Source organism: Emydura macquarii, unplaced genomic scaffold (genome assembly GCF_026122565.2).
Source record: "Emydura macquarii macquarii isolate MOO-44397 ecotype Brisbane River unplaced genomic scaffold, CSIRO-AGI_Emac_v2 contig_746, whole genome shotgun sequence".
In the NCBI taxonomy this organism is placed as follows: domain Eukaryota; kingdom Metazoa; phylum Chordata; order Testudines; family Chelidae; genus Emydura; species Emydura macquarii.
The window spans coordinates 1,674,911-1,812,536 of NW_027130883.1; the positions used below are offsets into that span (position 1 = coordinate 1,674,911).

At 58.2% G+C, this 137,626-nt stretch overlaps 5 protein-coding genes across 5 annotated transcripts; all 5 read left to right on the top strand.

Annotated features, from left to right (window-relative positions):
* Positions 1-2,062: 2,062 nt before the first annotated feature.
* Positions 2,063-6,206, top strand: DUSP23 (dual specificity phosphatase 23). The gene is made up of 3 exons (XM_067542989.1): positions 2,063-2,401; positions 3,494-3,768; positions 5,623-6,206. Exons 2-3 carry the CDS (start codon positions 3,499-3,501, stop codon positions 5,806-5,808), a joined length of 456 nt encoding a protein of 151 aa, XP_067399090.1. The 5' UTR covers positions 2,063-2,401; positions 3,494-3,498; the 3' UTR covers positions 5,809-6,206.
* A 10,216-nt stretch (positions 6,207-16,422) lies between these two features.
* IGSF9 (immunoglobulin superfamily member 9) lies at positions 16,423-57,113 on the top strand. The gene is made up of 20 exons (XM_067542942.1): positions 16,423-16,518; positions 17,835-18,026; positions 30,011-30,163; positions 33,925-34,076; positions 37,444-37,561; positions 37,984-38,125; positions 38,621-38,766; positions 39,370-39,512; positions 39,592-39,732; positions 43,649-43,765; positions 44,619-44,769; positions 45,372-45,495; positions 45,824-45,999; positions 46,670-46,920; positions 47,720-47,804; positions 48,096-48,266; positions 49,235-49,280; positions 49,626-51,146; positions 53,667-53,812; positions 55,555-57,113. The coding sequence occupies exons 1-20, from the start codon at positions 16,461-16,463 to the stop codon at positions 55,782-55,784; spliced, it is 4,263 nt and encodes a 1,420-aa protein (XP_067399043.1). The 5' UTR covers positions 16,423-16,460; the 3' UTR covers positions 55,785-57,113.
* A 6,293-nt stretch (positions 57,114-63,406) lies between these two features.
* Positions 63,407-77,279, top strand: TAGLN2 (transgelin 2). The gene is made up of 5 exons (XM_067542943.1): positions 63,407-63,545; positions 73,990-74,185; positions 74,562-74,736; positions 75,409-75,511; positions 75,983-77,279. Exons 2-5 carry the CDS (start codon positions 74,006-74,008, stop codon positions 76,122-76,124), a joined length of 600 nt encoding a protein of 199 aa, XP_067399044.1. The 5' UTR covers positions 63,407-63,545; positions 73,990-74,005; the 3' UTR covers positions 76,125-77,279.
* Positions 77,280-84,506: 7,227 nt separating this feature from the next.
* On the top strand, positions 84,507-103,615 carry CFAP45 (cilia and flagella associated protein 45). The gene is made up of 12 exons (XM_067542944.1): positions 84,507-84,681; positions 85,227-85,352; positions 90,704-90,846; positions 94,464-94,608; positions 95,967-96,137; positions 96,783-96,961; positions 97,195-97,324; positions 97,759-97,905; positions 98,576-98,689; positions 100,108-100,301; positions 101,113-101,337; positions 103,381-103,615. Exons 1-12 carry the CDS (start codon positions 84,679-84,681, stop codon positions 103,454-103,456), a joined length of 1,653 nt encoding a protein of 550 aa, XP_067399045.1. The 5' UTR covers positions 84,507-84,678; the 3' UTR covers positions 103,457-103,615.
* A 19,392-nt stretch (positions 103,616-123,007) lies between these two features.
* VSIG8 (V-set and immunoglobulin domain containing 8) lies at positions 123,008-129,827 on the top strand. Its single transcript, XM_067542990.1, has 7 exons — positions 123,008-123,231; positions 125,334-125,500; positions 126,269-126,470; positions 128,105-128,269; positions 128,582-128,716; positions 129,268-129,406; positions 129,740-129,827. Exons 1-7 carry the CDS (start codon positions 123,183-123,185, stop codon positions 129,825-129,827), a joined length of 945 nt encoding a protein of 314 aa, XP_067399091.1. The 5' UTR covers positions 123,008-123,182.
* Positions 129,828-137,626: the final 7,799 nt, after the last annotated feature.

The window sequence follows — 137,626 nt, forward strand, 5'->3', positions numbered from 1 at the left end:
AGCCTCCCCATTAATCCAGAGCTCAAGAACCTGGCTGCCTGCCCCTGTAAACTAAAGACAGTGATTGACAGCAGCTCCACGGTGATAGTGTCAGTGTGTTACTGACACAACCTGACAGACCGTCACACCTGGGGATGGGGCTGCCGCTGTGACCCCGACGTGGAGCGAGTCGCTGCTTTCCCAGAGCCCGAGTTACTGGCAGACGGACTCTGCAAGGAGCTCTGCAGGGAGCATCACAAATTTCCTGGCTTCCCCCATTTGCTTGCTTGTGTCTCAACTAACCCCCTGCCTCCCAATCACCCTGTTGTGTTTGTGACCCCCACCTTGAAGTTCTGCTGCTTTCAGATCCACTCTCTGACTGGGGAGGGAGGACAGGTTCGATGGCACGCTGAGTGCCCAGGCTGCAGAGAGGGATTTCTGCCCGGTGAAACAAGCCTGTTTCCAGGTCAGCTATCAGAGAGAGGATTCACTGCATAGCCCTGGGTGAATCACTAGAGTCAATGAATACTGCACTGAATTCACTGGCGCCGCTTTGTGCATTACTGGAGTGGTGGTGGATAGGGAATTTTAAGCAACTCATGGAATATATTTGAGGAAAGCAAATTCTGACCTCACAGACAGGAGCGTTTTCTCTGCTTACACTGAGGGAACGGGATCAAACCCTGAGTTCTGTGTGTCCAGTCAAATTGCCCACACCACCTGAACGTCACTGAGTACTAAATGGATAGCCTGAGAATGTATATCCTGTTCATTAGTGTTTGAGTTAAAATTAATTTTAAAATGAGTCCTTTAAGAAAGGTAGCCATCCTTCCACTGCTTTTGTCCCAAATTATCTGAGTAAGAAAAGCTCTGTAAGCAATCAGACATACAATTGGGAAAAAACCTTTCCAGCCCTGGTTCCTCCCAAGAGCCAAGTTCAATTCTGCTGTAGACCTCAATTCTGCAAAAAACATTTTTAAGGTTGCAGAGTCAAGCACTCAAAAGGTAGGTGGAAATGCCAGAATTAAAGAAAGCTGTGCAGCCTTAATACAGCTCCCTCGTGCATATGCATCATGATACAATCTCATCTGATCTGTCTTTTCCTTCTCCCTCAAGCCAGTCCCAGACTCTCATCCTGAACTCCTCATTCAGTCTCCGTCTCCCCTTCACCAGCTCTTCTGTAATTAAGGTTGAACATTGCATCTCTTCTAAGTGTGCTGTGTCAGTGGCTCTCAACCAAGGGTACACATACCTCTGGGGGTATGCCGTGATCGTCCAAGAGGTACATCAACTCATCTAGATATTTGCCTAGTTTTATAACAGGCTACATAAAAAACATTAGCGAAGTCAGTACAAACTAAAATGTAATCTGGACAATGACTTGTTTATACTGCTCTATATACTATACATTGAAATGTTAAGTACAATATTTATTATCCAACTAGTTTATTTTATAATTATGTGGTGAAAAATGAGAAGGTTAGCAATTTTTCAGTGCTAGTGTGCTGTGACACTTCTGTATTTTTTAATGCCTGATTTTGTAAGCAAGTAGTTTTGAAGTGAGGTGAAACTTGGAGTAGAGTAACCAGATAGTACGTGTGAAAAATAAGGACAGAGGGTGGGGGGTAATAGGCGCCTATATAAGACAAAGCCTCAAATATTGGGCCTCTCCCTATAAAATCGGGACATCTGGTAGGGTGACCATATGTCCCGATTTTATAGGGACAGTCCCAATATTTGGAGGCTTTGTCTTACACAGGCACCTATTACCCCCTGTAGACATCCTGATTTTTCACACCTGCTATCTGGTCACCCTAACTTGGGGTACCCAAGACAAACCAGACTCCTGGAAGCTGGGGTGCGGTGGGCTGGGAAGGCTGAGAGCGGTGCAGGTCGCTGCGGGGAATGGTCTCCCTCTCCCCCCAGGTTGCGTGCTAGACATTTGGGTCTGGCTGTTGTTGTGGTTGTTGTTGTTTTAATCACACTCAGGCAAACTCCCCGCCTCTGTAGGCAGCTCCCTCTAATATCCTCCCCGCCGCACGGGACTGGCAACCCCGCGGGGGATCGGAGCAGCCCCCGCACCAGCACCGGCCCCGGCCCCGGCCTTCCTCCAGCGCCGCCGGGCAGCGGCGGGCCCCGGACGCCGGCAAGCCGGAGCCATTTTCCCCACGTCCCCAGCGCCACCCTCCGGGCTCCAGGGCCTGCAGCTTCGCGCCGGCTCAGCTGGGGCTCCCCGGCCCGGCCCGAGAGGAGGAGGCTGGCCCGGTCCGGACTGGGAGCGACGCGTGGGCGGCAGCCGCGCCGGGGACAAGAGCGAGCGAGGCCCGGCCCGGCCCAGGCACCGCCCGGCCGAGTCCCTGCGCTCCTGCCCGGCGGGGGGCGGAGGCCGCGTGCGAACGGGCCGAGCCCGGCCGGGCCTCAGGTACCGGGGCTGGGCCCGAGAGCGGCCGCGGCAGCGCGGCCTCGGAGGAGGGCGAGACGCGCAAGGGCCGGGCTGGGGGGGAGAGCGGAGTGTTGGCTGCCCGGGCTCGGGGGGGCCCGCTGGGCCCTGGGGGGCACTGGGCCGGGCTGGGGGGGGGGGGGGTTGCAGGTCCCTGCTGTGTCTGGCTGGGGGACTGGGGGTGCTAGGCTGGGGGGGTTGCAAGCCCCTGCGGTGGGGGGCTGGGGGTGCCCGCTGTGCCAGGCTGGGGGGCAGCGGGTGCCAGGCTGGGGGTGCCGGCTTTGGGGGTGCCAGCTGTGCTGGGCTCAGCCCCACTCCGGGGAGGTGGATGCCGGGCTGGTAGGGGTGCGAGTGCCAGGCGGGGGAAGGTACGGCTGGCAGACTGGAAGGTGCCAGCCATGCTGGGCTCGGGTCAGCCCTCTGCGCCAGGCTCGGGGTGCCCGGCTGTGTCCGTCGGGCATCACTCCTCACGGCCGCCTGTCTCATTGGCCTGCATCAACCCCCGCCTCCCCCCAGCTGCTGGGCTCCATACCCGGCGGGAGCCTCCCGGCCTGGCCTGATCCTCACAGACGTTGCGTGGCTAGGACCAGACTTTCCACCCTGGAGTCCAGAGGTGGCCACCCCAGTGGGTCGCATCGCCTGCCCGCCCAGCGCAAGGATCGCTGCTTGGGGACGCAGCCCCTTGCCTAGTCCAGGTCTTGCCATGGGCTGCAGGCACCAGAGGCTGAATTCTCCTCCCTCCCCCCATTTAATCTGGCTCCAAAAAGCATCCATAGTTTCCCTAGGGAAGAGTCAATGAGCAAGGTTTAAAATGACCAAGGCTCCATTTCTGTGCCTCAGGACGTGACTGATGGGGTGGGGCAGGATAGCTTTCCCTCTCTTCCCCCCATTGACCTAGAGCAGCAGGGGTTGGAAGCACTGGGGCTGTGGGACTGAGGTGTGGGGGCCAGATTGGAGCCAGGGATGGAGGGAGGCCCTGGACCAGGTTGGTGATGGGAGTGCAGGGGCAGCAGGGTGCTAGGAACGTGTCTCCCCGCAGTGCGCTTTCTAACACGCCGCTGTGTCTGGCTGCAGCACCCATGGCAGCGGCCGTCCCTCCGAACTTCTCCTGGGTGGCGCCCAGCAAGCTGGCAGGCCTGGCCATGCCACGCCTGCCCGCACACTACCAGTACATGTATGAGCATGGCATCCGGCACCTCGTGTCGTTGAGTGAGCGCAGCCCGCCCCACCACGACACCTGCCCTGGCATCAAGCTCCACCGTCTCCGCATCCAGGACTTCTGCGCCCCGTCGCTGGAGCAGATCAAGCACTTTCTGCAGATCGTGGAGGATGCCAACGCCAAGGAGGAGGTCTGGCTTGTCCGTAACCTCCCCACACATACATACACACCCCTGAGCCTGAGTGGCTCTTGGTCTGAGATTGCCGTGTGGCCGTGATGCCCAGGAAGTTCCCCCCTTCCCTTCCTGCTAGAGCCCTGCAGCCAGATGGGCCCCAACCAGGGCTTGGGCTTGGGTCTGAAAACAACCCGACCCTCTGGGGCTCAGGTCAGCTCTTATCATCTCCTCCTGCCAGTGGGGTTGGCACAACAAAGGCTGCGTGCCCCGCTCCTGACGGCCGCCCCCTCGCTGCACACTGTGTGCTGCAGACTGAGTGCGCCGAGGAGTCACAGCAGCTCCACAGAACGCAGCGCAGCGGGGAGGGCAGCCAGCAGGAGTGGGGCACGCAGCCGCCAGCACTGACCACCCCCCACCGGGCAGCAGGTGGCCAGAGAGGGACTGCAGGTGTGAGAGTTGGAAGCCCCCACCAAGCTGAGCCCCAAGGACGAGGCTGTGGTGTTGGTACAGGGAGGGAAGTGTCAGTCAAGGAGGGTCTAAAAAGGACTGGATGTTCTTGGGGCGGGTTCAGGTCAGCTGTGCCTGGGGGTTTCGGGTTGGGCTTTAAAACTGAGCCTGGGCAGACCTCTGCTTCATGCCCAAACTCTGCCCGGAGCAGCAGAAGTGCTCTGGGCCTGTGGGCGGGGATTGCTGCTCTCCTGGGCTGAGTCCCAGGAGCAGGGGCCAAGGTCTGAGCCAGCAGTGCTGGAGTTCCCCTTTCCTGGCGGGGCTGCCTGTGCCTCGTGCTGTGACCCAGCCCAGGCATGTCCCCTCTGTGCCTGCCCCCCACTCAGCAACGGGGACAGCCCTGGTCCCTAGACCTGGTGTCACTGTGCCCCATGCTGTGGCCATGGGAGCTTGCCAGTGCTGGTTAGTATGGGACCCAGTTCTAGAGGGCCAGGCCCTGGCTACCTGCGCTGTAGGAGAGTTGGCAGTATGGGGTCACAGATACATGGCTGTGCCATTCCGATTCCATCCAGCAGGGGACAGAGCTGAATGCTAGTTAGCTCCCAGGGAGAAGGCGGGAGTTGATGGTGTGGACTCTCTCTTGGGAACTGTAACTGAGGCCCAGGCCCAGAAGTATGAGGGCTGGCATTGGCTGTGCTACAGCAAATCTCTCCCTGGGGGAACAGAGCTGGCATATAATAGCCCCCTGCACCTCCCCCTGGGCTGCTGCTCGCCCCCGGGCAGAATATAATCCGCCATGGAGGGAAGGGCATCCCTGAGGAGGGCCCTGGTGCAGCAGGGAATGGGGGGGATGTCCCAGATTCACCCCAGCTCTGAGGCTGGGCAGGTCTTACAGCTCCTTACCCTTCCCTCCCCATTCCAATGGGGCAGGGCCAAGTGCCGTTCTGCATCAGCGCCCAGCGTGGGGGCACTGCGTCCCGCCACGCCCTCTGGGGTCTGGGCTGCCCGTCGTGGGAGCCTGTCCTCCAGACATCCCAGCAGCTGTCACAGTGAACTTGGCATGTGCTGTGAAAAATGCCAGGGCAGGACGAGAAGTCTGCCAGCCCCCAGGGCCAGCCCCTGGGTATTTCCTGCTGCTGCCACACCAGAGGAGCACCTAATGCTGGGTGGGCAGTAACTCTCCTTTAGCATGAGGGCATCTCTCTGCCACTTCCCGCAGCAGCATGCTGTTAGCCTGAGGGGCACAACCAGGGCTGCCGACTACCAGGCTGGCCAGGGCATTCATGCTGGGGACATCCTGCTCAGCTGCTCAGTCACGGAGATAGGGGCAAGCCCCTCCCGCGCTGCACAGGGATGGCGCCGTGTGAGTAGCACTGAAGGTGCCAGGCCTGGCCTAAGTCCTGCCGTGTGCTGTTCCCGCAGGCCGTGGCGGTGCACTGCATGCTGGGATTTGGTAGAACGGGCACCATGCTGGCCTGTTACCTGGTGAAGACCCAGAAACTCACCGGGGTCGATGCCATCCACGAGATCCGGAGAATCCGGCCCGGAGCCATCGAGACGCACGAGCAGGAGAAAGCCGTAATCCAGTTCCATCACCACATCAAATAGCTGCAGCCGGCAGCGCCCCCTCTCCGGGCACAGGGGTGCCAGAGGGCGAGGGCTGCTCAGCCACAGAGACGCTGGCAGGAGGCGCTTACTGGCCGGTGGCTGGGCATTTCTGGGCCCAACCCTTCTCAGCAGGGAGTGCCTGGTTGCTGAGGGGAGCTGGGGCTGGGTACAAAGCCTGGGGCCAGTTCCTATTCTAGGCAGCATCTGCCTCCAGCCCCCCATGATCCTTGCATAGGGTGAGCCTGACCCCTAGAGAGGGAGTGGGGCTTTGTCCTACACTGCTGCAGGGAGGCCTAGCCGTGCCGGCAGGAGGTGCAGGCTGGAGCCTGTGCTATCAAGCACTATAGATGAGCCAGGAGGTGTTGGGGATTTTACTCTTCTGAGCTGCTGTAAATGTGTCCGCGCCCCCCCCCCCCCCCCCCCATTTCTGAATAAAAGCTGCTGGCGCTGGCTCCCCTCGTGGTCTCTTGAGTGGGGCGCTGCATGTGGGGCACGGCGGGGGAGGGATTTACACGCTCTGCTCCCACTGGGCATGGCACAACCTTTGCTTCCTGGGAGCGCGTCCGCTGCTGCACAGGGGTGAAGGGGTTTGCGGCGCAGCTGGGGCGGGTCACTCACTGCTGGCCCTGGGGGTTGTGGCTGCATGAGAGGTGGCCCCTGCTGTCCCCATCCTGTGCCTCTGCCGCGTGAAATTCTGGGGCACAGAGGCTGTGGGTCCAGAGCAGCCAGCTGCACCATGCTGCCCCAGGCTCCTCCTGGGCTCTCAGTGCTGCCGGCCAGGCAGTGAGAGGCATGGGGGTTTCCTCTGCTGCTCAACATTAGTTTGCTTAGATGCTGCAGTCCTAGATCAGCTTTCACAGCACACAGTCGGTGCCTGCCCTGAGGAGCTAACAATCTGAATTTTATACTCCTTGCCCCAAAGGCCTCCCCCCAGAGCACCCCGGAACTCCAGGATTCATCTTTACAGGTTCACTGGGCTGCTGGGAATTACGATTCTTCATTCTGTTCCCCTCAGAGCAGTGTGTAGCCTAGGTTAGAGGCAGCATAGCCAAGCACTTAGCTTGGCACGTACCTTCTAAAAGGCAACATGAGGGGGCTCCTGAGGGCCAGGGGGACGAGGTCAGAGGGGGACGGGGCAAGAGAGTGGTTCCTCTGCATTCCCTGGACCTCAAGACCGTGTCAGAAGCCAGTCCCAGCAGAGGAGGGGCAACAAATGGGCCTTAGGGATACAAGCCTGAGTTCTCTCCTGGCACAGTGATGAGTTTGTGTGTCCAAGGGAGACCCCCTGCTGAAGGTCTTGTCCCATCACCTGGAGGACTCCTCTCAGTCCTTCTTGTGGGGTCTGCTCCTCATAAATGACTCAGCGCTGCTGCGTGGGTCACAGCCCTTCGAGCAAGGTCGCGCAGGGGCTGGCTCAGGGCTGCAATGTGTTCTGGAGAAGGCAGACCTTGTCCTGGGAGAAGGGAGTTCTCCAGCCCAGTGAGCAGACCACCTGGGTGGGAACGGGGGGTCGACCCATCCAGAGTACTGGGATAAAGTCTCTGCAGAGGACGAGGGCACCCTCCCACTTGTCTGTGCTGGCTTAGGCAGAGCCCACTCAGGGCTGCAATGTGTTCTGGAGAAGGCAGACCTTGTCCTGGGAGAAGGGATTTGCAGCGTGGTCCCTGTGTGCAGCCTGTTCTCTGAGTAGATACATCCTTGGCACAGGGCAAGGGCTGCCCCTCTGCTGGCATTGCTGGGAGTTTTCCTGTCTTACCCCGAGGAATTTCCATTGAGTTCAGCTAGGACAGAATGCCGCCTTCCTTCGCCTCCTGCCACCGTGCCCTGCGCTCATTTCCAGGGGGCCTCTGGGCCAGGGGAGCTCCCAGCATCAGGGCCTTGTGGCGAAAGCTTCTATTCCAGCAGCTGGTTACCGCACAGGGCAGAACAACATGGCGGAAATGCTGAGGAGGGAAGGAGGGAGGGACGGCCTGGGCCCTGGCATGGTCACTGCTCCTATGGCCACCCTGCTGGGGCAGCCGTTGCAGTGCCAAGGGCCTGTCCTTTAAGTGCTGAGGCCCCGGTTTCCAGCCCTGCTCCCGGCCATGCTGCACCATGCAGCCAGGCCCTGAGACAGCGCAGAAAGGGACCCAGCGGCTCTGTGGGCTCTGTCTGCAGGGAGGAGGCACGTGCAATGCACCAGCACTGCATGGGAGCACGGTGCCTCACTGGGTCATGGGCCGAGGACTGCTGCATTAAGGGGGAGGGTCCATATAACTCAAGAGGCAGGAACCAGGGTCTTTGGAGCCTAAGGTCTTGCGCTCTCTCCCCCCCAGGGCCCAGCCCACCATTGCACTAGCTGGCCGGGACAGGCGGTCCGCGACGTGGGGGAGCTTTCCTCTATCTAATCGGCACCCAGATATCTGCGTGCTCTGGGCAGTGAACGTCACAGCCCTGTGCCCATGGCAGAGTGGTCAGGGCCGTGGCTGCGTGCATGTCCCGGCTGTCCCCCTGTGAGCCCACAACGACAGGCTGGTTGGTGTTTGCTCTCCAAGATGTATGCTGTGTCCAGACGGCCAGCTGGTAAGGATCCACCCAAGGAACTGGGAGAAGGTGCCATGCTTTGGTGATCAGCTGATCACCCCCCTCTGACTGGACGGCACTGGCATCTGCCCACGCCGGTACGTGTGGGTGGAAGCACCATCCCGCCCGCTCCATCCAAGGACAGCTATTTGCTGGCCTGTCAGGAGAGGCGTCTGGGTTTGTGTCATGCCTCTGACAGGCTCAGAGAAATGAACGGGCATTTAAGAAGCACGAGTGGCCTGGCCGGAGCCTGTGTTTCCTGACGAGTGCTATCCATTGCTCCATGACCCAGGCTAGCGGGTCTGCGTGTACTCTCCCAGCAGACACGTTACTCTGGGCCTCTGCTTTCATACCATGCATGTAGCTGTTGTCTGGTCTCAAGGGGCTGCTCCCGCTGCAGGAAACACATTACGTGTAATTGTTTTTCAAGCTGAACAGGTGCCATTCAGGCACAGCGATGCCCAGCTGGTGATCTCAAAGCCGCCTGTCTGCCTCTGGGCTCGGCTGCCAGGAAGCTGGGCTTGTTCGGTGTTGGGCTGTGGCACAGAGCCCTGCAGCGGGACCTACCAAAATAGCAGGAGCAGGTAAAAGGTGCTTTCTTGCGGTCGGGATTTGGATGGGCAAAGAAAACCAGACTCTGGTAGTTTCCTGAGAACTTTCGTCGGTTTGTCATAAATAGAATGTCAGCAAAGTAAAGCGAGTTTTTCTTTTTAAATAAAGGTTTTAAAACAAATGTAAGCGAGGGATAGAAAGAGATTTTGGTGTCTATTATAACAGGAGTTAAAGTATTTTCTTTACATGGTTTAAGCAAGATTTGTTTTATTCTTTTAGTGGTAAAACGTGTGTCTGAACTCCGGTGATGTATATAATACATTAACCGACGCGGTTTTTGTTGTTGTTGGGGTTTTTTTTAGTAGCATGGGGGAATCTGTCTCTCTTGCAGGATTTGCACCATCTAAGGTTTTTGTTTAGGGGAGCAGGATAAAAATGGAAGAAAAGCCACACACGCTCCCCTGGGGTTTCTCTATTCCCAGCATGAGGCTCCAGGGCACAGACCCCACCAGCTCCGCGCCCCGGGCACCAGGAGCGCGATTGACCCACAGAGGCAGCACCGGCCCCTGCTCTGCCCATGCGTCTCCTGCCCACAGAACCGTGTGAATGCCCTGCCATTTCTCCGGCGGTGGGAAGCCCCTGGCAGGATTTGCTCAGCCTCCTCCTGCCCCGCACACACCTCCCTTCCCCCCACGCACTTCAGGGTCCCTCTCCCCCCCCGAAAAGGAAGCTGATTTTTGGAGGCTTGTTCCCTCCCTCTCAGTGATGCCATAACTAATCCTCTGTCCATGGCATCGCAGCCGTTGCCATGGCAGTGGGCTGTGATGTCACAGCCTGGGAACTGTGACCTGGCTGAATGGATCTGGCAGGACAGGGAGGCAGCTGGCTGGTGGAGGGGCTGCTTCCGTTTATCCCCGGTTCCCCAGACCATGTGCCCCAAGGGGGAAGCACAGGCCAGCCACGGGGCTTAGGGAAGGTTGTGACCCGAGGGGAGATGGTGGGAAGGGCAGGGCTGAGCCAGGAGTCATTCCACAAGCAGGCAATAAGCCTGGCGGAACTGCTGGACTCACATAGGCCGGGAGATGCAGGAAAGCTGCTTATCCACAGTATTATTTACTCTTAACTCCTCTAACTTGAGCTCTGTCCTTAATAGTCTCCTGGGCTCAGAATGATGGACAGGGCGGTGACGCAGGGAGGGCCGGGCAGGGGCTGCTGCCCACTGCCAGGGCAAAGTACGAGCTCCTGTGCGGGGCACCCCTGGCTGTGCTCTCAGACCCGCCGTGCTGACTGGCTGAACGGGGCGTGCGGGGGGGAGCAGCGTTACAAACGCAGCCCCTTGGGCTGGAGCAGCCAGCGCCCAACTGGCACCAACACATTTCACGATAGCTGCCACGTCGACTCAGCTGGAACACGCCTTTTCCCAGCGTCAAGCAATGTCCGGGCTCACACATGCTTCCACCCTACACACCGATACACCCTTCCCCACTCACACACACAAACGCGCCCCCGTTCTGCGTGCCCACGGACACACAGCGATCGGCAAACCTGCACGCGGACACACAATAGCAGTTTTGTTCAGGACCAGATAATTTCCCTGCCGTAGCTCCACGCGCAGGCCCCTGTGGTCCTTCCCAAGGCCACGCTCCCTCCCATTACTGGGACGAGCACCCAGGAGTCCTGACTCCCAGCCCTCCCCACTCCGATCTGCAGACTGCCCTCCCTCCTTCTGGGAAACCCTTCCTCATTCCTTGTTGCATGGGATGGGAAAGAAAGAAATGATTGCCGGGAGGCTGAGATCCTAGCCCCATCACTCCCAATTCCGGCCCAGGAGCTTCCATCCCACTTACGGCTCCCCCTACACCGCTTGCTCTTGCTGGAGCACTTTGAACCCGGGTGATTGGGTGCCAAACCACCTAGCTCTGCGCCCAGGGAGCCACTGGCAGCACCTGTTCCCATCTGTCCTGGCCACTGGCCCCAGCAGGGCAAGGCGGGAGCAACAGTCCCCTTGTCCTGCAGAGCCATGTAGGAGGGGACGATCCCAGAGCTTCCATAGAACAGCAAAGAGCAGCAGGGAGGCACTGAGCTGCCATTCACTGCCCCGGGGAGAGGGAGGGGCACTCACCCCCCCAGGGATAGGGGCTGTGGGAGAGTATCCCAGGCCCGGCAGGTGCCTGGAGATCTGCAGGAAGTGATCCTGGCCCCAGGAGGAAGGCAAGCTGTCTGAGAATGGTCCTGTGCTTCTCTGGTGCGCAGGGCAAGGTGGTGTGTGAGTCTCAGGGGACGTCGGAGGCGTAAGGGCCTCCCGACGGGGGAGCCTGCTCCTGCAGCCCTTACGAAGTGCTCAGCAGATAAGGGCAGCTGCTGTGTCTAGATAGAAACCCTGAGCCCTGGGTGGTCCAAGCTCGCTGCACTCCACCGCCGCTGCTTGGCACATCATGGCCTCAGGCTGACGTTCTCAGGGAGGAGATGTGATCTTTTGGGGGTGGGAGAAAGCCAGTTGCCCGCCACCACCACCACCACCTCTCCCCCCAGCCCTGCTCCTGCATCTCCTGAGGTCAGCAAAGGAAACTCCACGCCTACACACCTGCTGCTGCAGTCCTGGGGAGGGCAATGGCCCTGTGCTACACTCCTTCTGTGCTCCCCAGTCTGACAGAGGCTGGAGCCAGGCTGCCCTCTCTGCAGCACGGTGGCTTGGGCAGATCCGACGTGCTGGAGTTTGCTGTGTTCCGTGCTGCCCCGCTGGGGAGATCTGGTGCACGGAACTTCCTTCCCCTGAGCAGCTGCTTCTGAACATTGAATCTCCCCCCTGCTGCTTAGACCGGCTGGCAGTGCCAGGAAGGATGCTGCTTCCAAAGTCACCAGGCCACATTCGCACGTTCCACTCAGGCCTGGGCTCTCCTGGCCATTGCAGACAAAAGGCTGGAGCTGCTCCAGAACCCCTGGAAGGCCCAGCCCTGCCAAATGCATGGCATGTCACGTGCAACCTGACACATTGCTATTTCCCATCGCTGCTCCGGGCAGGAAAATGGGTCAAGGCTCTGCTGAGCACAGCACCTAGATCTATGCTGGGAACAGCTGCTAGGGAGCTGACGTTGCTGGAACCCTGCCACCCTACCCTCAAAAGCAAAGATTCCTAGATTCCAAGGTCACAAGAGACCCCTGTGATCATCTAGTCTGACCCCTGTACACTGCAGGCCAGAAAACTGCCCCAAATAATTCCTAGAGCAGATCATTTAGAAAAACATCCCATCTTGATTTAAAAATTGCTAGTGACAGAGAATCTATTACAATCCTCAGTAAATTGTTCCACTGGTTAATTCCCCTTGCAGTTAACAATTTACACCTTACTTCAAATCTGAATTTGTCCAGTCCACTTTCAGCCATTGGGTCGGATTAGACCTTTCTCTGCTACTTGAAGAGCCCTTATTAAATATTTGTTCCCCATGCAGGTACTTATAGATTGTAACCAAGTCACCCCTTAACCGCCTCTTTGTTAAGCTAAATAGATTGAACTCCTTGAGTCTATCACTATCAGGCCTGTTTTCTAATCTTTTAATCATCCTCGTGACTCTTCTCTGACCTCTGTCCTACAGATCAACATCCTCCTCGAATTGTGAACACCGGAAATGGACATAGTATTCCAGCAGCAGTCGCACTAATGCCAAGTACAGAGGTAAAATCATTTCTCTTTTCCTACTTGAGATTCCCCTGTTTATGCATCCAAAGATTGCATTAGCACTTGGCCACAGCATCGCACTGAACATATTCAGCTCATTATCCACCATGATCCCCAAATCTTTGTCTGAGTCACTGATTCCTGGGATAGAGTCCCCCATTCTGTAAGCAGGGCCTACATTCTTTGTTCCTAGATATATACATTTTCATTTAGCCATATTAAAATGCATATTGTTTTCATGTGCCCAGTTTACCAATCCATCCGGATTGCTCTGTGTCAGTGACCTGTGCTCTTCATTATTTACCACTACCCCAATTTTTGTGTCATCTACCAACTTTATCACTGATGATTTTTGGTTTTCCTCCTGGTCGCTGATAAAAATGTTAAATAGTGTGGGGCCAAGAATCAAACTCTGCGAGATGGGACCCCACTGTCAGTTAGCCAGCTTTTAATCCATTTACTGTGTGTCACCTTAATTTTATATCCTTGTAGTTTTTTAATCAAGTTTTTGTGTGGCTCCAAGTCAAACACCTTACAGAACACGTCTATTATGTCAACACTGTAACCTTTTATCAACTAAACTTGTAATCGCATAAAAAAAAAGATATCCAGTTATATTGACAGGATCTATTTTCCATAAATCCATGTTGATTGGCATTAATTATATTACTTTCCTTTCATTCTTTATTAATCAAGTCCTGTATCAGCTGCTCCGTTATCTTGCCCTGCTCCCAGCCAACACACACCTCTGGGGTGACGGCAGCTTCACCCAGCCTGAGCCCAGCAACTAGAGCAGCGATGCTGCTCCATGAGCTGCCAGAGAGCAAAGCAGCTCCTTGCGGATGGCTCCTGAAAGAGAGACAACCCAGAGGCACCCATTGTTTCCACTGCACCCCAAGCCCTTTCCATGCGTGCAATCCACAAGGACAGCTCCAGGGAAACATGCATCACCCTGCACCCCAGGCAGGGTCTAGTCCACAGCAAACAGGGACCTCCTGGCATCAGTTCATACAATAGTCACTCCTCAGGTATGGCTCTCTGGAGAATACCTGTCCCCATACACCTTCGCTATCTATCCATCTAGCCAGCCATCTATCCCCTGCACACCCATCTATCCCTATAAACCTCTGCTATCTATTTACCTGTCTGTCCCCCCATCCTGGCTCTCTCTGCTGGTTTGGTATTAGAGCCCATCACCGCATGATCTGAGTGTCAGAAAATATTCACACACACCCCCCCCTGGGGCGCCACGGAGAATAGTCTGTTCTTTGAGAGCCCCTCCGGGGATTCCCCTTCATAGGCACCTCTCCTAGAAAGCGCCCTGCATGGAGCTGGGGAAGAGGGGCCTGGTGCCTCAGACTTCAGCACTCCCCGGCTGACACTGCAGCACTGGGCTAGGGGAGGCGGTGGGGTTTGACTGGGAACAGCAGCCCTCCGGGATCCAAGAGCCCACTGCCCACCTACCTCCCAGCTACAGATGGGGAAACTGAGGCACGCAGAGAGGGACGCGCCTCGCCCCAAGGGCCAGCGCTAGGGAGCGAAGCCGGGAGCCCTGAGGCCCCAGCACCAGCTTGGCTCCGACCCGAACAAAACGAACTTTAACTTCACCCACCCCGGCGCCCCGGCCGGTTCGCGGCGCGCAGGGCGGACGCAGCCACCAGGCGGAGCCCGGCCCCGACCCACCCCGGAGCGGCCGGCCGGGCCCGGCGATTGGAGGCTCGCAGGGCGCCCGGAGCCTTCGCAGCAGGGCATTGGCTGTCCCCGTGGCAACAGGCGGCTTGTGTTGGGGGGGGAAGCGGAGCCCCCGCCCCCGATTATCGTGCGGCGGCTGGTGCTGAGCTGGATCGGGGCCGGGCATCGCCGCGCGCTTCGGCCAGCCCGGGCTGGGGATGAGCGCCGGGGTCCCCTGGCCCAGCGGACCGGACCGGACCGGACCGGATGCTGCTGCGCGGGGAGACCCAGCCGGAGCGTGGCCGGGCGCCAGCCGGAGGTGCGCGGGGCGCCGTGCGGCCCGGGGCGGAGCCTTGCGCGCCCAGGGCGAGTGCGGTGCGCAGGCAGAGGCAGGTAGGGGGGAGAGCGCGCGCAGCGCTGCGGGAGGCGCGCGCTTTGTGCCGGGGCCGGACGCCTGGGTTCTGTCGCAGGCTCTCGGCAGGGGAGGGCGGGCTCGTGGGCCGGGGGTCCGGGCTCCTGGGCCCGGAGTGGGGGGAGCAGGTGTCGCCCTGGGGAGCGATGCTGGCCCAGACGGGCGGGGGAGGGCGCTGAGCCCGGGGGACGGGCGAGGCGCGAGGGGAGAGGGCTGCGGTCGGGGGAGGTGGGGGGCGAGCCCGGCCAATGGGGGCGGCCGACCCCAGACGCAGCCAGCGCCGTGTTTGTTTTTGAATGTTTTTGCGGCAGCGATCGCGGCGGGGCGGGGCGGGGTGGGCGTGCGCTGGGCTGGGCTGTTTTTCCCAGGCACATTATTCGAGTCCACCCGGAAAGTTGGGTTGTTTTCAGCGTAGGAAGCGGAGGGAGGGAGGGAAATCTCCCGTCCCGTCCCCTGGCTCCGGGCCGTGCATGGCAATCGGATCCGGGACCTAGAACAAAGGCAGTGGCCAGGTAGGAGCTCCTGCCCCAGCCTCGGGTGCTGCGTCCAGGACTGGTCCCCTTGCATGGGCACGGGGCGCGGGCCACTCCAGCCGCGGGGTGGGGGGGACTGGACCAGGGGGGGTGGCAGAGAAACGTCCTATGGGGGCAGGACGGCAAGAGCCTCCCCCGTCAGGATCTGCCAAGCCACCTGCCCAGATCCCAGCACCAGGCCAGTAGGGGAAGGGAGGCAGGTCCACCGCTGCACCCAGCGGTTCCTGCCGGGCATGTGCTTCTGATTAACCGAGTCATCAGCTGGAAGGAGAGGGAGCGAAGCAGAATGCCCAGGCTCCCCAGCTGCCAGAGGATGCAGGAGCAGGGCTGCGCCCCCCCAGCCCGGTAGCCAGGGGGCCCTGGGCTGGGGTGCAAATAGGTAACATGCCCAAAGAGGCTGGCTGGATGAGGGCTCAGTGCCCTTCCCTGAGGGGGCTCTTGCTGTACCCAGAAGGGCACAAACCCTGGGGGGGGCGGGGGACCAGGGGAGAGAGAAGTGATGAGAAGGGAAGAGCAAAGGAAGGATGAAAGAAGGACTGAGTGGGGAGCTGGGGTGTGACGGGAAGGGGAGAGCCCCGGCGGGGGCGGAGGGGGGAGTCTGAAACAGCTGCAAGCAAGGATCTCCCTTTGCAGAGTGGCGGCACCCACAGGGCGGGGGGGGGACTTTCTGGAAGTAGCCCTGCTACTCTGCGCTCTGGATCCCAGGCCAGTAACAAAGCCGGGCGAGTGGTGGGCAGCAAAGGGGTGGAAATGGGAGACACACGCTCGCTGAGCGCTTGGGTGCAGCTGCGTCTAGCTGGGGCAGGGGCATGCTGGGACTCCCGGCCCCTCTGCTTGCCCCAGCTGGTGACCTGCTCCCTAAGGGCTTTGTGCTGGTTTGTTCCCTAGGTGTTCCTCCAAGCTCCTGATAACTGACAGGAGACCAAGGAGCAGCTGGGAGCTGAGATGAGCTGGATCTCGCCTGGACTGCAGCATCTTTGTCCCTGGCCGATGGCGGGTCTGTGCTAGCCAGGGGCTTTTGATTTGAGTAGCGGCACTTCCCCATCAGAGCACAGAACCTGGGAACAGTGCCAAGGAGGCTCCTGGTCGAGACGGGCCCCTCCGGACCTGGGGGACACCAGACCCCTCCTCACCATCGTACAGCCCTGCGCCTCCCCCCGCAGCAGCTTGGTCTCTGGTTGAGCAGCTCAGCAAGCGGAAGGAGGCGGGACAGGTGGTGCGACGGGGCTGACGGGGCAGCTGTGCTATGATTTGGTGTTTATGGATTGCCTACCTCAGCCTGTTCACCAACAACTTTGCTGAAGGTAAGTGGGGGCATGAAGGTAAGGGGCATGTGGTGCGCTGTCCCGTGCAGGCCCCCAGCGGGATGCACCAGGGGCTTGAGCCACAGAACCCAGGGGATCCTTTGAATTGGCTTTAATCAGGCCCCAGAACTCAGGGTGTAAAGTGGGGCGGGGCAGGAGCCGCTGAAGTCATGATGAGAGCAGCAAGGGACCCAGTGGTGTAAAGGCTAATGCTCCATCGGGGGACCACGTCGTCCATGGAGGACACAGGCAGTGTTGCTACTTGAACTGCCAAGGAGCAGGGGCCAGAGGGGGATCCCAGTGATTCTCCCCTTGCAGCAGAGGCAGAGGGGATGCCCTGCCCAGTTGCCCAATTAAGGGAGCTCCACAGGGGATGCTCCATCTCCCTGACATGCTGACCATGGCGACTGGATCCCCGAGGGCCCCTGGTGCCGCTCCTGCCCTGGAGTTCCAGCACACAGCCGGCACGGCAGTTTGAGGAAGTTATTTCCTGCTGCAAGGAGTCTGGGGTGGGGGTGATCTATCCCCTCTCTCCCTCCCCCCCCCACACACACACTTATTCCGTTCCTTCCCCCACTGCCCTGCCTGCTGTGGTGAAGGGGGGCAGCCTGCCCCGCTGGCCCCAAAGATATAGATCCCTGAAATAGTCTGTTGGGCTAAAGCAGGCTCTCACCACCCAGACCAGACCTCCCCCACATACTGGGCCCCGCAGCGCCATGTGCGCTGAGTGAATACTGAAAGGCAGGGGTACTGGGTTCTGCTCCTGGCCTACTGGGTGACCTTGGTGGAGTCCCTACCCCTCTGTAACATGGGGATGAAGATGGTGCCCTTTCTCTGTGAAGGGCACTGGGATATAGGGGTGTGGAACGCACTGCGTCTGTCGCACCCCAGCAAAGCCGAGGCCCCATTCAAAGCAGGGCGGGACGTCGCGTTCTCCTGCCTTTCCAGTGCCTGAGTTGCACCCCTCCTGGGGCTGCCTTGTCCTCAGCACAGCGGTGAGAGGCGCTCTCCAGGAGTCCCCAGCAGCCCTTTCCTCTCAGGATTTCGGGTCCTGCTCCGAGAGCACCACGCAGGGCTGCTGGGTCTGAGGGGCCCCGCCTCGCTGCAGGTATTTGCAGCTGGGCCAGGCATTCTCCTTGCGTGACCCGGACACCTGTGGGAGCATCCTGCCGCAGGGCTTGGCTGGCTGACGCGGGGCCCATCGGTGCTGTGTCTGAGCTCCAGGGCGCAGCAGGGGCTCCCCAGGTGACCCTGGGCTGCCGCTGATGGGGCGTTCTCCCCCCGAGTGTGAAACCTCCCTATGCTGGCCTCTGCAGGTAACGGCCAGGCGGCGTCTCAGGCTGTGGTCGGGCGTGTTGGAGAGAGCACCGTCCTGGGCTGTGACCTCCTGAAGGCGGACGAGGCGCGCCCCCCTCTCTACGTGATCGAGTGGGTCCGCTTCGGCTTCCTCCTCCCCATCTTCATTAAGTTCGGGCTCTATTCCCCGCGCGTCGATCCGGAGTACGTAGGTGAGTCCACGCTGGGACAGCAGGGAAGGAGTAGGGAGGCCTGGGAGGCTGGGATGTAGCGGAGAGGACCCCGCTGGCGTCTATTGGGGTAGGAGAAGTCCAGGGGGCCTGGGACGTAGTGGAGGGGACCCCGCTGGTGTCTATCGGGATAGGAGAAGTCCAGGGGGCCTGGGATATAGCGGAGGGGACCCCGCTGGTGTATATCAGGGTAGAGGAGGTCTGAGGGGGGTGCAATGTCGTTTAGGGGATGCTGGCATGTCTCAGGGCTGGAGGGCCCCTAGCTGGGACACAGCGAGGAGGGAGCAGTAGGTCCAGTGGCTGGTTCTGTGGCAGGTGGTCCAGTGGCTGATATGCAGTCCAGGGGCTGGCGTTACACAGCTGCATGGTCTTTGTCTTCCCTGAGGCGAGCCCATCCCACCCTGGGGTCCAGAGGAGTTTTCTGGCACGAGCCTCGGCTCTTCCCTGCCGTGGTCGTAGCATCCAGTGACTGGCCAGGCCCCAGAGGACTGGCCTTGTTCTGGCTCTTCCTGTGTGCACAGCGCACTGGTGCTCTGCCTGCTGTGCGCTCCTTCCCCCCGTCTCCCCGCAGCTGGGCCCCAGCTGAGGGCTGCTGCTGTCAGGCTGCATTAATCATGCCCCATGGGCTGTGCGGTGCAGCAGGGCAGGGCTCTCCCCCTGCCCCAGGCCTGGCCGAGGGAAGGGGTGGCCATGGGGCCAGGTGAGGAGGTGAGGGGACCCGTCCCTGCAGCTCGGATTGACTGAGCCAAAGCTGTCGGCTGGCAGGAATGGGAGCGGGGCGCGGGGGCTGGCAGCTGCCCAGTAGGGCTGTGAGGGGCTGCACCCAGCCTGAGTCTGAGAGGCAGGGTCCCTTCCCCCTCCCCGCCGCCCTCCTATGCCCAGTTCTCCTTCTGTGCTCCTCCTGGGGGAGGCGAATCTGTCCTCAGCCCCACACAGCGCCGCCGAGCGAGCGCGGAGGAGATGGGGCTGTGCACACATCAGTGGGCACCCACTGAGGCAGGAAACTGCCACAGCGTGACCCTCCCCTTTATTGATGTGCTGGTGGCCTCTGCCTGCTGGGGGGGCTCCCCTCCCCCCCAGCCTGGGAACAGGCCTGTCGGGGGGCTGTGTGAGACCAGTGCACTGAGCCCGCATCTGTGCACGGCATTGCATCTGTCTGCACCGGAGCGCGGGTGTTTCAGTGGCGCTGTGGTACGTCTTTGCCTTGTATCGGAGTTCGTGTGTGTGTGTCTCGCTGCCCGACGTGCATGCATCTTGCTCGGCACAGGCCTGGGCCATCCCATGGGCTGGTCCCTTCCCTGGTAAGGGGAACCAGGAGGAAGCGTTTTGCCCTGCCCTTCCCCAGCCAGAGCTCCCAAGGTCCCACGTGGTCAGGGCTGGGCTCCAGGACAGCACGGAGCTTTGCAGGGAGCGGGGTGGATGCAGTGGAAGGCCCAGGCCTGAGCAAGCTGCTGGCCTCTTTGTGCTGCGCAGAGGAGCCGGCCTGGGCCACACAAAGGCCCTTTCTTGCTTGGGTCAGAGGTCAGACTGAGACGGCTCCTGGGATCTTTGTTCCACTCTAATCCCATAATCCCACCTGGGGCCTGCTGCTGCTCAGGGGAAATTCATGCCTGGGAGCCCACTGCCACCTGGGTCGCCTGGCGGTTCCCGGTGCTCAGGGGCCAGGTGGGATCCCGTGGGAAGAGCCGCAGGGAGCAGGGGCTCTGGAACCCTTCGCACAGCCTTGAGGGTGGTCCCTGGTGTGACAGTCACAGCCCCAGCCCCCAATTGCCACTGCTATTGCATCACAGACCACCCCCCCATCCGCACTTCTTTTCACAACCCCTCCACCTGCCCCATCCGCACTGCCCCTGTGTCACAGCCCCCCCCATTCCTGTGTCACAGCCCCCCCATCCCAGTGTTACAGCCCCTGCCCCATCCGCACTGCCCCTGTGTCACAGCCCCCGCATCCCAGTGTTACAGCCCCTGCCCCATCCGCACTGCCCCTGTGTCACACCCCCTTGCCCCCATCCTCATGGCACAGTGCTACCCATCAGCTGCCTACCCAGTACGCCCAATATTCCCCACCCCACTCTTGCTGCCCTGCGTGCCAGACAGCTCCCCCTGCAGGAGAGGACGAGGTCCTACCAACCCCAGGGAACAGGGCATTTTTCCTGCCCATTCAAGCCAATCACAGCCCCAAGAGTCGCTGGGGATTTGGGGACAAACGGAACCAAAATCTCATTGGGAGCCACAGCTGAAACCAGCGAGAGATCTGACCTCTCACGTGCGCACACGCTGTCCCAGGCGGGCCCTGGGTTAGGAGCTCTGTGGCTGAAGGCGAGGGTTCTCTCCCCCCTCCCTCCCCCCCCGCACTGGGGCTGGGCCAGCCTCCCTCCACTTTTTTGTGCCTTGATTCTTGCAGGATTGCCGGAGCCCAGGGGCTCTGTGTGCTGCCTTCTCAGCCCTGCCTGGGGGGCGGGTCACTTGAAGGTTGAGCTTGGGGAGGGGATTTCGGCAAAGCTGCTAATTGGCAGGGCTGGGCTGAATGGGATTTGGAACGAAGCTGCTGGAGGGGACAGTGGCGTGGGAGGGGGATGTTCTCCTCATGAGAGGGTATTTAAAGTGGAACAGTGGCAGATTTTCGGGGCTCTTTGCAAACGCGGAGGCGTGGGCAGCAGGATCTTCTCTTAATGAAAGGGAAAGGCTCGGTGTCTGTTGCAGGGAATGCTTTGGCTTGGGGAGCATCAGGAGGGCTGGCTATGGGGCTGGAGATTGTGGCAGCTCTGCAGGCCGGGCCAGAGGTTGGCGGCACTAACACAAATCACATCCCACTAAAGGTCTGTTACAGCAAGGCACCGGGCTACTCCTGACGGGAGCCCAGGGAGCAGGATGGGACAGAGCTGGGGCACCCAAACGTTGTCCAGGCCAGGCTGTGTTGGCATGCTATTGCAGGAGTATCCCTCCGGTGTGAGCAGAGCTGGCTGCAAAAAAAAAAAAAAAAGAAAAAAGAAATCACTGGACTTCGTTTCAAAAGCAAAAAAAAAAAAAAAAAAAATTGAATCCTTCCTGTTCCCAAGCTGGTCAATGAGAGCTGGTGTCCTGGACACCGAAACGCTGACCAACGAAAAGCCAGTGGCCAGTAAGGTCCACAATGCCCTGCACCCACGGAAATCACAGCTTTCAACATGGGTCGAGTTGGGGAAGATTTAGGTGGAAAATGATCATTCTGTTTCAGCCAGCTGTGATTGTGGGGGAGAGACTGCCGGGGGGGGGGGATTGATTGATATAAACTATTCATCTAAAAACTTGTCCTAGCTTGGCTGCTCAGCCGACCTGCACAGTGTGCTGCCCCCAGGCTCCTGGGTGAGGCCCACGGGGCTTTCCCCCACTCACAGATCCCCGGCAGGAAAGACTCCGTCTTCAGAATGGAGCTAATTCCACCTATCTGTCTCCTAATGCCTTTAGCCCCATCCCCAAGCGGAATCCAGCTCTTTCTTGTGGCCATGCTGACTCTGCAGGGCTAACGAGGGAGCCGGTGGGACTCTGACGCCCGGTCTGCAGCCGCTCTTCAGAGCAGGAGTGCACGTTAATATCCAGGGGCTGGCTCCCAGCATGCACTGTGCTCCGTCCTTGCTTCGGGCAGTCGGGCTGCCCTCTGGGCGGGGGGCCCTGCAGGCCACAGGAATGAACTGTAGAGTCCCTAGGTCTCTGCACTGCACAGTTCCCCGGCTGAGGGGGCCACATGTGGTTCAGCTTGCTCGTTCTGCATGGCTGGCCGTGGGAAGGGAGCCCATGCCCAAGCTATTCACAGACCTGCTTCCCCAGCGGGACCCCTGCTCAGAGCAGCTGGCCAGGTTACTGCTGGCAGGTGGCATCTCCCCAGCCTGTGGCCCATGCAGAGTGAGGCCGGGTTGCCGAGGACAGTTGCCCATCAGCTCTCCTGGTAAGCAGCGGCCTAAGCATCTCTGCCTCCTGGGGCTCACTCATGACTGGGGGATTCTCTTGCGTTGGCTTCCCCTGCTGTTTCCCCTGCACTCTGGCCTAGCCTCTGTGGAGACCAACTGTTCCCTCCCCACCACCTCCCCAGGGCCTCTGGCTCCAAGTCTGCCAGTGGGTCTGGTTTCTGGGCGTGTGGAAGATGTTCCTGGCTAGCCGGGCTCTGGGCTCAGAGGCATCAGCTCTGTTGGTTCCCCTGGTCAGAGAGCTGCCCTGACTGCCCACTCAGCCTGTGGCTCTGAGCTGGCTCCTTTCTCCCTGCAGTCTGAGCTGCCGTTCCTGGGATCTGAGCTGTAAAGTCGGGGGGTCTGGCCAGGGCCATGGCATGCAAGGTTCAGTGCTGCTCGCAGGCGACTCTGCAGCAGTGAGGGGCTCCCCCGATCACTGAAAGCACAGCAGCTTGCGGGGCCTCTCAGGGACCCAGCCAAGGCTCCTGACATCCTGCAGGCATGTTTGTCACTGATTCAGAGCCTGGCTTGGCTTAGCTCCCTGGAGCCATGGTGCAAAACCAGTAACTCAATGCCACATCTTCCCAAGGCACTGGCCTGGCCTCCAGGTCTTTTGGAGGAGAATTTGTGCTTTGTGCAGGCAGTTCACGATCCCGGGCGATTCTTCTTGATGCTAAATGTTTGTTGTGTTGGCCAGTTGCCACCTCCCTCCTCCCCAGAGGTGGCTGCACTTTACTCTTTCTGTATGCATCAGCCAGAATGCAGGTGCAGTGCCATGCATGGAAATGGGCTCCCGTGGTAGAGAGCACGTGGGGGTGATGTATTTCTGAGTGAGAGGGGACACTGACAGTGTATCTCTGCAATCACTGCTGGGAGCAATAACGGCACGTTTCCGCCCCACCCCAGCCAGCTCTGCTGAATGAAGCAATTCCCGTCAGCCCTGCATGCTCCAGGATCCCCTCCCGTGTGGGCAGCAGCAGCACAACTGGGGAGAAGTTCCAGTTGGCCACCCTGGGGCAGAAGGGCCACCCAGGCAAGGGGAGGGCGGTGAGGGATTTGCAGAGCCCCTCTCCTTGTACTGATGGGGGGGAAGAGAAGAGCCTGGTTTGACCCAGAGCGTGCATGGAGAGAGCCTGGGGGTGGCACATGGAAAAGCTGGTTGGCTGGATAGACACTGATCATAGGGGCCCAATCAAGGGCAGAGGGAGTGCGGCTGTGAGGGTCACTGGCCCCAAGGTGGGAGTCTCACTGGGTTGGGGGGAGCTGCTGGGGCAGAACCATTCTGTGGGGATAGGGACCAGGGCAGAGCCGTGCTTTGGGAGGAGGAGAGCTGGGAGCGCCTGGGCCCAGGGCAGAGCCATTGGGGGAGGGGGAGGAGTTGTTGAGTGACTCCCTTGTTCCCAGGGCAACTGGCTGCTTATTTTCAATCATCCTTGGGGGCTGGGGGGTGAGTTAGGAGCTGGGAGTGGGGGCGGGGCCTGCCGGGGGGGTGGGGGGGACCCGACGCACCCGCGGTTTAACCAGGGAGGTCAGGCTAGGATTTCAGTCCCGTTGCCACGGGTCCCACGTGGCGCTTTTCAAACTGCTCCAGCCGTTGGTGGGAGCAGCTGGCCGGGGACCAGCAAGAATCTCACATACCCCCCCCCGCCTCTGTGGCAGGCCCCCTGCGTGTCACTCACCCCACCCCTGCCCCCCTGCATGTCACTCACCCTGACCTCCCCTGCCCCTGACGCTCCCCACATGTCCCTCTGCCCCCTGATGCCTCCCCCTATACATGCTATGCCCCCTGCCCCCCATCACACACCTATGGTATCAACCCCCCCAGTGCCTTCACCTGCCCCTGGCCTTGCCCCTCCTGGAGCCCTCAGCCCCCAGAGGAGTCACCCCCCTACCTGGCCCTGGATTCCTTGCCCCCTAGAGCGCTCACCCACCTGCCCCAGCCTTGCCCTCCAGAGGAGTTATCTGCTTGGCCCTGGCATGAGACCCCTGAAGCCCCCTCCTACCCCACTCCAACCCCCTGGCTGGAGGCAGCTGGGACCGTGACACTGTGCCCTGCTGCCGTCCCACTGCCAGTCTGACATGGCCGAGCTCTAGGATGCTTGATGATGGCAGCCCCAGGGACCCCCCCACCCTGCTGCGTGGGGAGGGCTCTGCTTGGCTCCTGAGGGAGGTGGCAAGTGCCTCAGGCACTGAGTGTTGGCCGCTGTGATGGCTCTGGGGCCTGGAGCTGCCCTGGGACCCCTCTCCAGCTCAGGCTGCTCTCTCGGCTGGCTGCCCCACACTGGGGTCTCCCTCGGCGATGGGATCACCCAAGGGAGGGGCAGCACGGCTGGGGATGGGGTCGCAGCTCTCACCCTCTCCGGCTGAAGCAGAGGCAGCTGGGTGTCTCAGCCTACGCTGGCCGAGCTGGTAGCCGTGAGCACGGGAAGGCAATTGGCTGGGCCTGGGGGAGGCCCCGACTCTTGCCAGCTCCTGGAAGGCTGGTCCCTCCACGCGTTGCTAGTCAGGGTCCCTGTGAAACCGAGGTGGGAGCCTGGGTGGCGGGGGTCACTTTCCCGGCCCAGAGACACAGGATCTTAGTGCCACTAGATAAAGCCCTTCCTAATCTAGGCCGGAAAGCCTGAGCCGGGACCCCTCACCCTCTGTCCCTGCCTGGCAGCTGGGCACAGCCACACTCAGATGGGGACTGGCGAAGGAGGGCGTGGAGTTCCTCCCTCCCTAGGGGCCTGTGGGGCTGGAGCCAGGTGCCTTGATCTTTCCAGCCTCTATCTGCCTGGCTTGGAGATGGCTCCACAGGGGGTGCTTCGGGTGGGGGGGGGGGTGCTGCTTGGAGGCCCTGGGGAATGGATTCAATCCAGACCAAGCTGCTGCCCAAGGGGTGGCTGCCGCTGAGGGGTGAATAGAGCAAGGTTCGGGGGAGCTGCTTCCCGGCCCAGCTGCGAGGAAATGAGCGTGGGGCATCAGTGCTGCTGCCTGAGCGGTTGGGGGGGCGTGAACAGTGCTTCCTCTCTCCCCTCCCATCCTCTTCCTCCTCCTTTCCCCATCTCCCCCATGTCACTCAGTGCAGCCCCCGCCCTCTGTCCATCCACACCCCCCCCCAAGCAACCCTGCTTTGCCCTCCTCCCCCAGCCCTGACCTGCCACTCCTGCTGCCAGACGCAGGAGCAGCCAGTGGGGGGGTTGCCACCGCCCTGGTATCCCTTTGAAGGGTGGTTGCTAAGCAATGGGAGGCTGGGGTTGCACAGGTCAAAGATGTTTTGTTACCAAGCCTCTGGGTGAATGAGGGGGAAGGGATGGGCGGTGCGGAGGCAGGGGATTATAGAGGGGCTGGGGGGAGGGTATCTGGGGCGTGGGGGGGAGGGGCTGGCCCCCCCTGCATTCTTTTTGCAGGGTTTAGTTCCTTCCAATGGGGCCTTTGTTCAGGAGCCTGGTGTCGTCGGCTCCAGGATGGGGGAGGGGATAGCTTCCCCCCCATTGACTCTGCTTACCCATCCCCTCCTGCCCTGTTCTCCTGGGATACCCAGCACCCCTCCCCCATGCCTGGAGGCCTTGGGCTGCTGGGGGGCTGGCAGACTCAGTGGGATCGGGAGGAAGGGGCTCCTGGATTCTGGGCAGCCCTGGGCTAGGGCAGTCCCAAGAGCTGCTCCGGTTGACCCAGGCTGCAGACCAGAATTGCTGGAGCAATTTCCCCTTTGCCGGGCAGCTGTAGGAGGTTAGCCAAGGGGACACTGCGGGGGAGTGAAGGGGGGTCAGGCGGGGGAGTATGTAGCAACCTGCCACCAGATCAGAAATGGACACGACTGACAAATGGGCCCAAACCCAGCAGGACACGCTGCTTCAGGCATGTCTAAACCCTATGGCTGGTGTCCCTGTGACATGCTGGCTGCGGCTGCACTGGGAAGGGTTTGCCAGGAGAGCTTAGAGTCATAGAACCATAGAGTTAGACGGCACCACAAGAGTCATCTAGTCTATCCCCCGGCCAAGATGCAGGATTTGTTGTGGCTAAACCAACCGAGCCAGATGGCTACCCAGCCTCCTTTTGGAAACCTCCAGCAAAGGAGCTTCCACAACCTCCCTAGGCCGCCTGCTCCATTGTCCTACTGTTCTTACAGATAGGACATTTTTCCTGGTATTTAATCTAAATCTGCTGTGCTGCAGTTTGAACCCATCGCCTCTTGTCCTGCCCTCTGTGGCAAAAGAGAACAACTTTTCTCTATCTTTTTTATGGCAGCCTTTCAAGTATTTGAAGACCGTTATCATGTCCCCCCTTCCTCTTCTCTTTTCCAAACTAAACATACCCAGTTCCTTCAGCCCTTGCTCATATGGCCGTATTCCATCCCTTTGGTCATCTTTGTCACTCACCTCTGGATCCTTTCCAGTTTCTCTACATCCTTTCTGTACACTGGTGACCAAAATTGGACACGGTACTCCAGCTGAGGCCTAACCAGCACTGAGTAGAGCAGTACTATCACCTCCCGTGATTTACATGCTATGCCTCAATGCAACCTCAAATTGCATTTGTTTTTTTTTGTTTTTTGCAACAGCATCTCATTGCTGACTCATGTTGAGATTGTGATCCACCACAACTCCCAGATCCTTCTGCCAAACCAGTTATCTGTGGTTTTTTTCCTCCCTAAGTGTTGCACCTTACATTTCTCTTTGTTGAATTTCATTTTGTTGTCTGTAGCCCAGTTCTCCAGTTTATCAAGATTGCTCTGGATTTTAGCTGTATCCTCCAAAGTATTGTCAACCCCCCCTAGCTTTGTGTCATCTGCAAATTCGATCAGTCTGCTCTGTATACCTACAGCCAGGTCATTAATAAAGATGTTAAACAACACCGGACCCAGAACAGATCCCTGTGGAACCCCACTTGGGACCTCCCTTCAATCCAAAATAATTTCATTCGTAGTTAGTCTTCATTTGCGGATTTTTAACCAATTACGTATCCACTTAATGGTAGTTATGCCAAGTCCAGATTTCTCCAGTTTACTTCTCAGAATGTCATGTGGGACTGTGTCAAAAGCCTTGCTGAAGTCCATGTATATTATGTCACCGCATTCCCCCTATCCATCAAACTAGTTACCCTGTCAAAGAAAGAAATCAAGCTGGTCTGGCATTATTTATTCTTGGTGAATCCATGCTGGCTGCTAGTGATCATCCCTTCATCCTCCAGGTATTCTCAAGTGAAATATTTTATACATTGCTCTAGTAGATTCCCAGGTATTGCAATCAGGCAGACTGGTCTGTAGTTTTCCAGCTCTTCCTTTTTCCCCTTTTTGAAAACGGGTACCATGTTAGCCCTTCTCCAGTCTTCCAGGACCTCTCCTGTCATCCAGGTGTTTGTAAATATTATTGCTAGTGGCTCCAAGATTCCTTCGGGTGAATAGCATCTGGCCCGACTGATTTGAATTCATTCATATTGATCAGAAGATCTCTGACGTGCTCTTTACTTGTGCCAATCTGCATCCGTTCCCCTTTATCGTCTATGATAACGTCGCTAGGCCCAGTTCCCCAAACCAAATGAGCTACCCCAGTAAAAGGACCTTTTTTCTTACAGTATAGCTCTGTCTACACCGGGGCGATTGCCAGCACAGCTGTGTGCTCACAGGTATAGGAGGTTTTTCCCCCATACTCCTAACCAACATGGCTGTGCCGGCAGAACTTTGTAATGTGGACTTGGCCTCGGATAGCTTGTCAGGCCAAGGGAGTCTTGTGGAGTGGGATTGTGCTGAGCTGGTGGGGAGCGTTTCTCAACGTGCTGTGGGGTGAGCCCATGCTGCAGACTGTTGTTCTCAATCCTCAGAGGCCTAGTACGGATCCCACCTCCCTGGAGGGAAGGGACTGGGTGATGGCCTGTAGTGCTGGGAGCTTTGTGAGGCCCTGGGGTGTGTAAACCATGCACCCTGAGTCAGCACCATCATTGAGAGGGACCAACCCCAGAGACTGCGAGGTGGGGAGCCCAGTGTGGGTGTGAAAGGAGGGATAGTTGAGCAGTTACCTATGTTGACAGAAAGTGCCTGTGCTCATGCAGGTTTATATGGGTGTATGCAGGTCGGGGTAGGTATACGTGTGTATGGCTTTTGGTGTGTGTATACAGGGATGTGGCCAAGGGTGAGGATATGTTTGGTGTGCATGTTGATGGGCGTGAGCAATGGGTGCGTGTTTGTATGTTGCATGCAAGTGTGGGCACACACTTTTGTGGGTGTGGGTGTATGCGTACATGTCCTAAGCAGATGTGTCTCTCTCCCTGACAGACTTTCTTTTCTTTTTACACTTTGGGGATACTTGCGTAGCGTGTCATGCCAATGAAGTATTATTGAGTTGTTCTGTATGTGTGTGTGCATATCAGTGAATGAGCATAAAGATACGGGTCTGTGTAGGGGAACATATTGTGTGTGGTGTGTGTCAGTCTGTGTGTATTGGGATGTGTGTATGTGCCTGTACCTGCATGTGTGTGTATTGGGTCAACGGATAAACTATTTATGTTTGTAGGTATATGTGTGTATCAAGGGGTGTGTGTAGCTGTGTTTATTTGTGTGGGAAGGTGTAGCACACTGTCTAGCGGGGGGGGAGGGGATGTAGCAGTGTGTATCGGGGTGTAGCAGTGTGTATTTTTACATGGAGGGGATGTAGCTGTGTGTATTTGTGTGGGAGGGTGTAGCACTGTGTATTGGAGTGTGTGTGTAGCTGTGCATAGTGGGGTGTGTACACGATGTGCACCGCAGCCCCTGTGCTGAGCCAATTGCCTGCTACACTCCTGAGCCGATTATGGCTCTGATAATAGCCCTGGGGATTAGGGGCTTGCATTTGCTGCTTCTTTAGATTTCTTATCCTCCTGCTCATGAAAGAGGCCGCGCACACTGGGCACCCGGCAGCCCCAGAGAGTGGGACTGGGGGCAGCCCCAGAGAGTGGGACTGGGGGCAGCCCCCACTCCTGGCTAGCTGGCTCCTGTCAAAGCCCCAGCCTAGCATGTGTGTTGGGGGGCAGGGAAGCTGGGACTCAATGTTTGAGGCTCGTAACCCCCACAGGGGGGCTGGGTGGAGATGGGGCTGGGAGCCAGTCCCTCAGATGGCTGGCCAGGGTGGGGACTGGAGAGGGGTTAGCGAGGGCTCCGAGGGGAGGCACGGTCCGAGGGGGAAGGGGTTTTTGGGGAGCTCCCTAAGGGGGCAGTGGCTGCTGGGGAGGGAGCACGCAGGGCACAGCCATCTGCAGGGCTCGTGGCCAGGGGCTCCAATGCCGCAGAGTCTAAGCCGGGGTAGGCAGTAGGTGGCCCGTGGGCCAAATCCGGGCTGCCAGATGCCTTTAAATGGACCCGGAAATCTTACTGTTTTCTCTGGAGTCTGGACCTGGACCGAGAAATACGGGCCTTGACAAGAACTAATTGACTAGCCCTGGTCTAAGCCATGGCAGGCAGAGGAGGCCGGTATTGGGGTGGAGCCGGGCGGTTGTTGGGGACTGTGGAGCTGCGAGTGACTCTGGGGCCCCTCGTTAGATCCTCTGCCCCCAGCCCCCTTTCTGCGTCTCCTCTCCCCTGCTGCCTCACCCCCTCCTGCCCCGTTGGCCCTGCCAACACTGGGTCTGTGTATCTGCCCTAGTTTGTTTGCCTGGTCATTCCCAGCCCCCCTCTGAGCCGGGAGCTGGAGCAGGGCCGGGAGACAGGAGATCGAGCTGTACGGCCTCAATCTGGGCCAGGAGCTGGCTGGCCCCTTTGGGTGGGGTGGGGAGGCTTGTGTGGGAAAAGCTGGGGCTGTGGGGTGCTGTGCTGGGTGAGCAGAGGATGTGGTGAGTGGGGGCTGGGGAGAGCTCGCCGCTCCGGAGCCGAGGGGGCTGTGAGATGCTGCGTTGGCATTGCCAGCGTCGCACCAAAGGGGTTGGCGCAGGCTGGGCGCGTGCCTTCCCTGAACACACGGCTGGCCCGGGGAGCTGCCCTCCGGTCGGGGGTGTTCCCAGCCCGGGCAGCTTCCCCTGCCGGTGCCTGGCACGGCCCCCAAGCAGCTCGGCGGGCCGCGGCTGAGTGACAGGCCGGCTCTTTGTTGGCAGGCCGCGTGCGGATCCAGGAAGGCGCCTCGCTGCGGATCGACCTCCTGCGCGCCGAGGACCAAGGCTGGTATGAGTGTCGCGTCCTCTTCCTAGACCGGCACAGCAACGACGACGAGTTCCGGAATGGCACCTGGACCCACCTCACTGTCACCTGTACGTGCCAGGCCGGGCGTGGGCGTGCTCTGGTGGGAAGGGGGCGGAGCGAAAAGAGGCAGTGCCAGGCGTGAGCAGCCTCCCCCCGCGCAGGAGCACTCTGGGTCCCGGGGCCAGGCCTGATCAGTGTGCCCTCCTCATGCTGGGCGCAAGATTTGCCTGGCACCAGCAGCTATTCCGGTATTCTCAGGCACCTGCCTCCCAGCTCTGGGTGAAGGAGGCAGTGCCTCCCCTGCATAGGGCCTGGCTTTTCTTGAGGCAGTGCTGTGGGTGCCTGCCTGCTCCACCGCCAGGGGCAGTGCTGGGGCATCGTGGCCCCAGGCTGTATCTCGGGCTAGGGGCCGGGCCGGCTGGTGCTCCAGGGGGATCGTGGGTGCTGGATCCCAGTTCTCGTAGGGCTGTTGCGTAGGAACGTGGGAGGAGGGGGACCCCAAACCGTCTGGCAGACTCGACGCAGCTGTTGTGACATGGGGATCAGTGCAGGTGGGGCCGGGACGGGCCGTGTGGGGCAGGGTGCAGCGAGGGCCGAGTGCGCTGGGGGGACGCCAGGGGTGCAGGCTCGTCTGCATTGGGACAGGGAGCCGGGCTTTGGGGTTGACCCCTCTTCCCGCGGTGGCTGGTTTGACAGCACTCTGGTGGGAGTGCATGGGGCGCAGCTCCGTGGTAGTGGGGCCAACGCGCGGGTGGGATGGGGAGGAGCAGCAGGGGCTGGGCTGGGCTATGGCAGGGAGGCCTGGCTCTGCCCCGTGCAGCTGTTCTCGTGAGCCCACGGTGCTCGCTTTCTGCAGGACTCAGTCACCTTTCCCCCTTGCTGTGAACCTCTCTGAGCAGCTGTGTGTGTGAGCCGCGCCCCGATGTCCTCCCTGGGCGCCCACGCTGGCAGGGCAGGGGAGGTGCCAGGCTGCTGACAGGGAAGCGCAGTGGTGAGCCAGCCTCGGGCAGGGCAGGGCGGGGCGCTCGCCTCTGGCCTTCCCTCCTTCATCTCTTGCCTCACATCACTCCTAGGGGCCCCTTAGGGGCCCGCTCTGGGCCTGATCCCACCTTCCCCCCGCCAGCTGCACTCAGGATCTGATTCTCCGCCCCTGGTACAATCTATGCTTTGGGCCTGATCCTCCCTTTCCCCTCCCCCCCCCGGTATGTTCTGGACCCAGTTCCCCCTCCTTCCTCCCAGTACAATGTGGGCCCGATTCCTCCCCACACCAGGTACACCCCACACTCTGGGTCCAATCCCCTCCCCCCCATACTTCCCAGGATGCTCGGGAGCCAATCCCCCACCCCAGGCCCCTGGGTATGCTCTGGGCCCAGTTTTCCCCCCACCCGGTTCTCGGGTACACCCTGGGCCTGATCCCCCCAGGCTCCTCATTTAGCCCTGGGGAGAATGAGCTCGCGGTCAGGGTAAACGCGGCGTCACACATGCTCCAGCGGGGCAGGGAGGGGTGGTGGTGGCAGGGTGAGGCAGGCCACAGTCCAGCCCCCTGCCCCCCTCGCCTTCCCTGGCCCCTGTGCAATCACGCAGTAAACCCCGGCAGCTGCCTTCCTCGAAAGCTCCACTTTTCCCCTCCATGCCAAGCGCATTAGCAGAGCAGCTGCTGCACCACGAGCTGAGGCGCGGTGGGGGCAAGCGTCTGGCTGCACCCTCCCCCCGCTGGGGGCTGGCTACCTCCTGAGGCCCTGGCGCTGTATCTGCAGGAAGTGCTGGGGTGGCAGGGTGCTTGGGTGGCAGGGTGAACCCAGCCCAGCCCAGAGTTTGCACTGCCCATGTAGTGCCCCTGGGGCGCAGCTGACCCAGCCTCCCTACATGGAGACAGACAAACTGCTGGCCAGGGCTGCAAGGCCAAAATGCTCTTACACGGTCCCAGACTGGGACGGGGGGGGGCAGGGGGAGGCTCGTTTCTTGGGAGCCCAACTAAAGACGCCTCTGGGATCTCTCCACACACACCTCAAGCTGCCCCCGTTGGTGGCTACTAGTGGAAATGCAGGTGTAAATCTCCCGTGCCCGCTGGCGGTGCTAGCCCTGGGGACGTTGGCCAGGCTGCACTGCCATCGCAGCCCTTGGCGTCAGCGTTCCAGACCGGATCTGGGCTCAGGGGCCCAGTGGCCGGCTTGCAGGGTCCCTTTTCCATTCTGTGCAGCCCAAGGAGCTTGGCATGGGGCTGGGGGGGAGGTTCAGAGGGCGCCCTAGCCGGGAGGAAATCACCCTGCCTTCGCCCCAAGGTGTTGTCCTGGGAGCAGACACGGCGCCTGCTTCTCTACCTGACACGCCAGCACTGGGGACTCTGCTAGCCCCCCGTGGGGCCCCCGACCAGCACTCCCCCTTCCCCGCAGGCCTTCCCAGAGAAGCCTGCAATGGGACAGGGGCTGTGCCAAACCCGCCCTCCTGAGCAAACACTCATAAAAGGCCCAGCATTAACTAGTAAACAGGGCCCAAGGAGCAGGGCCCTGACCCTTGGACCCCAGGCAGCACACTCATTGGCTGGGCAGGCCCAGGAAAGGTCCCGTGTTGGTGGCTACTGAGCCTCTTCTCCGTTTATAGCATGGGGGCTGGGAGGCCTGGATCCCAGGGCGGGTCCTCGCCCTCGGCCTGCAGGAGCCACCCCGAGCCCGTGCTTCACGCCTTGTGGGCTCCCAGATCCCATCCAGCCGGGGAGTCAAAGGAGGTAGCCAAACTGCAGGCTCCCTTCCCAAAGGGAGGGAGCCCGGCTCTCCATGGGGCATTTGCATTAGTCTGTGCCTCCCCTCCCCTTCACCACAAAAGCCCAGCAGTTGCCCCAGAAACCCAGCCATCCCGGACCCATCGGAACTGGCAGAGCTGTGGGCCTGGGTGCCCGGCTGGGCCTCGCATGTGGTCTGGACAGCGCCCTGGGCACTCTGCAGTTGATTGCAATGGACATAAGCCCTGCCCCAGAGTCTGCCATCTCCCTGCAGGCAGCCCCTGCCGCACAGCTGGTACCATCAAGCAACAGCTGTGCAATGAGGGTATTAGCATTCAGCACCCATTGCACACAGCAAGGGCAGAGCAGGGCCTGTGTCTGCATCAGCCATTCACCTCCCCGGGGGGCTGCCTGGCCCCAGGGCACTTGTGCGTGGGGGCAGTTCATCTCACGGGGGTGGGGTGACTTAGAGACTTATTCGCTTCTTCAAGCTGTGTGCACCACGGACACCCCCCCCTCCCCATCACATCAGTGTCACTCAGGCTGCTAAAGGCGATAACGTCTCGTTCCGGGTCGCACAACAGACTTGGTTCAGCCCGACACAAATCCCCATTCGCTGACATTTCTCGCTGTCGACAGTTTTGGTTTGGACTGAATCGAACTTTTGCCAATTTATTTCTTTTTCCCCCAGCACTGCCAGGGAAGCCGCCAAGTCTGTCCTTGGCCCAGCTCTGCTCCTGACTTCCTGCAAGCTCCCTGCGCAGCACCACAGGCTTACGGGGGGGGGGCGAGGAAGGAATTTCCCTAGCGCCACGGCACGGGACAGTAGCATGGACAGGATCAGACTCCAGAGCTCCTGCCCCCTGTCCATATCCTAGCCAGCAACCCCACCCAGAGAACTAGAGCCGATCCTTTCCCTGAGCCAGGAATGGAACCCAGGAGTCCTGCCTTTAGCCCTTGGCTCTAACCCCCAGATCACACTCGCTCTGTGCTGCCAGCCCGCCAGGACTAAGCAGAACATGTGCCTGGGGCTGTGGGTTCTCTGCAGCCAGATCACTTACTGCCCTGTGCTGCTGTGGTTCTGAAGCGGTTTCCGTGTCCTCTCCACAGCTCCCCCTGCCTTCCTAGAGACCCCGCCAGCCTTTGTGGAGGTGCAAGAGAGAGAACCCCTCAGTCTCGCCTGCTCAGCCATCGGCAACCCCCAGCCTGTCATTGTCTGGAAGAGAAACAACCTGGCCATCGAGAGTGGAGACAAGGTGCAGGTAAGGGAGAGGCAGCCCCCGGGAGGGAGGAGATGGGGGGGGAGCTTTTCCAGGTTGTCTCCTGTGTCTCTCCAAGTGCTGCACCCGTGGGGCTCCCTCCCCCAGCAGGCGTTAAGTGGGGCTGCCCTAGATGGGGTTTGGGAGGTTGGCAGGGTTCACACAGTCCGAGGGGGCATTTTGCGGGGAGGAGACTCCCCGTCACCACTGCAGAGTTCTCCCCACCCTGTGGGGAGGCGGGTGCACCACGGTCCTGCTTTGTCACAGACCCAGGCCCCACAAGTCACCTGCCCCAGGCATTGGCCACAATCCCTCCTCTCCCCAGCCTGGAGATTGCCCCAGCAAGACAGAGCAGGGAGAGCCATTCTGCATGGCCAAGGCCCTCTCAGTCCTGACATCTAGTGGCCACTCTGCGACATGCTAGGGATTCCTTCACCTGCGGCTCTAGGCTCGGGGCTGACAAAGGAGAAACTGTAGGAGAGTCCTGAGCAGGACTATTTTTTTTAACCCGCTCCCATCCCGCCCTGCAGTACCCACCCAGTCCCGCACTGTTTCTTGCATTTTTATTTCGCTCCCACCTGCAAAACCCTTAGATCCCGCAAGAAAGACAGATTCCCCCCTGCTATTAAAAAATAAAAACGGTCAGTTAATATATTATATATATATAAACGGAACCCAGACACAATTTTTACCACTAAAAGAATACAAAAACCGTGATTCGACCATGTAAAAAACTACTTTAACACCTGTTATAATAGACATCAAATCTCTTATCCCTCGCTTACACTGAAGTATGAAAACCTTTATTTTTTAAAAAAATGGAAAACTTGCTTTACGTTGCTGAAATCCTAGTTTTGACAACCTGATAAGAGATTTAGTGTTTTCCCACAAATTACCGCAGTCTTTTTTTTTTTTTTTTGCCCACCCAATCCCACCCGCAACAAAGTACGTTTTACCCATTCCCGCTATTCTAGCAGCAGCTCCTGCGAGGCCCACGGGATCCCAGAGTATGTCTACAATGACAGCAGCAAATTCGCCTTTGTTAAAGATCAATCTGTCCGGATTGATTGAATGGAAGTGAAGACCCGCTCAATCGATCTGGAAGTCGATCTATGAAAACCAGCTCCAAAAAAAAAATCCACATTTCCTGTTGGCGCAGCGCAGTGAAGATGGTGCGCTAAACAGAAGTTACGAAGTTGATGGGAGTTATTCAAGCTACTCTGCGTAGCTTGTGTAACTCCCGTCGATTGCCACCAAGTCTCGCTGGCAGTATAGACCAGGCCCCAGTCCCACTGCAGGGCTCTCCATAGGTCTCTGCTGGCCCTAGCTGCTCCCGCCAGCAGGGCAGCATCTCTGGGCATCCCCCAGGATGCGCAATGAGGCTCCTTTGTGCCAGGCAAACACAGCTGAAAGGGTGCAGGGGCCGGAAAGTGAGTTGCCAACATTTTATTTCAAAAGTAAGGGACTGTTTTCTTAGTATCTCTGCCCCACCCCCCTCCCAATATCAGTATTATTATTAATTATCATCATTAGTAGTATTAAGGATAATACTAAACTGTACTCACATTCACCAGGGGTGTTTCTTGCTGCTTTTTGCAGCACTCAGCAGCTCCCGATGCTGTTGTACAGAGATGAAAAAATAAGAGCCGTCCGTTGTAATGAGGGACTGCTGGCAACCCTAAGGCATCACCCCGATTGCATAAAAAGAAGAGATGGCAGCTCTCTTTATCAATAGGGAAACTACAGGACCCAGCATGCACTGCTCCATCTTGATCCAGCGGGATTATGACTCCACCACTCGGTGTGGAGCATTGCATGCTGGGAACTGCAGTCTGTAGGCCACTCTGCTGAAAGGAAAATGAAGTGTTCTCAGGTCTCATTCCAGAGCTGGCAGGCTGCCCTCCACTACCACCGACCCTGCCACCGGCACAATGGCTTTGCTGGCATCCAAACTATGCCAGGGGCGTTGCAGCAGGTGCCCTGTGGTCAGTGCCACCCCGAGCTGTGACCCTGACAGACGACACACCTGGCAGGCTCGGGTGTGGGGGAGGGCAGGGCGCGTTGGAGTCGAGGGGTGCTGTCAGTGATGAAGCAGAGACCCTGCCCGCCTGGGAACGTTGTGGCCCCAGAGTGTTTATTCCGAGAGCTGGCTTGGATCCACGTACATCCCGGCTTTTCCTGGCCACTCCCTGTCACGGACCACAGGGCTGGTGGGACGGGCTCTTGGTGGAACCCCTTCGTTGGGCCAGGCTCCCAAGGGGTCTCACTCTTCCTTCAGGGTAGCTTTCTGAGACCGAACCTCTGGGCTCCAGCACCCCAGCCTCACGCTGTGAGCTCTGCTCAGCGAGTCTCACTGAGCCGGACTCCTGGGAGAGACGTGTCCACTCACCCCGCGTTCACAGTGACACGCGCCCAGCATTTCCACACCAGTCGGGTTTATTAGTCAGCTGGAACACAGCAGCGGGAGGCCATAGCTTAGCACAGAGACAGGAAGGGTAAAGCATGGACCAGTCTGGCCAGCTCAGAGCCCAGCCAAGCTGTCGTGAACCCCAGTTTCAGGCTCTGCCTGTCTCTGTCTGACCTCCTTAGTCACTTCCCAGGTGAGAGACCTCCCAGCTTCCGGTATCCCCCCAGCTCACCTCACACCTCTGTCTTTTATTCTTGAGCAGGGTTTTTGCTCAGCTTCCCTGCTGAGAGGCAAGGAAATCCCATGGGTCATTGGAGCTTGCAGTGTGTGTCTGGCCCCCTCTTTGACCTGGGTCAGTTTCAGCCAGCTCCTTAACGACTCTTCATCCCACCCAGACAGGATGGTGTCACACACACACACCTGTGTGTCTCAGCCTGCCCTAAGAGCAAACTTAGCAAACGTCCTCCCCCCCCACCTCCCGTGTAGCCATGCCAAATGTAGGGGAAACTGAGGCACACATAGGGTTCATACACATAATTCCTGTTTTGTCACACTTCCATTCTGCCTCCTTCACCCCTACTATAGCCTTCGTCACTCCTGGTCCTGAGCTGCCATGTCACCTTGCTGTGCAGCTGTTAAACAGTTGCCATGTTCTGTCCCAGAGGGGGCTGCATTTTTGTGCTGGGCAACATAACCCTTCTGTAGAGCACAGAATCTCACCAGGGGTGGGGATGAAATACAGGCCAAGCCTTGGCCATTCACCCCATCCTGCAGCACTGGGCTGGGACTGGCATTGTGAGCCTCGAGAATGCAAGAGATTCGGGAGCTGAATTCTCCTTGGGATGCTGGAATGGCCCGATGGCTGCTTCCAAAACGAAGCCACTGCACAGCTCGTAAACCCAAGCCCTTGAGGACGCCCTGCCCTGCCTGCACTCCCACTTGTGCTGCCTTGTGCCTTCCTAGGTGAGCAATGGGACGCTGAGGATCGCTAGCGTGGAGCGGGCCAGCGCTGGCATCTACACATGCCACGCCTCCAGCACGGAGGGCTCCGTCACCCACACCACCCGGCTGCTCGTTCCAGGTAAGAGGGGCGGGAAGCTGTCTCGGGGGCCCCTGTGTGACGTGGGGTGATCTCCATAGTCAGTGAGGTCAGATCACAGGGGCACCTCAGACCTTTCACTGCAGAGACCAGCCCGTCAGAGCAGGAGCTGGGCGTGTGCTCACACGTGCAGTGAGATGGGAGTCCATTAGCTGAACTTGGCCTCTCCCTGCGCACACGTGGCCCAAAGGAAGCCCTTGCAGGTGTAGTCCTCCTCGCCCTCAGGCCCCATTCGCCCCTGGCGTCCCCCACAGCCGGACCCTGCTCGCTCCCCTCTCCAAGTCTCTGCAGAGGAATTAAAGCCTCTCTGGGAAGCTGTTCTCCATGTCCCATTGGCCCAGTCTCCGCCTCCCCTCCTGGCTCACCCCTCTGCCCAGAGCCTCACTGTGCGCTGTGTGTGCCAGGGCCGCCGGTCATCGTGGTGCCTCCGCAGAACATCACGGTCAACGTCACCCAGGATGCCTTCTTGGCTTGCCAAGCCGAGGCCTACCCCGGCAACCTCACCTACAGCTGGTTCCAGGGCAACAGCAACGTCTTTCACCTCAGGTATACGGCAGCCGGGAGCCAAGCTGGCAGGGGGGCAGCGGGCAGGGGCAGAATGGCCTCGTGGGGATGGGCAGGGAATGCAGCAGGGAACTGGAGATGCCTTCAGTGACCCACACCTGCACTGGCAGTGGCGGGGCCGTGGGGGCACTGACCCGGTCCCAGTGGCAGTGGCTGGACTATGGGGGCCGTGGCTGGACCGTGGGGGCCCCAGTGGCCGTGGCCATCCCTCAGTGGCAGGGGCCATGGAGGCTGGGTCCCAGTGGCAGTGGCGGGGCCGTGGCCGGGTCCCAGTGGCAGGACCGTGGGGGCTGGTCTCGGGGGTGCTGCTGGGCAGGTGCCAATGCTGGTCGTGATGTGCTGGGAGCAGGTCACTGCAGATGCGCCCTGAGCCCTGCTGTGGAGGCTGCCAGCAGTTTGGGTGCTGGATCGTTGGGGCAGCTCCTGCCGGGCTCCTGACTCTGCCCCCCCACCCCCCAACCTCCCACTTCCTTCCAGCCACCTGCAGTCTCGCGTTCGTGTCCTGGTGGACGGGAGCCTTTTGCTCCAGAGAACGACCCCGGACGACGCCGGCAGATACACCTGTGTTCCTAGCAACGGGCTGCGGAAACCGCCCTCGGCCTCGGCCTTCCTCACGGTGCTGTGTAAGGTCCCACGCCCCCTTCCCGCCCCGTGCTGTGTCAGGGCCACCCCCACCCCTTCTCGCCCCCTCTCAGGGACCCTGCCGTACCCAGAACTTCCAGGCTCTTGAGCTGAACCCTGGTGGCCCCACTTGTTTGACAGGGGCAGGGAAATGCCTCTGGCTTGTGGCCTCCCCCTTCGTGGCCTGGACCTGGGAGAGAGGGGCCCATCCCCTGCTGTGGCCCTTGGCTGGCTTCCCCATCTGCCCGCCCTGACCTGGGCTGTGTCTGCCTCCCACCTGACCCAGGTCTCTGAGCTGAGGAGTCCACGTGGCCATGGCCCAGACACGCCCAGGGGAGCAGCCCTGAGTTACCAGGGGCTGGGCTCCCTCCGTGGGCGGATCCCAGGGAGTCCCTAGCTGGCCGGGGGCTCTGCCATGGACGAGCCTGTCGCATGGAGACGGCGCCACCCCGTGGGCTGCTGCTGTCGGGGCTTGTCCCTGTCCCGTGGGCTGGCAGCGTGTTGCCCACATGGCCGCCACACCCTATTCTCCCACCCCTTGGCTACGGGTCAGTGAGCTCACCCAGGCCTTGAGTGTGTCCTGCCCGTTGGTTGGTGCCTTGCAGATCCAGCCCAGGTGACCACCATGCCACCGGAGACCCTCTTGCCCATGGGGATGCAGGGCATGATCCAGTGCCCTGCCAGGGCCAACCCTCCTCTTCTCTCCATCAGCTGGACCAAGGACGGGCGTCCCCTTGAGCTCGATAAGGTACCGACTGCGCAGGCCCCCCTGTCCCCCACACCTGCTGGCAGGGGGCCCGCCTTCTGACATGTCTCTCCCTCCGCAGTTCCCTGGCTGGTCCACGGCACCCGACGGCTCCATTGTCATCGCCACGGGGAATGACGATGCCCTGGGGCTTTACGTCTGCACTCCCTACAACAGCTACGGCACAGCTGGCGCCTCCACGCCCACCCGCGTCTTGCTCAAGGTGAGGTGGGGGCAGCCTGCCCTCCACGCTGGCTGAGCAGGGGCATGGCTGGACCTGGAGAGCCGTTCCTTGTCACCACCCCCCACAGCCATGCCCCCGAGTGTGTTAATTTTGGTGTCATAAGTGGGCCCAGAGAGTCCAAGGTGTGAGCATGGTCCTGTCATTTAGTGACAGCACTAAACAGTCAAACACGGTTGGGGCTTTTGAGTGCAGAGACCTGGGCTGGCTTAGGCCCATGGCAAACACCCCAGTGGTATCTGTAGCCGTGTCGGAAAGAAGAAGAAGAAAATGAAAAAGAAGTAATCATTTGAAAAGTAAAATATTAAGTAAGGTTTTTGTTTTAATAGTAACTCTCGCACCCTTTCCATTTAGCTGGAGAGAATTTTTACCTGGAAAAACTTCCTTGTTTGACAGTTTTTTTAGACGAATTAAAGATGGTGATAACTGTCCTTGATGGGGGAAAGAAAAGAAGTTAGCTGAGATTGGCTGGAGCTGCTGCTCTTAAGGTCTAATCTTTCTTCCTTTAAGACAGAGCAAGACAAGTGCGCACAAGAGGGGAGAGAAAAGGGCAGCAAAGATAGGAAATGCAGCTTCTGTCTCTGGTGCTGACTCTGACTTGAAGCCTTACTGCTGGAGAAACGCAGGCCCAGCCCGTGGTCTGATCAGCCACGCTGAGCGCTGGCAAACTCGTACCGGCTTGGGGCTGTTCCAGGCATTGCTTGCAGCAGTGTTGCAAAAAAAGCAGCTGTCTTGGTCGGCTGAACCAGACTCTTGTTGGAAGGCGAGAGAGAGAGGGAGAGCTTATCTACGCGAGCACGTGGGTTTTTCCAAGTTGTCCCTGTGGGTGCGCCATACGTGTGCCCGTGCACTCTCACTCAGAGGTTTTTCTGCTAGCAGTGTCTGCTGCTCTGTCTTCCCCAAGAAAGAGACCCTAGGAGGTGGCAGATGTTTGACCCCATAGCCCTGACGAGACCACCCATGGGGTCTAACATCTTTCCCTTATGCCCTTCCCCAGTGGGCTTTCTGGAACCCCTGGGCTCCTTTTGGGGACCAAGTCTACAAGGTACCTTCACGCAAAAGGTCCCTCCAGGAGTCTCTGCCATCAATAACTCAGGAGCTTCCTCACCTTCAACAGGTAGACCTCTTTGCCACACCTTCCAACTCAAAATGCCGCTTACCTTTTCTTGAGGGGGACGCAGTCCTGACTCCCTGGGAGATGCACTCCTTGCCCCTTGGCCCCAGGGTCTGTTATATGCCTTCCCTCCCACTCCACTGATCCACAAAGCCCTGCAAAAACTGAACCAAGAGAAAGCAGTGATCATTTTCATGGCCCTGGCATGGCTGAGACGGGTGGTTTCTGACCATGGTACATCTGGAAAAACATCTGCCTCTGCAGCTTCCTCTAATGACAGACCTCCTGACTCGGGAGTTGGGCTCCATAACCCACCCTAACCTATCATCCTTGCACCTCACGCCCTGGCTCCGCAGTGGTTCTTGGGCCTGGAGCCAGGAATGTTTTCCTGAAGTTCAGTCAGTTTTACTAATAGCAGGAAATTTACCACACGAAGGACTCACCTGCAGAAGTTGAGGTGCTTCCAGATCTGGTGCACCCAACACTCTGTAGCCCCTACTGATTTTCCCTTGGCGTCCATCCCACCAGCTGACTAAATCTGAAATCTCTGGGACTGTCCCTTCACTCCGTCAAGGTTCATTTAGCCGCCGTCACGGTCTTCCATTTGCCGATCAAGGGTTTCTCGGTCTTCACACATCCTATGACAGCAAGATTCCTTAATGGCCTCCTTAACCTGTTGCCTCCAGTGCAGGACCATACTCCCACCCTGCAACCTCAATTTAATGCTTAACGCGTTGAGGACCTCTCTCTGAGCCTGCAGCAACATACTTGCTACTCCAGCCATCCTTCACTTTGCTCCTTCTGACCATCACCTCAGCCAGAAGGGTAAGGGAACCAGGAGCCCTCACGGCTGGCTGACTCACTGTAAAGAGTGCTTTATCTGGACAAAATGTGTGCTGTGTCCAACCCTCGCTTCCTCCCTAAAATGTCATCAGAGTTCCACAGCAATCAGGCCATTCAGCTACTGGCGTTTTATCCCAAGTCCCATTTGTCCAGAGAAGAGACCAGTCTCCATACAGTGGGTGTAAGATGAGCCCTGGGCTTTCTAGCTTCACGGAAGTAAGCCCTTCAGGGTTTCCCCCCGACTCTTCATTTCCTCTGCGAAGACAGGAGTTGCTTAGTCTCCTCTCAGACTATGGGAGTGGGAAACAGCAAGCTACAAGTCCTCTGGGACGTGCCGCCTCCCAGAGTCACTGATCACTCCCGAGGGCTCGATCCTCTTCGTTGCCCTCCTTAGGAAGTTACCTGTCAAGGACATTTGCAAGGCAGCCCCGTGGTCTTCTGGTCACATGTTTTCACAGCATTATGCTTTACTCCCTGCCGCCAGAGCAGACGCAGCCTTTGGTGAAGCTGTTCTGGATCCACCTCCTCCACATTACGGTACTGCTCTGGAGACCCCACACGTGCAGCACCCAAAGGGACCATAGCTCAAGGGAGAAGGGAGAGGTTACTGTGCCAGGGAAGTAACCAGAGCTCCTATGGGTGCCCCACGACCGGCTCTCCTTTCCCCTCGCCTTCTGAGTTTTACCAAGCTCTGAGGCTGAGAAGGGACTGGGGTGGTGTGGTCCCCTCCTCCCTATATACCCTCGCACTGGAGCATGAGAGGCGTAGGGTGCAGGTGCGAAGCTGTGGGCACAGCTAGCAGAGAAATGGCCAATCAAGAGTGCATAGGCGAATGTATCCTCACATGGAGCACCCCGAGAGACAAAACATCTCGAACTCTGCTCGCTGTGCAAAGTAAGTAGCCTGTCCTCGATGGCAAGCTGGGACGTAAATCTACCCCGCACTAGATGGCAACACACTGACTGGCTGCGCAGTCCCTGCTGCAGCGCGCGAGAAGTTCCCTTGTGCACCCGGATCTACCCTGCTTTGGAATGGGAGTAGATTAAAGCACGCTTGGGAATCTTGCAGCAGGGTCCGCATGGGCACTCAGTGCAGGGTAGATTTACACCCCAGCCTGCCATGATCTACGGGTTCGTATAGACAAGTCCGGAGAGCTAGGAAAGTGAAGAAGGAAGGGGGGGAAGGAAAAAGGACACAGAGGGGAGGGGGTGATCAGGACACAGTTGGAGCTGGTGGAGGTGGTGGTGTCCTCTTTCTGGCCCGCTCTGGTCTGGACATCTCTCAGGATTCGGACAGTGAAGGCCCAGTGGCCACAGTGGTTCCCAGGAGACGGTGAGGGTGGCAGCCATGATGGGGAAGGTTGCTCCTGCTGGTTCATCCATCTCCCAGCCAGCTAGCTGCCCATTTCATTCGAAGGTCCTCGATGGGTGTGGGACGAGTAGAATAGCTCATCCCAACACAGCAGTTTTAGTCCCTTGATTTCTGGTCCCACCCGGCTCTTGTTTCCCAGGTGTGAACATAACACAGTCCTGGTGTTCCAGCAGGAGGCCTTTTTACTGGTACCGATTCAGCCTGTCTGTCTCCCTCTTGTACCTTTCCCATCGATGCCCATTGTTACAGGGGACTGGGACGTTCTCTAACTTTGTCTCCACTTTCCACAGTTAAGCTCACAATTGGGGTAGGCCTATCAGGCCCCAGTTCTTATAGCTTCCCCCCCATACATGTACCCCCCATTGATACACCCCTACAGCAAATAGCAGCGAAGGCTGGTCTCCTCCCTGGGCCTGTCTGAGCCCTTGCCTGTGCCGCGCCCACCTCCCGCCTGGCCTGAGCTGCTGAGCACCCGACAGAGCAGGGAGGGCCCTGACCCCTTTGTCCGTCTGTCTCGCTGCCCCTGCCCCCAGAGTGGCGTGCTGAGCTCCCCCGCTGTGTCTGTTCCAGGACCCCCCTGTGTTCACCGTGCGCCCCAAGGAGGAGTACTTCCAGGAGGTGGGCCGTGAGCTGGTGATCCCATGTGCCGCCCAAGGAGACCCCCCGCCCACAGTCACGTGGGCCAAGGTAGGGGGGCTGCAGCTCTGGGTTCAGATGGGGGGAAAGGGTTTGGGGATCCTGGGCTTCCCCAGGGCTCAGGGATTCTCGCTCCTGGGCCTCACACTCTTGCTTCCCCCAGTCCATTTGCAGCCTGTGGCTTGGTGCCGGCTCCAGAGCCCCTGGACCCAAACCCACAGCCGCCACTGGCAGCAATGGGGCTAGGAGGGCCCAGTCCGTGGGGACTCAGCCCCAGGGCTCTGCTGCTGGCCACCCACACGGGCAATTCCCCCATGATTAGCCCTTGGCAATGGGGCGCAGCCTAGAGCTTCAGGGCCCCGCAAGCAGGACCCACTCTGCCCCAGGGTTGCCGGAGGGAGCCAGCCCATTCCTGCCTCACAGACATAAGCCCCGAGAGGCGGAGGCCTGGCGATGGGAGTCATCCCCTGGGTTATTCATTCCTCAGGCTCTCCCTGTCCCCCAGGCCTTCCAGAGCCCTTGGGAGGTCCCTCCTTCCGGGCAGCCCCCTCCCTAGCAGAAAGCGATGACCCAGGACTCCGGGGTTCTGTTCCCGTTCTGCCCCTGATTTTCGGTGAGCCCTTGGCCCAGTTGCTGACCCTCCCTGTGCCTCAGTTTCCCCCTCTCCCTCCGCCTCTGGGACAGGAGGTTCAAGGCACCTTTGAGATGAATTCAGCCCTGGCACCAGCATGGAGAGAAGCAAGCTCAGCTCGGTCACTGGCTGGATGACTCCCCTCAGCCCGGATCTGCACTCACTGCCGCCCCTTTTAGTGTCTCCCTCTCCCCACCACTGGTGGCTCAGGGACCCTCGGGCGGGGGCAGGCTGGGCCGGTGGCATCAGTGTGGCAATGCCTTTGCTCCGCAGCTGGGGAGCACGGGGAGGAACAGCGCCCAGGTGGATGGGAATAGCAGCCTTGTCTTCCGGCCCCTGGTTAAAGAGCAGCACGGGGCCTGGGAGTGCGTGGCCAGCAACCAGGTGGCCCATATCAGCACCACCACCTCCGTCTACGTGCTGGGTGAGTGGGGCCCATGGCAGCGGGAGGCCGGGCCCCAGGCCTTTGGGCTCTGAGGAGGGAGTTGTGGGGCTGGGGGTGGGGGGATGCCTTGGTCGTGTGTGTGTATGGGGCTTCATGGCACAGGGGGACTGTGTGGGTGGAGAACGGAGTTGTGTGTATGGGACATGGGGGGAGAAGGAGCCGAGGCTTGTGGGGCAGGCGCAGAGGGAAGGGCGGGGGGCTGTGTGCGTGCGCTTGTCTGGGGGGCTGCACTGGATATCCGTGGCATGGGGAGAACAGCCAATTTCCACGTCCCCGACCCCGTGTCTCTCTGGGGTTCGGCCTGCGCCCGGCTCCACCGGGCACCGCCAGGGACCCGCCAGTGTGGGGCCAGCCGGGGTGCCTGAGTGAGCAGCATCCAGCCGCTCTCCCCGCAGCACGGCAGCTGGAGAGCCCACAGACGCAGGTGCCTCCCCGCTGCATGGCTTCTGCATCTGTGGGAAGGGGGGTACATGCTGGCCGGGGGGCACTCAGCCACCTGCCGCTCCCGGCCAGCCCCAGGTGGGGCAGGTCAGAGCTGGCCCCTGACTCACCTCCCCACCCACCCCTGCTGTCTCCACCAGGCACCAGCCCTCACGCCGTCACCAACGTCTCAGTACTGCCGCTGCAGCTGGCCGCCAATGTCTCCTGGGAGCCGGGATTCGACGGCGGGTACTTCCAGAGGTTCAGCGTCTGGTACACGCCGCTGTGAGTCACCTGCCGGGTGGGGCTTTCGGCTCCCTGGGGCGCCCCCCCGCTCTGCCTGCTCTGGAAGTGAAGGCTGGCCTGGCCGCAGGGACACAGAGCCCGTGGCCCAGGCCGGCCCGGGGTGTGAGCGCGGGGATCCCTGCCCCACGCAGGACAGATGCAGAGGTGGGGAGTTCCCGGCTCTCAGCACAGGTGGAGTCTGTGTCCCTGTGCCCTCATAAGGGGCGTTTGGGGGGGGGAGGGCTCACAGGCACAGGCCCTCACTGAGGGGGGCATGTGGGGGTTGGGCCCCAGGACCGGCTCCAGTTCACCTGCTCCGTCTCCTCAGGGTGAAGCACCTCAACCGGCCCCATCACGACTGGGTGTCGCTGACGGTGCCTGTGGGGGCCGGGCACCTCCTGGTGGAGAATCTGCAGCCGGCCACTGGCTACCAGTTCAGCATCCTGTCCCAGAACAAGCTGGGCAGCGGCCCCTTCAGCGAGATCATCACCTCCTTCCCCCTGGGTGAGACAGCCTCTGGCACCCCCTCCCTCTGACAACTGGGCCCCCCGCCCACCCAGCGCAGGAATGGCCCCCCTCTCGCCAGCACCCCTGAGAACCGGGCTCCACTCTTGCCAGCTGCCAGCCCCAGGAATGCCCCCAACCCCCCCACCAGCACTCCCTCCCTTCGAGAACGGGGCTCCCCCCCCAGCCAGCCCTGGCAATGGCTTTCCCATTGCCAGCACCCCCCCCAGCCAGGAACAATTCCCTCCCCCTACCCAGCCTCCGGGAACAGCTCCTCCACCTACAGGGAGGACCTCACTTTGAGGGGCTCCCTCACCTTTGTCAGACTCCCCCCTCCCCGAAGGGGCATGCCCACTGGCCACCCTTTGGGAGGGATCCTGCACCCCATGAACTCCTAGGAAAGGAACCCCCCCGCCCCTCGGCTAATGCCTGGAAAACACCAGGCCTCTGGAGCCGCCCCTTCCTTTGTCCCCTCCCCAGGAGCTGGTCCTGCTCTGCCCCCCAGAGAATTGCCAGTCACTAAAAGAGGAACTTGCTTCCCAGCCGCCCCCCCGCAAGCTCACTTCCCTGTATGGCTGCCCTGGACACTTTTTCCCACCCCCACCTCTCACCCCCCCCCCAAGCATCACCCTGCCCTGGTTTCTTTCATCTGTGTCTCCTTTCCCTTCAGGTTTCCCTTCGACCACGGTGCCTCCCGAGCTGGCCCCCACAGCCACTCGCGTCTTTCTGTCCCCCCCGCGGTCCCTGACGGCCAACGAGACGTCGCGCGGGGTCCTGCTGCTGTGGGAGCCCCCGTTGCAGTGCTCCGTGGCCCTGACAGGCTACGCGCTGGAGTTACGGCAGGACCGGGGTGGCTGGGAGGTGCTGGACGGCTCCATCTCCAGCACGAAGACCCAGGTCCTGGTGCCAGGGCTCATCAAGGTTGGGGGCGGGGTCTCTGTACTGCCAACCTCTGGGTCTTGCACTGGGGTGTTTCTGCACAGGGTCACCCCGCCTGCTGCTACTGTGATTGACAGCTGAGCTGTGAGGGGGGAACCCGGGACTCCAGGAACCGCCCCCTCCTGGCCAGGCAGCACTAGTGGACGGCACGCCCGGCGCACTTCTCGGCCTCCTCGTTAGAGCTGCGCTCATGTGCCTGCCCCCGGCTGGCCCTGTGGAGCTAGGAGACCCCTGCCAGGCGGGATCCCCGGAAGGGGAGGGCGGCTCTGCACGAGCAGGGGCCTGGCAGCTGATGGGCTGGACAGTGGCTCCAGGCTGGTGCCTGGTGCTTCCTGCAGGGCATAAAGCCCTGGGCCCGTGGCTCCCATGGCTCACTACGGAGCCTGTGCCCCTGCTGTCCAGGCTGCTGAGGTCTGGTCGGGCGCGGGCCAAGGCGTGCATCATGGGAGCACCTCTCACCCAGCAGGCCAGGGGCGGGGCAGGGTCTCTGTGGGTGGAAATGGGTTTCTGCTTTCCTCCGGCGCTGGCCCCGTGGTGCAGAGTGCTGCGTAACCAGGGCTGGCCGGGAGGGACCCTGCTTGTCTCCAGACGTCACTGCACTTTTCAGAGGGTTTAGTGCTCGCGGGCAGGGTGCGTCTGGGGCTGGGGTGGAATCCCGCTGCCCGCTGCACACACGGCGGCGGCGCTGCAGGCTGCGGGTCCTGTGGCAGCGCCCGATGCCATGGGGGGAGAGCTGGCAGGTGCTGGCCACAATGCTAACGCAGCCTCTCCGCTCTCCCAGGACGCCTTCTATGAATTCCGCCTGGTGGCCTTTGCCGGAAGCTACATCAGCGACCCCAGCAACACCGTGAACGTCTCCACGGCAGGTAAAGCTCAGTGCTGCAGGCCGGCCAGCCACGCCCTGGTCGGGGCACACGTAGCTGGAAATTGGAGCCCTGGGTCTCCTCGGGGTGCAGGGGAGGGGACCTGCATTGACATTTGTGCTGCAACCTGGACCTAGCTCCATGTACCCCAGCCTGGAGGGCCGGGGGGCAGGAATGGAACTGGCCGTTTTGCCCACATGGAGGTCCTCTCCCCACTGGTAGTTAAGTGTCTGTGGGCTGGTTTCCCCTCGCCTTGATGGCTGTCTGAGGCCCCTCTCCTGTCCCCTGGCCCAGGCATGGAGGTGTATCCATCCCGCACTCAGCTGCCTGAGCTCTTGCCGCGGCCCGTGCTGGCCGGTGTCATCGGGGGCATCTGCTTCCTCTGCGTGGCTGTGATCTTCAGCACCATGGTCGCCTGTGTCATGAACCGCCGGCGTGCCGCCCGCCTCCAGAAACGCAGGCAAGGTAGGAGCCCAGCCCCGGCATGGGCACGCAGCTGCCGAGGCTGGGAGCACGGCAAGGGGCTGGGATCCTTGCTGGACAACTCAGAACACAACGGAGGATGGGGTGAGGGCTTTCGGAGGGGTCGGGTCATTCCCTACGGAGGGGGTTGTAGCTCAGGTGTGGGGCACGGGAGGCAAGGGATGTGGGGTTGTAACCCCGGTTGGGTGACTGCCCTCTCTGACCTGGTTGGGTGGGGAGAGCCGAGCGGAGTGGGGAGCTGAGGTCAGGCTGGCACAGGGCGCTCACAACTCCAGGGCCATCGCAGCCAGAGGGGTGAGTTCAAAGTGGTTCAGTTAACTTGGTGGGGTTGCTCGGTCTTTGATTTGACCCAGGCTAGTGCGGGTTACTTACAGCCATTAGGAGCCAACACGGGCTGAACCGCAGCCAGCCACTGGGGTGAGCCACAATCCCCATGGGCTGCCTCGGGGTCACTAAACTCCCGGGGTTATACTGGTGCCACTTCCGTGGGTCGACAAGGACTGGTAATGATGGAGGCCCCGTGATCCCAGCCCCTCTATCCCTCCCTTCATCTGCTGCTCCTTCCCAGAGGAGCAAACCTGCCCAGTGCACGTCCCCCTGCTGGGAACGGGGCTGTGGGGCAGGGGAGCTGAGTGGCATGACCCCATTAGGTCAAGGGACTGGCTGGCTCAGGGGGGTGGGAAATGGGACACGGGGCTTTTTCCTTCTAGGGGGCGCCAGTTCTGATCCGGCCCCAGGGCAGTAGGGACTATAACCCATCCCCCGATGGCTGTCTGGTGGCCCCTAGATGCTGGTGAGGTTCATGCCAGTTGTTCACAAGCAGGTGATCACCCCACCCCAGTCCCTGGGGGCCCACAGGGCGTGGCTGGGGGTGGGGGCGGGCCACTGCAGCGTCCTCATCTCACGCATTGCTCGCCATGTGATCCCCTTGTGTTCTCATGACCTTCCAGATCCACCAATCGTCTTCTCCCCCAACAAGAAGCTTCCACCTCCGCAGTAAGTCCCCCCACATTCCACGACATCTTCCTGTCTCCGCCGCGCTCTTCTCCTTGGCTTTCCTCATTCGCTCACCGCTGGCTCAGGGTGGGGCTTTGAGTGGGATGGAGGAGGGCCAGGACCTGGCTGCTGGGGTGGGGTAGAGGGGAACCGGGCCCCCCTTCCACCGGCCACACTCTGGGGAGCAGAGCAGTTTGACCCTTCCCTCCCGCGGGGGTGTCCTCCCTTCTTGGAGTGAATGTGCAGATCAGGTTGGATGGGGCGCCTCCCCTGGGCAGCTGCTCCTTCCCGGGGGGGCACCAAATAGGCAGGATCCCTCCAATAATCCCTTTTCTTTCTCTGCAGAAATTCTCACAGCTCTGGTAGCCCAGATAGCACCATCAAGCTGAAGCTGCAGGCCTCCCCGTACCAGAGCTTGCGCCGGACCCTGCTGGGGGGGGAGAAGGCCAGCACCAGTCTGGGCCTCACCGTCGCTGGCGGCCCTTGGCCCGGCTGCAAGTACACGGTGTACGAAAGCCATATCGGGGACGCGGTGCCCCTCGAGCGCATCTGCCGGGGCCCCGACGGGCGTTTTGTAGTGGAGACAGACAGGCGGCCCCGAGAGGTCTTCCCCTACGCTCCCGAGATGGAGCTGTACCCCGAGCTCCTGCAGCGGGAGCCCTCTCCCAGCCCATCGGAGCACAGCCTACCAGAGCCCTCTCTGCACCAGTACGCTCCCCCCGAGGCAGAGCCGCCCATCTGGCAGAGGGGGGTGCCGCTGCGGTCCAAGGCCATGGGGCAGGCCCGCAGAGAAGCCAGATCCTTTGGCTACCGGCAGGGCCGCTACTTCGGCTATGGCAGCAGCAGCCCCAGGGACGAAGCCAAGCCCTTGTGCATCGTCAACATCAGCCCGGTGGCCTCCCCAGTGACCCTGCCTGACAGTGCCGTGGAGGAGCCGCGGGACGGCACGGGTGGCGAGGGGCACTGCCCGAGCATGGCCAGCACCCTGTGCAACTCCCCTGGCCTGGAGGGCTCCCCCAGACTCAGCAGGCAGCTGAGCACCCCGGCTCTAGCCAGCGCCAAGCCACGGGGCTCTGGGTCCCAGAGCAGCCAGCCGAGAGCCAGCTCCCCAGCACAGAGCGGGATCCTCCAGTACTTGAGCCTGCCTTTCTTCAAGGAGATGAGCGTGGATGGGGACTGGCCACCCCCGGAGGAGCCCCACGGCCCCCCGGCCTCGGGCAGCGTGGAGTCCACCCTGCTGGGGGAGGCGGCTTCCGTGCAGAGCACGGAGGGGGGGGCCTGCCTGGACTACATGGACACGCGGGCCACCACAGAGTCTCCTCCGGAGCAGGTGCCCAGCCAGGCTCTCCTCAAACCGCCAGAACGGCAGGTGGGCCCCGCCAAGGCCGCCCTGCCTGGGAGCACGGTGTGGCCGGGCTACCTGAGCCCCGGCTCCGAGCCCCTCCTGGCCAAGGAGCAGGCCCCCAGGAGCCAGGAGCCGTCGCCCACACACAGCAGCAGGACTGAGCTGGTGTGCACGGCCATCCCCTCAGAGCCCAGCTGGGCCCTGAGCCTGCCCGGGCAGCAACTGCCTGGAGTGCTGCTGAAAGCTCACGTGCCCGAGAAGTACCAGGCCCCCAGCACCCTCTGCCTGCAGGGGCCACCTGCCGAGAAGCTCCCGCGGGGCAGCCTGACCAGCCAGAGCAGCGGCCGGGGCAGCGTGTCCTTCCTGAGACCCCCCTCCCTGGCGCTGTCACTGGCGGGCAGCTACCTCAGCTCCCCCATCGGGGAAACAGCCAGCTGGCAAAGCGGAGGCGAGTCCCGGGGCTCCGTGGCAGAGGAGGGCAGGCCGAGGAAGGAGCTGGCCGTCGCCACCGTCAGCAAGAGGTGAGCCGCGCAGAGGTGGGATGGGGGGAGTGGAGGAAAACCCAGGACTCCTGGGTTCTTTTTCTCAGCTCTGCAGACTCAGGCTGTGACCGGCGGATCACAACCCGGTGCCTTGTTCGCAGAGCAGACGCTGAGAGCCCAGGGCAGTGGTTGAGGGGAACTACCCGAGGGAACCCCAAATCTGGCATGACCAGGCTGGAAACCAGCTGCACCCAGACACGTTACCAAACCCAAACAGCCTCAGCCCTGCCCTGGCTCCTGGGAAGAACGAGGGACGAAAAGTCCTTATCTGTCCCGAACACTCGGCGTGATGGAATCAGGGACTGGAAAGTGCCCCGGGGTGGTACTGGGGCGCACGCGGTCCCTGCCCCTGGCGCTGCCAAGTGCAGGGGCTGGAGATGGGTCTGCGCTGCTAAGAGCAGAGCTCCCACTGGTCCTCTCCCCTCTCATGAGTGATTCTTTCCTCCGGGTGTTCACAGGAGACCATGCCAGGCTGCTTGTCCCCTGTGGCACAGGAGAGTGAGGGAGGTCCATGCTGCCCTGGGCTTTGTTCCGGAGCAGGGCGTGGCAGCCAGTGCAGACAGCTGGTCCCTGGGGTGAAGCGGGAACACAAAGGCTGTGAAATTCCCTGGAGAGCTGGGGGAAGCTGCCCTAGACACTAAAAAGCATGGACTGGAGAGACACTGGCTTTATGGCTTATTACAACAGTGTAATGACAACACCCACTGAGAACTCCCCCCACCTCCCTGTCCTGCCTAGACTGCAGGGGTGTTAATGGGCCACTTCACCTTGAATGGGCCCTTGAAATAAGTGTTAATGGCTTATGCTAAACTCTGGGCCATCTTGTGTTATCTGTGAGGCTGGGGGTACCTTTCCCAGCCCTGAAGAAGAGCTCTGTGATGCTCCAAACTTCTCTCTCTCACCAACAGAAATTGGTCCAATAAAAGGTATTACCTCAAACCCCCTCCCCGCCCCCCCATCTCTCTAACGTCCCTGGAGCAATCAGCTACAGACGCCTGGTGGGCAGCGCAGGCCCCAGGAGGGCAGGGGGCCGGGCCTGCAGCGTAGCCAGGCAGGCTGAGGCTGGTTTTTAAAGTGGTTCCATGTTTGAGCTCCAGAATCTCTTCATTGCTGTGGAAATGTCTGACCACCCCGCCCCCTCCCCCCGGCTACCAAGAGCCCTCAGGGTGGCCAGGAGGCGTGAGCGGCACCGAGCGAGGGCTCTGAGAGCAGGGTGCGCTGTCCTCGCTGCCCCGAGGACTCTGTTGACTCTGAAGCCTAACCGTGGCATGTGTCAACGTTGGCTCTTTCACGGCTGATGGTTTGAGCAGAAGCCTCCAGTGAGGCTGCGTTCCTGGGCCTGCCGAAAGCCGTGTGAGAGGCCGAGTTGGGAGCAGCTCATCCATGTCCATAATCTGGGGAGTAAGTAACTCAAATGCCCCTCTGCTGAAATCTCCAGTCGCGTCTCTCTGGCCCGAGCCGGCGAGGAAAGGAGGGGCTGTTCCCCCTCCCCTTACCAGAAGCCCCCAGAGCTTTTAAAACCACCTCCCAAGCCAGCCAGGTGCCCCCCACAACTTCCCTAGCTGCTGCTCTGCAGTTCTGGGGGCAGGGAAGGGCCTGCACCGGGGAAGATGTGCTGGGCCAGGGGAGCGAGCTGGAGGGAGCTTTGCGGGTCCTGGCTGCATGTCGGGACGTGCTTGTGGAGCCAGGACATGCCCAGACCTCGGGACCGGCACCGGCCAAGCAGCCTGCTGCCTTGGGGGCCTCACTGGGTGTGTTGGGGGAAGCAAATGGAGCAGAGCTTATATCCATGCCATTGCAGCCGCCTGTGCACAGGAAGACCCATCTCTGCCCTGCCGGGAGGGGCCACTGGCTTGCTGGCCTGGGACCCGAATGGCCGGACAGGGAGAGTCCAGCCCAGGGAGCTGGGAGGCGTGAAGGAAGACCATGAGCCTCAGCACAAGTAGAGCCTGGGTCCAGCCCAGCAGCAGGCTGCATTTCCTGGGCCTGTCTGGGAGATGTTGCCCTGGGCCTGGGTCTGCGATGGTTGGGGCATTGGATCCTCGCTCCCGCCCTGCGTTGCGGGGCCCCGTCCTGCTGGACCCTGCTGGGTGCAGTGCCAGGCCTCGAACCCGTGGAGTTGAACGGACGCTTGGCACTCCCTGTGGGCCATGTGAAACCCGCTAGGGTTGTGCCCTGTGTCCTGACAGTCTGGATCAAAGCACCTGCAACCTGAGCACCCCCCAACAGCCAGCCCCATCTCAGCATCCCCTCGGCTCTTCCCCCACCCTGGCACTGGGTCGGCCGGCCCCCTGTCCCCGCTGCTCCCGTTGCCCCAGTACTGAGCATGGGGCAGCCAGCCCTGAGTGTCAGCATCCCCCCTGCTATCCTCCCATGGTGCTAGGGATGGCAGTGGGGCAGCCAGCCCCCCTGCTCTCCTTTTTACTCCTCAGCACTGGGCATTGCCCCACGTCAATGCCCCAGCTGCTAACGCCCGCTTTTGCCTCCTCTCATCGGCAGGAGGAACACATCTGTGGATGAGAATTACGAGTGGGACTCGGAGTTTGCGCTGGAATCAGACATCCTGGATGCGTTGCAGCTGTACCGCAGCGGGGATCCCAGGAGACCCATCTCCACCATCGCCGTGCAGGAGCTGGAGCGGCAGAGTGAGTGAGCAGGGCCTCAGGCAGTGCCACGCAGGGCTGCAGGGGGTTCCAGCCCTTGACCGTGGCCGCCCGAGTCCCAGAGTCCTGCCCCCTAAGCCCTCCCTGCTGTTCCAAGTGCCTGTGGGGCCTCCCTGCCCAGGACTCCGGTGCAGGGGCATGAGTATAAATAGCTGCCACGTCCTACCCCAGAGTTGGCTGCATCTCCATATGGGAGGCGAGTAGAGTGTAGTGTGCTTTGGGATCCCAGGGCCTCCGCTGCATCCTGGGGATGAACACAAGCCCTTCCCAGGATGAGCCATGCAGAGAAACCCAGGTGTCCGGCCCAGAGCTCCCCCTGGCCCAGCCTGAGCATCCGATCACATGGACCACGGGGGCTGCCTGACATTGGAAACTCCTGACTGCCTCTAGGCCAGGGGGATCAGGGCTGTGGGCTTGTCCTGGACCGACAGGTCTAGGGCTCTGGAACAGTACCTGGAAGGACCCCCTGAGGGTGTTAATCCCTTTTAGGGTCACACTCTCACTGGGATGAGCCTCTTGGCTTCCCCACCTCCTGGGACCAAACCTCAGAGCTTTCAGCACCCCGCTTCGCATGTGACCCCCCTTCAACGAGTCCACCAGAGCAATGCACCCCCGGCTTGCTTAATCTGGAATGACTCTCAGCCAGCCTGGGAAAAGCAGCAGGGTTTATTAGGCGTCTGGAAGGCAGTGTGGAAAGTCCTTGGTTGGCAGAGAGAACAGAAAAGTTACAGCATGGTCCATCTGGGTGAGCCCAGAGCACAAAGCTCCCCTCTGTCCCTTCTAGTCCCAGTCCAGGAATGTCTCAGTTCCGACCTGCTTCCACAGTCCACACAGCAGCCCACACTTAACCCAGCCAGCAGGCCCCTCCTTAGCCCTTTGTTCTCCAGCTGGTCACACCCGGGGGCTTCCTGTGGAGGGTGGGCCATCCATGGTCGTTAGTTGCTAGGTGCCAAACATCCAGGCAGTTGGAGTGGCCATTGTCTTCTCACACTCTCCATGGGCATGGGGCCCAGACAGCCAGGCGTCTGCCACACCTGGATATCTGCAAAGAGCAAACTCCTCTTCCCACCACCTAGTTAACTATGCCCCACAGAGGGGAAACCGAGGCACATACAATATTCATACCAAATATTCTAAAAAACCATTCCCACTCTGCCCCAGGGCTAGCTTCAGACCAAGCCTCCCGTGTACCTGCTACAGGCCAAGCAGTGGGGAAGCTGGGCAAACAGCGCTATATTCCCACCCTGCAACACCAAGCCCAGCACCTAGCTCCTCACCTTTTCCCTCCTGGAGTCAGAGCCGCTCAACCCCCCAGGGCTGCTGGCTGCTGCTGCTCAGTCCCAGCGGAGGGCCAAGCGTACCAGCTGTTATCCCAGCCACCAGTGGGCACCAAATCAGAGCTGTGGGTAGCAACTCCACCTCTAGGAGGGACCTAAGCCATGGGTGAGCCATGCTGAGCCAGTCCCAGCTGGGAGCCCCGTGGGTGGGCCCTTGTGAGCTGTGCTGAGCTGGTCCCAGCCGGGAACACCCCTGGGCCCGGTCCCAGCCGGGAGCCCTGTGGGCCGGCCCGTGCGAGCCATGCTGAGCCGGTCCCATCTGGGAGTCATTCTTCGCTTCCTTTCCCCCAGCTCTGGAGCAGCCTTCTGGGGGGCACGGTGAGGGAGAGCAGGGCTGGGGGGAGCCGTCCCTGCCCTTCCCTCCCTGACGCCGTCCCCGACTTGCAGGTGCGAAAGCTCCCAGTGACAGCAGTGGCTCCCCGGAGAATTCCAAGTCGATGGATGCCCTGGAGGCGTCGGGCTCGCCGCGGACCCTGGCCAGCCCAGAGGTTCGCTGCGCGGCCCTGAGGGAGGAGTTCCTGGCGTACCGGCGCCGCAGGGAGGCCGCCCAGCAGCGCAGGAAGAGGCTGAGCGGCCGCGGCTACGATGAGCGCTTTGAGCAGGCCACGCTGCTGTGAGAGGAGGCACCCCCGCTCGCCGGTGCGGCCGGGTGGCAGCGCATCCGTGCAGCGCCCCAGCTGGGCCGAGGTCGTGCCCCACCGTAGGATCCTCGGCACAAGCCCGGGGCCCAGCCGGCGCCCCCTCCCACGTGCACCCCTGGGGGCAGGACTGAGGAGCCCCCTGCTGTGGTTGGTCTGCTGGGCTGGCCTAGGGCCTGTGACGGGGGTGCAGTGAGCCTGGCCGGCCTTTTGTAGCGTGAACGGTTGGGGCTCCGGCTGCCTCCACAGGCCCAGGCTGGAGCCCAGCCCCTCTGTGGGGGCCGAGCCCAGCCCGGCCCCAGCCCCAGAGACAGCACTTGCCACAGGCTGCTTGTCCCTTCCCACTGGCCCTCGGGATGGTGCCCCGGGCCCCTGGAGCTCTCACGGACCAGGCCGGGGAGACGTACCCCAAAGTTATGCGGGCCAAACGTCCCTGGGGGAGGCGGGATGGGCCGAAGGGTCCTCGCAGGAGCTGGGCGGAGGAGAGGCGTTCGTAACATGGAATAAAAAGAGAATTGCACAGTCTTTGGCCCCCATGTGCGTGACACGCCACGCCCGAAGGGGCCAGAGGTGCCAGTGCCAGCCGAGGGAGCCCCCTCCCCATGTCCTGCCATCACCCCCTGGCCCTGCAGGGTGCCCTCCCCCTCTGACCCGGGCACACACTTGGTATCAAACCATTTTTTCCTGCGGGCCTGGTCTGTGGTCCCCTGCGGCCTGCAACAGGCTCCTACGCTAGCCGATGCAGCAGTGAGTGCAGGAGGCGCTGTGCTCTCTCGGGCGACCCTGGCACCCATGGATGGGCTTCTTAGACCCTCCTGCCTTTCCCAGACCCGCCAGGCCTGATTCAGCCGGGGGGTGGCGCACTGGCCTCCTGCATGGTGCCGGGCACTGGAGCCGGCCGGGAGTTGAGAACCGATGGCAGTGCAGAGTTCAGGCTCCCTGGCCCTCTGCCTTGCTCCTGCCCTGAGGACGTGCCCGTCCCAGCCATGCAGCCTTTCGCCTCCAGCGCCCTGCTGCTTCCCGCTGCCCCGGCTCTGGAGGGGTTGGGTCTGGGACTAGCTCAGGCCCATCCCTACATGGCAGGTGCCCCATGTTGTCACAGGGGGTGCAGGCTGTGGGGGCCCCGGGGCTGGCTGCATGAAAGGCAGCGACGGCAGCTGCCTGGCAGGATGATTCCCAGCCAGCACCCCAAGGGCGGGGCAGGGCTGTGGGTGCAGCCCCCGAGGCAGAGGCACAGGCGGGCCCCGGAGCAGGGGGGTGGCACGGGCAGGGTTAACAGGGAGGCCGCACCCAGCTGCCAGGGCCGGATGGGCTGCACTTCCTCTCTCCCCAAATTTGGCCATTCTCGGGCAGGTCACGTGACTGGGAGAGCAGCTGGGCCAAGAGACGCTCCAGAGAGAGGGACTAAAACTCTCCCCCCCACCCACCCGCTTCATGGGCCCCTCCCCCACACCGTGTGCCTCCCCCCGCCCTACCCCATGGACCCTTCCCCCAAACCATAGCCCTGCCCTGCCCTGCCCCATGGACCCCTCCTCTACACCCTGCCTGCCCGTCCCTACCCCCACGGAGCCCTCACCCACACCCTGCCCCATGGACCCCTCCCACACATCGTGTGCCTCCCCCTGCCTTGCCCCCACGGACCCCTCCCCCTCACCAGATGCCTGCCCTGCCCTGCCCTGCCCAGGGACTAGGGTTACCACTTGGCCGGTATTTGACTGACCTGGCCAGTTTTTTTTTTTTAACTGGATTTGCCAGTTGCCAGAAAAATAATTTAATCTGCCCCGGGGGGCGTGGGTTGTTTGTTTTTACCGGACTCTCCAGCCTTGCATCATTCTCCCACCACGCAGGGCGTGTCCCATGTCCCAAGGGTCTGCGCCCAGCTAATGATGCCGCCACCTTCCCACTTCCCCAGGTTAACCGCTGACCCAGCAAACCCGTCGACAGGACAGCTGCGGTCGGCCCCACGGCGTGTGGGAGGGGGCTGGGCTGGAGTCACTAGAAGGGGGGGGCGGAGTGGCCCTGTGGTTGGGAGCTGGGGCTGCGGTGGGCTGGCCGGGTGGGGGTGCCGGGGTTTTTGCATTTCAAAGGTGGGGCACCCTGCACTATGTGCTGCCTCGCCCTGCCCCACGCTGTGTGCCCCCCTTGCCTTCCCCTCCACGGACCCTTCCCCCGGACCACAGACCCCTGCCCTTCCCCACTGACTCCCCCTACCATAGACTAGTGTCCCACCGCCCTCCCCAACCCGTGCGCCTTCCCTTCCTCCTCCCCACAGACCTGTCCCCCTACTACAGACTGCGCCCCGGCCCTGCCCTGCTCCCCCCCTCAGCCCCCTCCACCCCACAACCACCCTGCACCGGCTCCTGCCCTCCCTGTACCTCGGTGCTCCCCAAGGCCCCTTACCCCCATGCCTCTGCCCACAGACTCCCCACAGCATCCCTCTGCCCCGCCCCCGCTACTGACCCCTCCCCAGCATCCCTTGCCCTGACCCTGCACCGAAGACCCACTACTGCCCCACACACCCCATCCTCCCCCGTTATACAGTTTGGGGGGGGCAACATCCCCTTACGTCCCCCCAATCTTCGCCCATTCTTTGGGGGCTGTCATGGCCACCAAAAAATCCGCTGATGGCCCCGTTTGAGAAACGCTGGACTACATAGTCACGACGGTCTCCTCTGGCCTTGAGTCTAAAGCGAGTCCCCCCATCACCAGGGGTGCCCCTTGGGGGGGCTTGCGGTAGGGGGAGGGGAAGTGGGATGGGGGCAGAGAAGAAGATGGGTTGTAAGCGAGAGGAAGGGCATTGCGGAGAAGGGGAGTACCCTGGGCTGGGGGGCAAGAGACCGGTGAGCAGGAAGAAAGGGGAAGGGGGGGCTGATTTGATGGACATAGGGCAAGGAAGAGGCAGACCGGGGATCAGCAATCTAGGCAGTCAAGGTAACACCTGCGGTTTTGCATGGGCCTTTCAGGTTGAATTTTGACCCTGAAAAATTCTTCCTGCAAACCAGACAGTGGCTACCCCTGGAGGCTCGACTTGTGCTCAAAGCCGGGGTCTGCAGTGGGCATTCGGCCCTCAGGGCATTGGCAGCCCCTGCCTGCAAACACTCCACGCAACAGCGACTGCAACGGGGCAGCCACGAATCCAGTGACTGGATGACCAGCGCCTGGGCCAGCCCTACCTGATCTCAGCCCCAGCGACAATTGGATATTGCCAAAGAAATTCTGTTCATTTCTTTACAACCTCTCCTAGTTCCATATTCCACCTCCCCACTTTCTGATCCGCCAGTGACCCTCAATCCAGACCTGCAGCCCCCTGCTAGCCCAGCCCTGGGTTCCCACACAGTTCTGCAGATATCCCTCAGTCTGGTGGGAGCTGTGTTGACAGGAGAAACTCCCACCGACATAGCGCTGTCTACACCAAGGGTTTGGGCGGTAGAACCGCGTCTCTCCGCGCAGTGGATTTCTCACCCCCCGGCGTGACGCCGTGACACCGATACAGGTTTATCCCGCAGACCTGGCCTCAGAGGGAAACCACATTGGTTGCAGCTACCAGGGCCAGGGCATTTGGGTGGCTGGAGCAGGCGCTGGGAAGCAGGACTCCTGGGTCCTGGCCCCAATTCTGTCACCTTGGCCAAGTCCATGACCTCCAAGCACTCAGACGGGAGCCTGCGGTGAGGCCCCTCTAAGAGGCCTGGTTTGTACAAGGGCTGAGCCAGCCCACCCCAGAACCCCAGAGGACAGGGCGCCTGCTCCCCCTCCGCCCCCCGGCTGCATTTCCAAACGGACCCTGTTGCCCTTCAGGGATCCCTGGATGGGTGCGAGGCTGTAGCAGCCTTTGAGCTGATCACCCTCTGTTCCTGGGGCTCCCAGGCTCCAACCCAAAGCAGAGCCCTGGCTGAGCCCCAAGCTGCCTGGCCAGCTGCTCTCTGCCCCCGCAACAGCCAAGCATCCGTCAGCTTCCAGTGCCACAGACAGTCCCCAGCTGGGGCTCTGGATGGGATGCTCAGGGCCTGAAGCCATTGTCACCCGGGAGCCAGCTCAGCCCCAGGCAGTGGGTTCAGGCAGCAGCACCTCGGGCTCCCACCCTGGTGTACTGGAGGGGCACGTCCCCCCGACTCACTTCCTCCTGGGATGGAGCCTGCAGTGATGGCCGCAGCCACTCTGCTGTAGAAACGCCTGGACCACCACCAAACGAGTGGGCTCAAACAGCAGGAGAGGGTGGGGGCAGACTGGAGCAGGGCAGGGGGGCAGTGGGATGGGCGGTTCCTTCCTTGCAGATAAATCCTCTCCAGCAGAGCATGAATGGTGCCCTCTATTGACCCAACCGCCAGAAAACGACCCAACCGACCCCGGGGGAACACTCACCCCGAAAGGGGAGCAGAGCCAGAGACTTCACGACGGTCACTGGGGCCTCCGCGAGCGCTAGGACAAGGAAGGGGCCCAGGTACATTGGCGACACGGCAAAACAAAGCCCGCGGCAGCGAGTCTCAGAGCCTGGGTCTGCTGGCTCAGGCTCACAGGGCTCGTGCCAAGGGGCTCAAAAGGGCAGTGTAGACATTCCCGCGGGGGCTGGAGCCTGGCCTCTGAAACCTGGCAAGGCGGGGCGGGGGGGGGGGACGACTCCAGCCTAAATCCAACCATCTACGCTGATGTTTTCATCGCTGGAGTGTGAGCCTCACGAGCCCAAGTGGCGGTTTGCAGTGTAGACGTACGCGTGGCGATGGGCTGCAGGGTTAGAGGCACCAATGGGCACGGGCGTTGGATGGCTCAGCGCTGCAGCAGGGGCGGCTGACATGTAGGTGCCCTGCCACCAAGTGGAACCGGCCCCTCCTGGGCGCCCAGGCTCCCCGGGTGATGCCCGTGGCGTGAGCCCGTTCCTGGAGTCAGGCACCTCAGCCTTTTTCTGCAAGAACAGAGACCACAGAGGGGTGGTGACCTTTCCCTGGTGGTTACAGCACTCACCTGGGGGTGGAACAGCCAGGTGCAATCACCCCCTCCATGCCAGCTGGAGCAAAGGGATTTGAGTTTGGATCTCCCGCCGCCACCTTCCAGCAGAGTGCCCCCGTTCCAGAGCGAGGAGATGCTAGTCTGATGTGGGGCTCTCTCAATTGCTCCTGTTGAAGCTGTTGCATGTCTTACAAAGAACTGAACGTGCATCGGCCTGGAAAGAGGGAGGAGACCTCTCGCCCTGGTGTTTCGGTACGCCCTAGGGATGGAGGAGATGCAGGTTCTAGTCGCACTGCTCCAGGGCAGGTTTCATTATTTAGACACAGTGGAACCACGACCCCAGCAGAGTTGTAAGAGCCCCACCCCAGAATGCTCTGCCACCCAGTGCTTAGGTGGTTTATTTGGAGGGTGCGGGGATCCAAGCTGAAATCTCTTCTCCACAGAGGCAGGTATTGAACCTGGGCCACCCACCGTGAGCGTGAGGCTCTAACCCCTGGTACAAAGAGGCTCTTCCTGAGGCTGATGTGGGGGTTTAGGCACGCGCTGAGCGTGCTGCTTCAGCCATGACAGGTGCCGGGGCATCTGTGCGCCAAGAGCCGAGCTGCCATTTCACAGGGCGCTAAAGCCCATATGCGCACACCTATCTGAAAATGACTGTGTCTCATCGGGTCCAGGCATAGACTTAGTGGGGGAAGTTTGGGGTCGTGAGACTAAGGAGTTCCTCAGATACAGCCCAGCCCCCATCAGGAACTGAATGTAATAGTCAAGTTGCTCTAAAACCTAGAAGAGCTCTGTGGCGCTCATCTCCCTCTCCCACGGAAGTTATTACTTCACCCGGTGCGTAATTTGTGCCAGGGCTTGCCGGGGCTGGCTCGGCAGCTCGTAGCCTCAGCACCTCTGGGCTTGCTGTGTCAGTTATGAAAGTACAAAATTTGCTTGAGCCCCAGCTCCTAATTGCTTAATTACAAATTAAGGGCTGATCTCACCCATCTTCTCTCTCTAAAACCCACATGCACAGGGCGTGTTTACTGAAAATTGGACTGCCCCGGCAGAGGCTGAGGTAGCAGTCATGGTGGAAATGTGTGGTCATTTGATGAAGGGGTCCCAAGAGGCAGCGCCCACCCTGTAATGTGATCTGCTTTTCATTTTCAGAGTGCTCTAAAATCTACATGTCTAGGTCCAGAAGATTGGCACGGCACCCCAGGGGCGAGGATGAGTGTGGGGGCAAATCTGAGCTTGTTTGTCAAGGGGTTGTGACAGGGGGAGCTAAGACACAGCCTCCGAAAAGAGCTGCTTTTCCCGTTTTCAGATTCTGATAACTATTTCTGTGCGGCACTAGGGGGGAAAAGGAAGGCTCTGCCCCTGGCGGCAGGTAGATCACTGCACTGTCCCTGCGTTCAGCTATTCACTGCTACCCAGGCCCTGTTTGGAAAGATTTCCAACGCATTATCACTTCTGCTTCCAGAAGATTTAAGTCTGAGTGCACGCTGGCTTCTTCGGAAACTCCTTTCTAAAGTCGCATCCTGAGCAGTGAAATGTAAACATACAGGAACAAGGAACGTAGGCCATACTTACAGGATGGGGGATTCTCTCCTGGGAAGCAGTGACTGTGAAAGATTTGAGAGTTGTGGTGGATAATCAGCTGAACACGAGCTCCTGTGTGATGCTGTGGTCAAAAGAGCAAATGCGATCCTGGGATGCAACAAGGGGAATCTCAGGGAGGAGCAGAGAGGTTCTTTTATCTCTATATTCAGCACTGGTGTGATCTCTGCAGGAATCCTGTGTCTAGTTCTGGTGCCCGCAATTCAAGAAGGATGTTGATAAACTGGAGAGGGTTCAAAGAAGAGCCCTGAGACTGATTAAAGGGTTAGAAAAGCTGCCTGATGGCTCAAACTATTTAGTTTAACAAAGAGACATTAAGAGGTGGCTTTAACAGTCTGTAAGTATCTACATGGGGAACAAATATTTAATAATGGGCTCTTCGATCTAGCAGAGAAAGGTCTAACACGATCCAATGGCTAGTGGCAGAAATTACAGAAATGCAGATTGAAAATAGGGCATAGATTTGTAACAGTGAGTGTAATTAACCACGGGAACAATTCACCAAAAGTCATGGTAGATTCTCCATCACTGACCATTTTTAAATCAAGTTTGGCTGTTTCTCTGAGAACAGATCTGCTCTAGAAATGATTTCAGGGCAGGTCTCTGGCCTGCATTATACAGCGGGTCAGACTAGATGGATACAGTCCTCTCTGGGTTACCTTTGTCAGCCCATGGAAATGGGGGGAAGGTTGCCACCCAGCTGTGACCTTGACTGTGACTTTCCAGATTTTCCCTGTTTGGGGTTTTTAGCTGGAACCCTGCCTGTGAAAAGCTACACTATTCCTTGTGTGTGCTGGGGGCGAGATCAGTACGGGACTGATATTTACAGCCCAGCCTCCAGGGTAACTAAGGAGCCAAGGTGCGGGGCTGGGGGTTTCCATCAGACCGACCCAGCACAGGTCAGGGGGCTTTGCGCTCCACGCAGAAGCGGCCAGTCCCTGAATTTAGCTCTGCGGCCCTGCACGACGCCGGCAGAGCCTGTGGGCTCCGGCTATGAGAGGCGCCCGGCGCTGCACCCTCCTAGCTGCCATCACCAGGCGAGGCTGGGCGGTGCCGGCGCCTCGGTCATGGCCCCTTTAAGTCCCTTTCGCTGGCACCGCCCGCCCAGTGCTGACATCAGCCTTAAAATAGCCGCGCGGGCTGGGCGCGGCCCCAATCATCGCATCGCCCTGAGCTCCGGGTCGTCGCCAGCAGCAGGTTAGAGCCGAGCCGGGCCCCCGATTCCCTGCCGGGCCGGGCCGGGCGGGGTCTCATGCAGCTGGGGTTTTCGGCGCTGCTCCTTGCAGCGGGGCGGGGCGGGGCCGGGCCGGGCCGGGCTGAACCGAACCGAACCGAACCGGGGGGTTTGCTTGTCTCACGCTCGGCGCTGCTCGCTGTAGCGGGGTGGGGCCGGGCCGGGCCGGACCGGGGGGGGGGGGGGGTTGCTTGTCTCACGCTCGGCGCTGCTCGCTGCAGCTCGGGGCCCTGTAGGCTACGGGGGCTGCCCCCGGCTGCTTCCCGGGGAGCTGCGGGCAGGTGCGCCGCTGCAGGCGGCTCCGGCCCCGGGAGTCCCCCGAGGTCCGCTCCCAGGCCCTACCCGCCCCGCCCCGCTCGTCGGCTGCGGGAAGCGCCCCACGTGCGCCGTGGGGGTTCCCCGGGCGGTCACGGCCCCGGCAGCCGCTTGCAGGAGTTTTTTCCTGCCCGGCTCACGTGTCCGAGCCGCAGCCAGCCGGCCTGGCGCTGTCTGGGCCCGTGCACTCAGCGCCTCCCGGGGGGGGGGGCGGTGCTCGGCGCTGCAGGTTGGGGGGGCACTCTTTAAAGGTGGTGGCTTTGCTCTGGGCTGTTCCCAGCGACGGCTGCCCCAGGAACCCCCCCCTGCCGCCGTTACGGGGTGTGGAGCGGCCCGTTCCCTCTGTAGCGGCTGAAGGGAGAGCACCAGCGGGCCCCTGGGAGGGGAGCTCGGCCGACGCGGTGTCCGTGCGGCGGGCACAGAGCTGGTCCCCGGAGGAGATGCTTCTCGGGGAGGGGGCGGCCTGTGGTGACCGTCTGCGTCTCCCCTCTGCGGCAGAAACTGCTGTCTCATCCGGGATCGTGACCCCTCTGTAGCAGCCAGGCGCCGGTGCCAGGAGTGTGTGTGTGTGTGTGTTGCTACAACAACGTCTTAAAAATCAGGCAGCCTCTGGCTTGAGCCGTGCTGCTGCTGCTGCTGCTCCTGGCTCCAGCCCGGTTCCCCCCCTTCTGATGAGCTCCCGGCTTGGCAGGCAGCGCCGTGGTTACAAAGGCCAGCGCTGGGCCGACGACTTCATGCTCAAAACAGTCTCCCTGCCTGGGCCCTCTTTTCCCTCTAAAAAAGGGAAAAACTAGCAGCCGTTCTGGGCCTGACCCAACCCCCCCCCCCCCCCCCCCCCCCATGCTGGTCGGTTTCCAGGCCTCTGTCTCAAAAAGCGGCTGGTGAGGGTAGGAGGCCTTTGCTCTCCCCGAGGGACCTGCCGCTTGGCACAGCCTCACCTGCTCCCGAAAGCAGGCGGGGGCACGGATACTCAGGCCGTGTCTACAAGGAAGGTGCTCCTGCGGAAGCCCCTGGGAGCTGGCAACATAATTAATCCACTGCCAGCGGGCGGTGGTAGCAGCAGCAGCAGTTCTGTTGGCAGGAGATGCTCTCACCATCCACCCTGGCACTTTTGTAACTCCTGTCATGCAGAGGGTGGCTTATTTGCACCCCTGAGTGACCCAAGTTCTCCCCATTGTCACTGGTAGTGTAGACAGAGCCTCCGAGTGCAGATAGGGTCTGTGAGTTCTCCAACTCCTAATTCCCGTGCCTCCTGCAGTGGCTTAGTCAGGGGGTGCTGGTACTTGACATCCATTCTGTAGCCTGCTGTTGGGCAGTGAGGTGTGAAGTGGTGCATGGGATCCCTAGCCTCCAGGCTGCTTTTCTCAGCCTGGGGTGTGACTGTCACTCAGCTCGATGAGGCAGGGAAGGCTTGGCCTGGCCTAGCCGACAGTTTGTACCAATGTAATGGTTTTGAACAGGGGGTGGGGGCTCTGCAGTAGTTAAATCAGCAGAGCCCCCCAGTGTGGATGCTGTGCAGCTGGTCTGGAGGTGTCTCCCCCCTGCTGGAATAGCTCTTCTGGTAGGGCAGGGATCTTGCTGTGCCGCTTACCTGTGTAATTGCTGTTGCTCTAGTGAAGTGGTGCAGGGTTTGTGTAGACAGCTGCCAGGGAACAGCACTCCTGAGCCAGCCTTGGACTGGGGCTAGCCATGCCTGTATTGTTGGCTCCTGGGTTTGTCCTTCTCCAGCACTCTGGGCAGGGCTCTGGGGCAGTGGGGAGGTATTGCAGGTAGCTGGGATGGGTTGGGTTAGGTCAGTCACTCGGGGCAGTTATTGGCCCCTCTCGTGGGACAGCAGTGAATCCTGATGGGTTCTTGGGAGCAGGGTGGCCTGCCTGATGGCTAGGAACCCTTAATTGTCCCACCTTCAGCATGGCTAACCGGGAAAAGGATCCTGGACTCGGACTTGATTGTGACTCTGTAATGTGGGTCCTGCTCCCAGTCTGGCAAGCTTCACCTGTGCTTGAATGGCCCCTCACGGCACAGCGGGTCTCAGCCTGGGGGGGGAGGGGGGGCAGCCAATTAATAGCCGTGTTAACAGCCTGTGCTCAGGGCTGGAATGCTTTATGGGAATCGGCTCACAGCTGAACTGAGGGCCTCTTTAAAGTAAAACTGCCCCATAAAACAGCAGCTGCCGTTCATGCGAATCAACCTGCTCTGCTGAGCTGAGCACTGGAGTCTCTCCAGGGGCAGGCAGAGGCATTGGTATTCCTGCCTGTAACAAGAGAGCATCTTGCTGCAGCTGGCTGAGCCCCTGAATGGTGGGGGAAATGTGCCTCGTAAAGTTTCATGAGAGGCTGATCTGGCTTGTGCCTCCTGCCTTCAAATCCTGCCCTGGCCCCTGGGGAGCTCAGTTACCGGAACTGCAGGCTGGAGTGGCTGCTTTCTTTGTAATCCGGGAAGTGGGCGGGTGCAGCCCACCCTGACTAGGGTCCCAGCAGAGCTCTCCTGATTGGGGGCTAATCTTGGGTGGCCCAGCTTTGAGCAGGAAGAATCTGCAGGTCTGAGGAGGGAGCAAAAGACTGCCCCCTCTTCCCCCCCCCCCCCCCCAGCAGTAAGCCCTACTACCTCCCTAACTAGCCCATCTATGGCTCCCCTCAAGCAAGCCGGCTCCAGTGAGCTAGCCTGGAACCCAATAGGAGCATCTGCAGGGCTGAGTCTCCTTGTGGGTCACCTGCTCTGGGGCTGGCATTCTTAGGGTAGCCCCTGGGTCAGTGCCCTCGGGAACATGGGATGAAAGTGAGTGTGGCTGTGGGGGTGGCGGGAGCAGGGGTGAGCCGTGTGGCTTCTGGGGTGGGGCCTTTCCTCCCACCTGGTTCCCCCGGGGATCAGGGCCGGGGATCAGGGCCTTTCCACGGCTTGGCTGCCTCAACAACTGAAGTCTTGCAGGCTCTGTGTCTGCGCCTCCCCCTCAGGCTATGAGGGGATGACGGGAGCCGTAGCAGAGCTGGTCCAAGCTCCTGGGGAGGAGAGGGTGCGGTCTTCCTTTCCCTGTCCTGAGCTGCTAATCGCCAGCCAGACTCTGCCCGAGGGCCCAGTTTGGGGCTTGTATCTTCTGGCTGGCTGGCTCCGCTCCTGGGCATCTCTTAGCCAGAGCCCACTTTGGATGTCAGGCTTGGGGTGTCTGTGCCCAGACACGTCCTTGGGGATCCCTGTGCTCTGGCTGCGCCCATGTGAGTGTGCTGCCCTCATGGGCTCGGCTGTTCCCTGGGGTCTGATGCCATGGCAACATCCCCAGGTGACCTGCCCACAACACCCTCCCTTCAGCCGCAGCAACTCATCCTCCCTGCTCAGATCGGGACGTGCATCAGTTCCTTTGAGGGCTTATCGCTTCCTGGCCACCTGGGTGCTAAACTCTGGTGGCTGCTTTCCGCTCGGTAGCATCCCCTCCCCCAGGGCCGGCTCTCTTGTCTTCCAGCCTCACCCTGCAGCATGCGCCTGTCTCCAGCAGACTCCATCTGTGGCGGGAAATCGGCCCTGTCTGCATCAGTTTCGGTTACTGCTTGTTTCCTAATCTGCTTTGGCCCCGAGCCCGGTGCTGCTAATACCCCGGAGGGAGCTGCCTTTCACAGCCGCTTCGGCCACTCCAGGTCTGGTCTGCCCAGCCCGATGGCTGCCCTGCCTGCCCCTGCTGGCGCTGCCTCTCTCCAGCAGCTCAACTCCCTTGTTCTGTGACATCCCAGGTAGGGCCACTGATCAGTATCCGCCGTGGCCCGTCCAGGCCTCCTTTGTGCCCTCTTCTATGGCCTGTGCTCTGGGAATCCTTGCCGAGGGCCTCTGGCTAAGCACCAGAGTCTGACTCGGTTTGTGGGGAAGGGCAGGTGCGGGGGGCATTCTCCCTCTCTGCCCCCTCGCTGCTGGCTGAGCCCCACGGTGCAGGCTGTGCCCCGCAGGCTGTTGCTCTAATTCTGCAAAGCTGCACGGCTGCTGCCGAGGAAGTGAGCTCTGACCCTTCAGGGTGCTCGGCCACCCCTCCTGTCTGCCACGGACTGATCCAAGGCCTGGTGTGAGGGTGAGAGGCTCTGGGGACAGCCCTCCTCAGTCAGCTTCTTAAAGTGCCTGTTCTGTAGGTCTCTCTTGGGGCAGATGGAAGCACATAGAAGTGAGTGAGGAATGTCAGTACCCAGAGAATGTAAATGATGTCAACAAATCTCCAGCTGGCTGCTCCCAGCTACCTCACTGCCTGGCTAGGACAGGTGCTCTCTCTTCAGTCCATCTTCCCACTGTAGGATGTACACTGCCTTGGAGGCAGCGGCTCCTGTCCCATTGTGCAGGGTCTCCGGTTTGCTGCGAGAGAACAGTGGGCCAGTGTAGCCCGATGCTCTCCAGATAACAAGATCCTGCTGGGACCCAATTAAAGCCACATCCTCCTAGATGACAACAGTCCCTTCTGGCCTCGAAATCATCCAGTCTGTGTGCCTGCTTAGCACAGGCCAGAGTGTCCCAGCCGGGGATTCCTGCCTCCACCCCAGAACTGCCAGCTGAGCTCCAGGATCTTGAATATCCAAGCTCAGTGTAAAGACTCCCATGTGATGGAGAATTCCCCACGTGCCTTGCTAATCTGCTCAGTGGACAATTACCGTCACTTAAAAATACACGGTTGCTTTCCGGTTTGCATACTGCTGATTTCAGTTTCTGATGTTCCTCAGCTGGCTGACAGGTTAGATCTCTTGGTACAGGATGTCCTTTCCCTGTGGAGGTGACCTTACTGTGGGTCTGGAAGCACGCTGTAAAGCTAAATAGGTAGAGCTGGTCTAGTCTCATTGCAAGGGACATCCCCAGATCGTCCATGTGATAGCTCTTTTCTGAACCAGCTCCAGTTCTTCCAGCATGCTCTTGTGATGGGAGGCTGGACGCAATAGGCCGCCATGGTACATGTACAGCGAGAACGCCCCATCTCATCCTACTCCTGTCTATGTCCCATGTCCACGTTGGGAACACACGGTCAGCGAGGGGTCATGGTGAATAACCAAGTCCTTGGGCGCTGCTGGCCATCCCGCCTGTAAGGGCATTATATCCTCGGGTCCTAGAGGTAACCCTGGGCTGTGTTGTTGCCGCAGCCATGCTCCTACCCCGTCTGTATTACAACAGTGGGCGTGCTCACAAGCTGGTGATGGCTCCCAGGCAGGAACTGTTCTGGGAAATGAGACCATGTAGCTTTTCTTCTCTCCTGACATGCTGGGACAAAGCCGTGTTGTGCTGTCAGCTCTCAACCCCTGGCAAGATGGATTGGAGAATTGGCACCAGTTCCTCTCCTGGCTCAGGTCCAGTTTACCAGGCCAGTAGTTGGCCATATGCATCGAACAGACCTAATCCCCTCCTGCAGGGAAACCAAACCCTGCCTTCTGAGCCCGTCTCTGCTTAAAGCATCCATATAAGGGCTGGACTGGGCAGGGTTCCCGCATGCCCTAGCCTGTCCTGGGCTTGAGAATGTGAAACTAATGAGGGGTGCAGAAGTTAAACCCAGCTCACTGAGCAATGAATCAGGCAGCATCTGGCCTCCCATTAGACTGCATCTTCAGAGTTCAGCTAGCGTGGGCCTAAATGGAACTAGATCTGCACAAGCACCGAGGAGGTGCTCGCTTCCCAGGGTGACAGGTGTGCCGGTGTGGGCGTGAGATGCTCTCTGCTAGGGAAGGTGCCGATGGCCAGCCTTGGCAGCGACAGGGAGTCACCTCTTAGCAGCACCGCCACAGGTCCCCTCCTCTCCTGACTCTTTGGTTATGGCCTGGAGGGCTGACCCCAGGAGAAGGATAAGTTTGTTTTCAAGGACTGCCTACCATAAGGAGGAGTGTGGTGGGCACCCGGGCTGCAGCCAGCAACTCATGCTGCACCATCCCCTGGTGGCAGAGACTGCACGGGGCCTGGCTAGGGCTGACCTGGGGGGGAGGATCATGCCTCCGCCCGTCCTGCGTGGACTGGCTGCTGTTGCCCCCTGAAGAGGCTGGGACCCAGGGTGAGCAAGCCCCACTCCTTGTCCGAGAGCTGGGCTCCCTGCACAGGGTGGTGGGAAAGGGGGACAACCCACCTGCCTGAGTAGCTCTTGCCCTGGTGCAACTTGAGGGCTGCAAATCCGGTCCCAGAAGCTCATCTGTCCATTTCCCATTGCGTGTGAGGGCAGCTGCTGACACCCCCTGGTGCAGAGGTGAGCATGGGCAGTGTTGGGGGCTTTGGGGACTGCTGAGGACAGGCAGGGAGGGGCCATCGGCCGGCTTCACTGGGAGGGTTTGTAAGTCTGGGGCTGGGGAGATGGCTCTGGTGGGATGGCAGGTTCCTGCTGTAGCTTGGAGGTGGCTCAGTCCTTCCCTTGTGCTCAGTGAACCTTTCACTGGGTGAGCTGCAGTGAACCCCGGCGCGGGGGGTTCAGGGGATAAGTGGCTGCCCCTCACTCCCCACCCCCTGAATGCACAAGTACCTCTGGAAGGAGCATTTCAGTCACCTTGGCACAGAGGCTCAGGCCCCTTCCCCTGCTTGGCCTTCCAGCTCTGGAATAACACCCTTCCCCCACGCTGGGTGCACCTGGGACCACCGCTGCCATCCGGCTCCGCTGCACTGGGATGGGTGCCCCTGCCCGGGTGGGTGAACCTGTCATTCTGTCTAGTGGAGTGTTCTTCCCTCACACCCCTTCCTTTGCCATCCTGGCACCTAGACCTGCTGGGGTGGGCACCTGGCAGAGGGAGGGACAGGAACAGTGCCCAGGGCTGCAGCGTTTCTGGCTCGGGGAGCCCTTGCCCCTTCCTCTCCGCTGCCAGAGCCGTGCATGCCCTGAGCATCCAACCTGGGCTGGCCTCAACGTGGCACCTAGAGATAAGGAAGGAGCCAAACTATTGACATTCTCCAGACTTTGTAAATCACCAAGTTGCTTAATAGCAATTGACCCTAGGTAGGAGTGACTCACTTCCCAGGGGCCCCAGAGCCATTTCCCAACCCCTGTAAACATTCCACGGGATGGGTGGGGCCTCGCAGGATCCCCTCCATAAAGACAGGTGGGGTGGGCCGGGGACCCACGGTGGGTGCCTCCGGGTTGTGCTGGCCCCTTGTTCCACCAGCTGAGGGTCGGCACTAAAAGCCGCCCCTGACAGGAGCTGCTGGGGGAAGCGCATGGTGCAGAGCGAGAGGCGGGAGCTGTGCAGCTCTGTAAATAACGGGGATCCCTGGAAAGGCCTCGCTTCTGCTTGGCACCAGGGCAGGGAGCAGCAAATGCTGATTGTTTCCTTCCCAGCTGGCCCTGTTGGAGCCTCTCCCTTCAGAAGGGCTGGGGGAGCTGAAATAACGGGGCTCCCCCCTTACCACTTCCTGCTCCCAGGGTGATGCTGGTGTGGGGGGCTGGCTGGGTAGGAAGTACCCTGTGAGGGTGATAAGCTGCTGCCCAGGAAGTGCTGGTGCAGCGTCATGGCGAGGGCTGTTGGCTCAGCCCTGCCTTGTGGGCAGGATGACTTCTCGGGGCGTGCCTGTTCCCATCGCAGCCAGAGGCAGTGCCCAGTTTAATCGAGAGGGTGGCGGCTGTCGTCCTGCCCACTCTGTGTCCGGCGTGGGCAGGAAATCCCTGCGAGGGCAGGCTCTGCTGATGCCTGGGCAGGCTGTGGCCAGGATGAGCTGCCCTGCGGGCACGGATCCCCAGGCTTGGCACGTCGAATGCTGCTGCTTGCTCCCTCCAGGATCCACAGCAAAACTGCCCATGTTCACCCAGGTCAGAGCTCCCTCTGCCCCGCACCAGCAGTTGCCCTCCCCCCCCCGCCCCCCCAGGCCAGGCTTCTCTTCTGCAGCACGGGAAGTGGCCCCCCCTCTGCCTCCAGCTTGCCTACGTGCTGCACGCGCCTGGGTCCTGTGCTGAAGGTCGGCCTCTGCGCTGTTCACAGCCTGCGCCTGGGGCAGAGCTCGCTGCTTCTCTAGCTGCCGTGTTGGCAGGAATCCCGAGTCTCGCCCAGCCAGGAGAGCCCTTAGGTGCCACACCGCAGCGCTGCCCAGGGTGGCCTGACTGGGTCTCCTGGCACCTGTCGCTGCATGGATCGGCCCTCGAGTCCCTCGCAGCCTCCAGCTACTGTCCTGCCCAACCCCTGCTCTGGCTGTTGGTGAGACGGGCAGCCCGTGCAGAGGTGCTGAGCTCTCCTGCCCACACCTGTGCGAGGGGCGGCTGAGAGCGCCCCAGGCCTGGCCTCACGCAGATGTGCCAGCATGGTTCGCTGGGGGTGGGGGGTGTCGGAGCTGCTGCTCCCTCCATCCCTCTGCCCCCTCTGAGACACCCACCTGCCCCCAGCTGGCCTGGGCAGAGGGAGCAGAACAAATGGGATTGAGGCAGCCATCTGTTCCCAGCAGGGAGCAGCGATCCCCTTACAGGGGGTGTCCGTTCTGAGCAGAGCAGCCAGCCAAGGGCTGGACGGGCAGCACCAGCGAGAGGCTCTGCTCTGGCCTGGGTGCCCCTGAGGCTCAGTGTAGGGGGCAGCGCCCCTGCCCCTGCGGAACAGCTGCTGGTCTCCTCAGGCAGCCTGGGGCTGGGCCCTGCCGAGAGCCTGGCACCGAAGTCCCACTTGGCCCCAGCACATTGCTGCGTTCCAGAGATTAGGGCAGGAATGTGGAGCGGGAGAGGGGCTCTAGGACGGGCCCTTTCCCACCACAGCCGGGGCAGCCACAGCTTCCTTTACAGCCCTGCCCGGCCAGCGCTGACGTGCTGAGTCTGAGGCTGCTCTGCCGGCCCCGGTGCTGACCCTACAGCTCCCGGGAAGCCAAAGGGATCCGGGGCAGGAGCTGGGTGTGGGGAGGGGGAGGCTGTGCCTGGGCCCCTCCCCACGCAGCGGGCGAAGTCTGAAGGGCTGAACCCTCCCTCTAAAGCCGAGGAAATTCCAGCCACGCTTCCTTCCCCTGCGGCCAAGGCTGAGTCTTCTGAAAAGGCTGCCCTGGGGGAGGGGATGTACGGAGTCCGGCTCCCCCAGGAGCACCAGCCCTCTGCTCTGCACCTGGCCAGCAGGCCGAGATTCTCCGATCAACACCCCTGAGGGCCTAGCTGGCCCTCCCTGTAGGGTGGGGCCTCCCGTGTCCCACCGGTCCTGGGAAATGCTGCTGTAGGCCGTACCTGGCCCTGGACTGCCTGTTACAAGGGCCCTGCTGCTGTTGTGTCCATGCCGTGGGGCGGGGCTGGCTCTTGGGAGTGTCTGTGGAGACTCGCTCTGCAGCAGGGGCCTGTGGGAGCCAATGATGGATGGGGGTGCACAGTAACCCACAGAGTGGGGCTCGCAGGGCTGAGCTGGGGTCCAGCAAAGGCTGTCCCTCAGGCCGTGGGTCCTGTGTGGGCAGCGAGGGCTGAGTGACTCCACCGGGCGTTTCTTTGCCTGAAGCTACTGGTCTCCAGCTGGAACTAGGGTGCCGGGCTTCCTTCTGCCAGCGCCAACAGCCCCAGCTCTGCCTCACTGGCATCAGCATGGCTTCACCCTCTAGCCAGGGCTCTGAGCGGCAGGGGAGGGAGGAGCTCTGCTGTGGGGTGCCCGCAGGGTGCTGTGCTGGGGACCAGGATCTCCTCCCCGCTGGCTTGATGAAGTCTCTGAGCTGGCTGCACGGAGAGGGCAGGCCCAGGCCTCTCCTCCCCACAAGTAAACAGGCCTAGGGCAGGTGCCCCTCTGCTGGGGAGTGACCGGGACCTTCAGGTTGTCTGTGCAGAGGAGGATGCTGCAACACGTCCCCCCCAACACACACACACCACCACACACACACCCCCCTCACCCCCCCGGCCAGTTACCATCCCCGGCACATACTGCTCCTGCTGTGGGGAGACAGCCCAGCTTCGGGGCTGCGAACGGAGCTGCCTGCCGCAGGCAAGGGAGGTCTCGTCTCTGGCAGGAGTGCCCCAATGCAGTAGAGACCCCCCCCAAACTTGGAGCAGGCGGGGAATGTTCCCAGGGCAGCCTCTGAGCCAGCCAGGATCAGCTCTGCCCCGGGGGGGCGGCAGTGGCCAAAGGGGCTGGGCCCGGCTGATGGATCCTGCCTCCCCTAGCCTGTGCTGCTGCGTCACGGCTCAGAGGGCCTCTCGCTCACCTGCCCTGTCTGTGTTTGGCCCTGCAGACACCGCACCGTCGCCATGGCAAACAGGGGACCAGCCTACGGACTCAGCCGGGAGGTTCAGCAGAGGATCGACCGGCAGTACGACCCAGAGCTGGAGCAGATCCTCATCCAGTGGATCATGGCGCAGTGCGGCTCAGAGGTCAAGCAGCCTGCGCCCGGGAGAGAGAACTTCCAGGAGTGGCTGAAAGACGGCACGGTGAGTATCGCTGGGGCAGGACGGGAGGGTCCCTCTTTGTCCCCCAGCAGCTTGGGCTTCCTTTCCCGAACTGGGGCATCTTTTCCACTCTAGGGAGCTGGAGCCCCTGGCAGTTTTCCCCCCTGTTCTCCTTGATGGGCACTGAGCTACAAGGATCCTTCAGGTTCTCTGTGCTGGGACGGCACAGCGCTCTCTAGACTGGAGGTACAAGGTCCTCCCCGCCTGCGCTGGCTGTGCTCCGCTACCGAGGGCGTGACAGCCCTGCAGATGGTCCCGTCCACAGACGGATGGAGGCTGCAGCTGAGACCAGCACGGCTGAGTCAATCCAGAGCACTGGCTGAGTCCTGGGCTTATCCTTGTTCTTCCTCCTGCGTAGGTGCTCTGCAGACTCATCAACAGCCTCTACCCAAAGGGCCAGGAGCCGGTCTCCAAAATCCAGTCCTCCGGCATGGCCTTCAAGCAGATGGAACAGATCTCCCAGTTCCTGCGGGCTGCTGAGCAGTATGGCATTGCACCCACTGACATCTTCCAGACTGTCGACCTCTGGGAAGGTAGGGAGAGCTGCGAGAGGAGGATTGGCATGGGATAGAATTGCTCTGGCTCAGCCTCTGAGCTGGGGGACCTGGAGTAGGCAAACTCAGCATGAGCAGCCTGCCCTTGATCCAGCCCTTGGCTGTGCAGAAATCCAAACTCACCCCCATCATGGGGTCTGGCTTCATCAGTAGATGGCTGCCTCTCCAAGCTCTGCTTATCCTGGGGATCCTCCTCCGGGTGACTCAGCCCACACCCTAGATCTTCTCCTCCTTCCCTTGTACCTGGCTGGGACAGTCAGTCTCCTGCCTGAGTGTGTTAGCAGAGCCCACTTGACTTTCCCAGCAGACTCTCTACACCTGCTAGCTGGGGGGGTGAGCAGGTGCTTCTCCCACACACAGCCAGCCTGGCTCATCCACAGGCCCTGCTTGGACCCCAGAGCGTTTTTTGTCTGGCGATGGTATTGCCATCGTTCTCTGCAATGGTTGCTTATCTTGCAACCCTGTCCAGGGCTCTGCTTGTGGCCCCTCACATGAGCCAGAGAACTTGGGGCTGAACTGAGGTGAGCGGCAGGTAGGGTTGGGTTACTGCCCCCCCCCCCCCCCTCCAGTGCTGCCTGGGCTTGCTGCAGGGGCCAGGCTCTGTGCCGAATGCACCTAGCACGTCACTCATGGGCTCTCTTGCCCCCCCAGGGAAGAACATGGCCTGTGTGCAGAGGACTCTGATGAACCTGGGCGGCTTGGCTGTCACGAGGGAAAATGGGCTGTTTGCCGGAGACCCCAACTGGTTCCCCAAGTAAGTGGCTCTTCAACTTCTGAGAGTAACAGAAAACCAGTCGGTCAGGCCAGGTGGGTCTGGCCTCAGCCCTGGATGCAGTCAGCCTTGGGGGCTGCCTGTCTCCTGCTGACTCAGAGCCCCTGGAAAGGGGATTCCCTCAGCTGTCCCGGCAGGAGGGCTAGAAGGGATGCAAGTGCCTTCCAGCATCCTGCTGCCCCTACCCCTCACCCCCAGTCCTGCAAGAGGGATTCTGGGGCCCAGTCTCTATGGCTGGCTTGGGTCTCCAACCATCTGTAGAGTGATCGGGGTCCTGGGTGTGTCTTGGGGGGGTCCTGGAGCCAGTGCTGGCCAGGCTGAACTATCGCTGTGTCCCCCTCTGCAGTGCAGTGTGGGTCACTGCCCTTCGGGGCACAGCGCTGCCTAGTCACTAGGTGCCATCCAGCTGCTCTCCCGTGTGCCCTCCCTGACTCTCGCTCTGCTCACCCCCAGGAAATCCAGGGAGAACCGCCGCGACTTCTCTGAAGACAAGCTGAAGGAGGGTCAGAGTGTGATCGGGCTTCAGATGGGCACCAACCGGGGTGCGTCGCAGGCGGGCATGACGGGCTATGGGATGCCACGCCAGATCCTCTGATCAGCCCAGCATGGCAGCACTCCCCCCTCCATCCTCCCTGCCTCCTTTTCTCTAGGGTTTAATATATTTTGTCTGCCATCTAGAAAATCTGGGTGTGGCTTGCCTTGAACGCTCCCTGCAAACAAACCTCCACAGTGAGACCCGAAAGGGCCAGGGGTCTCCGTGCCCCGGGCATCTGCATTCAAAGCTCCCTGTCCCAGCACCCTGAGGGGCCCTAGCACCCAGTGCAACACTGGAGACAGACCAGGAAACTCCCTCAAACTCTTACCCTCTATTTCTGTAGGGACCAAACTCCATTTCCATATGGACCAAATGACTACCTAGACTGACACTGGGACCAATCAAGGCCACACCCTGCCACCAAAGCCAAGTGCCAAAGCCATTGCTGCTAGCCAGATCTCTCCTCACTGGGGCTTGGGGCTCTGTCAGAAGCATCAAACCCACCTCTTGCATTCCAGATACCAGGACAGTGGCTTGGCTGATCTGTCAATAGTTTTAGGACCAAAAATCTCCCATGCAGGGAGGGCTCTGTCTAGCTGTTCAGCTGTAAGACCCACTCGCAGCTCTCTGGTTTCTAATGCTCTGTGCACATGCTGCCGCAGACTAACTCTCTCCCGTGCTAGGTAACGAAGCATGTGACAGTGTTGTGGGCTCCAGCAGCTGGTATGGAGGCAGAACACTGCCCACCTGGGGCTGTGCAGGAAGGACTGCATGTGATACCCTGCCCCCGTCGTCCAAGGGGCATGGGACAGGGTGTTGTTGGCCAGTTGGTTCTCCTCCTTCAGGGTTAGGAGCAGCTGTGTGGTGCTTTCACCGGGGATGGAGGAGCTAGGACATGCCAGGCACTGAGATGTGACTCTGCCTCTCAGCTGGCAGGTCCCGCTTCCATTGCACCTGGGGCCAGCTCCCACAGCGGTGGGGCCCACGCATTCTTGGCTGACTCTTTGCTTGATCCTCAACCTGGTGCCTTAACACTTGGTTCCCCCAGGGGAACTCTAACCCCAGCTGCTCCAGCTGTTCTGCTGCATGCCCGGCTCTGGAGCTGGGCCGTACCCATCACCTGTGCTCTGATCGCGCTGACTGTGGTATTATGCTGTGGAATGTATTCTCTGAGGTCGCCAATCGGAATAAAAGTCACCTGAATCTTGTTTATAACCCTGTGTTCTTGTGAGGGGGAAGCCCGGCACAAAGCAATGGGGGAGGGAAGGGAGGTGGGGGCAGTGGTGTCTGACCAGCTCGTGGGCTTGGCTCAGCTGGTGATTCTCAGGGATGCTGTCGGGGCGGTGAAGAGAATGAAATGATGGTGCAAGCGAACAGCTGCCCCGCCTGGAGTCCTGCATGGCTACAGGAAAGGGGAGCGCTGGAAAGGTGGGTGCCCAGGCTGTGCACGCTCCACCCAGGAGGGAGCATGAGGAGTTAGTGGAGACCAGCAGGGTGCTCCTCTTGGCCCAACTTGCTGTGACTAGGGCACCAGAGGCCCCCGGTGGGGGTTGCCTGCTGGCGCTAGGCTTGCCTGCCTGTCTTACCCCACCTGGCAGCGGCGACGCCTGTGCTGAGGGGTGATCTGTGGAGGATCAGGCACGTCCATGCAGAACAGCAGCCTTTGCCTTCAAGCAGCTGGAGGGAGGGGATAGGGTGGCACATGGGGGGGGGGGGGGGGGTGGAGGGGGCTCTGCCTTGGCTGTGGCACAGACTGTGACCTCCACAATAGGGTGAAATGGCCAAGGAGGGAGATGGGGTAACATGAGCATGGCCTAGGGGCTACAAGTAGCAGCCTCATGTGGATCTGCTGTTCCAGGAAGGGCTGGAGGGCAGGAAGCTGAGTGGGCTGGAGCTGGCCCCCTCCCAGGAACCTTGGGTTTCAGAGACCGGAGCCTCTAGTTTTGGAAGCCCCTAGTGTGCCCCTGGATGATGGGGGCAGATCCTGCTGGGAGCAGCCCCCACCTCTGCCTACTGGCAGGGTCCCCTGCTGCAGTGCTGTACCAGGACTGGGGGAGGGTGATCGTAGGCTCCCTGAAGTGAAAGGATGCTCTGGGTAGAGGTGGCTGGATGGAGTCCTCTGGTCTCTCACAGGCTGTGCAGTTTGCTCAGCACTGGGTGTGGAAACAGGTGGGGGGCAGTTTCTGGAGCAGTCTAGTTCCCTCCTCGGGGCTTTGTTCTATGGGTGCTGGGTTACCCCACCCACACAGGCAAATCTGCTGTTGCTGGGTCTCCTGGCCCTGGGGGTTGTCATGGTCTGATCTCGGCCCAAGCAGGGTGTGGGAGGCTGCTCTGCCCTTGGGTTACTTGGGTCCCACTGATGTTTGGGGGTCGCACAGCTGAGAGCAACTGCAGAGAGTTCATAGTGCTGCCGTCAGGAGGGGCTCTGCAGAGCTCAGAGCAGAGGTCAGCAGGGCTGCTTTGGAGAGGTGAGGGTTGCTCTGGCTTTGCCGTGCACCTGGATTTTGCACAGCTGCAAGCAGAGGCTGGGGCCCGGGGAGGGTGGAAGGCTGGCCCACTAGTGAACGTGCAGCCAGGGCAGCAGGAGATCAGGAGCCTCCCAGCTCTGGGTCTGTCTTACCTCAGCCCATCCTTGGACAATGGGGGTGATGGCGCCCTGCTGTGCTGAGCTGCCGTCTGACCCGGGCCTGGCCCAGCATCACCAGGGCCAGGCGCGGGGCACAGAAGGGCAGCCCTGGCCCCGGTGGAGGAGTGGAAGGTTAATGATCTTAGCAGAGCTGCCGCCCACCCCCCAGCTGGGGGTGGGAACAAGGCTGGCATTGTAGCCGGGCCCTGCTCCCTGCCGGTAGCCTGCTTTGTTCAGAGCACTTACTGCCTGCAGCGGCGTAGTGCGGCAGCCCCAGCAGGCTTTCTCTTCCCAGTCACCTCTTCGGGGGGGGGGGGGGGGGGGGGGGCGACCTGGAGCTGCAAGTATGTGGTGAGAGCAAAGGGGGTTCCCCTCTCATCACAAGCCCTCCACCCTGCCCCCAGGAGGCAGGCAGCCCCTTGACCCTACCCAGCCACACCCATTGGAGCCAGCCCCCACCTACCCACTAGGGCTCAAGATAGGCAGGGCTGGGGCCCCACCCCAACTGTCAGTGTCTAGCCTGGTCCCCCAGCAGAGCCAGGTGTGGGGTACTGAGCGCTGGGGGTGGAATTTCAAGCTATTGCTTCAAGCTGGGGAGGGAGGGGGCCTGGTCCTGCTGCAGGTGCTGGGGCTCTGGAGCAGGGTGAGCGGCGCTGGTCTAAAAAGAGGCAGGTGAGTGGTACCTCACTGCCTTCACCCTGTGGCTGAACAGGGCTGGGTACCAGCGGGACCCCAGCTCAGGCGGGCAGCCTGGTTCTTCTGGATCTTTTGCAGGACGTGTGTGTGGGGTGGGGAATCTGAATTCTAAGCAGCAACAGGCATGGGATGTGTTGTGGGTACACTCCATCTCCTCCCCCCTGAGGTACGGTGGGTGGGATGGCTCAGACCCAGAGGACGTATTCTGGGTCCTTTAAAAGCAGAGGTGAGCATGCCCTTAACACCATGCAGTGCAGGCACAGCACAGCGCCCCCCACAGCCTGCCCCTCTCCCATAGCTTCTAGTGGGGGGCTGCACCCAGGCCAGCCTGTGGGAGGGCCCAGCAGCCAGCCAGGCTCTCGGAGCCCACGTCTTCTACTCAGCATCTTCTAGCTTCCAATGTCTCCTGAGCAGAAAATGCAGCCGGAGGGTAAGACATGTGAGCCCATATTCTCCTCTGGGCTCCTGCTCCTCCCCAGCCACTGGCCAGGGTCCGTGATGCTAGCAGGTATCAAGGCAGTGAGCTGGGGCAGATGGCCAGGTGCAGCCCCCCCAGCTTTGCCTGTAATATGGAGCTGCACCCCCTGTGGCCTGTGTCCCCCAGCATGCAATGCTCCCGCGGGAGCAGCGGGGCCTGGGCACAGGCTGGGGGCTGTATCTGCACTGGACCCCTCTCCTTCGTAGCCAAGGAGAGGGAGACTGCAGATAGTTCTCTGGGTGCAGTCCTGTGCCCCCTCTATTGCAGGAACCCAGGGTCTAGCTTCTTGGCCCGGGCACGGGTGCCAGCCTGAGTGGGGAGCAGCCTGGGGCAGGATTCTTGGGTGGCCCATGGCTGTATCTGCAGGTTCTCCCCAACGTGAACATCCGCAGGCTGGGGGCTGGAGCTCATTAACAGCCAAGTGTTCAGGCCCCAGGTGGGTGGAGGAGCTTCGTCCTGGCACACATGGAACGTGGGGCTCCCAGAGCCGGTGTCTGGGCAGTACTAGGCGGGAAGCGGCGTGTCCTGCTGTGCTGGCCCCAGAGGCAGCCATAGGAGACCAGCTGGGCTCTGGGAGGGGTGTGGGGACCTCTGGGGCCTCAGAATCCAGCTTAATCGCAGATTCTGATACCGAAGGCATTTGCAGCCCTCTCAAACCACAGCCTCAGTCTAAACATGGAGCCACCTCCCACGGCAAATATTTACACTCTGTTGCTGCAATGTTGCCGTAACAACTGCCCAGTCTGGGCCAGGCTCCTTGCAGCCGCCAGCCAGTTTGCCTGAGTGAAAACCCCTGGTGGAGAGCTCTTCCGGTGGGAGCCAGGGCAAGGCCACCCCTGGGACTGGTGTATCCTGGCCCTAGGGCACGGTGCTGAGAGGGGAAGGCCTGCTCTGGGTCTGCCCAGCTGGGCCAGAGTGGGGGGTCTGACCCAAGTTAAACTCATGCTGGCCCCCTCTGCTCTGGCCAGGCAGACAGCATTACCTGGGCCAGCCAGGGCCACCACGGAGCTGTGAGGCAGGCAGGACATTAGCACGCTGGCCTGATGCCCTGCTCCTGTCGGCGTCATTTACACCAGGGCCAAAGGTGTGCAAAGCGCCACCCTGCTGCCCTGGCAGCGCTTTACGTGGGTGTGAATGGCTGGACAAGGTGCAGCGGGGGGGGAGCGTGGCCCAATGGGCACAGGGGGTGGCCATAGGTGCATGGGGAAGTCCACTATATCCACTGGTGAAGAAAGCCGGGCCGTGGGAGCAGGAGAGCCAGGCTCTAAGTGCAGCTCCCTTCTCCCCTCGCTTTAGGAGTCTCAAAGGAGTGCAGGGACTCCTGTGCCAACCAGGGGTCTGTGCTGCAGCTTCTGGGCTGGCAGGCTCCACCCCCTGCACGGGTGAGCAGGGGCGTAGCAGGCTCGGGCAGGAACCCCCACTGCAGCAGACGAGGGCCGATGCAGGGGCTGTGCTGCTTTAGAATACTGTGAACCCGTAACCCTGGCCCTGGCCGGCGCCTCGTGTGGAGGCAGCTGTCTTGGGGTGAAGAGCTTTATGCTGCCGCTATTCCTCTGCATAATTAGCTTGGCCAATGGAAGGCCCCTATAGCCTGGCCTAACTGCGCTGACCCAGGGGCTGCACCCATTTAACTCCGTAACAATCCCACCCATCATCATGACGCTCCTTCGGCGCTGGAGTGCGGGCCAGGCCTGAGGATGATGGGCCCTTGCTGCAGCCTGGGGTGGGGGCAGAGAGCAGGGAGGGGAGCCCCAGCCAGGGGGATAAGGAGTGAGTGTGGAAGGGAAATCTGGGGTCACAGCAGCGGGACAGGAACAGAGCAGACCTCTCCTTGCAGGCTCCCCTGGCTGAGCTGAGCCGAGCCAGCCCCAGAACCAGCTGACAGGGAAAGCGAGGGGCTGGGAGGGGCAGGCCAGGGGGGAGCATGAGGACAGGGAAGGGCGTTTGTACTCAGGGTGTGTGTGTGTGCACACGTGAGGCTGGTGTGTCTGTTTGCTCTACTGTGTTGGTGTGTGGCAGTTTCCTACGCGCACTGGCCAGTCAAAGAGGCCGGCCGCTATCTCTGTCTAGGGAGCCGCTGGCCGGCTGTGAGCCAACCCTTGTGCTGGGTGTGAGGCCAGGAATGGCTGCAGGGAGGTGACACAATATCCCAGTGAGTCATTTCCCTTCATTCACGTAGTGGAAAATCAGTGTCAGGGGATGCTGGGGGGGGGCCCGCAGATCAGAGGCACTGGAGCGTGTGGGAGCGAATGAGACATTCCCAGCGCAGAACGTGGGGGTGGGAGCCGAGGGAGGATCGAAAAGGACACAGCTCCAGCTCTGACGTGTGCGCTCATGCGCGCGCACACCTAGCGATCTCTAGAGGACCCCAGGAAAGGGCTGGGCCTCCGGCCCCAGGAGGGAAGAGGGGCTGATACTCCCACCTCCATAGGGCTGTCGGGTTTACTCATCCCCTGAGCAGTCAAGAGCTGGCACTGCCTCCTGGCAAGGGGGAAAGGGCAGCAGGACAAGCCCGCTGTTTGCAGTTCTGCTGGGGTTTGTTCGGTGTTTGAAGAGAAACTGCTCTGGCTTTACTCTGTGGTCTTCTTGGCTACCTCCACGCTGCAATAAAAGACCCACCGCAAGGCCGCAGCTGGCCCGGGGCAGCTGACTCAGGCCTGCAGGGCTATAAAATTGCAGCCTAGGTGTTTGGCCTCTGCTGGAGCCCAGCCTCTGAGACCCCCGAGGCGGGAGGGTCTCAGAGCCCAGGCCTCAGCCCAGATAGCGCCACTGCTCTTTTAAACTGTGAGCCTCGGCACTGACAGCATAGCCCGACCACCTCAGCACAGCCCCACTGCACTGGCCAGAGGGGGTGCTAGCGCTGCACATCAGGCACTTCAGGCGGAGCTGCTGCTGGGGTGCATTTGGGGGGATGCTGGCTGGTTTTAGACGTTCAGGCTTCTAGGACACTAGACAGTTGGGGTGGGGGAAGTCGCAAACACTGCTCAACCCAGACAAGGGAATTTTCCTGGCTCGTGCTGAGATTTCTTTGGCTTCTTTAGCAGCATCTTGTGCGGGCCCTGGTCACTGACGTGACTGGCTCTTTGGGCCACTCCTGTCTCTTTGGCTTGTCCCCGGGGGAAGCCAACTCAGCAAAGCAGTGGCTGGGAGGATGCCTATTAAAATGCATCTGGCTGGGGTCAGGGTGCCCCTCCATGGTCTCAGACCAGGGCACACGAGCAATACGAGCACACAATACGAGCACACGAGCAATACCCCCTTTCCCTTTTCCTAAGGGATAACATTTGATACTAAAATAGTCTAAATTATCATTCCAAAGGTATGTGAAAGATAAATGTACAGAAGGATTAACCTATTTAAAAGTCTTTCTGGGACTAATTGGAGGGCGGATCAGAAAACACAGTTGATGGCATACAGAGCCTTAATCTGACTGGTTATTGACTATGGTTGCCAAGATTTTAGGTCAGTATCAAAAGCAGAATTTAGATTTGATACAAACCGAGGCACTATGAATCACACGTAGCGCATTAATTACAGGATCTATATGCGCACTAGGGATAGCGGCTAGTGAAATGCCAGTTACACGAGGAATGAAACTACCGGACTTAACTTTTGGGGCCCGATTTAATGAGCACTGCAATAACAGCATCAAAAAAAGATATGAGGACCGTGAGGAATTTGATAGGCAAACGATAGCACACTAGCAAAAGACACAAACTAGCAGCAAAGAAAACAGAGTAAAACTAAAGATTATGTACATCAGAAGCAGGAAGCCTGCCAAACCATCCGTGGGGCCAGAGGCTGCAGGGGGTGCTAAAGACAAGGCAGTGGCGGAGGTGAGTTCTTTTCATTGTTCTTTGCTGTAGAAGTGATTAATGGACGTCATTAATAAAAGAAATTCTATTTCCAGTATCAGAGCCAGTAAAGCCAGGGATACGTGTAGCATCGGCTTGGAGCCCAGCACGGACGGGAACAACGGGGAACGAAATGGCGGGCAAGGCAGCTAAAAGCGCTGTAGGAAAAGGGAAAGACGGGCAGGGAAATCCCCGTGAGTGACCACGAATTCCAAACCCACGGGCCGGAACACGCCAAGAGGGCTGGAAAAGAATGGGCCGGAGGAAGCGGGTTTTTCTGACCCGCGCCCTGGGGCTGAGGCCAACCAAACCCGTCCAGGCCCCATCACAGGAGGGGCCGGGAGGTGTGAGCTGGGGAGCCCCGGCTCGGGGGAGCAGAGGGAGGGGCTGGCCCGGCCCGGCCCGGCCCGGCCCGGCCCAGCAGCACCCCCCGCCGCAGGGCCACCCACAGCCGGGGGCGGCTCCCCCAGACGCCGCCCGCGCCCCTCCCCCGCTCTCGGGCCGGAGGCTGCAGCGGGCACCCGGCGGGGGCGGGGGGAGGGGTCTGCGGGCAGCGCCGGGCTCAGGTGCGAGGCGGGGGCGGGCCGGGGCCACGACGAGCGATGCAGCTCCCGCCACGCGCCCCGCCGGGCCATCGTAGATTCACCGCCCACGTGCCCTAGGCCTTGGGCCGCTCTAGCATCAGCGCGTCCGACGCCTCTATGGTATCGGGCTCTTTGAAGCGTGCGCGCACGCGCGCGCAGCCCCCCTCTTTCCGATGGAGGCGGAAGTGACGTCACGGAGCGCTGCGGTTAGGTCACTTCCGGCTGACCTCGGAATGTTCCACCCCGTGACTCTGGTTGCCTAGGAGAGGCCGCCCGCCCGCGAGTTCTGCGGCTGCCATGGCGACCAGTCAACAGCCGGGGGAAGGGCTGCTTGCGGGGAGCCGGGAGAGGGGCGGCCGCGGCGGCCCCAGCGGAGATGGTGAGAGCCCTCCGTACCCCCTCCCACCCCCACCACCCCTCTTGCGCCGCGGGTCCCGCCATCCCGGCCGGCTCAGGCCCCTCCTTCAACGCGCCGGGGCCGTTCACTCTGAACCCTAACGACGGGCGCCGGCGGAGCGTCCAGCCAAGCGCCCCCCTCTGGCGCAGGCTCTGCTCCCTCCCTCCCCCCTGCGCCCTGTGCCGGCTTATCCCGCCCCGGGCCGCGGGGAGCGACGTTGGGTGGGTTTCACTCTCCCCTGCCCCGGGGGCCAGGCCCTCCAGCCCCCAGCGCTAGTGCCAGCTTCCTCAGAAGCGCCTGGGCCGGCTGGGGCTTGGTTTGGAGGCAGTTTTGTAATGCACTGAGTCGAGGATGGTCCCAGCGCAGTTTGTTGGGCTGTTCGGGAACCGCCGCCAGCCTTTGTCCTTCCAATCCAAACCCCCTTGTCCGAGTCGGTCACTGAAACCTTTGGTTTCTAGTCTTGTGTTTGCCCCTTGCGGGGAGCTGCTGTCACTAACGAGGGATTGGGTTCTCTCACTGCTCCCCAGCCGGCCAGCATGTCTGGCTCAGTGAGCGCTTCATCCAGTGCATCCAACAGGTCGAGGACCCGCGCTCGGTACAGAACCAAGGCCATGAACTCAGAGGTGGATGAGAGCCTGTTTGGAATTGCTAAGGTAAGGAAAGGAGCTTGTATGGGCGAAGGGCCTCACCCTTTCAGTCTGTGCTGGTATTGATATGCTACACTGTGCAAAAAAATATTTCAAAAGCACAGTCATCAAATGTAAACACTCCAGAAAGAAACTAAAAACAAATGTACCCTCCTTAACTCACTTCTTTTCTTGGATATAAAGGAACGCCATTAAAACAGCTACTCCAGCTCCTTTATTGATAAGACTCAGATCCCCAAAGGTACTTAGATGTTGCAGTGCCGAACTGTTAGGTGCCTAGAAACAGTGGAACAACAATGGGATCCATAAAGCCTGAGTTAGGTCCCGAGGCTTCCATTACAAGGAAGCCACCTAAGTTAGCCAGTGGGAGATGTCGACAAGAGGGGTGTGTCCTAAGTCTCACATCTTTCATGTAAGTCCAGCCTACAAGGAAGCACCTAACTCTTATTTAGCGATGCACGAATGGGAAACTATCTCCTGGAGTCAGGTGATTTAGGCTCCTAAATTGTGCTGCTGCTGCCTCCTCACGTGTAACATTTAGTCCAGTCATTGGAGCATTCACCTAGGATGTAGGAAACCACGTTTAATTTCTTCATCAGTCTGATGTGGAGAAAAGAATTGGAAGGGGGCTGGGCGGTGGGTCTCACCCACCTCTCAGGAGAGTGTCCTAACCACCGGGCTATGTGATAGTCTGATGTGGGTATCAGTCTCTCCTGTTAAAGCCATTCAATTTTGGATTAAATAGTCACTGGGAGCAGAGAGAGGAAATGGCTTTATAGCTTGGTGATTAGGGGACCCATATGGGAGGTGGGCGATATGAAGAGAAGGGATTTCAACATTGGTTCTCTCACTCTCAGGTGAATGCCCTAAGCATTGAACTATGGGATATTCTGATGTGGGTTTCTCCAGCTCTCCTGTTGAATTTGTTCTACTGTAATTAAATAATTGAATATTATCAGTAACTAAATATTCATAGAATCATAGGAGTGCAGGGCTAGAAGGGGCCTTGAGAAATCATCTGGTCCAGTCTCCGGCGTTGAGGCAGGACCAAGTAAACCTAACCATCCCTGTTCTTAAAAACCTCCAGTGATGAGGATTCCAAAACCTCTCTTGGAAGTCTGTTCCAGTCATAACTATTCTTAGAGTTAGAACGTTTCCCCCAATATCTAACCTAAATCTACCTTGCTGCAGATTAAGCTCATTACTTCTTGTCAGTGGACATGGAGAATAATCAACCACCATCTTCTTCAGAACAGCCCTTAACATACATGAAGACTGTTATCAGGTTCCCCCCTCAGTTGTCTTTTCTCAAGACTAAACACGCCCAGTTTTTTTAACCTTACTCATAGGTCTGGTTTTCTGAGCCTTTTATCATTTTTGTTGCTCTTCTCTGGACTCTCCGGTTTGTCCACATCTTCCCTAGTGTGGGGCACCAGAACTGGACACAGTGCTGCAGCTGAGGCTTCACTGGCACTGAGGAGAGTGGGCAATCACCTCCCATGTCTTACATACGACACTGCTGTCAACGCACCCTAGAATGACATTAGCCTTTTTCACAACTGCATCCCATTGCTGAGTCTGACTCGTATTCAATTTGTGATCTACAATAACCCTCAGATCCTTTTCAGCAGCAGTACTACCTCTTACCCATTATTCCCCATTTTGTAGTTGTGCATTTTATTTTTCTTTCCTAAGTGAAGTACTTTGCATTTATCTTTATTAAATTTCATCTTGTTATTAATTGGAAAAGACACAGATCAAGAATCCCTCTCCAGTCCAGTGGTTAGGACTTTCACCTGGCCCTTCTTCTCATCAGGCAGAGGGGGAATTGACCTAGGGTCTCCCATATACTGGGTGAGTACCTAATCACTGGGCTAAAGGTTATAGGAGAGGCCGCCTTTCTCCCTCGTCCGTAGCCATTTTGTGTGTAGTTAGGCGGTCCCTAACTCATTCTCATAAGAAATAGCTTAAGTGCCTAAACCACTTGACTCCAGGAGAAGCGTTCCCAGCTCTGGATGCCAAGCAGAGAGAGGCACCTCCCTGCAGCCCCGATTTAGGTGCTAAACTCTGTGAGTGGGTGGGGGAATAGGACATGCCCATCTCGTCAGCTAGCTTAGGCGGTACCCTGCCTAACACGCTGGTTATTGTGAGTCACAGTGTACGGCACCAATCTCTCCCCATTCATTGCAGAGGAGCCTAGGTGCCTATCTCAGACTTTGTGAATCACAGTGTTTGTTCCAGTGATTTTCTAGGTATCTAAAAGTCAGGTGTTGTGAAGCTTGGTGTTGCATTGCCTAAGTCCCTCTGTGGATCTTGGCCTTTAGTTTTACCATGGGTAAACTAGCTGAGGTCAGCACTATTCCCTAACCTGGGGTTTATCTCACAGTAACACCAGTGCCTTGTCTTAACTGGGTTTTCACCATGGGATAGCTCTTGTGTTATTTATCCTGGGGTGAAAAATGCACCTTTTTAGCAGAGAAGGAAAGGCTTTAGTAGCTACTCAGCCAACACAGTCTGAGAACATCCTTATTCAGCCACACTCTGGGGAAGAGCTGGATAAGCCCAGGAGGTGCTGGTGGCTCTGAATCCCAGAAATGCTGGTTGCTATGCTCTAGTGACTTGTGAAGGACATGTTCCGTTTGAAACCCTCATTTCTCCAAAATGGCTGTTTTGGGCTGAAATTTCCTATTTGGGTCTCACCCCCAAGATGATTCTTTCAGAGAAGACCAAGTAAAAACCCTTTTGGCCATTTCTGGGTTAGGAGAGCAAAGGTAGAAAATGTGAGTAAATGAACAGTAACTGACCCTTTCAACCTTCAGGCTTTTCAAGAGGCTGGTCCTCAAGGAGGAGGGATCCAGCTTTATCTGGGGTATGAGCATTGGCCTGAAGTCTGGGACTTGCTATATTAAAGGCCAGACTAGTGCCTTAAAAGCACTGCTAGCCAGAAGAGCTCATGATCTTTTATCGCACAAGTCTCCAGGCTGGTGGTGTTTGTCATTGGGGAGTTTATTATAGTAATGACTGGAGCATTAATTGAGTTCCTCAAAATGTGTAACAGCACAGAGTAACCCTTCAGGTGCCGTCAGGCTGGTCTAGCTGAATCACCCCTGGAGAGTGCTGGATTGTTCACTAGGTGGCAATGTCAGCTCAAACGAATGGGTGCAGGACCAGCGTTAGGGCAAGTTATTCTTTGAAAGGTTCATTTCTAGGATTGAATTAATCTGTTCTGCAGGATTCGGTGCCTGTGACAGGGACTGGGTGTTTGGCTCCTACAGGATCCAAACCCCCAAAGGACCTTGCACTACACATCCTACTCACTGTCTGCCCTCGGGAGTGTTGGGCCAATTTGCTCTCACTCCTTTCAGCTTCATGCTTCTGCCAGGCCCCATGCAGAGGGGGATAAGCCAGCAGCCCCCCAAAAGTAAATAGGGCTATTCCGGTGGCATTAGGCAGGTGCATTGTGAACAGTGTTAGCTCAGTTCAGCCAAATGTTCATGGGCCTGGGCTGATGCTGGCATCTAAACCCAGTGGGAACCAAACAGCTGTTAGGAGAGAACATCCTTCAGGTTGTTGTTGATGTTCAGGAGAACATCTTTCTGGTGACTGGGGCTAGAAAGGGGCTGGTGTTCGGCCTGGATTAGAACCAGGTAAGAGGTTCTTGCTCCCGTTCCCTGAGCCAGCAGTCTGTCAGGATGTTTGCCAGAAGGTGTCAGGAATGTTTTTTGCTAGGGATTCAGTGCGCTTCTGTGCATGCCCAGGTGAGTGCTCTCACAATGTTACAGGCATGCACAGGAGCCGGGGGAGAGACACTGGGATTCCGAAGGTGTGTGTTGTGGGGGAAGCAATGAGGAGCCCTGAAAAGACCCCACTTCTTTCTTTCGTTTACTCTTGGGGGAATGCTGCGCCACTGCGCACACACAGAATTTATGTCCCCTGCAGATTTCTTTGCTTTCCCACAGAAAAATGACTTTCTGACAAGGAAGCAAAGGGAAGCCACAAGAGTGGTCACGTGTCCCTCCCCAGCAGCCTGGGTGAATCATTTCAGGTGCCCTGAGCAGCCAGTGGAAAGGTAAATCACTGCAGGGAGTGGGGCGATGAGGCTGGGGACACCCCAGCCAGCGGCTCCTACCTTGTGCCGGACTCAGCTACTAGTCCCAGCTGGGCTGTGGCATGGCAGAAGGGGACTTTCTCTTCCCCTGCACAGAACAGTTGGGGCCAGGTCAGAGCTGCCCCCAGAAACATCCCTTGGCTGCATGAAAATCCACAACCCACCCCTCTGCCCCCATTGCTCCTCAGCCACAGTGGGAGGGGTCACTGTACTGGGAGCTGTTTCCCCCATCCACCCAACCCCCAGGCATCCGGACCCCTCCATACCCAGACTCCTCCACCAAGCCTCAGCCCTCCCCCCGCATCCAGAACTTCCCCACCAATCCCTCCACACCCAAACCCCCACTCTGATGAGTCCCATCCCCTGCATATGGAGACCATCTGCATCAGACCACCTCACTGAGCCCCACCCCCAGATCCCCACCACCAAGTCCCACTCGCCCGCATCCGGACCCCAGCTGAGCCCCTTCCCCCTGCATCCAGACCACCCCAAACAAAGCCCCCCGCCAAGCCTCACCCCTGCCTCTGGAGCCCCCCTGCACCCAGAACCCCACAAAGAGCTCCACCCGTCCATTGTACCTGGGTTACTCTGACAAGCCCCCCCGCACCTGGACCCCCATCCCACTGCTCCCTAACCAGTTGCATCTGGAACCCCACCCCACCAAGCTCCACTCCCTCAGCACCCAGAGCCCCTGCTGACTCCCCACCCACCCAGACCTCCCCTTCTGAGTTCCAATTACCTTCATCTGGACCACCCTGCAGAGCCCCATTGCCCCTGCACTTGGAACCCCCCAGTGAGCCCCTGTGCATCCAGATTCCCCCAGACCCCCCACTGAGCCACCTGCATTCAGATTGCCCCACACAGAACCCTCTCAACCCACACCTGAACACACACACACACACACACACCCCCATTTAGCCCCTCCACACTTGGATCCTGCCGGGCTGAGTTTGCCTGCCCACACCTAGCCCCAGAGTGTTTCTGGGGCAGGCCCAGCTCTTGCACTGTTTCAGGGTCGGGTGTAGCCCCCAATGTCAAGTCCATGCCCTGGAGTGGCAGAGGGGGGCTCTGCAAGGTAATCTCTCACCTCTATGCAGCCAGTGGTCTGTGCACTCCCCTGCCATGCTGGAGCTTCCACATATCTTTACTGACAAATACAAATTGAAGAATTTTACAATATTGTGCGCAGAATTTTTATTTTTTTGGTGCAGAATTCCCTCAGGAATATTTCTTTCTTGCTTTCTTTCAGAACCTGCAGCGATCATGCTCTGGAAGCCCTATAGTGGTCCTACGGGATGTGCAGAGTGTCCAGAAATCCCCCTCTGCCTGTGGCTGGGGCCACAAACCTGAGACCATCCGCCTCATCACCAGGGACCTCATCCGTGATCTTGTGTAAGCCAGCACCTGAGCCTCCGCTTGGAGGTTGTGTCAGGGACCCCTTGGGGCTGCGTGCCTGTCCCATGAAAGTGCTACAGTGCTAGGCTACCCCTTACTGTGTAATAGCCTCCTGGAGATAAAACAAGTGGCAACCCCCTGAAATACTGGTCTGAGGTGTGAAGTGATTAGACATCGTGGAGGGGAGTGGAGTCAGTCAGAGCATTGTTAGCACCCTGCTTTATAAAGCTCCCTCAGTGGCCACATTACAGGTTTCTCTTGTCCAGTCAATAGTATATGCGGGGCAGGAGCAGCATAAACCGCCTCCAGGACATCACCTTACTGGTTGGTCAAACACTGCCACATGTGTCCCCATATGTGTGAAAGGCAGCCTAGGTACCGAAAATAGTACATCATCAACACACAGCAGAAAGGGCTGTGGATTACTCCAGGAAAGTTTTCTAAGCACGGACAGAAATGTGAAACCAGGGCCCTGATTACTCATTAAAGAACCTGCAGCACTTTGCTAGAATAGGGCTGTTGTCTGGGCCAAATACCAATTCAAATCGTTACTTTCTGTCTCCCTAAATTTTCCCTGCAGTTTTAACTGCCTGCAGGATTCTTCTTTGCCTCCTGTCCTGAACTGTTGTGTAGTGTAACTGCATTGTTAAACAGCCATCAGATCTCACTCCAGAGGTGGGTTCATTTCTGTGGGAGGGGAAACGATCCAGGGCACGCTGGTTAACATTTTCAAGGGTGACCGCTGATTTGGAGCACCCCGATTTTTTGGACATCCAGCTTGACACCTGGGAGCTGATTTCTAGAGCTGTCGAGCAGCCACAGCTCCAACAGAAGGCAATGGGAGCCCCTGAAAATCAGGCCCCAGATGTCTCAGGCTGGGCACCCAAACACTGAGGCACCGTGGGGTTAATGTCTAAATTGACAAGGTGGCTATGCTGTATCCTCTGGGATGAAAGGTTCTAAGTCCAGCAATGAGATGATTATTATTACTATTAGCCATTCTTTGAAGTGTTTCTGGAATCCAGTCTGCTGTAGTCTTTGAAGTAATTATTAAGCAGGACTCTGTATTTATGTGGGTAGATGAAAGGCAACAAACAATAATAACTGTTATTAAATACTTAGCACTGAACATCTTCAAAGTGCTTTACACACACTCTTCTGTTCAGGTTCTTTTACCGCACCCACCACCATGGTATCTGAGTAATACACGAGTCATTTATTTCTTAGAACTCCGCTGGGAAGTAAGCCCATATTATCCTCATTTTACAGCTGGGAAAATGGGGGCAAAGACAGCTTCCCCTAGGTCACGCAGTGAGTCAGCTGTAGAAATGGGACTAGAATTCAGTTGCTCTTGTTTCCTCATTCTGTGCTCAAAACTACACTGCCTAATATAAAGATACTAACCCTTTAAGAGTCATCTACCAGCAATGTGTGTGGCATGCAGGTGTTTTCTGTTTCCCTTTGCCATGCACTAATGGATTCCTTGTTAGAACAGTGCCTTTGTATTTCACTGGTATCGTCTATTCCTAGAGACTCAACACTCTTTGCAGTCTCAACAAACTGCTGTACAAACTAGGCTCAGAGATCATGTCATCCATTGCTGACATGCAAACTCTCTGGGGTGGAGAACAACGGCTGTTCGACAGTGCACGGCAGTGCTGACCTGCAGTGAAGATGATCATGTCCCACTGAAACTGGTGAAAGCACCAGGATGACAGTTGAGCTGCCCTCACAAGACAGTTGGGAAATTCAATGTATTGGGCACTAACTATAGCTCCACTCGTGGGGAGTCCACAGGAAATGATCTGTGGGCATCGTGCTGTTACAGATGCACCTTGTGCTGTTCCATACCATGTGGCTTTATCCAAACTCCATATGGATCAAATCCAGTCTCTGGAGGAAAGCTGGCCTATGGACTTGGGCTTAGTCATGATTATCTTTGTGCTGCCACCCTGTCTCACGCGCGTGCATGGCATCTGCAGAGCAACGTTCTATAGATGCAGTTGCTGGTTGATAAGCCATTTCCAGGCCTCCTCTGTGATGTTGTGGGTATCATCCAGTTCCCCTTTGAATCCATATTTGGGGTACTGTGTTATGAGTGTTCGATAGTTTGGCTGTTCTCATTGCAGTCGCATGAAGGGGAGTCTTTGATTTTTCACACTTACACAGTATCATTGGAGATGTCTAAACACCGTCACTCTCGGAGTGAAGTCAGTTTGCCCAGCGTGTGACAGCATCATGCTGCTCTCACTGGGGTTTTGGTTTCTCCCTTCCCCACAAACCTGACAGTGCTTCTCCTGAGGCACCATTGCCCACTCCCCACACTCGGCTAGGCCCAGGCACTTTGGCCCACATACACAAAGGGACTTAGGTACCTAAGGTCAGATTTGGGTACCACTGCAATTCGTCAAATCTCTGCTCAGCTGCCACCTAACCCTGTAGACACTTACATGTTCACTTAAAAGTCCCCAAGGCACCTAAGTTTCTGCCTCTGAGCATGTACACTACTCCCATTGGTGTCTGGGTGCCTGCCTATTTCCTAATGTGATCCTCAAACCTATCCTGCCTGCAGGGCCTGCTTTCATAGGGGTGCTGTGAGCATGCCTGATTCTACACAAAATGGCCAGGGGCAGGGGTAGGGGCGAGGAGGGATACCCTACAACCCTTTAGTGCAGTGGTTAAGTACCCACTTGGGATGTGGGAGCCCCTGATTCAATTCCCCCCTTTGCCTGATGAGGAGAACAGATTTGAACAGGAGTTCCCCACCTCTAAGGTGAGTGCCCTAATCATGGGGCTACGGGGTGTTCGGGGGCAGGGCTCTCAATTTCTCCTGCGGAAGGTGTTCCACTTTGTATAAATAATTAAATAGGCCTTGGGCCAAAGCAACTGCCAGTGACTTTATACCCAGTGGTGAGGGCACCGACCTGAGAGGTGGGAAACCCATGTTCAAATCCCTGCTCCACATCAGATAGATTGTAAGGGAGGCCTCCTCCTTCCCCTCCCATTGTGCATGGAGTGAGGCACGGGCCACTTTTCTTACAAGAAATGGCTTGGGCACTTGACTGCAGGAGAGAGATCCCAGCTGTGGATCCCAGGCAGCAACAGATGCTTCCCACTAGCCCGAACTGAGACACCTAAGTCCCGGTGAGGGGTGGGGCTTAGGACACACTCCTCTTGTCAGTATCTGTGATTGGCTAGGTTAGGCAGCTCCCGTCTTGCGTGCTGCTGGCTTTGGTGGATCCAGTTCTCCAGCACCTGTCTCTCCCCTTGCATTGTGTAGAGACCCCAGGTGCCTAATTCAGGCTTTGTGGATTCCACTGGGTGGCCGGGCACCAGATGTTAGGCACTGCCGTGCTCAGCGTGGCAAGGCCTAAGTCCCTTTGTGGATCTGGGCCCTCTTGTATTCCTCTTTGCTGACTCCCTCCGTCACTCGCATGATTCTTCCATAGATCCAGTAACCTCTACTGCAGGCTGCAACACAGGGTCTGATCTCCACTCGGGAAACCACCAGGCATTCCCCGGTGGACACATGGTTATGGGGAAGTGTGTGGGGAGATAGGGAGAGTCCATGTCGCTGACGCTGCTCTCTATGTCCTGCTCACTTGTTCTGCCAGCGTTCCTGCAGAGGACCCGTCGGGAGAATCCCTCATTATGAGCCCTGAGGATTTCCAACGCATTAAAGCAGCATCCCGAGTCCTGACCAAGGAGGAGCGCGAGGCCAACATAGCAGCCCTCAAGGCTGAGAAGGAAGCTGTTATAGTACGTGTCTCCCCTCGCTTCCTTTCGTCAACTGGTTTGTAGGCAGATTCCAGGATGCTGTTTGAAATGGCCACGTAGGGTTGGCTTTGTGGGGAAGGGCCCACTGAAGGGACTATAGCAGCCACACCATGCATTCATGGTGTGTTGGGTCCAGCTCAGACCTGCCAGAGCCCATCTGGGCTGGAGAGAGGGGGAGTGCAGTCTGAGAGGAGGGGTTCTTGAGGAGCCAAGCCCCAAATCATGAAGGACTTTACAGAGGAAGCCCTTGGGCAAACTCGTGTCTGTGGGCCAGGGAACTGTTTATGCTGCTAGCTAGCACCAAACTGCTTCCGTCTCGGGATAGGGGTTGTTCTGCACCACAGTGGCCCATGGTAGCTCAGAGCAATTGGCAGAGCTCTGGAAAGAGCTCTCCACTCAAATGCTCCCAGCAGCAGGGACGTGGAATTTATACCCTACACTGAAATGAGGCCCGCAGGGGCAAGCCCAGGCTCTCTGACAGAGAGGTGTAGGGATCGCCCAGCTCCCTGAGGCACACATCCCAGCGAGAATCCTCACCACCTGGTGGGGTGTGGGTACGGGGAGCCAGCCATGGGGCAGTCTCAGGAAGTTCTTGCACTGGAGGGAGTGGCCAATGTAACAGGCGTGGGTGGTTGGTATCAAACACAAGTATCCCATGTAGGAAGGAGCCTGCTGCACTAAGCCACTGGTTCATGGGCACAGGATGGGGGAGTCCAAGCAGCAGCCAGGACCCCAAAGGGCAGACTGGCGCCGAGCAGGGAGCCCAGCGGGTGAGCCTGGCTCAGCGGGGAGCCTGGGCAGTAGCCTGGTGAGGAGAGGGGAGCTTAGGGGTAGCCAGGCTCTAGCTGGAGGTTCCTCCTCCTCCCCCTTGTTTTTTCTTGTCAATTTCAGGGCCCTCACATGGACACTGCGCTGCCCTCACTACACTGACATAAGCTCTACGCCTCTCGTGGAGGTGGAGTTATTATGTTGGTGTAGTAGGGCACTTACACCAGTAGGAGCAAGGCTGTAGTGTGTACACTGACATGATTAGGTCGACGTAGGTTGCTTTATGTCGACCGAATGCTGTCGTGTAGACCAAGTCTCAGGCATGATAGGATTTGAGTGTTTCCCCCAGAAGCAGTGCTGCCTCCCTGCAGCACCCTCTGTGAAGGCCCGATAATCCCCACAGTGCAGTCAAGGCCACCCAGACATTTTGTCATGATGATGCTGGCTCAGAAGAATCTGGTTTGTGGCGGCGCTCTGGGAGCTAGGGCTCTTATGGCAGAGTCCACCTGGCTCTCCAGTGCCAGGAATGGGATGTGAGGATCCCTCTGTCAGCAGCCTGCCTTTCCCTCTAGGCTGGGGTGAATGGGCGCAAGAACATCATGAAGCAGAAGGGGCTAGTGCAGAAGAAGAAGGAGAAGCTGAGCGACCTGGAGGAGGAGGCCAAGGAGCGAGCCCAGTACCTCCTGCAGCGGGCCAACAGGATGCGCATGGAGCAGGAGGATGAGGTCAAGGAGCTCAGCGAGGTGGGGTCTCAGGCACTCTGCAGTCTGCTCCCCTCCCCAGTAACTGGGCCCTTCTGCAGAGCAGGTCAGCATTGTTCCCGCTGATTCGTGGCACTCAGAGCCAGGTTTATCCAAAGCCAGGCAAGCTCAGCCCTGCCCTGGAGGGACCCCTGTGCAGGGAGAGGGAAGCTGACTCGTCTTGGCTGAGTCGTCTGTGTGATGGCTGTCAGCAAAGGCGCCTGCTCTGATGCTGCAGATCATGACTTGTGTACAAGGAATGGGACAAAGACTCATTCCACAGGGGACCACCGGCCAGCTATCTGACAGCAAGGACTTACAGTCACCACTGAGTTGGGCTGGATTTGAACTGGTCACCTGTGGAGGGAGGGTCTTTGTGCCATTACCCGCCTCCTGCGCCATGCAGTCCTTGCTATACTCAGATGTGGGGAAACCAGGATGCAGAAAGGCTAAGTGACTTGGCCAAGGGCACGGTAAGTCAGTGGCATAGCTGGGAATAGAGCTAATTCTTTGCTCTAACCACTAGATCACTGTCTCTATTTCTTTCTCCTTAGACTGTCTTTCCCTCCCCCCTGGGCCCTCTCTGTCTGTCTCTCTGCCTCTCCCCTACCCACAAGATTGAGCCAGTGCGGTTCCTTGGCCCCACAGATGATCCTGAATGCGAAGTGCCAGGCGATCCGCGATGCACAGATGCTGGAGAAGCAGCTGATTGAGAAGGAGCTGGAGGAGGAGAAGGGGCGCCTGGACCAGATGATGGAGGTGGAGAGGCAGAAAGCCAACAAGATGCAGGAGGAGCTGGAGCAGAAGAGGAAGCAGGAGCTGATCAGGTGAGCAGGAATGCTGCTCCTCCAGCACTGGGCAGAGTTAGAGTTATAGTGCAGCCTTTCTCCCAGCACTTCCCATGGAAACCCAATGGAAGGTGACAGGCCCCAGGGGATACCTGCCTGTGTGGCCATGGGGTGTGGGCAGCAGGCAGTCCAGCCCAGCTAGATTTGCAGGCCCAATGTGATGGGCCAGAGCAGAGCTTTGTGCCAGAGACATTGTTGTGTCCTATTCCCAGAGGGAGGCAACATCTCATCAAGCAGATAGAGAAGAATGAGGAGGAGAGGGCCATGAAGGCAGAGCAGCGGGATCAGGAGGCCCAGGAGATGCTGGAGTATCTGGAGCAACTGCAGATGGAAGACCTGAGGGTAAGAGAGAGGCAAGTGAGGTGAGGTGTGAGAGATTGATTCTGAGCCTGTCCAACCACTCTCCTCGCTCCCTGCAGTATAAGTGAGCAGTAGCTCTGCTGGATGCTGCTGCCAGCCCAGTGCACGTGAGAGGAGACGCAGACCCCTGCTCTCTAGTATCCCCCATGCAAAGAGGCAGCCCAGATCCAGTTAATTTTCTCACAGCTGAGGACTATGGGAAGCAGACAAAGAGCCCAACTGGAAAATGAGCATTAGCAATTGGACCCTTCTTCAACCACAGCCCAGGAGCCGGCCCCTCCATCCTTGCTGGTGCATAGTACCAAGAAGGGTCCAGGCAAATGTCAAAGCAAGAATGGGGTGGGAAGGGGTCTGTGCCGAGGGGGATCTCCTTGGGGTCCGTCTCTCAAGCCTACCTTACCTTGTACCTGTCTCAGGACATGGAGCACAGACATGAGCAGAAGATGAAAATTCAGGCTGAAATTAAACGAATCAATGATGAAAACCAGCAGCGTAAGGAGGAGCAACTAGCGCAGGAGAGGATGTCTGAGCAGCGAGTGCTGGAGTTCCAGAAGCAGAAAATGGTACGTGCTGTGGGCAGGGTGGACAAGAGACCGGGTGGGCATTCCTGCCCAGTAAGGTGAGACTGCATGTCACCATGAAGGGTCTGCTCTCGTTCAGCCGGGAGCTCTGGGCCCTCTGCGGAAATTATTGGGTGAGGGGTGAGTTTCTCTGGCCTTGGGCTATGCAGGAGTTGAGACTAGATCATCATCATGATCCCTTCTGGCTTCAACATCTGTGAGTGTATCGGAGAGAGCCAGGGAGATCCATGTGTGCTGATGGAGGATGGTCTATACATACTCTGCAGGCAGACACACACATCTGTATGTGCCAGGTTTTCTGCTGTGAGAGCATTGTTCAGCTGAGAACAGAGGGAGAATGCCTGGATAGCTAGATGCTGGCTCCTGTAAGGAGCCCAGACAAGGGGAACAATTTACCAAGAGTCGTGGTGGATTCTCCATCACTGAGAACTTTCTGGATCAAGACTGGAAGTGTAGCTAAAAGATCTGCTCTAGGAATTGGGGAAGTTCTCTGGCCTGTGTCATCTAGGAGGTCCGTGGGGGAGGGGGGTGTGTGTGCGCGTGCGTGTGTGCGCGCGTGCTGCTGTGCGCCTGCACGTGTCGGTGCTGGGGAAGGGTTACTGTTAACGGCCCGGGTGCAGCTCATTGACTTGGTGCTGTTTGCTTGGCCCAGGCAAGGGAAGCAGAGTTCGAGGCTGAACAGGAGAAGATCCGCCGGGAGAAGGAGATGGAGACGGCGCGTCTGAGGGCAATGCAGGAAAAGGCCCAAGATTACCAAGCAGAGCAGGTAATACTCTTGCAAAGCCTGCCCCGTGCCCCCTTGCCAGTCCCTCTCCTGCTTTCATCCCAGCCAAGTCAAAACCTCAACAAACCCAATGGGAGCAGCGGGGCAATGGTTCCTCTTGCCAGTCAGGAGACGTGGTCAGAATGCATTGCGTCTGCACTCTCCAGAGCCAGTGGGTGGAGGGGCCAAGCAAAGGGGCAGGGGAGACACTACATTCTCTTTACAACAGACTTGCAGCTAGGAGCTCAGCATCATGTTCCCCTGAGCAAACTCCTTCCCCAGCTCCGAGGAATTAGCAGATTCCCTTCACACAGGATGTCTGGCCCCTTTGCTGCAGCTGGCATGGGGCAAGCAAGGGCTGCTGGGGCAGAAATATGATGGAGCAACTGGCACTTCTCTGCTGGCTTTCCTGCCAGGAGCTGTGGGAGCCCCTCACTCCACCCACGCTGCTGTGAGGAGGGGGATATTTCAGTGAAACACACTGAGAAATGAATTGACCTTGGGAAGCCAGTTGCATTGCCCTGTTGAGACACCATTGTGTAGAGCAGTCTTCCCTTCCCTGGCCCTGGAGGAGGTCCCACCCCGTCCCTCCCCTTGGCGAGGGACCAGGAATGATGCGGCTGCTTCTCGCACTTCGTGGGGGTCTCACAGCAAAGCAAGGGAGACATGAAAAACCAGTGTCCAAAGGGCTCTGGGCTGTGGCAGGCAAGGGCCGCTGGTCGAGAAAGCTTTGCAATTTTTCCTGGAGAGGCTTCTCGAGAGCACAGCCAGGCCTTGCTGCCCTGCTGGGCTGAGAGTCAGGTGTCTCAGGTAGCCAGGCCCCAGGCCAGGGCTGTGGAGATCTTGCCAGCCCTCGGTGGACCCACCAGTAAACAGGAGTCTGGTTCGTGGACTAGAACCCGGAGTTGTGCGCTCCCTGCAGCCTGCCTTGGTCAGGAGCTGGCTGCAGAGACTCAGCGTTAGAGAGGAATGGCTGCACCATAGGACACTGAGGCTGTGAGCCAGGTGCCAGCATTCCGCGTAGATGGTATCAGCCCATTGTTCAATATATTTCTTCAGTCCGTTCAGCTCAGATCCCATGTCTAACAGGGTTTCTGTAACATCCAGCACGCTGGCTCTTCCCAAACTCACAACTCCGGCTAGGTCCTTCCTGCCTCGCTAGTCGGAGCATGCACGTAGCTGGGGGTGCTGGGGGCTGGAGACAGAACAGAACCTCCTCCATGGCTCCTCCTCTGGTTCCTCCATGCCGCTGTTGATTGTAGCTCCGCAGCCTAGACCAAGCGAGCCCAAGAGCCTGAGGCTGTCTGTAGGGGCTGTCTGTCCTGGGCCCTGCATCAGGCATGTGGAGCTGTACACACAGCATCTCAGCTAGGGTCCCTGCTCGGCTCACGGCGAGAGTCAGCGACCTCCCTTCCTGGCAGGACGCGCTGAGGGCCAAGCGGAACCAGGAGGCCACGGAGCGAGAGTGGCGCCGGAAGGAGAAGGAAGCTGCGCAGAGGAAGGTGGAGACCGAGGCCGTGCTGAAGAAGAGCCGGCTGGAGCAGATAGCCCAGAAGGAGCACAGTCTGGCTGTGCAAGTGCAGCGGGACCGCAATGAGTTCGAGAGGATCCTCAGGTAGGACGGAAGGCGCTGGTGGGGTCACTGATGTAGTGACAGAGGCTCAGCCCTGGAGAGCCAGGTACTTCAGGGGCTGAGTTCCTAGCGATGCTGCGAAGGTGCTATGGGTGTGCACCTTCTCTCCACACCATCCAGTGCTGAAGGGACTGGGGGCTGATCTCCTGCCCCCGCAGCACCAGGGCTTCCTTTGGGGGCTTCTCAGACCGTGGATTTTTCTTTAGCTGGATGATGGTTTTGTGGATCTTTGGTCACATGATCAGAAAATTCCACCCAGCATGCACTGTGTCATTTTTGCCCCTCCAGCTTCGAGGAGCGTAGTGGGAAGCAGGGTTCTGTGGTTGCTGTAGAAAACCTCCCCTTTTATGCCAGGCTCACGCTGCTCTCTGGCTGCTCAGCCCGGGAGATGGGGCTATCGCTGGGGCGGGCACATCAGCTGAAACGTTGGGCCTGAGCTGCTTGCTCAGACTGCAGTCAGCCTTGGACCTCACTGGGAACCTTCCTGAATAAGGCCCATTACAGATCTGTCTGGGGAGTCCAGCTTCCCCCATGAAGCCATGGCTAAGTTTGGGGCTGCTGTGGGGAGGTCACAACCTGGGCAGTCAGCAGCAGGAACAAGGAAATCCTTGTCTCCATGGGAGAGTGCTTAGCGAGAGAGTGGGGAAGTGAAACCGGAATGCACCAGGACCAGAACTTGTGGCTGCGGCATGGGTCAGAGCCCTGGGAAGAGGGTATTGGCCCTCCTGGAGCTGCTGCTGGGGCAGGCAGCAGTTCGAGCAGAGGGGTCATGCAGCACCGTGTCTCCCTGCAGAGCCCAGCGGGAGCAGATTGAGAAGGAGCGGAAGGAGCAGGAGCGGCGCGCAGCCCATCGGCTGACCCACGCCAACGAGGTGCGGCGCCAGGTGCGCGAGCACCAGCAGAAGCAGGTGCAGGAGCGAATTGCCACCTTCGAGGAGGGCAAGCGGCTGAAGGAAGAGGCACGCCGGCGCAGCGAGCACATCAATGAGATCAAAAGGAAGAAGATGGAGGAGCTCAGGTGAGGTTGCGGGGCCAAGCAGGAGGCCTGTGGCTCGGGAGCCTGTGCTCCTGGGCTGGGCTTGGCATCACATCAGCCCACTCCTGGTGCTGGGCAAGGCCATGGGATGTGGGAAGGGCTCAGAGGGTCATTTGCTCACGTGGCACAGTCCAGCAGGATCCCCCTGTTACGGTTTGGGGTGCAGTCCAGACCAGTAAGAGGTTGTCTCACTGCTTGCCCTGTAACCCTGAGTGCCTTAAATGCTCTGCTGCCATGTCTCACAGCCCGGACGCCAGCAGACAAGCACGCAGGATCCTGAGCATCTGGGTGTGGTCAGCATTTCTGACCTCAGCAGCCTACCACAACACAACAGCCCCACCCTGGTTCTCGCCAACTTTGGTTACACCTGGCAAGATGATCCCAACACACTTCCAGCCTCGAATTTCTCCCAAACCATCTGTCTTGAAGTGTCCCAGCTTCTCCTGAATGACTCAGTGAAATAAGGGTTGTTTGCTCCTTTAAAGAGACAGTACCCAGCAGCTGGCCATGGTAACTGGAGTTAACAATTCCTTCCATTCAAACACAGCACCGGGTTGGTTTAGATTAAAATAAAACCAGTTTATTAGCAACCGGGCATAGGTTAAGTGATGCCAAGTAAAAGAGAGAAAGAGCGAGATGGTTACAGGAAATCAAAGCATCTAAAAGACTAAAACTTTATCTAGCAAGGCCAATGACTCTTGGGCCAGCATGGCTGACTGTCTTTCAGTCATGAATGTCACAGAAATACGAGGTGCTGGTTCCCTTGTCTCCTCAGGTGAAGGGTAACTCGGTGGTTCATTGTCCCTCTCTTTATGGTCCAGTAAACCTTTGAAAAGCATAAAGTCATTGATCCTGCTTCAAGAAGCACGAAGGCTTCCTGGGGGTGCCCCCTCCTTCAGCCATTGATAGTTGAGTCGCCACCGCTCCCCTTGTTAGCTTCTTAGCTTTGTTTACCTTTCATGTAAACATACCTTTGTTGTCTCTGCCTGGCGATGAGGCTGCTTAGACAAGCAAATACGCAGTTGTTTATGATCTGGACTTGCTGACTCCCCAGCCCCATTGACAGTTCTGTTTACCGCAATTGCAAACCGATCCCATTATCACTGGTCTCCTGCTTCCCTGGCATGCAAGACCTGGGCAGACCTGTTACTACTTTGTTCAAATGCAGACTTTAAAGCATAGCCTCAGAGGGCATTCATAGCTCCTCGTGCAGCTTTGTTACCTACATTCCACAGAGCTATTACTGACCGATGTAGCCTCGGTTTTCAAATGATACCCCCACAAGGCAGAGTTGGATGAATGCAGTGCTGCGTAGGGTATGAATACCGGAGTGTTTAGGATCCCAGCCCCATCCCTGCTTTCTCTCCCTAGACCCAGTCCCTGGGCCTGGGCCCAGCTGGAATAGATGGGGGCTGTGGAGATGATGGGGAGCAGGTGATGGAGTCAGCAGGGGGACGGGGAGGAGCAGCTGTGTGGCACAGCTGGGCAGGCCAGCTGGAGAAGCTGGTTGGCAGGGCTGAGCAGTTCACTTGTGTAGCTGGGGAGAGCAAGAGAATGTGCCTAGTGCTGCCCCCCTGGGCTTCCCCTTCTGCCCCAGTACACTCTGAGCCTCCCCTCCAGCCCTCCTTTCTGCCCCCCAGCATTTCCTCCGCCATACACATAGAGTGCCCTGTGGAAGAGGCAGCAGATTCCCTCCAGCTGGGGCCAGCCCCCAACCTCCTGGTGAAACAGAACCAGCCCCATCTTCACGGCAACCAGCCAGTGGGGCCCTGGGGGCAGCAACCAGAGGGACAGATTTAATTTTCATGGAGAAGAGGCCTCCACTCCTTGCTCCACCAGCCCAAGGCCCCAGGGATCATGGCAAGGAGGCTGATAGTGCCAGGACTGATGTAGCCCTCCCAGCTGGCTCTGTGGGCCCTGGGGAAGATGGGGGCTCTGGCTGTGGACTGGGTCCGTACCCTGCCATTCGGCGGCAGGACCTTGGGCTCTCTGAGACTTCCCTTTCCTTGTTTTCTTTGTTTCTAGAGCTGCCGGCCTCCCTGAGAAGTACTGTGCCCAGGTGGAGCGCCGAGCCCTTTTGGAGCCAGACCCCGTGCACTGAGGGTCTCCAGGGCAGCATGGCCCAGCCCGATCTGGTTCAACCGCATGGCAAGGAATCGCAGCCCAGCCACGCCAGGGGCCTAGATTCTATATTTTGTTAGTTTCTGAGATGTTTTATGAATAGAGATATTTATGGAGGTGTTGGTGTCCTTCGCTTTGCCTGTGTCCCAAACCAGCCCCTCCAGGGAAGGTGGGAACACTGTCCCCTCTCCAGCTCAGCCCAACTCTGTGTGCTGTGGAGAGTCAGTCACCCTTGCTCGCCAAGCGTGCGGGACGCATTAATGGGTACCAAAGCAATGAGACCTCCACTTCCACAGAGGGTTCTTGTGTCAGGTCCTGGACTGGCACCTGGGCGGTCCCAGCTCTGCCACAGGCGCCCTGGGTGACTGTGGGCAAGGTACACAGGCATTGTCTTCACTGTGCTACAGTCCTCAGCTCTGTGACAAGGGGCACGTCCGTCGACTTGCAGCTTATGGCCAGTGTCAGACCGGCCAGTCCCTGGCAGCCGGGGAAAACCTCACCACCAGAGTCCCCACCAGCTTCACCTGTTCCCATATCCCCACATCCATTCGGAGAGAAGGGGAAAGGCTGAAGTCGTGCTCTGATGTCTGAGAAGGGCAAGGGAAATCCGCCCACTCCTGATGCTGCCCTGGAAATCCTGCTGCCCTTCAGACAGCATCAGCTCCAAGGAAGAAATCCATGCAGGAATGTCATCCCAAACAATCCTCTGGACAGAGTTAGGTACAGCGCAGGTGGGTCCCTTCCTTGACTTGACTGCGACTGGATGGCTCTCGGCTCAGTTCCCAGTCCCCTAGCATGGAGCAGCGCTCCCTGGGCTTTAATCACCCTCGTTGTTAAAGCTGGATGAACAGTGTAGCAGCTGCCAGAACCACATCAAGAACTCGGAACAGGTTAATTCTCCTCGTACACCCTGTCCTTGGCTCCCGGTTCCCACTTGGATGTCTGACAGGTTCCCGCACAGCCCCCTCTCCAGTCCCGTGTGCAGTATTGGCTCTGTAGCGCTGTCGGGATTGGTGCTAAGAGCAGCACTAGAGTTAAAGTTGCAACTGGATTTTGCTTTGCAGTCGTCTAGTCCTGGTCTGTCTCCAATGGATTTTTGGAACAAATACTTGTGTACTCTCAGACCATACGTACAGGAAGGAATCACATTACATGGGGAAACAGACAGGCACCAAGGGCAGCAACAGCAGGAAGTCACCGAGTGCTGATAGACTGCTCCCACCTGTGCTATGGCCGGCGTGTCTCAGGCACAGCAGCTTACCCCATGGAGAGCTTTCTCCAGAAAAATCAGAGGGTTTGGAGAAGCATGATTTACCTGACTAAAGGCTCCTGGCACCCATGTCCCTGGGACAGAAGGTTCTCCAGACGCTCCTCACAGCTCATGTAACAACATCTGCCTGTACCCCAGAGGTGATAAACGCTGTTACAGCGAGACCCAGGCTGGAAGGAGGAGGGGGAAGGAGGAGAGAGCGAGTGAGGATGGAAAGACAAGAAAAGTCACCGGAGGTTCTTTGATAGTGGGAGGCGCAGGCTCTGCTTGCCTCCCCAACTGGCTTCCACAGCTGCAGCTCTGTCCCCATGGCCCAGAACAGCAGGTTCCTGTAGATGGCATCAGGGTGGGACTGAGATCTCAGCTACTGGGCCTGCCTCTCCCTCTTTCAGATGGTGAGGACGGTGTCAGTCCTGGAGTTCAGGGATTTTTCTGCTGAGTAATTCAGAGCAGAGTGATGGACACAATAGACCTGAGAGGGCAGGAATCTCTACAGTGCCTTGGGGGCCTCAGTCAGCGCAGGGGCCTGCGAGATGCTGTGTGCCTCTCCTGTGCAGAGGCAGATGGGGACGAATTGGTGCAGGCTAGAGCAGCCTGAGGGCTGCACTAAGTAATAGGCTCTCTGAGCATTGTGGCAGCTGGGGTGCAGCACCGTGCAGGACTCCCTAGGCCGTGTTTCTTCCTGTCCCTGGGCCAGCGGTTCTGCAGGGGTGGCACAGAGCTGGGAGATCCAGGCCTCTGCGTACCTTAGCAGGGGCAAGGTGTCCCCAGAGCACAGGGTGAATCCCCTGCGGGGGGAGGCAGGCCAGCCTCAGCAAGCCCAAAATGTCCCAGACCTGTGTGGGAGCAGGGAGTATGCCAGATTGCCAGCCACACAGAGGAGAGCGTTGAGGTTGTCTGGGCTAGGGGGGGCAGGGACTGTGTGTGACAGAAGAGGTGCTGTCAATAGGTCCGTGGCTTTAGAGTATGTTCCATGATGCTGGGTGTTGTCCCTTAGGAACTCTGAGTGCTTGTCCAGAAGCATTTACGTTTGAATGGCCACTGTTCCCGGCCGTACTACCTCTCGTTGGCAGGTTTTCCCCAGCAGGAATTGTGCGTCAATTAATTCCTCAGTGGGAGAATCCCTCAGCCCTGTATGCTGCAGGAGAAGTCAGAGCCAGACAGCTCAACAGAGAAATATGCACCAAGAGTTCTCAAAGAAAACCAGCAGAAACAGCCCTGGATAGGCTCAAGCAGCTGACTAAGAACCAGCTGCTCTAGCCTGTGCCACAGAGCTGCTTTGCTGAGATAATGGGAGGCAGCAGGTGGTGTGGAGCATGTCACTGGCTTTTCTCCAGGAGGGTGTTTCTGCGTCCAGGTGGAGTTTGTAGAAAACTCTGTAAATAGTACAGGTTGGAGAAGATGTGACTTGTGTCTGCAGAGCCTAGGTTACACAGCTGTGCACCAGGGCGTGCGCTGAACTGGATGGAGGGGAGGCAGAGGAATGCCAGCTCTTTGAAGGGGGATGTCTCAGCCAGATGGTTAGCAGCACCCTGCATGCTGTATCCCCACCACCCCAGCCCAGCCTCAGGTGGCGCAGGTGCAGCATGGTGGCGGTAGCTGGCTGGGCTCCGTAGCTCCGTTTGGGCCGAGTTTTGCACTTACCGCAAGGATTCAACCACTCTGTTACTGTGAAGAATGCAAATCAGCCTCTGGAATGACAGCACGTGCTGTGTGCATGGAATGGGCTGTCTGAGAATATACCCGGACAACCCTTAATCACTTTGGGTAAAAACTAATTAAAAACGGATCCTCTAAATTTTTGGGAGCCCTGCGTCAGATCTTTTCTGTCTGCAAGAATCTTAACAGAATAACTCTCCCAGCTTCCCATAGACTTAGAACTCGCTGGAACCCTGCACATTAGCCACCTCTTAGAGTTAATGGGCATTGCTGATATTACTCCTTCAGCCGAGGCTGGCCTAGGGTCTTTGTTAGAGAATCCCAGGAACTGCCCCATTTCAAAGTGGGCTGCCATCTTCTCTTGTTTTCAATGGGACCAAGGATCCAGGTGCCCTCAGCAGAAATGTCCACTGCCTCCATTTGCTCGCTCTTTACAGGACTCTTGAATCTGCCTCCTAACCACACAGGCCACTGCTACCGTTTTTACTGAATGCAACCTGGCTTCGCTCTTGCTGGAAGCACCAGGGAGCTAAGAGCCATTCTGAAAGAGGGCGATTCTTTGTCCGTTTCTCGGGAGCTAATTTCATTGGGCAACCTCTGACAAATTTCCAGTTACAAAAATTAACAGTAATTAATTCCCCCTCTCAATATTTATTTTCTAAATCTGACCATTGCAACCAATCTTCTCAGCAGGGAGAGAAACCTGCGTGCTTGCAGATGTGTAATTGCATGCAGTGGCTGCCAGAGGGAGAGAATCCCAGAACTTCTTTTAATGCAGGAATAGCTAAGTCAGGGCGGGTGGGATGACCTACATGTCTCAGCCAACCCCAGCAGGAACCCCTTCAAGCAATCTCGACTCCAGCGGGGCCTGCCCTTCGGCTGGGAGTAGCAGTTCAGGGGACGTGGCTGGGAGGAGAGCATGCAGAACCCTTGGGGATGTACTGCGAGAGGGGTTGGTCGCGGGCGCCTATCTTTAGCTGAGTTGTGTGGAGTCTTTTGTGCGTCCCACAGGCCTGTGTCGAGGCAGATAGCGTGGTCCAGATATAGGGCTGCCAAGCCTCCAGCATTGTCCTGGAGTCTCCAGGCATTAACGATTCATCTTTAATTAAAGGTTGTGTCTAGTGATGAAACCTCCAGGAATACATGCAACCATTGACAACCCTACCCAGAAACAATCACCGTCTCATGGCAGCAGGGCCAGCGCAGGTGGCAAAGGGAAGGGGGGGCCTCTGCCATTGTTCCTGGGACAGGTCTCTAGGGCTGACCCAACTTCTTGCTTCACTCATGTGCACCCCTACAGCGCACACTGTGTTCTCACCCCTACATACGCTCCCCTCATCACATCAACATATCTCTCCCTGCCCTATTCCTGCACCTGCCTTCCCCCTAGGTTCTGGCCTGCAGGTCCCCCTGGGTGAGGCCTGTTCGCACACTGCTGCCTCACAGCGGGCCCTCTGCACTCTCCCACAGATCTTGCTCAGGCTGCTTGCCCTGTGAGCCACACTTTGGCTGCAAGTTCACCCCCCCACCCCCAGTCCCCATTCTGTGTACCCTGCGCCTGCCCCGTTCCCCAGGCTGCCACACCATGGCTGCAACAGCTGATTCTCAGTTCCTGCCCTTTGCGGCGCTGCCAGCCCGTGCGCCTGAGACCCCCTCTAGGCCCCTCTATTCAGCTGTCTGACTGCAGGGCCCACAGCCTCTGCTCCCCATAGCCTCTGTGCCTTGCCCGCCGGCCGGCCAGCCTGTGTCCTGCTGCAGCTCCAGTCCTCGCCTGCTGCTGCGTCCCCAGAGAACCCCTTCCTTGGCCTTATCCTACTGCCCAGAAGTGTGGCGTGGGTCTGCTTCCCCGCCCCGCTGGCGCTGACCGCCCGACAGGGAGGGAGAAAAGCGGCTTCCTCTGCGTAATCCCTGCTTCTCTCCGGCCAGTGATACCAATGCACTGGCTGCAGCATCCCCACTCAGAGTCAGGAGCATTTCACACCCACTCCTGCTCCCTTTGGGCTGGGACCAGGGAATCCAGCCCTGCCAATCCAACAGCTCAACGAAGGGACGCTGCCTGCTGCAATGAGGGAGCTCTGCCAGCAAGGTCCAAGGGGCAATGAACAGTGGCTGAGAAGGGACCTAAGGCACAAAGACACTGGATCTTGAAGAAGGGCTTCCAGAGATGCTGAGCTGGTGGGTCCACCCAGCCAGAAGAACACGGCACCTGTCTGCAGATCCAGCTGACGGGGCCGTGGGACAGCTCCCGCCTACACAGGGGAATGTGTTGCTTAGTGGCTCGAGGAGGGGAGTGAGACCCCAGGCTCCGGGCTGCTGTTCTTGCCTCGGCCACGGAGTATAGATTGATTTATAAATGGGCTTGCACAGGAGTCCCTCCGCCATGTGACAAAGCCACCGGCAAGATCTGAGGTTCCCATCAGAGCCAAGGGCCAGGAGACGCACCGCCTCCCAGTCCTCTGCCGCTGCCTGCGGCTGGGCGCAGATCCCCGTCCAAGAAAGCCACTGTGTGCATGAGGGAGCCAACTAGCCTCTGCCTCCCCCAGCACCAGCTCAGCCTGAGGGAGCTACAGCCAGGCCGGGGAGCGGGGAGGCTGCCCCAACACCAGGGTCTGCAGAGCTGAGTGTCAGCCAGGTCACAGAGGCAGTACAGCCCAGCCCCCTCATGCTCTCCCTGCCGCCACCAGCCTCCCGCATGCAGCAGGGAGGGGGGTGACCGCCGAGAGTGACGGGAGAGAGGCAGGATGGGGCAGTGGTTAGAGAGCACTCACCAAGGGGAAAGCTGCAGTAGCATCCCTGCTCTGCCCCAGCTGGCCTGCACCACCCAGCCTGAGTCACTCAGGGCTAAATCCACAGAGGGACCTTTAGGGGGTTGCCGCTCCTGGCGTTCACGTGCCTGCCTGCCTGAGATGCCTGGGCTCCCTGCACCATCCAGGGGGAGTCGGGTGCCCAAGGCTGGGGCGCATAGAAGCCAGCCCGAGCGCAGGGAGCCGCCCAAGCTTCCTGGTACAAATGCCAAGTGAGCTACGCCCTGCCCGTCCGCAGAGTTAGGTGCCCCTTAGGATTCTCAGCCGTGGCCCCTCTCCTGGTGGGGGAGAGCTAAGTGGGGTGGGGATATGAAACAGGTCTAACCCCCTCCACCCCCCCCGGAGAACGCTCCCACCCCTGGGCAACCAGCTATTCTGCATCACCCACGACTGCCTGCCTGAAACATGCCCACTCTGCTGCCCCACGCCTGTCTTTTGTGTGGATCGGGATGCTCAGATCCTGGGTCAGCAGGCGAGATTGCCTGGGTTGAGAGTCCCACTGGGGTGTGAGCGAGGATGCAGAGCAGCTCGTTAGCTGTGGGACGGCAGCGGGACATCGGTGGCTTGGCACTTGCGCTCTGGCAGGAACACAGGTTCCTACGAGACTTTCCTGACAGAACCGTAGGCCCCGCCCGGGTGGGGCGCCAGCTGAGCCAGGCTTTTGGAAGATCTCATTGGCACCTAAATGTTGGATTGAGGGGCCTGCACTGACAGGTGGGTACCTAAATCCCTTTGTGGACCTAGCCCATGGTCCCTCTGGTGCTCAGCACCTCATCTGAACCCTGGAGATAATAGCCTCGCGCTTTCTCTTCAGAGACCGAGAACCAAGTGATAGTCATAATCACCCAGTTCTTCCTGTGCAAACCTATTTGATTCTTAAAGCAAAAACGCTACAGAGCATCCATCTTATAAACAACAACAGAACTTACACCCCAGGCCTACCGTGTGCTCTGGTGGGAGCAATCCTTCAACACCCCATCCACGACCTTGCCTTTGTGGTCAAAAGCTCATCACAGCTTCAGCTCAGAACAAGCGCACTCATAACATGGGTAGTCCTCCCTTTGTGTAGTTCCTGGGCCTTTGAGCTGGCATTTCCTGGAGCAGGGAATTAGTAGACAATGGGTTTTCCTTGCCAGGACTTAGCTTCAAGAGGGATTCAAAGTTTGCGTTCCTTTTGCCCCAGGTACTTCCTAGGCAATCTGCTGCACAGTACTGATCCAAAAAGCCCTTTGACGTTGCTAATCCCGCTACAGATTGCATTACGGAGGCAAGGTGGACACAGTCATCTCTTTTAACTTCAGATGTTAGTCCAAGAAAAGATACGCCTTCACCCACCTTGTCCCTCTAGAGATCACTTTAGTCAGTCTCCCACAGGAGGTACCTGCATGCAATTCCACAATAACACGTCCACAGCTGCGTGTTTAATACAATGGACTCCACAGGTATCGTCTCATTCAATAACGTTTAACTTCATTCAATAAAGTGCCTTCAGAATAGCCTCAGTCTGTCACACATAGACGGTCAACCCCATGGGGTAGGCACCATCTCTTCGGTCTGTGCCTGAACCGTGGGGTCCCGGTCCAGCACCTGGCCTCTTAAGCTCTACATTAATACAAATAATAATAATAGTAATAACTGAGCTGTGCCAGACTCGGAGGCACCTCGGGTCCCAGTATTCTATGTCCCTAGGCCTGGCAGCAAGGAGCTGGGGGATTTCTCTGGGTCTGCAGCTGCAGGGGGTTCTGGGTCTTGCTGGCTAGGACAGGAGGCCAGGACAGCTTGTTGCAGAGCTCAGGCTCCAGAAGCTGCTCAGTCTCCTGAAGCAACAAGCAAGAACAACATGATGAGATGCAATCAGCCAGAGTGAAGCCCCCAGAAGCGTGGGCCTTGCGGAGGGGTTTGGAGCAGAGGAGCTGCCAGGGCATCAGAGCCGGGCACGGCGCTCTCCCAACAGCCATTCTGGCTTCCCCACAAGACCAGATCTATTCTGGGCTGGATAAAGCACAGTCGTGGCAGAGCATGTGGCTGGCGCAGAGCGTGTGGCTGGCTCGGAGCCTTCGTGTGGATCCAGCCCTCTAAGGGTTAAATCAGAGCAAGGTACTCGGTGCTGGGTCAGTAACTGGAGCAGCAGCTGGCCCTACAGTGTGTTAATAATCAGGCTGCTGCTGAGTCTGACTGGAGGAGCAGGCTGGGCAGGCGCTGGTTCCGCGGCACTCACAGAGCGGGCGTGGGGCCCAGCTGGAAAACCACAGACCCAGGCCATGCCCAGTGCCCAGGGCAGATGCTTGTACTGAGCAGGCGTCTGGTCTCACTGCCTGTGCTGGCGCGCGCTGGGGGAGCAGACGAGGCGGATGGCTGGTGGATGGCGCTGCCCTGGATTGGCAGGGCTGGAATTCGCGGCCAGCTAGTTAATGCCCAGATGCCTCGGGTCTGGGGCCAAATCTTTGCATTCTGGGCCCCTGCCGGGGGAGATGCTGCAGCCGCTGTAGGAGCTTTTTACGGACACCAAAGTACCAACGAAGGATGCACCCAGGCGGTTTATCTTGAGATTCAAATCAAGTCAATTTATGCTCCCCCCACGCTCAGCTTTTGACGTGCCGAGGAGTTTTGAATCCCCGGCTCAGAACGGCGCTGTGGGAACGGGCGTGAATTCTGTAATGCTTAAACAAACCAATGTGGGCCTTAAATACAAGCGCCTGAGCCTTATGAGGCACTAACTACGCTGCATGCGTGAGCTGGGCGCTGAGGCAAAGGCACATGTGGGGCCACCTGGGTGAGGACAAGACTGTAATTAACAAACCAATTGCACCCATAGGACTGAACCTCACTTTACTGCTGTCTTTGCCCCTCCCGCCATCCTTGCCCTCCTGCTCACACGGCAGCTCCCTAGGCAGGCCAAGATCTGCTGGTGCCAGCTCAGGATTGCGTGACGCTTGGGCTGATCAGTGCTGGGCAAGCTAGTTACAAAGCTGCCAGTCACAAAGAGCCAGAGTCACCAAGGGACTGATCAGGGTTTAATTTAGACCAGGGCTGAGCCCCGGCACTGCTGGGCTTGGCAGTTCATAGCCCCGGCATTGCTGAGTTTGCCGCCTCAGTTATGAAAGTAAAAAAGTTGTCTGAGCCCCGGCACCCCTTTCCTTACAAATTCAGCATTGGGACTGAGGCGCCTAAAGCTGATAGGCACGTAGGGCTGGGTTCACAAAGGGGTTTAGGCACCCACCTGCCCCTTTAGGTGCATACATCCAACATTTAGGCACCTTTGACATTCTCAAAACCACCACTCAGTGGCCACCTAATCCTGAAGGTGTCTCAGTTCTCCAGTGCCTAAGTTTCTGCGGGTTGGCATAGGCAAAGTCCTGAGGCCACCCCACAGCAAACGAGCAAGATCGGACCCCTCGATTGTGCTAAGCGCCAGTGGGATTCTCAGACCAGGCATTCCCCCATCATCTCACCTGCACACAAGAGACAGCTGGGGCGAACAGGTCCAGAATTTTTCAGGCATGGGTGTGTAAGGGTGTGTCCCCAGTGAACCAAAAGCCTGGGGGTGACGGTGCACACTGGGGTTGTGGAAGACCCAGCTCCGAATCTCTGCACGACCCAAGTTGGAGCAGGGGCTTCAGCATGGTGCTCTCACCGCCCCGGAGTGTCCAGGTCACCTGGCGATGGAGCCCTTCTCTCTCTGGCCCAGTGAATTATGTACGAAGTGGAACATCTCCAACAGCAGAGATGGAGAGTCAGTGACCGGGACCAGGACAGTCAATCCTACCGGACAGAGCAGGAGTCAGCAGCCAGGAGTTAGGGCCCAGGGTCAGAACCAGAGTCAGACGCCCAGCATCGGCGCCCAGGGTCAGAACTGGGATATCTGGAATGAGACAAGGGCAGGGTTGGAACAAGGCTGGGAAACAAGCACCTACTGAAGTCCTGGGAAAGTGCTTCGAGCAGCCACTGAACTGCTGCTTCTGCTGGGCTTAAGGCCGAAGCTGCTGACTCTTCCACCCAATCCGGCAGTGCAGCCGGTTAGCCTGTCACAGGCCAGCTGCGCTCATTCGCCTGGCTCTGCTGCTGGCTCGCCTGATTCCTGGAAGGTGCCTCCTAGGTGCCGGTTTCTTAGGGTGCTTCCACTGGAACTCACGCAAGACAGTCAGAGTGTGGATGTCGTCTACTGGTTCCCACGGTCGCCTTCACAGTCCCATCAGCTACTGGAGCCATCCCCTAATTTGCTGAGAGCCAAGGATTTGGTGGTCCAAGTGCTCCTCCTGGCTGGGGTCTGTTATGGATGGCGGTGGCCGGTTGCAGTGGTTTGTGAACGGGTTCTTGGCGTAGTGCTTTAAAAGTGAGATGTGAAAGATCTTCAAGGACTCAGGCAACAGCGATCTGAAGGCCACTGAGTTCACCCATCCTATAATCTTGAAGGGGCCCAGGTATTGGTGGTGTAGTTTGGTGGATGGGTGGCTCAGTAAGCGCCACACCTTCTCCCACGCAGTCAGATGGGGGGGCAGCCTGACGGCCTTGGTACCCAGGGTGCTTATAGGCGTCTTTGGCAGACTGCTAGTGTTCCCTGACGTTCCAGCACACCCAGTCCTGGGGGAGGCTAAATTTGCGGCAGCCAGCCCTGGGGAATTCACAGGCCAGTCTGGGTGGAAGTGGGGGTGAAAGCGACAGTGTGCAAAGAACGGACTATGCGGGGTCAGGGTGTGGACTGAATCATTCTATGTGCACTCAGCGTAGCACAGCCAGGGAGCTAGTTGTCCTGATGATAGCTCAAGAAACAGCAAAGATACTGCTCCAAGGTTTTATCTCCCGTCTCTGTCTGCCCATTAGTCTGTGGGCGACAGGCAGACGAGGTGAAGGGACTCGATGCCAAAGAGTCTGAGAAATTTCCACCAGCTTCAGGACTTGAACTGGGGAGCCCAGGCCAATACAATGCCTGTCAGTGATCTGCAATAACAGACGGACTTTTCCAGGAAGAGCCAAGTCATCTCCCAGGTGGTAGGAACAGTACAACAAGGGATGAAGTGCACCATCTTTGTTAGGAGGTTAATGACAATCAGGCTTACCAAGTGTCCCTGGGAGCATGGATGTTCTACAATGAACTCCACTGAGACAATAGACCCAGGCGGTGGCGGCATGGGCAGAGGCTGATGGTGAGTTTTTGGTACTGGTGCAGAGGTTGCAGGATCTTATAGAATCTTTGATGTAAACTCATAGGCCTGGGTACCAGAAGTGCCTCAAGACCAGCTTCCTCTCTTACGATGGCCCACGAGTGGCGAATTGTGGGATAGTGTCAATACGTCAAGCCTACATTCTTCCTGCAGTAGCGTCCCTATGGCTGCTCCACTTCAAGCACATGCCCCTCTCGATCTCTTGATCAGAGACTTTCAGTTCGCAGCGTCTGTTTGGCCTGAGCATAGGCCTCCTCGTGCCGGACACCCAGGCTATCTAGGGTTGTGAGGGTGACCTGCCCTCAATTCCTTCTCAACTGCCTTGGTCTGAGATGGAGCATTAGTGAGTCCACCTTGAGTGTGCCTCAGCTTTTATAGCGCTCTTAGACTATTTAGTGTAGTTAGTTGTTAGGGTTAGGGTTATTATGGTTAGTTAGTAGAGTGAAGTATGGAGAGAATCATTTTCTCTTCCCGTTTTCTCTGGGGGACTTGTTTCCTCCTGGTAGGGCATGGCTGGCTCTCCAGGCTTCAAACACTGCCTCTCCTGCCAAAAGGTCATGCTAGTGAGCAACGGCCATTCTACGTGCTTGGGTACCATCTTCAATCAAGGAGGGTAAGCAATAGATACTCAGATACACCAGGCATCACTGGTGTCAACTTCGGTATGCCCACCATTGGCTCCATCGGCATCGGCAACCATGGTCTCAGCTACCGCATCAGGACCGATCCCTTACTTGGTACCGCAAAAGTTTAGAGATACAAGGAACCTCTCAATAATGGATGAGCCAGAGTCCCTGCTCCTCATGGGTAACCAGCGTCTCCCAGTGTTGAGACCCTGATCTCTGGATTACCTCTCTCCGGTACCACAGGACTCTCCACCATTTGGGAGATTTAGATTAGACATTATGAAAAACGGCCTAACTGTCAGGGTTGTTAGGCACTGGAACAAATTACCTAGGGAGGTTGTGGAATCTCCATCATTGGAGGTTTTTAAGAACGGGTTAGACCAGCGGTTCTCAACCTTGGGGTTGCAACTGTGTTTGGGGTCATAACGATAAAAAATGGGGTCGCAAAGACGCTTGGCAGCGTCATTCAAGTTTTAATTTTTTCCACTTGGCATATAATTGATGTACTATCAGTATAATGGCTAATTGGTCTATTCAACAAATGTTTTCAATAAATTTACAATACCACTTATAAATCTGATCATTGTTCATGAATTCACTTCCTGTTTATAAATATGCAACTCACGCATGGCATTTATTTCTTCACTCATGACAGTTGCAGCTCCAACGCAAGATCTGTACGTTACAGGAAGCTGACGTAAAATTAGAATATTGATACCGGCTAAGTGAAATACATTATACACCCCAGAGAAATTCAACATGGATGCTTTTCTCCAAAAAGTTTCTGCTTCAGGCTCAAGTAGTAAAATTAATGACAAAGATGATATCAGGAACTGAAATGAATGCAAGACCCGAAAGCGAAAGTTTGATGAATCCTTCATTGCGTTTGGATTTACAAGAACAGAGGTGAAAAGGGAAGAAAGGCCACAGTGTGTTTTGTGCCAGGCCTTTTTGTCTGCAGAGAGCATGAAACCAAATAAACTTAAACAACACCTGAGTTCACAACATGGGGAACATGAAGGAAAGCCAAGGTCATTTCTTGAACAATATGAAAAGGAATTGTTTTCCCAGAAATGAATATTCAAGACCTCTATGTCCGTGTCAGTGCAGTCCCAGAGGGCCTCGTTTGAAGTGAGTTATCACATTACTCGGTGCAAGAAACCTCACACAACTGGAGAAATGTTAGTGTTGCCCACTGCAATTAACATGGTCAGAATTATGCTTGGGGAAAATGCAGCAAATGAACTTAAAACAATGCCACTCTCTAATACTACAGACAAGCATTGGGTAGAAGCAACTGCCAAGAATCAAGAAGAAAATCTGACAAAACACCTGCAGCAAATAGGCATTTGCTGTTCAGATTGACGTAAGCACTGAGAAATGCGCTACATCTGGGAAAGAAACATTTTTGAGGATATATTTTTTTGCAAGCTTTTCCCCCAAAATGAAACAGCGTAAGAAATGTTTGATGTGCTCCAGGATTACATGCAGGAGAAAAAAATCCCTTGGGAGACATTGCTGGGATTTTGCACTGATGGAGCGTCTAGTGTGTCTAGGTGCAAAGCAGGCTTGCGTGCCATGGTAAAGAATTTTACACCTGCTGCAGTATGGACACACTGCCTCATCCACAGAGAATAGCTGGCATCAAAGGAACTGAGTAAGGAATTGAGCGGTGTTTTACAAAATGTCACTTCAATCGTGAATTTCATTAAGGCTTGACCACTACACGCTCGTCTCTTTGCCCAGTTGAGTGATGAAATGGGGCCCCAGCATGATGCTCTGCTGTTCCACACTGAGGTTTGGTGGCTCTCACAAGGAAAAGTCCTTGAACGATTTTTTTTTTGAACTCAGAGATGAGATACGTGCGTACGTGGTTGAATGGAACAAACAAAAATGTGTGAACTTCCTTTCTGATAATGACCAGATGTGTCTGCTGGCATACCTGAGCGACATCTTTATAAAGCTAAACAATCTAAATGCCAGTCTTCAGGTCAGAAACACACACATTCTCATGCTGAGCGACCGTATCAACAGATTTGTGAAAAAAAATCACTGTCTGGGGACAAAACCTCATCAAAAGGAACTACAAGTCGTTCCCTCGGCTGTCCGCTTTCCTGGCTGAGAACAAGGGAATTGAGACTCCTACACAGGTGATGATTGCCCATTTTCAACGACTTGAGGAGTGGTTTGGGACATTCTTTGCACACATCTGTAATGGACTGGGTGCGTAGCCTATTTCTGTGTCAGACTGAGGCGATGAATCTGACATCATCGCCAGCTCATCGAACTGTCCTGCAATCGGAGTCTACGATCTTTAGTTTCTCAACTAGCCATAGCTGACTTCTGGTTCAGTGTGAAAACAGACTATCCTGCTCTGTTGACACATGGCGCCCTTTGCCACAACCTACTTGTGTGAAGCAGGATTCAGTGCCCTAGTTTCCATCAAGACGCGTTATCATCCTACTTTGGACATTACTTCAGAGCTGTGGTGTTTAATCTCTACCACTAAAACAGACTTCGACATATTGTGTCGGGATTCTCAGGCCCAGGTGTCACACCAGTTCAGGTATTTAATAGTAAAGCTTTTAAATATGACCTGGCAGGAAAAATTCAGACAACGTATTAATCTGCTAAATATTCCTACACTAAGTAGTCAGTTTAACGTTCTGAGCTGCTTCTGTTGTTTATGGTTTAAGACTATAGACAGAATTAGTTATTTGCATTGATAAAGTAATGCATATATAGGCAATATTTATTTTCTCTGACACGTTTGAAATGGAATAGCACTTACTGTTTTTCTTGTTAAAAGAAAATGCTATGATGTTATAATTTCTTTTTGCTTCATTTTTGGTGGCAGTTTAGAGGCAGTTGAATTAAGCAAGCATAGCAATAACTGTAATGGCTAGTTTCCTTTATAATGCTTTTATTATTATTCCTTATTATTAATTATTTATTATTCCTTTATAATTTCTGAGGATTACACATGGAATTTGTGCATGGCTCATCAGATCCAAAGTCCAGCAGTCTACTCCCAGGTATTCAGAACACCACAGCCAATGTCCTCAGCAGACACTTCTCACAGGGTTACGAATGGGAGCTAGATACCCAGGTTCTCCAGAGCATATTCTAAAGATGCGAACTGCCAGAGGTGGATCTCTTTGCCACTTCCAGGAATAGGAAGTGGCCTCTTTTCTGGTCACGAGGGGGTCTGGGCCACCACTCCTTGGGAGATGCCTTTCTTCTATCTTAGAGGAGAGGGCTGTTCTGTGTGTGTCCTCCAACACTGCTGATACTAACGGTGATGAACGTGTTCAGACAGCACAGAGCCAGAGTTATCCTTATAGTGACAACCTGACCAAGACACGCTTGATACCTTTACCAGCTTCACCTGTGTCCACTTGTGACATACTGGAGTGAAATTGAGACTAGTGGGGGGCTGTGTCACCCCTGCCCTGCAGTCTTGGATGCCTTCCAAGGTCTTGCTGAAGTAGTTTTACCTGGGCCGCTCACAAACAGCCATCCAGCACGTAAGCTACACCCTGAGTGTCTGTGTGTACCTGCAGCATGCCAGCCACACTCGGGTTACACTCTGCCTCTCACTAGGCTGAGTTACTTCAGCAGGGTGACCCCAACACACCCCCAGTCCCAGATTTCCCCCCAGAAATGTACATTCTGTACTGCCCAGCTCTCTCCAAGACAGTTAAATATATTAAGTCTGTTATTCTTTTAAGGGAATAATACACAACAACGCATCACCCTAAATGGAGTTACACAAACACTCTCATTTAAACACACTGGATTAGATTAAACAATAAAACAAATTTATTATCTTCAAAGAGATAGATTTTAAGTGAGTACAAGAAATGAAGCAAACAAATGAAAAATGGTGACAAGAAAATAAAGATAAAACCACTTTCTAGCGTAACAAACTATATTAGATTCAAAGCAAAGTTTCTCACCACATCCTTCCAACTGCATTACTGACCAGACTTGGACCCCTCCCCCAGAAGCTCCCCAGGCTGTTTCCTTTGTCTTTTTGGGGTCAGAGAATGAGATGGGCAAGGGAGGGCGTCTCTTGGGGTGTTTGCCCCTCCTTTTTATAGTTTCAGTCCCCCTTTGAAACGCATTGCTGCCTGAGAACTAAGAGACGGGGTCTGGTGGAGGAAGGAGATCTCATGCTGTTTCTTTGCTAAGAGGCAGATCTCTTTGTTCTTGCCCCCATTTCTTGCCAAAGAATGGCCACTGGATGGGTGATGGCCCATCAGCTTTGTTGACACTTAGCTGGGGCGTCAACTTGCCCTTTGTCTTTGAGGAACTGGTTTAGCCACTCCCCCAGACTTATCTGGCAGACACACTTCAGTCATGATTTCAACTTCTCTTCATCACTTTACACATAATGTCGCTACATACGTTTTGCCATGGTATTACCGATCGGCAAGTTATGTTTTCAAATGACAGCTCACAAGTCAAGCCTTGTACAAAGATTATTACAGACGCGTGTAGGCACCTAGCTCCTGGGGAGGGTTCACAGCTGAGAAACCTGAGTGGAGAGAAGCGCCTCCATCCGGCCCATCAGCTATGGCCCAGCTCAATGGGAGTTAGGTGCCTAAGTCCCTTTATGGACTGAACCCTAGATCTCACCCCTTTGCACTTCACTCCTGGTCAGCTTAGGTACCTCCCTGCTCAGCTGACTGGTATCTAAGGGTCTCTTCCGTAAGTGCCCAACTCTCCCCACGCGTTGTGTGGGCAGCCTGGGTGCACAGCTCAGCACTGAGGAGCCCACGGTGCAGCAGGCTTCCCGGGAGTTCAGCACTGCAACGACTGAGGCCGTGTTTATACTACAGACCTTACCACAGCACAACTGTACCGCTGCAGCTGTGCTGCGGCCAGCTCTCCCGTGTAGCCGCTCTACGCCGACAGGAGAGAGCTCTCCCGCTGGCATAATTAAATCACCCCCAAGGAGCGGTGGTAGCTAAGGGGCTGGGAGAGCTTCTCCCACCAACATAGCGCTGTGCACACTGGTGCTTTTGTCGATTAAACTTATGTCGGTCGGGGTGTGCGACAAAAGTGCTGGTGTAGACAAAACCTCAGCCCCTTTGTTGATCTAGTCCCTACTGCTTTTTACTCCTAGGTGCCTAGTTCCCATTGAAATCAACCAGGCTGAGGGGCCCCACTCACTCAGGTGCATTTGTAAATGCCAGTAGGTGCCTACCTGCCTAAATACTCCTGTGAATCCGGCCTGAAATGTGCTCTGAGGACTGTGAGATTGCTGGCACCAATTCTGCGGCGAGGATCATTTTCCAGTTTGGGCTCAGATCCATCCAGAGCTCCAGCACAGTGTCCCTCTTTTCTGTGGGCTAGTCTACACAGGAAAACTTAGACGGCTACTGTGGAATCAGCTGTTCTGGAAGAGCTCCATATGTGGACTCTATTGTGTCCACGGGGCAGCTATCCTGGTCCATTTCTCTGCGTAGATGAGCATCTGGTGGTGTATGAGAATGAAACGGGGACCTGAAGACTATATCAGCCTCGTCCAGGCCATGCACAAGATGCTGTTATCACAGTCAAAAGGCCACATGGAGGAAGTGAACTGTTTCTAGTAAGAGTCGAAGTCAATGAAGCCTCGGCGGCATTAACTGTGGCATTCACATTGGTGTGCCGGGCGCTTACAGAAAACTTCCAGAGAGTGGCACCTGGGAGCATGCTTTTTGCAGATGATGTCGTGCTCATGGGGGGAGAGCAAAGAGGGGGTGGAGAGACGGAGGGAGTTCTTGAAAGGAAGTACATCAAGCTCAGCAGAAATAAAACAGAGGATGTGGTCTGTAGGTCCGATGCCACTTTCCAGCAACGCAATGAGACCGCAAGCCTGGAGGCCCAGCCACTACCAGAGGACTGAAGTCCGAGTACCTAGGTTCAGTAGTACAGGATAATGGTGAATTCAGTGGTGAACTTATAAGCCGAACAGGACTAAAGGAAGAAAAGTGAGTGGAGTGATCTGCGATAGGGGAATGCCTATCACATTGACAAGTCAGATCTACAAGGCTGTGGTTGGGCCTTCACTTGTACAGGCTCTGAATGCTCACAGCTGAGCTGAAGAAGAGACAGGAGCTCATCCTAAATGTGAAGATGGATGGTTGGTGTTCCCAGGAGGGGCCATGTTTGGAATGAAGGAATTAGCAGCAGTATATCGCTGGCACCAATGGCAGAAAAGCGGGGAGAATCCAGGCTTGCGTGATTTGGACGTGCAAACAAGCTTGGGAAAACGTATTGGAAAAAGGATGTTGCACTTAGAAATGGAGGGTAAAGGAAGGGTTGAAAGACCCAAATCTAGATGGCTGGTGTGACAGAGATGGCAATTTCCTGCGAAATCCAGAACAAGCCTTATTGAATTAAGTTAAACCTTACTGAACTGAGTTTAAGTATCTTAGGAGTTCATTGTCTTCAGAAGGATCGTGGGAATGCATGTAACATCTCTAGGGGGGAGATATGACTGATGTAATCCCTGGGACGTGTTATGAACTTCACAGGACTCTTTTAAACACCCTGCTTCCCCTTTCTCCAGTTATGCAAAACCCCGGCCTTTGGAAGCTTTGCCCCGAGAAGGGAACCGTTGTCTGCTGATCACCTGATCACTCCACTGGGGGATGTTCAGATCCCCTCAGCTTTATCGGGCATGACTGCCACCCAGCACCCTTCTCCTGGGATAGCCATGCACCTTCCTGTCCCTGATCCTCTCCCTCTCACACAGTGGCAATAACACGAACACTTGGCTCTTGAATTAACTTGCACCTAGAAAGTGCTCTGCGAAGACTAATTAATTAAGTACATGATAAACACACGCTGGGGAGATCCCCTCAGGCCGGTATCACGTAGCACTCCCTAGATTATCGGAGCTGGGTGTGTTTAGCGCTCAGCAGAGATTTTCAAGGCAAAGGAAGTGCAGGGAGTGGGCGTGACCCCTCTAACCTTGGGGTCAGGGCTGACCCCAATGCCCCAGTGCCGAACTAGGGGGTGCTGTGCTGCAGGGAGTGGGGGAGCTCAGAAGGGGGCGCTCTCCCCTCGCAGTCAGTGCTGATGGACGCGCCGCAGACTAGCACATGTGCATTGTCACCCCTTACACTCACGCTGTCCCTCTCACACAAACACTGTGGGTGAGCTGCACCCTGCGACGCGGTGCCCAGGCCCCTCGTGAGGGGTGCTCAGAGCACCTGGAAAAGCAACACGCGCATGGGAACAGCCAGAGCTGGGTTCACCCCGTCACACACTCAGCCGCACACTCACAGTCACACCCCGTCACACCCCATCTCACACACACTGTAACACGCTCACAGTCACACACTCACAGACCCCGTCACATGTTCACAGTCGCCCCGTGACTGTCACACTCAGTCACACCGTCACACACTCACTGGGCCAGGCTCATTGTCCCACGTTGTCGCTCCCTGTGCCGCCCGCTCACACCCAAACTGGCAGCTCGGGTGGCTTCATGTCAACCCTCCCTCCCCGGCCGTTTCTAAGCCTCCTCTGGTCGGGCTCACTCTGCGGGCGGGGATGTGTTGCTGGCAGAGGCAGCCTGCCTGGCCCCTGTCCCCCGCTGCCCGGCCAGACCTGGGATGTTCTCTCACTTGAGACTCCGTGCTACAAGCGGGCACCTGGTCCGGGCTCGCGGCTGTGCCCCCCCGGCAATGGGGTGGGGGCAGAGGGGCCGTCAGCCTGGCGGCCACACACAACAATGGGGCATCTCCCTGCTACCAAGACACTGCAGGTGGAAACTTATGGGTGTAAACTCAGCAGGCAGGCGGAGGCCCCATTAAAAACTTTGAACCCAACTGTTGCCAACCTCCCGCCCCAGCCCTGAGCCTAGACAGCCGCCTGCCAGGCCTGCCCATGTGCGACGGGGCCGGCTGGCAGGAAAGCCCACGCTGACCCAGCCGGTGTTAATTACCAGGTAGGCGCAGGAGGGAGCGGGCGGCAGCTCACACTCCTGGCTTGGAGCTGCTCACTCACCTCCTCACTCACCCCAAAGGCATCCTCCTCTCAGGGAACAACACCCAGCCCCAGCAGATAAAAGCAGCCCCGAGACGCTCCCACTCCCCTGTCTCCGAGCCCTGGCCACTGACACGCTCCCCACCCAGGATCGTCTCTTCTCTGCTGCGCTGGCTACGCTGGGAGAGGCTGCAGGACCATGGCTGGGCAAGGAACTGTCCAGCTCTTCCTCTTGTGTCTAATGCCAGGTAGGCTCCTCTGAGGGACCCCTCAGGCCCACCCCAGCCAGCAGTAGGGAGCAAAGCCCCTGCCCCAGTGCAGATTGCAGTGAGCAAACCAGCTCAGCTAAGTAAGATCCCGGCCTGCCCAGCAGCTTCACCCAGCTCCCAGCCAGCATCTCGGGGAGGGTGGTAACGCCAGGGGACTTGGCTCTAAACCTCCCTCCCTCCCCGAGTCTCCCAGCCTAAGGATTTCGGGCTCGTCTCCCTGAGGAAATTGAGCAGCCGAGCTGTAGCAGAATAACTCCCAGGCTGCAGCTCATGAGGATTTTGGGGCAGGAACTGTTTCTTTGTTCTGCATCGACACAGCGCCATGGGGGCCTGGGACTGCTGGGCATTACGGTAATGCACCTAATAACTAATAACACGAACAGCTGTGCTGGAAGGACTCCCCCATGTGGACACTGGGTTCCAGGCTAAAAGTGAGTTTAGTGTGGGAGAGGAGTGGTGATGCTGGGATACAGTCATTCTCATTCTGGAGCAGTGTTCACACGGGGCAGTTAAAGGGGCAGAGCTAAGCCGAGTGATTCCCCTGTAGACCTGTTGCTCTGCTGGTCATTTTACGCCTACCTACTCAAGTCTTAGTGTGTCACAAAACTCCCGCCTGTTCCGAAAAGCTGGGCACCTCCCGTACGGCCAGGAAAGAGCAGCGCCAGCAAAATGCAGCAAGAGCGAAGCCTCTGTGGGTTTGTCTGCACTGGAGCGGGAGGTGTAATTTCCAGCGCAGAGAGGCGTGAGCGAATGTGTTACGAAGAGCGGGAGGATGCCGGGGCTAGCTACCCTGGGGGCGGTGCCACTCAGGCTCCCAGATGCTCGCTCAGGCTAGCCTCTCCCGCTGCCCGCGCTGCCAGAGCTACACGGCGGCTTTTGGTGCGCTGGCTGAGTGAGCAAAACTAGCGGGTGTGTGTCTCCCTGAGCTGGACTCCCCTGAGCAGCAGGGGTGACCGTCAGCCGGCACCCTCCTCCCACGCACCTTCCCGGCCGGCTTTTCCCTCCCGCACAGTGAGACACAAGAACCTTTTGCACCCGGATTACACTGCACCTAGAAAGTGAGCTGCGAAGTTTGGCTAATTAATGACATGCTAATCAAACACTGGGGAGGTCCCCTCCGGCTGATATGCAAATCTCCCTGAATACCCAGGCTGGGTGTGTGCAGCACTTGGCAGGGAGTTCCTCAAGCTGCAGGGCAGACATACCCTTAGCCACATCAGCCTGGCAGATCCAGCTCTGAGGAGCTCCCCTGTGGACTAACGGGATCCCCCACCCAGCTGCACGGAGAGAGCCTGGCCCGGCTCCCCTGTGCGGGTTGATCCCTGGTTGCTGTGGTGCAAGTCGGAGAAGCCTCTTAATGAAGTGGTGCAATAACGACGCCCATCTAACTCAGTGCACACAGGGCCTTTGCTCGCGTTCCCCCAGCTGAGTCCGGCCCCCTTAGGAGCTGGCTGGTGATGCATGGTCCTGCTGCACAGAATTTCCAATCCAGCCCCAGAATCCCCAGTGTGCCTCCCTCCTTCCCCCCCAGGGTCATCTGAGCTCGCTGGCCTGGGGTAAGTATTGACCAGAGACCACCCCAGGGGCGCTGTCCTCGGACACCGGGCGAAACCCAACCGGCTTCACCATATTCTGACCGGGGCCAGGCAGGCTCCTGGCAGAGAGACGTCTACAACTTGGTCTAGAAGTGGCTGTGGAGCCCAGCTCCAGGGAAGGGAGCCCATCTCTGCGCAGGGCACAGCCCGGTCCCCGTGCAGAGCCTGCTCCCTCCCAGTATCTTTGTTCAGGTCACTCAGGCCCCAGACATTGCAGGGATAATGCCCCCTATGCGGCAACTTCTGACCCCTCCCCTCCCCAGAACCCCTCCTCTGACAGTCCCCTCCCCCGCTCCCACACTGGCAGGCCAGGGGATACAGACCCTGGCGTTCACGCCCTGCGCCGGCGTCAAGCTGCTCTGGGCACTGCAGGAAGGGCTCAGTCTCTGCCTCAGGCGGCCGGGGACTCCTCCCTCTCTTCACAGCCGTTCTCCCCAGCACAATTCCACCTGTCCTGACAGGCGGCTCTGTCTGTCTGTCTCTCAGCTCTGTTGCCGGCCGTGCGGATCAATGCGAAGGGCCAGCAGGTGCTGTACCTGGCTCAGGGGGACTCCGTGAGGCTGGGCTGCCCCTACGTCCTGGAGCCTGTGGACAATGGACCCAACAGCCTGGACATCATATGGACCCTGGTGAACCCTGACCAGCGGCTGCCGGTGAGTTTGGGTCCTGCCCGTCGCCCCATTTCTGCGGCGAGGCCAGGTTGGAATCTGTGCTGGGGTCGGTTCCTGGCTCCGCCGCTAGCTTGCTGTGCCACCTGTGCCAAGTTCTCGCCCCTGCCTCAGTTTCCCCCTTGGGGGGGGGGGGCGGAGGGTGACACATGGGCTGCCGCCCCCTGCCAAGCACGAGCGCGCTGGAGAGCGTCCCTGGGTCCTGGTTCGGATTCCATCTGCCATGGATCCAGTTCGATGGCAGCGACCGCCGGGCACCATCCGCTCCGCTGGCCTGGCTGATGGCACCTGCCACACTGCCTCATCCGAGCGCGTGTGCACGTCGTCGAGCCCCCTCTCTGTGCCCGTCCCTCCCCTGGGCAGAGCCCCAGCAGCGGGCGTGAGTCTCCCCCAGGGCCCATTGAAATGTCCTGCCCCGGCTGCCCCCTGTGACTTGCCCAAACGAGGGGCCTCCCTCAGGAGGGGCCGTGACCCTCGCCCCTGGATCCTGCACTTCCACCATCCACAGAATCCCTACCATCCCCCGCGCGTGGAGGCTGACCTCACCTGGCGTGGGCTCCACAGTCCCTGGGGGCAGGGCATTTCCCCCCTCCTCCCCAAGTATCTCCAGCAATTCCCCCTAGAGGCCTTTCCCCAGGGCCTGTTCTCAGTCCCCCACTGCTGCTCCTGGCCTGGTTCTGAACCCCCGGCCGGCTCCAGTCCCCTTGCTCGCCACCCGCCGTAGCTCACAGCTGCCCGCTTCCTCCCCGTCAGTTCCTGATCTACCAGGACCAGAAGATCAGGTATGGCAATGCCCCAGGCCTGCAGCAGAGGGTGACGTTTGCAGCCCAGGACCCGAGCCAGTACGACGCCTCCATCCGCCTGGCAAACTTGCGGGTGTCAGACTCGGCCACCTACGAGTGCAGGGTGAAGAAAGCCACCGTTGACACCCACCGGATCACCATCACAGTACTTGGTAAGGCCACCCCGTCCCCGCCTGCAGCCCCCCCCACCTGGTGTCCCCCCCTGACCCATCGACCGCCCACTGACCAGCTCTGCCCCCTGGCCAAACCCTGCCAAGCCAACCCCACGCACTGACCCAACCTCAACCCGTGCTGACACTTACCAGGCCACCCTCATCGTGCCAAGTGAGTCCCACCCCCCGCATTCCCTGCCGTTAACCAAACCCCAACCACTGCCGACACGCACACAGTCACCCACACCGTCACCAACACCACACCGTCACCAACACCGTCACCCACACCATCACCAACACCACACCGTCGCCCACACCATGCTGAGTCTCTCCCACCGTTGATCCCCCCTCCATTAACCAAACCCCAACCACTGCCGACACGACACCGTCACCAACACCGTTACCCACACCAACACCACACCGTCACCATCACTGTGCTGAGTCTCACCCACCGCTGATCCCCCCCTCCATTAACCAAACTCCAACCACTGCCAACACGCACACCGTCACCCACCGTCACCATCACCATCACCGTGCTGAGTCTCACCAACCGCTGATTCCCCCCTACACCCATTAACCAAACCCCAACCACTGCCGACATGCACACCGTCACCAACACGACACCATCACCCACACCGTCACCGACATGACACCGTCACCATCACCGTGCTGAGTCTCACCCACCGCTCATCCCCCCTACACCATTAACCAAACCCCAATCACTGACGACACTCAGACCATCACCAATGCCGTCAATGTGCCAAGTGTGTCCCACCCACCCACTGGTCCCCTCCCACCCTTTAACCCAGCTCCACCCACTGACCCAAATTCCGCCCACTGACCTAACCTCACCCACTGACCCAACATCAACTCCTGCCGACACCCACCAGGTCACCCCCCCTCATACCCGGTGAGTCCCCCACCCCCGCCCATTAACTGAACCCCAACCACTGCCGACACATACACCGTCACCCACACCGTCACCCACACAACACCGGTGAGTCCCACCCACCGCTGATCCCCCCACCCATTAACTGAACCCCAACCACTGCCAATACCGTCACCGTCACCGTCACCATCCCTGTGCTAGGCGAGTCCCACCCTCTGCTGATCCCCGGCCACTGCTCCCTGACCCAACCCCCACCATTAACTCAAATTCTGCCCACTGACCCAGCCCCAGCCGACACCCAGCAGGTCACCGTCACCCCACGGATCACCCCCACCCATTAACCCAACCCCACCCACTGCCAACACCCACATCGTCACCATCACCGGACTCGGGGAGTCTCGGACCCACCCACTGACCCACCCACCACAACCCAACTTCCCCCACTGATCTAAACTGTCTCCAGCCACTGACCCAACCCAACCCCACCACCGAGCTACCCCCACCCACTGACCCCCACCTGCCGTTCCCTGGGACAGACCCTGCCCGCTGGTCCAACTCCACCTGCCCATCAGTAATCCCCGTCCCTGGACTCCCCCTTTCAGGGGACACTGCCACCCCAAGCCTGCTGTACCCAGGCCCTGCCTGCCTGTCTGTCTGTCTCTGAGCATGGCCGTGTCTGCCTGTCCATCCCTGCTGGTCCTTGCTAGCTCCCACGAACTGATCCAATTTGTATCTCTCTCCCCAGAGAAGCCGGCTGCCCCTCGGTGCTGGATGGATGGGGAGCCGGCTATGGGCCGCGACCTCATACTCAGGTGCTGCTCCGACGGGGGGGCCGTTCCCATCTCCTACCAGTGGTCCAAGATGGGGGGGGAGTTCTCCACAGGCTGGCTGCCCCCTAGGGCAGTGCAGGGTAAGCAGTGGGGGTAGGGGGGCGCTCCCTGGAAGGTGGGCTGAGCTCATCATGGGGTGTCTGGGGTGGTGTGGGGAGCGGGGGGGATGGAATGCTCTCATGCTGAGGTGTCAGTGACATGAGTTTCTCAGGTCTTAGCACCAGCCTGAGTAGGGGGTTACTTTTCCTGGATGGAGCTGCCGGAGCGTGATGCCAGGGGGCTCTGACTGCCCAGCGGTGTCTGGGCCCCCTGGGGGTGGAGGAGGTGCCAGTACCTCCCTGGCTGGACGTACCCGGCAGGGGCTGACTTGGGGCTGGGTCTCTCCGATGCAGGGCAAGGCACCGGAGACCTGATGATCCAGGGCCTGTCGCAGGAGCACGCTGGCACCTACAGCTGCCGCGCGGCCAACAGTGTGGGCTACTCCCAGTGCATGGTGAACATCTCCGTCCCTCGCGCTGGCTACAAAGGTAGGAAGGGGGCACCAGGCCAGGACGGGGGGCTGTGCCCAAGCGCCCAGCGGGGCAGTGCGGGCAGGACCCTGGGGTCTGGCAGCAGCTCCTTGCAGTTGAGCTCTGATCCCAGGTTGGGCTGGCAGCGGAACCAGCCTGGTGGCGTCAGCCACTGGAGGGGCTGGGCATGTCCAGAAACATCAGCGAGAGGGGCAGCCCGAGGGGCTGGCGCCTGAACAGAGCTCAGCCCCCAGGAGCGATGGAGACCCTCCCCCCACCAGGCTGCAGCTCCAGGCTAATGTGTCGAGCCAATGCAGCGGGCGCCTTCTCACAGGAGCTTTTGCCCCTGCAGCCCCCCCCCCAGGGATTCCTTGGGCCTGGCCAGGGCCTCGTGGGCAGCCCAGCAGGGCAAGCCCCCTGGGGCAGGCAGAGGGAACGTGGCCCAGGGCCCGGCGGGCAGGGGTGTCGATGGGGCTCAGCAGACAGGCGTCCCTGCGGTGCTTTCTGGGCGCGGGTCCTGGCCCCATGCCGGGAGGGGAGAAGGTGACGGGTTTGCTCTCCTCCTGCAGGGTCACAGAACGTGGGGCTCATCGTGGGCTCTGTCCTGGGGGCCATTTTCTTCCTGGTCCTGCTGCTCTCCATCCTCTGGGCCCTGCTGTGGTACTGCCGACGGCAGCGCTGCCAGCCGGGGATGCCCATCGACATCAGGTGACGCCTCCGTCACGGGGAAAGGGGGCGCAGCAGAAGGGAGCTGGGGAGCCGGGGGGGGAGGGGCAGGGAAAGAAAGGGGGTGAAGGCAAAAGAGGGGAACGGGGCAGAGCTTGGAGGAGGCTGGGATGATAGAGCGAGACCAGGGAGGAGGGGGACCGAGGCTCAGGGGGGGGTCTGCGCCCCTGAGCGGCTGCACGGGGGGCCGGAGCGAGTGCGTGCACCCAGAGGCCGAGCCGGCGGTTCTCAGGCCAGGCCGGTGAGCCGGCGGAGGGGGCTGGGCGCTAACGGGGCAAGGGGGAGAGACCTCATGCTGCTTCTCCCTGCCCACAGAGACAGCGCTGCCGCCGCCCCGTGCAGAGGTGGTCACCCGCACCCCTGCCACGCGCACCACCTCACCTACACGCCCTGCCAGAAGTAGCGCCCCCGGGGGCGGGAACTCCCAGCTACGTTCCAGCTCCAAGCAACACAAGAAGCAAGATCCTCCCACCCCTCACCCTCCCCTGTGTGCCCGGCCCCAAGGCTCCATCCACCCACTGCACAGACCCAAGGGGCTGCTTCTGCCCACGTGAAGCCCAGGAACAATCCCATTCCCGTGATGGCCCCGGCGCCGAGCAGGGCTCATGGGCAGAGCCCCCAGGGCAGTGGCAAGATTCAGGGACCCAGCACTGAGCTTTGCACCTCTTTCACCATTCCTGCCCTTGGGGAGTGGGAGACACCCCCTCCCCACCCCCCCACTCGTGGCATCTCCACCGCCACAGCTCGGGAGACTCCTTAATGCACACAAACCAGGGCTAGAGCCTCTAATCCCACCCCCCAGGCCCTTGTGGGGTGAACTGGATCACGGCACGTGTGATGACACAATGCACCCAGCAGCAGCCGGGCACGAGTTTGGATGGGGAGGGGGCTCCCTGGGGCTTGGATGATAGGGTCAGATGGGAAGGGAGTTCCCTGCATCCAGGGGTGATGGGGTCAGAGGGGGAAGGGATTGGGGGTGAGGTGGGGTAGAAGCGTCTACACCAACGTTGGTTCTTGCATGGCTCAGTCATGCTCTATTGTGGCAAGCAGGGAACCCAGACTCCTGGGTTCTGTTTCCTCCTCTGCTACTGACGTGTCTCTTGTGACCTTGGGCAGGTCCCTTTCCCAATCCGTGCCTCTGTTTCTGCCACTGTGGACTGCGGCTGGGGATATCGCCCTTGGTCTGGGGAGGGTGGTGTCGGAGCTGAGTGCTGCTGTTCCCAGGGGAGAGGTACCGGGCGGTAGATCGCGTGTGTCGGACAGGGAGTACTGGGCTGGCCACAGTGAGTGGCGTGTACAGAGCAGTTCCATTAAAGGAGTCAAACGGACTGAATCGTTTATGGGACGTTTCCTCTAACACCATCAGAAGGAGAGACCTACCCTCTCCCCCGGCCAGATTCCCAGGGAAATGGATGGGGCTGAGACCTCTCCCGTCCTGGGCTCCTTTCGGACCCGCTCACCCTTTTGTCCCCATTCCCTTTCTCTCGGCCCCATCAGGGCGATGAATCCAAAGCCACACACAGTCCCCAGGAGCCTGGGAACCCTGACAGTCTGCCCAGCCTCCCTGTCCAGCTGGGACGGGACCGTGCAGTTTGGATTGACCCTTTGAATGACTGTCATTAACCACTGGCACAATTCACCGTGGGTCATGGCGTCGTCTCCATCATCGACAATTCTTACACTGAGACGTTTCTCTACCAGGTCTGCTCTAGGAATTATCTGGGGGCAGGTCTCTGGTCTGTGTTCTTCAGGAGGTCAGACGGTCCGGTCCGGCCTTGGAATCTAGGAATCTTTTATACACTCTTCTCTGGTTACCAAGGGCAACAGCCCCAGCCCTGTCCAATCAGGTGACAGAACAGTGAGGAAGGGGAGATGAAGGCAGCTGAGTACTGGAAAGGGAGGATGGGGAGCAGCAGCCCTGAATGCTGGCCCATCCACCACCCTCAAATGATCAATGTTCTCCAGCACTATCCCCGCCACAGCTCCAGGCCTCTCAGCCCAGCGCCCATCACCTTCCCCTGGCCTGCGGGAGTAGGGCTGGGCTAGCAGAGAGTGCCCTGAACCATCTATTCCCAGCTCTGCCACTGGCTTTGTGGTATAACCTTGAGCCAGTCCCTTAGCCTCCCCCGAGCGTCAGCTCCCGTCTGTACAATGCTCTCCCATCGGCAAAGGTACTCCCCCTCCCTGAGAGGCAGTCGCTCCGTTGACGGGAGAAGCCCAGCCACCGACACAGCTCTGTCTACACCAGGGCTTACACCTTTGAGCGACGAAGTTACGCTGACATAAATGGGGAGTGTGGACCAAGCCTAAAACCCATCGACGACTGGGGCTCGGACACCCTGCTGGGGAGGAGCAGTCATCTCCATTCAGCACAGAGCATGGGCAGGTCTGAGCGTCAGCAGCCCGGGGCAGCTCAGCGCCATTAAAGCTGCCCGCAGGGGGCCCAGGCAGAATGGCACCCCTGTTGCCACAGCAGGAGATAGGAGGCATGGAAAGCACCATGGGGGAGATGGCCAGACAAGCCCACCAGGGCCACCGACAGCGGAGTGTCAAGGGAGTAATTGCCCAGGGGCCCGGTGATTTAAAAGGGCCCGGGGGAATGGGAGGACAGCTACGTATCCTTTTCTCCTCCACATCCCCTCTTCCCCCAAGGCCACCCCTCCCCTGAGCTGAGCTTATTTATTATGTACCATGCAGGTTCCTGGGTGACTGAGGAGGGGTATCTGCTCCTCAGCTTCCCGGGTTCATCGGTAATCTCCCTGGGGCGTCCAGAGACCCGGGAAGCTGAGGAGCAGATACCTCTCCTCAGCCATCCGGGAACCTGCATGGCACATAATAAATTAGTAAAAACTTCTGGCAGATGCCCACACGGACCTGAGCCATCTCTTTCTAGGGGGGCCATTGACTGTTCTGTCTGAGGCCCGGAATTGCTGGCAGTGTGCCTGTGCCCACCCCAGCTGCAAACACAGCCAAAGGAACAGGAACGTAACCTTCCCCTGACTCAGCACCTCAGAGAAATGGGCGCCATTGGCTGAATGCCCCAGCCCATACACCTCATGCCCCTTTTGCCTCTCCTTAGAGGATCTGCTCCTTAGGGTGCCACCTAGCATGTGTCCTTGATTAACAGACAGTCTCCTCCAGAAGATCTCCACAAAAAGACCGGTGTGGGACAGCGAGAGAACAGAGCAGGGAACAAAGCCACCCAAACGTGCATGGCATAAAAATGCTCCCAAGCTGACCCTTGGGTATCAGCCATGCTCCACTCACACCATCAGTCACGGTATTTCCCAGGCACAGTCAGGGAATTGTCTGCCAGGCTTGCTAATAATTCACTGTAGTTGCTAGAAATTAAATACCAGGCACATAAATTACACAGCCTTAAAGTCACGGTGCTGATGTGATATACTTGCATTTCTGTAAGGCGTTGAACTTGGTCCTGCACAACATTCTGATTAAAAAACTGGAACGATATAAAATTAACACAGTGCTTATTAGATGGATTAAAAACTGGCTAACTGACAGGTCTCAAAATGTAATTGCCAATGTGTAATGATCACTGAGTAGATGTGTTTCAAATGGGGTCCCACATGGACTGGTTCCTGCCCCTACACTATTTAATGACATGGAAAAAAACATAAAATCATCACTGATAAAAGTGGCAGATGACACAAAGATTGGTGGAGGGGTGAAGAGGGCAGGTCACTGGTCCCGAGCGACCTGAATCACTTATTATTCTGGTTGCAAGCGTGCAATATTTGTTTTAATGTGGCCAAATGTAAAGTTATACATCTAAGAGCAAAGAACGCAGATTATACTTACAGGATGGGGGACTCTATCCTGGGAAGCGGTGACTCTGAAAAAGACTTGGAGGTCATGGTGGATAACCAGCTGAACATGAGGTCCCAGTGCAATGCTATGGCCAAAAGAACTGATGCAGTCCCTGGGTGTATAAACATCGACTAGGAGCAGAGAAGTTATTTTACCCTGCGTTTGGCACTGAGGCGACCGCTGCTGGAATACAGTGGCCAGTTTTGGTGTTCATGATTCAAGAAGGAGGTTGATAAATTGGAGAGGGTTCAGAGAAGAGTCATGAGAATGGTTAAAGGACGAGTAAACATGCTGTATAGTATCTCATAGTCAAGAAGTTCAATCTACTTAGTTTAACAAACAGAAGGTTCCTGGATGGCTCGATCCCAGTCTGCAAGTATCTATAAGGGGAAACAGGGCTCTTCAGTCTAGCAGACAAATGTATACCAAGATCCAATGGCTGGAAGTTGAAGCTAGACGCATTCAGTCTCGAAATAAGGTGCACATTTTTCACAGTGATGGTAAGTAACCTTTGGAACAATTTACGGAGGATTGAAGTGGGTTATCCATCACTGGCAATTTTAAAATGAAGAGTGGATGTTTTCCTAAACAATATGCTCTATTTCAAACAGGACTTAATTTAGGCAAGTCCCATGGCCTGTGTTAGACAGGGCTAGATGATCATGATAATCTATTACGTAGTGATTGAATAACTAACTGACTGTCACAAAAGTGACTTTGGAAATCAATTCGCTAAGAAAGATCAGACTAACTAAACAAGTGAATTGATAACATGTAACAAACAGAGTGCATTAGCTCTGCTACTCATGGTTAGCTGTGCCATTTATTTTGCCAAAGACAAACTCTGGTGTAGATTCCAGGGCACTAACAAAACTATAAATACACCAGATACCCAGCAACAGCCCTGCCCTTGGAATCCACTGCACAGAATAGTCCTCAGCCTCTGCTGCACCGAGAGCAACAAAGCTGAGCAGAAGCAGCCTGCTGGGAGCTCATTTCCGCCGGCACCTCCTCACAGCTGTGGTCTCAGCGATTTTGTTTAAAGAAATTGTTATCTGAGTTGAGAAGAGGAACCAGAAGAAATATTTGTGTCTGCCCTGACTCTAACTCTTAGAGGAGAAACCAGCCCCCCGAAGGAGATATCTGCTCCAGCCATCCCTGTCTGACATTAGGGAGCCCTTTAACCTAGCAGACACACACCCGACAGGAGCCAAGGGCTGAAAGGTAGAACAATTTATAGTCGAAATACAGCACGTTTTAACAGGGATAGGAGCGAGTCACTGGACAAGGGTCCCCAGGGGGGGATGAATCCCTCATCACCTGGAGTCTTTACTTCAGAACTGGATGTCTTTACAAGTCCCCAGACATGACAGAGTCACTTATGGAGGAGGGCGAAATGATTCCCTAGTGCTGCAGTCCCTGGGTGGGGGTTTCTGGCCTGGGTTATGCAGGAGCTCAGACTGGATGATTGAAATGTCCCCTTTTGGCCTCAACATCTGTGGGTGAGATTTTCATCGACATCCATTTGTGCCTTTGACACCCCAGCCCCGCTCTGAGTCTATGGGTTAGTTATAATTACTTACAATCAGTTATTTCATTGTTTAAGGGAGTTGTTAGAACTTGCCTGGCCCTGAAAGAATTGGTAGTAATATGGAGTAAATCATCGTATGGCCTAGTATTTAAACATTTAATAAGTTCAGGTATTATATTTCCTGAGTAACTAAATTATTTACTTTTAACAGAAATGACTAAAGAAATCAATATACCATACTGACCACTGCTGCAAACGGCTTCTGAAATAGCCCTTAGACCACTGCCATAATGCGCTGGCAACTTCTAGGAGTTTACTCAGGGGCCGGGAGGCAGCTGGTCTTTAAAACACATGAAGCAAGGAGTCAAACAACCCAAAGCAGTGTTAGCCCCCAGGAGCTCTCTCCCACCCCCTTAACTTCCGACTTCACGTGCCTGGAGACTGTTGAAATGTAGCACCGGATGCTCAGCTCTCTCTGTCATTAAGAGATAGTAATAACCATTACTGGGTCCAGACCACTTCAAAAATTCACCTCTGTATCATCCCCCCATCATGCCACAGCAATCTGGTGTAAGTCAGGAGGGGCTGCAGAGGAATTGATGAGATTTGTGGAGTTGGTAAAGGCTGAGCAGGGGCAATACAGGACGCCATGCAGCATGCATGAGTGGTGATTTCTTGCACCTTCAGTTGGCTAGCCTGCTCCATGCCTTCCTGGCAGACAATGACCTGGCCTCAGTGACTCACCCTTCATCCCCTTCCCTCTGGATGACAGCAGTGTGATAGACCCGGGCACGAAGCCTTCAGCCCTTAGGAAACTCCGCGTACAGAATGCTGCAGTGTGTCTCCTCAAGAACCCAGGCTACCACGAGCAGATCAGACCCATCCGCTGCTCCCTACACTGACTCCCCTTCGAAATGTCACCAGTGGGGCTTGGGCAGTCAGACCTAGTGGTCACAGGCAAGAGGCAGGAACAGGTCAGGAAAGGAGGATCCAGGGACAAGTCAGCAGAGAAGGGCTCAGGAACCAGGCAAGAAGGCAGGGTCCAACAAAGCAGCCAGCCAGGAATTAACCCAGCTGCACAAACAACTGTCTGTGCCTCCTTCCGGCTTAAATAGTGCAGCTGGACCAACTGGTGTGGCCGGGTGCTCCTCCAGTCAGGACACCCGTGGGTGCTGCCTTTAGAGGGCCAGGGTTCCATTAGCCACTCAGCCCGCGAGTTACTAGCAAGCCACTGGGTGGCAGCCCAGGTGTGAAGGTTGCCTGGGGACCCGTGAACCCCAGCTCAGGACCTGTGGAGCCTCACAAGAACCGAGTCAAGTTCAAGGTCTCAGCCCTGATCGTTGGGATGCTCAATGGCCGGGGCCCAGGCATCTAAAAGAGCCTAAAGCTGTGGTTGACAGCGCCGCTTCTCAGGTCCATAGAACCGCAGGGTTAGAAGGGACCGCACGGGGCATCTAGTCTAACCCCCTACCAAGACGCAGGATTTGTTGTGTCGAAACCACCCAAGCCAGATGGCTACCCAGCCTCCTTTTGGAAACCTCCAGCGAAGGAGCTTCCACAACCGCCCGAGGCCGTCTGCTCCAGTGTCCTACTGTTCTAAGAATCCAGTGCGACTCTCTGCCTCCAGGGAAAGCTCTGTGCTGGAGACGGGGTTTCCTCGGGGGCCAGACCCAGACTGTGGAACGAACTCCCCCCCAGGCATGATGGACTCACCACTTCCTGCTCCCCGTGCCAGCCCGTGCGGCTCTGCCTGGCCTGCGCTGCAGGAGCAGAAGGTTAAGGCCCGGCCCACCCTGCAGAGTTGTGTTGACAAAAGTCAGCGTTTGTCGACCGGTCAGTGGGGGCGTACACATTGAAATGCTCCTCCCGCCGAGGTAACTCCCCTGCTGTGCCGACATAATAAAACCACCACCACGAGATGTGTGGGGCGTATGTGGGTGTAGTTAGGGTGACACAGTGTTGGAGTAGACACTGTCTTCCTTCCATCGGCTGTTGGCTGTCAATTCTTGTCAATTTCGGCACGGTGAAATTGATAAGAAAGACAGGCAGCCAGAGCCCAGCTGACCCCCGCTCCCCTGGAGAGTTGGGTGTCTGCATCCCAATCCCAACTGGCAGCCGGTGTGTGACATCCGGCTGGCTGAACCCCCTCCTGGGGGGGGGGGAACGGGAAGGCAGGGAGGGGGATGGGCATTCCACCAGGAGCCCTGGAGCCTGTGGGGGCAGCGGGCGCCCATCAAGGAGACTCTCAGTTCCCCACACTACCCTTCTTAGGTCGGTGGAAGTGCGCCAGGAGAGGTGTCTGGACATCAGCCACCACGGTAATGAGTGCGGTGGCTGTAAGTCGACCTATGTTAGGTTGACTTATCTTTGTAGTGTAGACAAGACCGTAAAAACAATCCCTCCCCACAAATCTCCACCAAAACAGCCCCCTGCCCTGCACACACACTTCTCCCTCTAGGGAGCCGGAATGAAAGATCTTAGTCATGCTACTCAAGGCATGGCTGGAAGGTGCCCAGATACTTGGGCTGTGGAAGAACCAGGCGATAGGATAGAGTTCACCCGGGTCAGAACTCTGCCATGGCACTTTGCTCTCATCACCAGTACCTGGCCGTCTGCCTCCTGCACTCATGGGCCACTTTCTTCTTCTCTGGAAACATTACGAGCTGCACCGTGCTCCTCCCAGGGCAGCGCAGCCTCTGCCCCGAGCCCGTTAGCTGCTCCTGTGAACAGCAGACTGGGCACAGACTCTCACTTCTGCTTAGCTCTGTGGGTTTGAGTGATGACTCAAGATTCCCTCTTCAGAGAAGAGGGGATTTCCTGTGGGAAAGTCAGGCAATCCCATT

Coding starts and splice junctions, on each gene's coding strand:
- CFAP45 (XM_067542944.1), top strand. Junction 85,353..90,703: donor GCCTGTTTGGAATTGCTAAG/GTAAGGAAAGGA, acceptor GCTTTCTTTCAG/AACCTGCAGCGATCATGCTC. Junction 100,302..101,112: donor GAGTTCGAGAGGATCCTCAG/GTAGGACGGAAG, acceptor GTCTCCCTGCAG/AGCCCAGCGGGAGCAGATTG.
- IGSF9 (XM_067542942.1), top strand. CDS start 16,461: ATGATTTGGTGTTTATGGATTGCCTACCTCAGCCTGTTCACCAACAAC. Junction 38,767..39,369: donor GGCCTTCCTCACGGTGCTGT/GTAAGGTCCCAC, acceptor GGTGCCTTGCAG/ATCCAGCCCAGGTGACCACC. Junction 39,733..43,648: donor CCACCCGCGTCTTGCTCAAG/GTGAGGTGGGGG, acceptor TGTCTGTTCCAG/GACCCCCCTGTGTTCACCGT.
- VSIG8 (XM_067542990.1), top strand. CDS start 123,183: ATGGCTGGGCAAGGAACTGTCCAGCTCTTCCTCTTGTGTCTAATGCCA. Junction 123,232..125,333: donor CCTCTTGTGTCTAATGCCAG/GTAGGCTCCTCT, acceptor TCTGTCTCTCAG/CTCTGTTGCCGGCCGTGCGG. Junction 125,501..126,268: donor ACCCTGACCAGCGGCTGCCG/GTGAGTTTGGGT, acceptor CCTCCCCGTCAG/TTCCTGATCTACCAGGACCA.
- TAGLN2 (XM_067542943.1), top strand. CDS start 74,006: ATGGCAAACAGGGGACCAGCCTACGGACTCAGCCGGGAGGTTCAGCAG. Junction 74,186..74,561: donor AGTGGCTGAAAGACGGCACG/GTGAGTATCGCT, acceptor CCTCCTGCGTAG/GTGCTCTGCAGACTCATCAA. Junction 75,512..75,982: donor GACCCCAACTGGTTCCCCAA/GTAAGTGGCTCT, acceptor GCTCACCCCCAG/GAAATCCAGGGAGAACCGCC.
- DUSP23 (XM_067542989.1), top strand. CDS start 3,499: ATGGCAGCGGCCGTCCCTCCGAACTTCTCCTGGGTGGCGCCCAGCAAG. Junction 3,769..5,622: donor ATGCCAACGCCAAGGAGGAG/GTCTGGCTTGTC, acceptor CTGTTCCCGCAG/GCCGTGGCGGTGCACTGCAT.